Source organism: Battus philenor, unplaced genomic scaffold, assembly GCF_028537555.1.
Source record: "Battus philenor isolate CCGP_79_NKW_IND1 unplaced genomic scaffold, ilBatPhil1.0.hap1 SCAF_19, whole genome shotgun sequence".
Lineage (NCBI taxonomy): Eukaryota > Metazoa > Arthropoda > Insecta > Lepidoptera > Papilionidae > Battus > Battus philenor.
The window spans coordinates 7,089,132-7,233,310 of NW_027181681.1; the positions used below are offsets into that span (position 1 = coordinate 7,089,132).

The 144,179-nt window shown below is 32.1% G+C and overlaps 12 protein-coding genes across 22 annotated transcripts in view; 6 read left to right on the plus strand and 6 right to left on the minus strand.

Moving 5' to 3' along the window:
* LOC137921774 (uncharacterized) overlaps positions 1 to 6,265 on the plus strand; it is a 10,609-nt gene extending 4,344 nt beyond the window's left edge. For 2 of the 4 annotated variants that reach the window (XM_068764596.1, XM_068764594.1), the window contains exons 2-7: positions 2,567 to 2,705; positions 3,152 to 3,292; positions 3,401 to 3,451; positions 3,933 to 4,133; positions 5,284 to 5,517; positions 5,866 to 6,265. In XM_068764596.1, the coding sequence (XP_068620697.1) occupies positions 2,567 to 2,705; positions 3,152 to 3,292; positions 3,401 to 3,451; positions 3,933 to 4,133; positions 5,284 to 5,517; positions 5,866 to 6,264 (1,165 nt within the window). In that variant the 3' untranslated portion in view covers position 6,265. The remainder of the gene's footprint in view (positions 1 to 2,566; positions 2,706 to 3,151; positions 3,293 to 3,400; positions 3,452 to 3,932; positions 4,134 to 5,283; positions 5,518 to 5,865) is intronic. The other 2 variants (XM_068764598.1, XM_068764597.1) reach the window with 2 other exon arrangements.
* A 4,297-nt stretch (positions 6,266 to 10,562) lies between these two features.
* Positions 10,563 to 19,494, minus strand: LOC137921676 (uncharacterized). The gene is made up of 6 exons (XM_068764486.1): positions 19,392 to 19,494; positions 14,237 to 14,390; positions 12,740 to 12,880; positions 12,454 to 12,657; positions 11,581 to 11,814; positions 10,563 to 10,922 (listed from the first exon to the last, which is right to left on the minus strand). Exons 1-6 carry the CDS (start codon positions 19,439 to 19,441, stop codon positions 10,563 to 10,565), a joined length of 1,143 nt encoding a protein of 380 aa, XP_068620587.1. The 5' UTR covers positions 19,442 to 19,494.
* A 976-nt stretch (positions 19,495 to 20,470) lies between these two features.
* Positions 20,471 to 25,909, minus strand: LOC137921677 (uncharacterized). The gene is made up of 6 exons (XM_068764487.1): positions 25,887 to 25,909; positions 24,525 to 24,654; positions 23,004 to 23,144; positions 22,100 to 22,300; positions 21,503 to 21,736; positions 20,471 to 20,848 (listed from the first exon to the last, which is right to left on the minus strand). The coding sequence occupies exons 1-6, from the start codon at positions 25,907 to 25,909 to the stop codon at positions 20,510 to 20,512; spliced, it is 1,068 nt and encodes a 355-aa protein (XP_068620588.1). The 3' UTR covers positions 20,471 to 20,509.
* A 659-nt stretch (positions 25,910 to 26,568) lies between these two features.
* Positions 26,569 to 34,187, minus strand: LOC137921773 (uncharacterized). Of its 2 annotated transcripts, XM_068764592.1 has the most exons (7): positions 34,094 to 34,184; positions 33,823 to 33,935; positions 31,683 to 31,815; positions 29,715 to 29,855; positions 28,791 to 28,991; positions 28,177 to 28,410; positions 26,569 to 26,980 (listed from the first exon to the last, which is right to left on the minus strand). In XM_068764592.1, exons 1-7 carry the CDS (start codon positions 34,151 to 34,153, stop codon positions 26,642 to 26,644), a joined length of 1,221 nt encoding a protein of 406 aa, XP_068620693.1. In that variant the 5' UTR covers positions 34,154 to 34,184; the 3' UTR covers positions 26,569 to 26,641. The 2 variants fall into 2 exon arrangements, with proteins under 2 accessions (XP_068620693.1, XP_068620694.1); XM_068764593.1 differs by lacking the exon at positions 28,177 to 28,410 and having other exon boundaries at positions 34,094 to 34,187.
* Positions 34,188 to 43,675: 9,488 nt separating this feature from the next.
* Positions 43,676 to 51,925, plus strand: LOC137921678 (uncharacterized). Its single transcript, XM_068764488.1, has 6 exons — positions 43,676 to 43,725; positions 44,202 to 44,334; positions 45,363 to 45,503; positions 45,793 to 45,993; positions 50,294 to 50,533; positions 51,818 to 51,925. Exons 1-6 carry the CDS (start codon positions 43,676 to 43,678, stop codon positions 51,923 to 51,925), a joined length of 873 nt encoding a protein of 290 aa, XP_068620589.1.
* Positions 51,926 to 53,182: 1,257 nt separating this feature from the next.
* LOC137921534 (farnesyl pyrophosphate synthase-like) lies at positions 53,183 to 59,699 on the plus strand. 5 transcript variants are annotated; one of them, XM_068764322.1, is made up of 6 exons: positions 53,183 to 53,300; positions 54,858 to 54,999; positions 56,851 to 56,991; positions 58,086 to 58,286; positions 58,362 to 58,595; positions 59,277 to 59,699. In XM_068764322.1, exons 1-6 carry the CDS (start codon positions 53,251 to 53,253, stop codon positions 59,643 to 59,645), a joined length of 1,137 nt encoding a protein of 378 aa, XP_068620423.1. In that variant the 5' UTR covers positions 53,183 to 53,250; the 3' UTR covers positions 59,646 to 59,699. The 5 variants fall into 5 exon arrangements, with proteins under 5 accessions (XP_068620423.1, XP_068620424.1, XP_068620425.1 ...); XM_068764324.1 differs by lacking the exons at positions 53,183 to 53,300; positions 54,858 to 54,999 and adding exons at positions 55,019 to 55,245; positions 55,544 to 55,621; XM_068764323.1 differs by lacking the exon at positions 58,086 to 58,286.
* A 1,846-nt stretch (positions 59,700 to 61,545) lies between these two features.
* On the minus strand, positions 61,546 to 74,252 carry LOC137921767 (uncharacterized). Its single transcript, XM_068764588.1, has 8 exons — positions 72,827 to 74,252; positions 72,115 to 72,284; positions 69,430 to 69,585; positions 67,266 to 67,351; positions 66,011 to 66,168; positions 64,593 to 64,871; positions 63,131 to 63,304; positions 61,546 to 61,823 (listed from the first exon to the last, which is right to left on the minus strand). The coding sequence occupies exons 1-8, from the start codon at positions 74,073 to 74,075 to the stop codon at positions 61,789 to 61,791; spliced, it is 2,307 nt and encodes a 768-aa protein (XP_068620689.1). The 5' UTR covers positions 74,076 to 74,252; the 3' UTR covers positions 61,546 to 61,788.
* A 905-nt stretch (positions 74,253 to 75,157) lies between these two features.
* Positions 75,158 to 79,624, plus strand: Rab2 (RAS oncogene family member Rab2). Its single transcript, XM_068764590.1, has 6 exons — positions 75,158 to 75,357; positions 75,749 to 75,908; positions 76,001 to 76,156; positions 76,700 to 76,880; positions 77,540 to 77,696; positions 78,188 to 79,624. Exons 1-5 carry the CDS (start codon positions 75,312 to 75,314, stop codon positions 77,639 to 77,641), a joined length of 645 nt encoding a protein of 214 aa, XP_068620691.1. The 5' UTR covers positions 75,158 to 75,311; the 3' UTR covers positions 77,642 to 77,696; positions 78,188 to 79,624.
* On the minus strand, positions 79,202 to 84,092 carry LOC137921768 (uncharacterized). Its single transcript, XM_068764589.1, has 5 exons — positions 83,868 to 84,092; positions 83,589 to 83,797; positions 83,304 to 83,507; positions 81,478 to 81,629; positions 79,202 to 80,583 (listed from the first exon to the last, which is right to left on the minus strand). Exons 1-5 carry the CDS (start codon positions 83,908 to 83,910, stop codon positions 80,340 to 80,342), a joined length of 852 nt encoding a protein of 283 aa, XP_068620690.1. The 5' UTR covers positions 83,911 to 84,092; the 3' UTR covers positions 79,202 to 80,339.
* Positions 84,093 to 85,361: 1,269 nt separating this feature from the next.
* LOC137921464 (CWF19-like protein 1) lies at positions 85,362 to 92,236 on the plus strand. Of its 3 annotated transcripts, XM_068764232.1 has the most exons (11): positions 85,362 to 85,453; positions 85,518 to 85,678; positions 86,109 to 86,207; positions 86,421 to 86,644; positions 87,123 to 87,238; positions 88,076 to 88,295; positions 88,726 to 88,840; positions 90,191 to 90,342; positions 91,370 to 91,546; positions 91,808 to 91,968; positions 92,043 to 92,236. In XM_068764232.1, the coding sequence occupies exons 1-11, from the start codon at positions 85,434 to 85,436 to the stop codon at positions 92,206 to 92,208; spliced, it is 1,611 nt and encodes a 536-aa protein (XP_068620333.1). In that variant the 5' UTR covers positions 85,362 to 85,433; the 3' UTR covers positions 92,209 to 92,236. The 3 variants fall into 3 exon arrangements, with proteins under 3 accessions (XP_068620333.1, XP_068620335.1, XP_068620334.1); XM_068764234.1 differs by lacking the exon at positions 91,808 to 91,968; XM_068764233.1 differs by lacking the exon at positions 91,370 to 91,546.
* Positions 92,237 to 93,860: 1,624 nt separating this feature from the next.
* On the minus strand, positions 93,861 to 94,445 carry LOC137921679 (uncharacterized). Its single transcript, XM_068764489.1, has 2 exons — positions 94,166 to 94,445; positions 93,861 to 94,117 (listed from the first exon to the last, which is right to left on the minus strand). The coding sequence occupies exons 1-2, from the start codon at positions 94,443 to 94,445 to the stop codon at positions 93,861 to 93,863; spliced, it is 537 nt and encodes a 178-aa protein (XP_068620590.1).
* Positions 94,446 to 113,644: 19,199 nt separating this feature from the next.
* LOC137921680 (uncharacterized) lies at positions 113,645 to 117,412 on the plus strand. Its single transcript, XM_068764491.1, has 2 exons — positions 113,645 to 113,733; positions 116,090 to 117,412. Exon 2 carries the CDS (start codon positions 116,207 to 116,209, stop codon positions 117,410 to 117,412), a length of 1,206 nt encoding a protein of 401 aa, XP_068620592.1. The 5' UTR covers positions 113,645 to 113,733; positions 116,090 to 116,206.
* Positions 117,413 to 144,179: the final 26,767 nt, after the last annotated feature.

Here is a 144,179-nt window from a genome sequence, read left to right on the forward strand (position 1 = left end):
CAAATTTTAGTTATTTTATTGCCCTCGTTAATATATTGATAAAGATATGTCAACATTTAGGATATTATCAGATGAAATTTCATTGGCTTGATTAGTTTTTCATAATCACGATGCCTCAATATAATTATTTAGTTAGTATGCATAATGTAGATTAATTTAAAACTAGTACGATAACTTTTAAATAACTCTTCCTTCACAACTCTTTGTTACAATTTTTATTTATAATGATCTAAATGCCATAAATAAACAAAAATCAATTCCAATAGCCTGAGTATAGCTTTCTGGTGTATATTTTGCCTTAAATGCGTTTAAAAGAATATGCATTGCATTTGAAACAAGGAAAGTTGTGGAACGAAAGCTTTCCGAGATTTGACTCCTCGCGTTTCTCTTATAAATTATAGGTCGCAATGCTTCGAATGCATAATGAGTCCTAGTCGAGGTTTTTCGGAGGAACTTTTGCTCAATCACTTTATAGAACGTCCGCCTATGTTATAAAAGTGTACGGTGGGCTTCCAACCTAATATCAATACCAACCCAAGTTAAAAAAAAAAAACAATATTCTGTTTAACGTACGATGGAATACACCACTTACTGACATTAAGCTAAGTCTATCACTTGTGCCAATATAAATTAAAAAAGAACAGACGAAAGAAACTCTGCGGAACCTCTACTTATTTTTTTCAGATAAGATTAAATTACATATTTAATTAATGTTATTTAATTTCGCTTGATGCGGTAAGTGAAAGACTGGTAATTGTGGCGAAGTTTTATGGAGGCCTATGATTTGCAGTGGGCGTCTATCGGCTGACATGATGATAGTAATGGTGACGTATTTAATAAATATTGAAGTAGCCTAAGTAATGTGTTCGCCCAACATTCCTAAGGTGCGTTAATTTTTTTAAATCTGAACATTATTTGTAATACAATTGTAAAAGGTCCTTAGGTTATCGTTAGTGTTTTTAAGTAAATAAAATTTGTTATTGCTTTTGATATTTACAAATATAAAAAAGCAAGTAACGGCCTCTGCTAAATTCTCAACGGAATCTTCGAATTTGTTTACTAATAGTGAGGGGCTTCCCATGCATGTCATGTAATACCGTTTCATTTGAAATATATAATAAAGATATATAGACAAAGAAATAACTCTTCGATAATTTTAAATTTAAAAATCGAATGTCGGTTTTTAATCAACGACTAGTTAGAACGATAAAAATATTTCCAAACCTTTACTAGGTGCCTAAGTATTTTGTATTAGAACATTGTGGAACTCTGTTCATCATAAATTTAGTTATGCTTGCAAATTAACATTCCCTACTATGATGACAAACAATGGTTAACGATAATTGCACTTGCTGCGCAGTATTACAACCCAAGGTTACGACATAGAACAGCAATTATAATTATTTTGTACCGGTTCATTTTGTAGCAAAGAATATCTTTTTACATAGCCCTCGTGGTCAAAGTGGAGACATATAAACTATAATTTTTAAGAATTATAGAGAAAAACCGACGACATAGTCAAGATCGTGGAAAATCGCTGGCAAAACAGATCATGTCAATTTTTAGGGCGATTATGGTTAGCGTTTGTAAAGAAGCGTGATGATAAAAAAGAATTAAAAAGGCCTCATAATATGATATAAGACCTATTCAATGTTTAAACAGCCGAGATATATATCGCAATAAGCAATTTCAAAATAACTTTAAAATAGTGTACCAATACTCAACAATAACGAAAATATGTATACCGAAGAGTGCGTGTGTAGCCACTGATAAATGCCTGTGTGTGTGAACATTGAAAAATGCGCAAAAACTTTTGAATGTTTTTAAACACAAATGCACTAACTATTTTCTATGTCTGTTTATATGATATTTATTTCTATTCTATGTCTATTTTATTATATTTTCTTTAACATTTATATGCAAGTAATAAACTTGTATAAATAGGATAATCATGTTTCAATACAAGAATAAATAGATGACATACTTTTATACTTTAAGTCTTAAGTAGAATGCAAGTTGTGCTTATATTATGGGGATAAATTATTACACATTTTTGTATCATATTATTAGTATCATTACAGTTCGGTTCACATTTTTTAAGAAATCTAATTCTCTGTTATTACAGTTATAACATATTTTTATTTAAGTTTAATGTAATAAGTAATTTTGGTTATATAAGGTACTTTATTTAAAAGTGTTCTTGAAAATTATAGGTAAATTCCCATTATTGATCTATAAGACAATGATGTCTTTTAGAGATCGTTGGAAACGTACCTAGGGAGCCTAATATGGGTTTAGACGATTAATATAGGATTACTTAATTATGTTTATCATCCTTTTGATTTCAAGATATATTGTTGAAATAGATTAAAAGCTTTTACCGTGTATTGTATCAGCAAGTCGTAATTTATTGTATTGTAACTTCGAAACTTCTTACAGTTTCTAAGGGCTTATCTCTACTTCCTGTTTTAGAGCTGTTATTTATTAATATCTATAATATCCACGACATTATGCGTTATACTCGTACATCCATTATTGCATTTAATAAAAAAAATTAACGTTACAGGCCTGTAAATAACAGAAAATTAGTCTTGTCTCAAAAAGAATTTACCGAGTTCCAAAACACATTGCCAAAAATTTATGAGAAAACTTTTGCACAAGCTAAATATTTAAGTTCGCCTGATATAACAAACCGAATAAAAAAGGTAAAATTGTGTCATATACAAAGTTAATGTTGATCATCTATCTATTAAAAGTTTTTACAATTGTTATTTGAATTATTAACCAAAAATGGCTGCAATTTCATAAATGGTATGAGGTATGTACTATAATGCTTAAACTACTAGGCTTACACTGACCTTAATTATTACTTTTTAAATATTACAAAATATTAATATTTGAGGGTCAAGACTAAACCAAACAAAAATGTTAAAGTAGACTGATCTTACACAGAGACCATGGGAACCTTAAAAAATAATTAATTAATATTTACAAAAAAAAAGATTCGTTTATATATTTGCCGTCATACCTAGGGCTTTTACGAATCTTCAATTAAATATAGTATAAAAATTATTTCCTTTAAGTCATATTATAAATAAAGATACCAAAAAGGGAAAAATAACGGTAACTTTCAATTTTATCTTTATTTCAGATAATCGAATACTACACATTGGAACGATTCCAACTGCAAGGACAATTGACAGTTTTCGCCTACCATGCGCTCGAAGATCCGAAAAATATTACAGATGATTTAACTTATCAAATTAATACTATAGCATGGTGCGTCGAAATGGTATGTTGTGTCATTCATTGGTCAATTGATCGTCATATAAGAGAAAATCGATTAATAACATTTCTGAAATCCTAAATTTTTATTTCATTACTTTCATTAACTGTTTAGATTAAGGATGTGCTTGCGATCATTACAGCCGTAGGATGCCCACTGCTGGAGGTAAGCTTACTTCCATACTATTGGAAATCTAGGAGATTAAATAAAAGCAACGCGTATATAGCGTCTTCAGACGACCTTGACAAGGACATCTGCGTCTGACTTCCAGCTTGTAGGTGGACGTACTACACAGTGCTTTCTGGTCACCACGCTTTAGTAAAGAAACAGTCTAGACTTTCAACGTCCCCAAACTATTTCAAAAAATAAAGAACATGGTTTTATTGCTCTTAGAATACAAACATCGTTAATATTTATCAAAAACATATTTGTTCGCGTCATTTCCAAAAATGATTTTTGCACTTTCAACTTTGCAACAAGTTATGATAAATTGAGAACCGAGCTTATCACAAAAACAATATAGTTTAAAGTTTGACTTTGATGCTTACTCTACTATTCATTAGGATGTTTCTTGGATCAATCGTTAAAGTAAAAAATAAAAATATACAAGTTTTTACTAAAGAAGCTGTTTATCTTTAAATTACAGATACAATCTTATTATCTAATTTTAGATGATATTGAAGATGAAGCAAACACTCGAAATGCAAAGTTGTGCTGGCATCTATTGCCGGACGTTGGTTCTTTAGTATTTAATGACACAAGTATATTGCGAAGTTTTATATACGAAATTTTGAGACACAACTTAAAGGAAGATGTCTACAACAAGATAAGCAAACTCTTTAATGAGGTATTTACTAGTTTTTATTTTTAATTATATTTACCACATAATCATTGCAGGATGTCCAGCCACTTTTAAAAACCCTAACGTAAATTGTCCGAGACCTAGTATAAAAGAGTTATGATTAGTTTTTAATGACATTTTTCTTTATTATTATTTGATCGTATTTCTAGTTTTCCTTGTTTTTATGTCTAATCGACGGGATTCTTTTTTAATTGTTTACATATAAATTTGGTTGCTATACTTATTCTAATCATTTAATGTACTTGATTATTATTATTAACTACTACTACTTTATTATTATTGTCTTTTCTCTATATCTTTCGTTGTATTTGCTATGTCCATAGCAAGTCCATTCTTGAAATAGATGGTCTTGAAGCACTTTTTAATCCATATACAAACATATTCTATTTAATACCAACCTTCATTTCTTTTACTGTGCGCGCGTCATAGATTAGTAAATAGATTGCATTTAGCACACTTTTATCATCTATTTTAATGTCTTGCTGACAACTTATATATTTTACTCACCCAATTTATTTCCTTAAATAGTCTCGCCACCGGACTATATAAAGAAATAAACTAAGCAATAATTTTTCCATTAAGAAGTTTTTACATTATGAAGCTCAATGCATTTAGTTTTTTTAGCATTTAGGAATAGATTATTAACTTCGGGCCAATAAGAAACACGCGACAAAACACTGTTTATTTCATCGTGTTTCTTCCGATGACTTCATCGTGTTTCTTCCAATGATTTCATCGTGTTTCTAATTATGATTTCATCGTGTTTCTTCCTAATTCCATATTACCCACAAATTTAAAAAAAAGGTATCATCTGCAAAAAATACAATGTCATATACATCTTTTAAAAAAATCGGCAAGTCATTAATATAAAGTACAAACAGAAGCGGCCAAGAATAGAACCTCGTGGCGTTGTTTCACGAGGTTCTACCTCATTTAAGCTAACTTATTTAACATAAACTTAATCTTCAAACTTATGACAATGAAAATTATGGTTATATTTTGTCGTTGTTTATACGTCTACTGCTATTACGGATACTGGTTATATTATCCGTTAGATAAAATATTATGCTAAAGATTTACCAGATTTACCTATTCATTTAATATTACCTACACGCTTGTTTGTTTTTTGTGTCAGATGTGCTTAAGATCTGAATACGGACAATACTTGGATGCCATAATTGCAAAGAATAGAAACTACTCAAAACTTAATCTGAAATTATATACTGAAGTATCAGACAATAAATTCACATTTTATTCTGTTAAATTTCCTATTTTGATAGCTCTGTTGATGGCAAATAAAGCAAACAAGGAATCAATGCAAAATGTTGATAATGCAATGAAAAATATCGGCTGTTGGATTCAAATGCATGTGAGTAGTTATAGTAACTATTTATTTACTTATTATTAATACTTCTAATAAAAGACTAATAATTACTTGATAATTGACATATACATAAGAAGGCGAACAGACCACCTTGTTAAGGTCGTCGTAAGATGTGGGTACAAATTGCTTCCAACAACAACCAACGAGGCCCAAGTCCAACAGTGGACGTCCTTTGGCTGAAATAATCATGCTGATAAAATTATAAAAATTGTTGACTGTAGTGAATTGCACCTAAAACACTAATCGTTTTGTAGAAAAAAAAATAGTAAGCAATATGTTTTTATTTGGATATCACCAGAACTCTGTTTAAAAATGATACCGTCAATGTTTTAGAATGACATAATGGATAGTTGTGAAGAATTAACAACAGGAAAAACCAATATAGATATAAAAAAAGGAAAACCTTCCTGGTTGGCTGCGACTGCACTAGAAATCTGCAATGCTAGACAGCGGGAAATATTTTTATCAAAATACGGAAGCGATAAGCCTGAAGATGTGAAAAGTATTTCAGAACTGTACGAAGAACTCGGACTACGCAACATTTTCTGTCAAGATCATCATGCGCGGTTGTGTGTTATAGCAAAACAGATACATAATTTACCCCATGATTCAATTCCAGGAAGAAAGTTTTTCTACGATTTTATTAAAAAAATATATCCGTTTGTAGTCTTTCTTCCAGAAGCCTTACATTTTGATCGAAATAACCCTAAAACGAATTGGCTTGATAAATAATTATAAGAAAAATAATGTTGTATCATTTATAAAGTCACAGAAAAGCTATTATAAGGTACAGTACAATACACATAAGGTCAAGAGAAATGTCTTTTCACAAATAACATGTAACAGGTTGATAAAAAAATATTTACTTTATGCGAAAATTCGAAACAAAGTTTATTTACATTTAATTACAGTACTAAAGTGCCATTTTGCTTAGATCCACAAAACGCGACACGTAGTTTTGTAAGACCTTCGTCTCTTGACATTAACATTACCTAAAAATCGAAGAAACCGAAACATATGGAAACTTCAAAGTACAAGGTCTATAGGGAAAAGGCTATATAATGATTGCGTTATCACATAAAACCAATTTTTTTTTAATTTTTGCTGAGTGGCTAAACTTGTGTGCTGTACCGTAATTATGATAAAAGGCCACTTCTATTGATTAATTTCGGCAGCTATGTCCCGACTTCTTGCTTCAATCTCATCACTTGTTGGTAATAGTTCCGAATCAATGGCATTGTCCGGAGATAGAGAGTTTATTATAAACGTTCCAAATACACCATACTACAGCATTACCTTATTGCGTGTTGATCTGAGTTTTGCCACAGTTATTGCTTAGATACTAATTTCCTTAAAAACTAAAGAATTGAAAATTGACCACAAAACAGTTTTGACCCGTTTGAAAAAAGTTTGGTACACAAAAAGGCTCGATATTTTCGTACTATACGACATCACTTAAACAAAACCTAATGAACAGTTTACTCATTTGTCATCTTTTGTTGAAACCTAATGAAACCATTTTTGAGAAGATTAATGACTGCTGATGAAAAATGAATCACGTGGTGCATCAAGTAAGACACCAACACGCAAAAAGGTCGTGGTAGAGGATCGGTCAAGCTTCACAGGCTACAGAAAAATCGAATATATTTAACCCACAGCAATAAGGCGACATGGGATGGAATTTTTTGTAACGAGCCGAGCAGAACCATCGATTATTACAGGTATGAAAAAATTATATATACTTCGCATATAATCAAACTATATATTTCTTTAAGCACAAACTAATATAACATTCTACTGCATTAGGTGATTCTATTGTTTTATTACATCTCTTGGTCGTGTTTATACTTATAGTCAATATTTTAAATCTTATCACTTTCTTGGTATAAAAGGGCAATATTATTTAAAAGATATTTCTTACACCTTACTCCAAGACCTTAGCTATTTACATTGAATATCTATTGATATCGTTGCTCAATATAAGAGATCAATAACAAATCTGTCTTTATAGATCATATATTAATTTTTTAAACTTTCTTATGTGAAATAAAACGGCTGTAATAAGTCTTCTCCTTCAAAAAGTAATTTCTATGAGATTTCAGTAATCCGTTCAGGTTTTCTTTTTCGAATATAGCTAAAATTTTGAAAAGTAATTTTCAGATAGTCTGCTAATTATTTACCTTTAATGCCCAGTTTTCTGAAGGATGATTCATTTTAATTTGTGCTTAATCTCTGGTGAATCATTGTTTAGGCGCTCTAGTTTCGTAATGACTTAGTGAGTTATTTTATTGCTATTATAAATAAAACTTCTACTGTTTAGTGATTGTCTCTTGGTAGTTTTATCCTCCGAAGGTGAATTAAAATTTCTTGAAAGTACAATATTTAACTTTCTCCTAGATTTTTAATTCGGCTGTGACGAGACCTAATCATTTTTAATTACAGAAATTGCTAATAATATAATAAAGACTTGTAATATTACTTACTTACAAAACTTAAAATTTGACTAAAATGTAAAATCAAGTGTTAAACAGTCATTAGCTGTTTTCTTTTTTGAACGAACCCAAAAACAAGTAATTTAACTTGACAGATGGTTATTTTTAACAAAATTTTTCACCCTGATTCAGTTGCGACAATTGTTATTCCATAATTTATAATTATATATCACACATTAAAGCATAAAAATAAGCATTTTATTGGTATTGTGAACATGTTCGTATATTCTTTATTAGTACTTGGTACGGTACAACTGAAATGCATATTTGTCATCGCAACTATGTTCAGTGAAGTAAAACGCCTGTCAACAATAACCCGCATTATCAAGCTCCCGCCAATTGTCAGACATTTTCGAAGACTTCAATAACTATTGTTTTTATTTCCTCAATTTACCAAGTAATGTATTTTTATTAGTTTTTATTTGGTTAAAATGTACTGTACATAGTTAACTGATTATTCACATCATAACGTAGTTTATTATTAGTTTACGTATTAATAATAAATTCCGGTCGAAAAAAAGTTATACTTTAAGTTTTGATATACGAGTGTTTAATTTATCTTGGTATTTACTTAAAAGATGAATAATTTCATTTCATATTCACACTTTAGGCATATTATTTTGAGAAAAGGTTCTTTTTCTCCTTGTCTGCAGGAAATATTAAGTGCAATCAATGTATATTGAATATTTGAGCTTTGTTGATAAAGACCATTCTTTCTGGTTGGCAACATATGTAGTTGTTACCCATTACATTTAAATAAAAATAATGAATTAAATGAATGTAAAAAAAAATTAACTTAAATGCTATGCATAAATAAATTGTTAATGTGTGAAGAAATCATTTTAAATTTAATGAATTTGAAACTTAGAACAGAGATATCTCGAAACGGCGTTTTCCTGTTCACTATATAATATTCACACAATACTAGTAATGTAAGATAAATATGTCTGTATGTATAATTTTATCGACTATGGGCAACGCATTTGACCTATGTCTCGCCTGATGTTAAGCGATGACCAGGGCTAAGATGCTGCACGCTTGCCTAGACAAAACCTATTGATACTTAAATTGAAGACTCCAAAGTTGAAGCTGGAAACGACGACGCCGAGAGATTGTTCCATACCTTGGCTGTTCGCACTTTAAAAGTAGTTTCAATACGGAGCGGGTTAAAGGAATTTCAACCGTTTATAGATTACATGAAACCATGCGTCTTGTTGTCAGGTGGAAGAAAGTAGATGGGGGAATTGATTGATCTAACTCCGACGTACATGTCGACGTTGTTATGTTAAACCTTATAGGTTTAACTTTTATAGGGCAAAAATTTTTAAAAGCGTGATTGTCTGACTTTAAAATCTTTGCTGATACCATTATAATTTCAACAAGAAACTTTCCTTATAACGGTTTTGGAGAATATTATGTACGACTAATAATGCCTGGTAAGATCCAAACGCTGTACCTGTTCATATATACTAGGTCGGGGAAAAACTCTTACGTAAATAATGCGTACATGCTAAAAAATATCTCTAGATGTACTATTTGTATCCGTTTCGATGAAATTAAAAAGATTGCTTCTCAAAAAGGTAACAAGTTAATAATTTTTTTTTTCATTATTTTAATTTTACACACACACATTATAATTTATAACAAAATGACTGAATCTTTAAAAGAATTTTGATATAATTTTGAATTTTATTACAAAAAAGGAAAAAATTCTACTCAAGCCGCGAAAAGATATTTAATGTGATGAACCTATTGCAGTATAATTAAGAGTACTACAAACTTGGTTTAATCGTTCTGTATCTGTAAATTTTGATGTTCAAATCCACGGGTTCAAGATCCTGATCTTTACAGAAGAGCCGGTCAGAAACTCAATAGCTGCTCTTCTATCAATTGAATTTTTTCGTGTATTTATTATAATATCAATCATGTAAATGAGTCCACACACCCAGTTCCACAAATTTCGATCAACTAAAAACTCATGAAATAATAAGATTCGTTTAATAATGTACTTCTTATTTTAGTTTTAGAGCTCAGAAACGAAAGGTTTGCGATACTCTGTATTCCGAATGATGTTCTTGTTGTTAGCCTTGTGGGGCTCTTACAACTTCGTCGATCTCAGGGCTCGCGGGTCGACCCGCGAGCTATGGTTGGCGATATCTTGTGAAACTTTAATATATACGCGTACAAGAAAAATCAATGAAATATTTAAAAACAATTTCTGGGACGAAATTTAGACAAAGGTGCGCCCTAGCTCAGGTTGCTCAATTACGGATATAATAAACGCTATTTTTGAAAAAGATTTGATTCTTTGTTCCTTCCATCAGTTTTAGTAATTTAGAATTTATAAAATTTTAGAGCAACTAAGTATGTGTTGTGAGTATGAAATAAAAAATATTTTTCTTTTGTAATCGTTTATTAACTTTTTCATTAATGTTAGTGCATTCATGGATATTGCTAAAAGGTACCAGTGCAAATCTTTTCCTTTTAAATAAAAATTTATGTTTTTTTTACCACGTTTTTTCGTAGGAAACTCAAAATTTATTTGGAATAATCAATAGTTTGACTTTTTGTATATATTAAATCAAGCGCTTTTAGAAATATTTCAGAGCTTGGTACAGAATCATCTGGTAGGTTTTTAATTTGTTTTAGGATCATATCATACCGGTCTTTATCTATCCGTTCACAGATTTCTGGTAATTTGATGTCCAAATATAAATTTTGGACACGTTGCACGAACTCCGGATCCTCCTTACCATAACAATCCTTAAATTCTTTATGCTGGGCAGGGTTACAGAGCTTTATAGCTTGTACCGCTAACCACGACAATTTCCCTTTAGCAATGTCAGTACTTGTTTTGCCCATCGTATCTTTATCAATGAAGCAGTCCATGTAATCGTTCTGGAGAACCAAAAAACATGTATAGTGTTAGCAAGTGTTAATAAAACAGAAATAACAAATCTCTATATACTTTTCATCACTTGTAATTATTGAAATAAATGCTATTGCATACTTTCAAGAAAAATAAAGAGCCGTCAAAGTTAGACCATAGTTCAAATTTTTTTGCTTTATGTTGTTATGTTATAACTTGTTGTAGATACTTTATAATAAAATTTTTATTTTTTCATTATATCTTCATAAAGAAGTTCAGTAGGATGACTTACAAAGATTTATATATATATATATATATATATATATATATATATATATATATATATATATATATATATATATATATAATATGTGCTATAAACCATTTTGTTAAATGAATAAATAAATCAAAAAATAGAAAAAACTATAGGAGAATACCCAACATTTTTGTGTCATGCTCCACTTAAACCTTTCTAAAATTCTTATGTTTCCTATGTAACATACATTATTTTTCTAATAAAGCGAATGGGATAAATTCAGTCCATTTTGAATTTGTTCCCCTTAACAAAAAAAAGTTCCCCTTTGACGCTCAGACCCTACGTTAGGAAACTCTGAACTACAAGATGCCTGGTTCTTTGAAAGTCTAAACCGATCTATCGATGACATAATAATTGTCAGATATATTTACCTGCATTTGCAAATTGAGACCAATTTCGTCACCTATATTGTTGATGTATTCAAACGACTTCTTTGTTCCTTTCTGAGCGTATATCATTGCCAACGATAACGGAAAACGAAACGTGTAGTGAGAGGTTTTGTAAATGGAAACCTTACGGTAGTTTTGCTCAGTAAACATATGAGGATTTTTGATGTAAGTGATCATAGAGTCCAGATGCTGTCCAATCGATGTGCTCAAAAAGGCCTGAAAGTAACATACTTAGTATAAATAAATATTCGGAAGATATATATGCATATATCCATATTCATAAAAAATTGCTAGAATGTCATTTCATTCAGATGAAAATGAATTTTTAAAATTGTAATAGAAGGAAGTTAAAAACACTCACAACTGACGTAGGTAATTGGTAAATTAAGACATAAATTTTAATTAAATTAAATTAAAATAAATTGAATTAAATTATTTTTATTTCAGAAAGCTTCCCATATTTGTGATACAATTGTGATCCATATTATTATCTAAATTATTAACAGAATTATAATTATAATAAAAATAAAAATAGTTCTAGATAAAACTATCACTGAATAAATAAATAACATAAGTGGTCGTGGTTATTTGCCATTTACACTCTTGTATTATTCAATGGTGATAGTAGATAACAGTTAAAATGTTATTACAAGTACTACTGTTACGTGGCCTGTTCCACGCACTAGTTGCACGACGTCGTAAGATTGCGTAATACTTGGGAACCCTAGGGTCCGCAAACTTGATATGTATATACGCATATCCCTAGTTATTTTTTTTGTTTTAAACTAAACTAACTTATTTTTAGTAATAAATTGAAGTTAAACTCCACCTCTTATTCACATTTCAGATACTTACTTTATTAAACAATTCTATAATTTGTGTAAACTGAGATAAATCACTAAAATTAGGCCTTAATGTTTCATAAAGAAAGCTGCGCAGTAAACCACAATCATTTACCACCAGCTTGCCAACGTCGGGTAACAAATGCCAGCATTTCTTACCCCGACGAGTCACGGCTTCGTCATCTACGTCGTCAGCAATTAATATCGCCGCTTGCATCTAAAATTGTTAAACTATCACTTAATTATTCAATAACGGATTAATATTAATCGCATAAATATTTGGTTAAAATTATATTTACAATCTCAATGGCCCATGCCAATTTGTAGCTAACTTCCCATTGTTTTTCACTAAGAGTATCTGGTTTTTTGAGTTTTTCGTACGCGTACAACATTAAAAGTCCTCGGAGTTGTTTTCCACCAATAATATTATAATCCGCTAACTAAAGTTAAAATAGGTTTTAATATGTATCAATTTAATGAAAACATGTGCATTCGCGATCTATCTTTAGTACGTTAGTGACACAGAAAATATCAGAAAGAAATTAGAACTCGCCAGTTTGAACCTAATATTTATAAAAAAATTAAAATAACTTTGTAACATTTTCATAAATTGGCAGCAAAATAAAAATTACATTCCAACGTCAATTCGGATTTAAAAGATGAAAAATTTTGTTGTGCAATTTTTATAAAAGGGTGCTGTTTAAAACTGCCTTAACGAGGTCAAACAACTTGCAATTCGCGACTACATCGAAGTGATCTGGAATACGATAAAGTCCGTTAAAAGAATTACCAAAAAGAAAATTCGACACAGGCATGAATCAAATTCTGAAAATTATGTACGACCATTAAGTGTAATGTAAACCGAAGCTCAAAATGCTATCGTATTCATTAGAGAAATAATATTGAAATTTGACGGTGGTGCCCCAAATATTGTATTTGACTTAGTCACAGAAGACATAATTTAAATCTATTGTTACAATTTTGAAAATAAAAAGAGCTATTTTTTGAGCTATGGAAAAAAAGCTATTTATGATGCAACAATTGTTCTCTTAAACAAGGTATAAGTACAAAAAAGTAGTAAATAAGCGATTGCTCGCTTACTGTTTTAGATTAAGTTTGTTCTTCTCAAACTTAATCTAGCGTCGTAAAAGCAGAATCCTCCTTCATCGGGACAACACATCAGCATACTGGCCCAAATGAACAACTGAGTACTTGTCTATTTATGGCAAAAATGTAAAGTTGTCGATTTGTCACTGTTTTGACACTCCACAATGCGACTTTATTATAATTCTAAAAATAAATATTATCGGCGCGGGAATGTTTTAAAGATGGCGAAGTAGCTGCGCTAAAAGCGCGATATAAAAAACCTCTAAAGAGGAGAGAGCCCACTGCTTCTCATAATGGATTTACAGGGCTCAACGATACATAGACTGCCAAGGAGATATGCCCAGGGTTTTATTGTGGAGAAATTTAATTTAATTTTTGGTTTACTAAAAACTTTCAGTGTCACCTCTCTAATAAGAACAAACTTCTACTGAGTGATGTAATTAATGTATATCGCCACTTTTTTCACTTAATTTGATCCTCTTATAACAAACTAAATAGAACCGAATACTGTGACAAATCTTACTGCAGTAACGACGTATATAAACTTTAATGATTTTTCAACAAAACGAGGTAATTTGGACAAAGCAACGTATCAGGCATCGTTCGTGCTTAGTTTTGTGCGGTTTGTTATTGTTACTTGAATGTAAAATAAACAAAATCTAGTACAATTTATGGAAGGATCACATTACCTTTTGTATTCGCTCTACTATTTCTGGAAGTCTCTCAAATCTTTTATGAGACAATGTATTATTTACTATCTTTGGTAAATAGTCTTGGTATTGCACATAAACGTTTTGTGGTACCATTTTCTGTTTGGTTAGAAGTGCACGCTGAACAGGCGTCCTGAAAGTATTTTGATTTGCATAAAAACAGCTAAACGTAAAAGTTATAATTCATTCCTTTAATTTTAATCATCAACTTATAAAATTTAAAAAAATAATCGCATTCACAACAGCATCAATTACTTAAATTTAATACAAAAGCTTTAATTCTAATACAGTATATTCCATACGACACATGATACAGATCTTACCCTATTGCAATACATTTTGTTGTTTCCTACCGAAAACTATATCGTTTAGGCGAATATCTCCGCTACTCTGACACTTGGGCCCGTATCATGACATACAGAAATAGAAGAATAAAACGATACTCATTAGTGTAGGCACGACACTGTTTCACATGCGAGAAATGATTAAAATTTTCTTCTTTTCATAGTTGTATAATTTTTTTCAGTTCGTAGCCATGCCAATTGGACCAAACTTTCATTTTTTTTCATTATTACTTACCTTCTTAGTAAGTACAGTTATGGCTAGTCTATATTATTTCACTTTATAATCGGATAAAATGAATACTTGACAAATCTCTGACCCTTCATTCTGTATAGAGAAATACAGTCTTGCTAACTGACCTTAATAAGTAATTGTACGTAACATGCTACTTCGTCCATATATCAAAGGAAAATTCCAAGTAACTTATATATACGCTACTATCGTCATCATCATGTCAATCGATAGACATTGCATTGTATGTGGTTCCAGTTGAGGTCGCCTGCAATCAGGACGGATGGACATAGGGATGTAAGTGCAATTAGACCCTCGAGGAGAAGTGTTTTTAGATATCCGAGATAGGCAGAGACTAAAATAGGCGGAGGGTGGCCTGTGCGGGCTAGACTACATGCTGAGACTTCTAAATTGACAAGTGAAGGGGGACTAAGGGGTGTGCAATGGAGGGACCGTTTGAAATAGATCAAAGTTTTTTCTTTTAATTCTGTCATTTCTAACAAAATAATAATTAGCGATTTCGGATCGCGGTTAAAAGGTTGCGTCTCCTGTAATAGTAAAACGACAACGTCAAAAGTGATGGAGGAAGGTTTGATTCGACCTTTAAACTCACGCTTGGCAACGAAAAACAAGAGTCCAAAGAGTGCAGATCAGTATCCGTGAAGAGGAGGGGAAGAGGGCTTATGGAAAATCCTCTTCTATGGCCCTATTAAGGTGTTCGTACTCAGCAAGTATAAGCAGCTTTGCTCTACCTTTAGCAGCTTTGAATTTGACTGCAAATTCGAGTATTTCACGCGTGTTTACCCGTAAAAGAAAGGCCGATAAGGAAGCGCGGGAAATGCAACTGCCGGGGGCATACGGGTACAGGGGCTTCACCCAGACTAATGCGGGCGGGGAGTGGGGGAGTGGGTGGGCGCGAGCTGAGACCCGTGGGTGGGCGGGGCCGGGAGGCCACGCTCGAAGTTTCTCAGCGGTGGACCCGCCGGTCTCCGCTTGGGTGCCTGTGCGCAGCTCCGGTAGTTAGCGGCCGGTCATTTCGCAGAGTACGCACGCTAGTGGTTCCTCTGAGTCGGCAGTGCGAGAGCAATCTTAGGTGCCATGATCGCCCCGGCATTTGACGCACCTCAGTCGTGCGTAACAGTTACGGGCTGAATACCCGTAAAGTTGGCAGCGATGGCACTGTCCGATTAAACCTTTCTTATGAGAGGCTTCGAAGATGAGGCCTGTGAGAGAGCAGATCTTCCTGACCTCAAAGATCTTTTTTCCCTCAGCGGTGAGCTCAATGGTGAGCATCACTTGGGGGAAAGGTTTCTTAGAGCGAAAGCTAGACGTGCGCTTAGCACTGACTATTTGGAATATTTTGCTGTTTTAAGTCCGCAAGTATGTCCTTCGTAGAGATTTCCACGGGGAGGCCGCGGGCTTCGACGCGGAGTAGGCGTTCTTTGGGTAGGGCATATGTGTGGAACGAGAGTGCCACTGCCCTAAGGTGGCATGCCGGTTTTGCGGTGTAGTCGGCAGGAGCATGCACGTGTCGTGCTGGTCGCGAGAGGGGCGCGGACGAAGCATGCGATCGCTACAAGCTGTCGAAGCGAACTGTGAATCGAATCAAATCAAAGATAGCTTTGATAACCAGTCTTGCGCCTATATCCCCAGTCCACCTAGTGGAGCCACACCGCGTCTACATACTCGTGTTCGCTTCTTGAATACCTTTCGGCCCCGATGACTTTGCCCAATCCTCGATTATTAAAATATGTGACGACATGGCTTCACTCTGTTACGACGAAGCCAATAGCGAAGCAAGGTTGATCCCAAAGAGAAAATTGAAATAAAGAGAGAAAAAAAATAAAAGGAAAGATTACGAAAATTCCATTACAAAACTTTAAAAGTTTTTTTTTTTTAAATACTGAATAAATCATGTTTTTTTTATAAATTAACTTGATAAAACTCTTGGGAATATCGTTAGTCAATACAATGCTATCTTTATTTTTAAAAGGCCTTGCGACGTGTGATAATGAGGAACGTTGTTAATGTTTTATTTGCGGACGTGCTCACTCTCATGACGTTATCTTTATTGTCTTTAATTGTTATAAAATATTAATACACTGCGACAATTGCTATAAACAATTTTATTAACATAAGTTGAAATCAGACTGTTCACCTACCTACTCAAACGTTCGTTACGTGACAATGGTATGAATAAATGTGTCTGTTCTAGCTGTGGAGTATAATCAATTGAGACAAGAATCAAACCAAGTGAATTGCAAATGTCGTGCTTTTAAGCTACAGATTGAAAGTCTTACAGTAGGATAATATTGAAACTGTAGTCCGACATCATCTGCAATCAGTTGCTGCTATTTGAAAAATGGTATAGCAGCACGTAAGTAGTGGCGACAGCAGTCAGGAGATCTTTGGTGCATTTGCGTATTGACAATATTTGCAATTATTTTAAATATTTTATAACTATTGGTGAACTTACTCAATTTACTGTAATAGTAAATTGCAACGCTAATAGCGGCAAGACAACGCAGCCGGTAGACGCTCCAGCTTTACCGAAATCGGTTTATCGGCAACGCTATTATTATTAGTTGATTAACTAAATCTAGTCCTTGAGGTGAAGCTGAAGTAGGATCGAAAAATATTTTAGATGTAAATAGGATTATACATTGACATTTACCCGCGTGAAAATCCGAAAATACTAAACATGTGGTATTGAGACATGAACAGGATACCTCGTCTGCGCATTGCTGAGATCAGACAGTTGTGCAGTCTTTTGCAAATTTACATTTTAGGGAGCATACTACTAATATATATACTATTATTTACTCGAGGTTAATGTCAATTTTATACAAGAAAACCTCTTTACGAATGTTGTAGCTGTAAAAGAGTTGTTCAACGCTCTCGTCAGAAGCGAATTACAATCCAATAAACCAATTTGGTATCTACACAAATGCAAGTACAAGTTGACGTTAGAGCATATTCAAAATAAATGTACGGTATTATCTTTTTTTTAAAAGTATGGTGGTCACCTGGTTACCTTGTACTATATCCTGCACTACTTATTTACGTAGTCTTTGTCAAACATTTATACAGACACTGACCGAATCAAACTGTACCGTTCAAGACGAATTTGAAATAAAAATTTTACAAAATTAAACTGAAACATATAGTTTGGTTCGTCTGGTTCGTTAGCTTTATAGCGATATGATACTAATCATATTCACTTAAAAATATGATACATATGTTTGTATATTGGGAAGAATCATTATTTTTTAAACCCAAAACAATAAATGTAACAAAAATAGGTTTTAGTTGGTTTATTACAAATTTGTTTTTTTTTTTTAAATTAAAAACCAGTAGCACCGTTTTTTCTTGTAACGAGGTTTATTGCTTTCACTTGCTTTTATTTCAGATTCTAATCGGTTCCGCAAGCATTTGATGAGTGTTATAAAGAGGTTTTACGCACAGGATTTCTAACATTTAAAGCTTTTTTTTAAACTGTCCCAAACATTCTAAATGGAATTAACTATCCAGAAATCGGTAAAGAACCTGGATGTTTTTATATAAAGTAATATGTTTTAGGTGCAAAACCTTTCAAAGGATTAATGTATATATCATTTTCTATCTCCTAGGGTATAGAACAACCTAACGAAAAAATTATTGTAAAAAAAATAAATTACGATAAAATGATTCCGAAATCGATATTACGGCGTATTAAAATTATTGTTTACATATACTCTGCCTGTGCTGATTGTAATGCAAGAAATTTTAGCCTTTATTTAAACATATTTTCGAGTGATCACTGTATACAGGAAAAATAGGTGAAATTAGGTATAAATTCTTTAAAGATTTTTGTTGACAAATGAACCATTTAAGCTTAAAAGCTTTTTCATCTATAACCAATCTCTTTCAAAACGAATCATCGGGAACGATGATAAGTGATATAGTTAATATATTTTAACAATAGTTAATTTTGGCGCTGTTTTAGTTTCTAGTCAATCGACTGTTATGATAATAATGATGATGATTGTAATAAATAAATAAATAAATAAATAAATAATAAAAAAGAGAACTACACTAAGGTTATTTGGTATTGATCTGTCGTGATGATAAATAATCGTGACAAATTTCTTTAAAATTCCATGAAAACGAAGTAATTGTTATAATAAAATTAGCGAATAGAATTGTATTAAAAAAAAAGAATCATAAAAATTATCAAAGTTATAATGCAATTTTGTCGCGGAAACCAACCGAGTCAGTATGACCACTTTATTCTTCTATTATTTTCTAAAAGTTTTATATCTTCTCTATATTTAGAATTGTACGAACGCTAAGACTTATTTAATATTATTTTGTTGACATGATTTTTACCAATCGTCTCTTTAAAATAAATTTATGTTTTATATAAGCATTATTTATAAAATGTTATTTATTACGTCAGTTAATAATAAATTTTCAAAATATTTATAATATTCAAATTATTTATTTATGAACTAATGTAAATAGTTCACTGAAATAAAATTAATTTGTAAATCACAAACAATACAAAACAAACAATACTTACCAATTCCCATGATTTCTAGTTGTATTGAAAAATACTTTTAAAGAAGCCATTTTTGTAGCAAATCTATTTCATTGAACTGAAAAGTATTTTTGCGGACCTTCATTACTCAACGACGACTTCTTTACTGCACATTGCACATGCAAGCATCATCCTTATAAGCAAAACGCCCTTAACTTGCAAACCATTGTTTGTCTTTCGACCAGTTCACGCAAATTTTAATGTGTGAATTTTATTACTTTTTTCTCAAACGAAAAAACTACATCATTCTTTTGATAAATTTTTATTGAATTCTTGTGTGCACTCTTTACTTTTTGAAAAATATTTCATGATCAATACTACTCTCATAAAATTAAAAAATTTGATTGAATACAATAAAATTTAAATAGTTTTGAAAATTTTCCATTTAATATGATAAATAATATTTAATGCAATAAAAATAATGCGCTTTAAAACAAGTTTAATTTGGTGGTATGTTGTTTCAATAAGCTACTAGTTTCACTAGAACATTCAAACAACGCTGATTTTATATTTTTTAATTTATTATGTGTCTACAAGATTCTCATCTCTGAACCAAGGGTCTTAGATATTATTGTATATATTTTAATGTTTTTTTTTACAGACGAATTATTTCAACAAAAGAACCTAGTAAATTACTGTTAGAAACATCCATTAAATTACATTATTCGCGAAGGTTCCACCACAGTAATTGACCTTTAATTCGTATAGATTTCCGTTAAAGAGTTTGACATTCTCTATCCTGGGAATAAAAAATAGATGAAATAAATTAATGCATTGTGTTACAAAACCCTTTAAGTTGTTCAGTGATAAGATCGCTTCCAATAGTTATAACTTTAAATTGGGATAATAAATTATTAAGCAGAATTGGTCGGGTTAATAATTCAAATAAAGATACTCTATCACAAGTTTTATACGGTATTATACCTTATTTATTATATAGAAAAATAAGTATTACTCTTACTTATTTAATTCTTTCTGAGTCACCGAATTTCCGAAACTATCGAAAGCATGAGATAATTATATACATAAGTAGTAAAAGTAAGTGGTAACTTTGCCCAAAATAGTATATAGATTAACAATATCTTCTAGATTTAGAACTTTTAATGTTTACTCTGAATATCTTGCAGAAGATTACAAAATAAATCCTGTAGATGCATTGCATCTGCAGGAAGATCTCGGACTTTTCTCATAAAAATTTCGTAACGAGACTTTTGATCTTCTTTGTAAAGCTGAATCAATGCTAAGTTTTTATAGAGTTCTTTAATACGATTTACGTTTTCAGGTTCCGAGCTTCCATAGCAAGAGGTAAAAGTATTCCGTTGAGCGGCGTTGCAGCGCTCCAACGATTTGACCGCTAGCCACGTGCATTTCCCCTCTGTTATATCACTGCCTGTTTTACCCGTTTCTAATTCTTCGTCGAAACAATCCATGAAGTCGTTCTGTTTACACAAGTTAAAATTAGTATAAATCTTTGAGAGAAAAAGTTGACAATTAGATAAAGACGATTCTGCCGTCAAACACTATAAGGTTATATATATATATATATATATATATATATATATATATATATATATATATATTGCATTAAAAATTTTAAAAAATGCAATGAGCTATGGATTGAAAATTCTCATTTTTTGCGTCTGTAATAGAAATGTTCAATATCCTATTTTCTTTAAATACTACAAATTTAATTTTTATTCCCTTAATAACAATCATATATTATACATTCAAGAAGGAAACATAAAGACTAGTCTTTCGACCCGTTACGGTAGAAATAGCGGAATAAATTTAAATGTATCTAAATTTACACAATTAAAATTATCATCGTACTGAAGGTAAAAAAAACTCGCAAAAAAGTGACAATTCCGCGTTATAAAGTTGTATAAATAAATTGTCTGTTACAAAAAGTTAAATAGTGCCCCGTGTGTATGAAATTTAAAAAAAGGAAAAAGCAATAAAACTCTTAAAAATGTCAATCACATCTTGTTGATAAATGAAACTAATAGGAAGCTTTTTATTACATAGGAAAATTAAAATTTAACGAATGATTTATTACATTATGCTTTAATAATGAATAATTAAAAACTACTTACTTTCATCTGAAATAGAGCTCCTACGTCTCTGCAAATGTCATCTACGTGTCCAAACGATTGTTTGTCGGCTTTGTCACATAGCAACAGTGCAAGCATTAACGGTAGTTTCATAGTATAGTATGTGCATTTGTATTTAACTATGGTGTCGTAGTTACTCTGAGTAAATAATGAATAGTCTTTTGTTTTCGACAAAATAACGTCCAAGTGCTGACCGATAGCAACCTGTTCATACGCCTAAAAAACAAATTTGTCTCGTAAGAAACTCCATTACTGTTATTTCGTAGTTCAATGATTAAGAATTCGAATTAAGAAAGGACCACTCGCTAATGCACGCTTTTTAATGTTATTTAAGAACAATAGCATACTCTAATTTATTTTATTACCGCGTGCTGATTTTTGATTCAAGTTCAAATCAGTAATAAAAACATCACAAGGTTTGTAATATAATAATTACAAATTTAATTTGTTATTAAACTAAATTCATTACAAAATTGTAGTTTTACAAATATACATACTAAAACCCTGATATTTATATTCTGGAGTCACAACATATAACCAGATAGAATACGTCCACAATTCTTGAGTTTACGTAAGTACCTCGTTAAAAAGATTCACTAATTTAGTATAAAGTGGATCAGTGAAATTTTTCTGTACTATTTCGTGAATAAGACTGCGGAACATGCTTGCGTCGTTCATGGCTAAAGTGTTAACTTCGGGTAACAAGTGCCAACATGGCTTGCTGTGGCGTGTTACTGCTCCGTCCTCTACGTCGTCCATAATAAGAAAATACGACTGGATCTGTAATAGAACAACATTTAACAAGTTATTTAAAAAAAAATGAAAATAGCGAATACTTAATGTGAATTTGCTTCCAAATTTGGCTAAACCACTGTCTAATGATGTTATATTTTACAATCACTGCTATCAATAAAATATTTACATAACTACAAAAGAATTACTATATAGGTTTTAATATATTATAGACGTTCATCCATAAGGTGGACAGACGATTTTGTTAAGGTCGTCGGAAGATACTGGAAGAAGCCGCTCCCAATCGGTCCCGCTGAGAACCCATTGGAGATGCCTATGTCCATCAGAGGATAGGACGTCCTACGACTAAAATGATGATGACGATGAAATAAATTTAACACACCGTTATGGATAAAACGATAGTAAGATAACTTCTGAGTTCTTGGTGGTTTGTAGTGTTAACATCAGAAATTATACATAATATTTTGTTTTCGCGTAAATTTTGAAAAATGTATATTTTCGAAAAATTGTTTCGTCGTCGTTTCAGCCCGTAGACGCCCACTGCAAGGCATACAAGATATACCATAGTTGCCACGCATGGCAGGCGTGTTTGCGAACATAGTTTGGTATTATGTTACGCAGAGGACGCTGCTGCCCATCCTCTGGAAACTTGTTTGTGAGCAGTGACAATCAACTTTAACAAAATAATATACATTTATTTATTACAAATAAAAAGTAAGAGAGAATTCACCAATTCTATAGCCCACGCTGCAACGACCACTTGATGAATTGTGTGGTCATTGACGTTTTTTGGATTTTCAAGCATTTCATAAGCTAATAAAGTCATTTGGCCCTGAACCGGATCCCTTTCAACAGTATGATATTCAGTTAGCTGTAATCAGAAAAAAATTGGTTCGATTTACACCATTACATTACAAAGAAGGTAAATCCCAAGCTATCTAAAGACATGACTGACTTTTTATAGAGTTTCAATCCTGTTTGCATACAAAGTATTACATTATCATGCCTCGTGGATATCGCATTCCCACGTACAACTTTGTTTTTTGTTTTTGAGAACCCGGTTTATGCGGCCTTATTTCACATTCTAAAATTATTTTAAAGTTATTTATTATAGACCTTTAAAGACTTTTTAGAACTTTTGTGCGTACAATTAACAACATCCAAATGATTTATTTTACAAAATAGTCCAATCGACTTTCTGTTCATAGTTTCATTATGTAAAACTTCTGTAAGAAGCAATATTACCGCACAATTTTTTTTTTGTTAAAACAGCCATAACTTTTTTGACATTTAAAAACATATGCCACAAGTTTTTTATGCTTTTAGGAACAAATGAGTCTACTCGTGCAAAATCACACAAATGTTCCACATTTGCCGTAGTCAAATACTTGTTTCTTCGTTTGATCAAGTGCGCTGAAGTAATATTGTGATGAAAAGGGAGTGGTAATGATAGAGCCATTACGTTATTCTCTCGCGCATTTCAAATGCCTGTGTACTGCACTGCTGTAACTGTATTCTGGTTTTTCAGATCAATTATTCTGAAATTGCTTAACTCACAGCACGTGATTATCTTATTTTTCTTTATCGTAGGCAATTCTTCATAATAAAACACTGACAGTGAAGTTTATGACGGGGTTTAGGATCGTAATTATAGTAAGATCGTAAATATATATATATATATATATATATATATCCAATTTTTGACATCTGTCACTATGCTACAATACAGCAACGCCTAAATAATCTTCAAAAATAATTTGATACTTTCTCAAACTTGTTCGCATTAGGTGATGGTAGATAATTTTCTCGTTACACACTACCATGTACGAATTCAACATCAATGTCATATTCAGAAGTAGCTTTTAAAGAGCGTGTCAGACGCGGATTCTCACTGAGAATATTACGGGTATATTTATATTTAAACTCGTAAACCTTTCATTAGCAGCATGAAATGGAGCTTCATTATCAAAACATAACCAAAGTCTATTGTGACTTTGTTGCTGACTAAAACCGCAACAAAAATCGATATAAATCATGTAATAAACATTTTTAAATTGTCGCCAATTTGTGGAAGTAATATATATATTTCGACTACTATATATTAATAAACTATTCCGTTTATTTTTTTTATTAGAGTTTGTCTTTACGTTATTAAATAACATTATAGTAAAGACAATACACATTGAATTGTTCTAGTTGAATATAAAACGAAAATGTTTAGATTAATAAACAATCATAGTAGTAATCTTACCTTCTTTAGACGATTTTCTAGATTTGGTATTTTAGCAAATTCACTTTTAGATAGTGCATCATTTACTATTTTAGGTAGTAGACCGTTAAAATCAATCGACTTTTGTAATGTCTTATCCGCTCTAGGTTTCCTGTTACAAAATGTAACTAAACTATTAATCAATACAATTGACTCAATGAATTATAAAAAAAATATTTATCCTTACTAAATTTTTCAGTAACATTACAGTAAATAAAATTAAGATAAATTAAAATAAATTAAGCTACAGTCGATAACTACAACACAGATTAAAATGTAATTAAGTAACGAATTAAAATGGACAACGTAAGAGTTTGCTTGGTTTATCAAACCTGCAGCCGCATTTACATACTTTTATATGAAATCTTAAACATTCATTTTAGACAAAAGAGTCTAAGAAACAGCCATGACAGTCGGAAAAGCTTGAAATCCTTGTAAAACCGATGCGTTGAAACACTAACAATGAGAGAAGTATGGTCTCAGGACGTTAGAAAATAGAAATAACACTATCTAGTTCCACCATGCGAAATAATCACAAAACTTGAATCAGTTGACAACTTTGGGCCTATGCTTAAAGAAATCACTTGATAATAAAATAAACTGATTATTTTTTATCAATATACAACGCCATTCACTCAAGAAGTTAATATAAAAAAGTTAAAAAGTGCAGAGGTTATCAAAAAATCTCATGATAAATGGTAATGTGGTAATTACATGGTTTGTAAAATAATCAACCATAATCAATAACACTTTTTAAGCACATGGTAAAATTAAGATTTTACAGCTAAAGCATTTACACGTTCACTCTTATAACATAACAATATATATATAGCACAACCCGTACACTAATTTAAAATCTTTGCGGTGGTTTTTCTTTAGACCGTACTTTCACAGCTACCCAATTGACATTTGCAGATTCCGCGGGATTAAGACGGTAAGACTGAATTGGCGCCTAGTCTAAACTTAAGAGCGAAACTCGAGGGCTTCCGGAGGAGCTTCAACTTGAACAGCTACATATTAACACTGAGAATAATTGTGAACTTAAAGCTAGGATTCAATTTGGGCGTGGAAATAAACCAAACATATGCAACACTGTTATTTACAATCCATCAAAATTTACTAATCAAAGTAACGTACCTTGTATCTACTCTTATGTTAACATTTAAATGTAAGGCGCCTAAATTACCGATAATATTCATTGCAAATTTATTAACATGATATCATATCTTTATAATCACTAATTTATTAATTTTAAATTAAACGTAAACTAATTCAAATCGAATAAATTATGTAATCCATTTTTTTTCAATTAAATTAAAGTACTTATTAAATTACTCTACTCACCAAATCCCATAATATCTCGTCATATTGAATAAGATCTTCATCGAAGCTATTTTTGTATCAAACCTATTTCACTTAATTTGAAACAATTTCAGCGGAACGAATTGAGTCTATTCAACAACATTGACTTTACTGCACATTGCACGTGGAAGTAAATCCTTTTAAGCAAAACGGCGTCAAATCAGAATACTAATGTGGATGCATGAAAAACGTGCAAAATCCTACGTCATTGGACACTTTTTTGCTAATTAATAGTAAAACGTGTACATGTACATATATATATATATATATATATATGTACATGTATATTGTAATGTATATAACATTATATATATATATATATATATATATACATAAATTATTATGTATATATATGTATATGTATATATATGTATATGGAACTACATCTTAATTTTATACAATAATAAACACAAAAAATAAATAATTTACAAAAAACACAATACTTTTTTTGTACATTATTTATTTTTTGATACAAAAGACGCTTTGTTCGTTATATATTGCCTAAAGTAAAATGGTAATAAAACACTTTAGGCAAAATAACGAAACGAAGAAATTTTTTTAAAGATTTATTGAATGAACATCGAACAAGCCGTAAGCTTTTCCGATTTATTAAAATCACGAAACGTTGACAAAGAGTTTTCTCCCGACAAAATAATATAAACAGTAAATAGGGGAAATAACTTTATTAGAAATGTACACATGTTTATGAATTAACTCGAGTTTACTATATTTTACTTTTAATGTTTACTCTGAATAACTTGCAGAAGCTTATAAAATAAGTCCTGTAGGTGCATTGCATCTGAAGGAAGTTCTCGAACTTTCCTCATAAAGATTTCGTAGCGAGACCTTTGATCTTCTTTGTAAAGCTGTATTAAAGCTAAGTTTTTGTAGAGCTCTTTAATACGGTTAACTTTTTCAGGCTCCGAGCTTCCATAGCAAGAGGTAAATGTATTCCGTTGAGCGGCGTTGCAGCGCTCCAACGATTTGACCGCTAGCCACGTGCATTTCCCCTCTGTTATATCACTGCCTGTTTTTCCCGTTTCTAATTCTTCGTCGAAGCAATCCATGAAGTCGTTCTGTTGACACAAGTTACAATTGTTATTGTTAAGATAAAAAGTTGACTATTAAAAAAGAAGGGTTTTCCAAATAACGCAATCATTACAGTGTTTTGGTTCAAAGTAAGCCGACAGATGACATATTATTTAACTAATTAAGTTAAAGGGTTGGTTATAAAATGTTTCTATTTTGAAGTCTTCCTATTTCTATATTTTGGAGTAAATAAATTTACTTAACAATCCTATTTATTCCTATACAGAGATTTATTCGAATCATTGACTCGAATTATAAACATTATTTATTGTTAAAGTTTAAAAACTTGTAAAAATAATAATCTTAAAAAACTCATCGTGACAGCGTCGCGTAATAAAGTCGTATGCTTGTATAACGCAACATTAAGAACACATCTTATGAGATAAAAAAAAGAACGTCTGTCATATTGAATTCCCTAAACAAGTAATATGTGCCAAAAATATCAAATTCAATGAATATGAACTGTGGAACGAAATGGCCAATAAACGTTAACATTGTTCAATATAATGCTGTTGATAAATTAAAACCAATTCAAAACAGTTTTAATACCTGACTTCGATGATAGTTTTTTTATTTATTTTAAAAATTATACTTACTAATAGTACATGTTGATGATTGCTGCTATATTGTCGTATTTACTATTTATTAATTAACTTACTTTTAAGATTTATAACAAATGTTATGAACGTGTTTATAGCTTTCTTGTTGGCTTGTTACTTCTTAAAAATTACTTATTCTCTCATAGAAAATATCCGATTGGAATTTTTATATGAACTTTCTATAAATATTTTGCTTTATTGTATTTATTATTACATTTATACATTGCAATGGAGTATAGGTTTATTATATTTGTACCTATTATATGTAAAATATATGATTTTATACTATTATTGACCCAAAATCTCAAACTTTCATCTAAAAATGACGGCGGCTCCCGTATTTCACCCGTAGCGCCTTAGGCATTTCTAAATTACGGTCGGACTATAGATTGAACAAACGTCACAGTCACAGATATTTAAGACCGATGAGGTTTAACAATGAAATGTGTATAATACAAACAGAAAACGATTTATGTTAAGACCTACACGCACACAAATGAATATGATTGTCCAACAGCGCTTTAAAAATTACATGAATCATTTGTTTGTTGTGTATTAATAATGAGTAGTTAAAAATTACTTACCTTCATCTGAAATAGAGCTCCTACGTCTCTGCAAATGTCATCTACGTGTCCAAACGATTGTTTGTCGGCTTTGTCACATAGCAACAGTGCAAGCATTAACGGTAGTTTCATAGTATAGTATGTGCATTTGTATTTAACTATTGTGTCGTAGTTACTCTGAGTAAATAATGAATAGTCTTTTGTTTTTGACAAAATAACGTCCAAGTGCTGACCGATTGCAACCTGTTCATACGCCTAAAAAAACAAATTTGTCTCGTAAGAAACTCCATTACTGTTACTTCGTAGTTCAATGATTAAGAATTCGAATTAAGAATGGACCATTCGCTAATGCAGGCTTTTTAATATGATGTAAGAACAATAGCATACTCTAATTTCTTTTATTACCGCGTGATTTTTGATTCAAGTTCAAATCAGTAATAAAAACATCACAAGGTTTGTAAAGCAATAATTACTAATTTAATTTGTTATTAAACTAAATTCATTACAAAATTGTAGTTTTTAAAAACCCACTTATCCAGCCTAAAACCAGCTAGGTATAGCCATATATAAATAAGACAAAATCACTATCCACAAAGAAGCCGTTTGTAATACTTGGAAACACATAAGTATTGTACCTCATTGAAAAGATTCACTAATTTAGTATACAGTGGATCGGTGAAATTTTTCTGTACTATCTCGTGAATAAGACTGCGGAACATGCTTGCGTCGTTCATAGCTAATGTGTTGACTTCGGGTAGCAAGTGCCAACATGGCTTGCTGTGACGTGTTACCGCTCCGTCCTCTACGTCGTCCATAATAAGAAAATACGACTGGATCTGTAACAGAACATTCATCAAGTTTATTTATTATCAAGAGGATTAACTAAGCAATTACTAAATGTGCATTTGCTAGTGTAAATATGAAAATAAAAATTCATAGGATTTTTTTCGATATACCGGTAGCTCTTTAAAACGTTGATGAAACAAAGATCTTACAATATGGTAACAGAAGTATAATATTTCTCCTCACTTTCGACTCCTTGGGCTCAGCCATTGAAAAGTTTCAGTCTTAATGTTTAATTTTTATATCATAATGCTATTAATTTTCTGTTAAATTAATGCCAACAATACTAATTTTTGACGTCCTTCAGATAAGATGGTGATGAAATGTTTTATAGAATCTATTGTAATTTTTGTGCATGTTATTTTTAATTTTCTAATACAATAAACTATAAAATTTATTATTGACTACACACAATACAATTTAAACATCATTGGAACGTGACGGTTTGCTGTGACTCGTAATTACTGCGGTGTGATATGCAGAATGCCTGTTTAGTAATGTTTTTATTTGTTTTGTCATTGTTTGACTATAAAATCATTAAATGTTCTTAGAGAGATAGTTATAACGTAACAATTGTCACTAATTTTATATTTCTATGTTTCTAAGTTTGTACTTTCTTATTGTCTTTTGTTACTGTTTATCTTCAATAAAAATATATAAAACAAAAGGATTACGAAATACCATGTAAAAAGAGTGTAAGGAATTAAAAATGTCACCAATTCAATAGCCCACGCCGCAACCGAAGCTTGATAAAGTGTATGGTCATTGATGTTTTCTGGTCTTTCGAGAATTTCATAAGCAAATAAAGTCATTTGACCCTGGACTGGTTCTCTTTCAACAGTATGATATTCAGTTAGCTGTAAAAAAAGAAATTTAGTTCACCCTCAGTTCAAAGAAGGTAAATATTAGATTGCCCAGATACAGCCGTTATAAAAGTATCCACAGTTTTTTCATCACCTTGAAACCATATACTATGAAGTTTTTTTGCAATTTTGGAATAAATGTGTGGGTAGGAGCCTTGTGGTAGGTTTGTGAAATTCACAGAATTAAACGTGAGAGCAATTGAACGCGCATTCATCGTCGGAGTAAGCAAGTTACCGGCGGCTAGGGTCAATATGTTACTATCTACATAATTTTTGGGGTAGTGCTACAGTACTATCCTCAGACCACAACAACAGATGATATTCTGTTAAGCGGACACAAAGACAACTTCTCATCGCCATTTCAATCGCTTGATCGCTTCAGGAATTATTGCTAGATTTATAAATGACTGCAACCGCGGGATACTCAGTAGCGGGTCGACACTTGGTCATGCCGCAATGCGATAATATGTAACTAACGATATTTTTTTTTGGGATAATTCCGCAAATTATGGTCTCATGGTGGAAGGTCGGGACGGTAAGGATGACGCAAGTATTGACCTTCGACCAAGTGTCCAGAGGCATATTACGATGAAGTTTTCTGTTGCCTCAACGTTAATCCTAAAACAGGCGAATAAACATCGGTGTAACAATATTCTGCCACTGTTTGTGCTCCTGGTTTGCAATGTCATTAATTGCATAATAGCCTCTTCGACTAAACAATGTGGAACACTTACAATGTGAATTTTCTCGTGGTTCCAGAATCGTAATAATATATATAACTTTCACCGCCAATATCATGTAATATAAGTTTGGAGAACCACTGACAAATTTCTATAACATTTTTAGACACCAATTAAAGCGGTTTGGTCAAACTATGAGTCACAAGAGACTGATTGTCTTATTAGGCTCTGACATCTGTCGCAGTTTAAATGTTAGTTACAGCAATCGCATTTAAAAACGTCTCTGATGCGTATTACAATATCAGTATCAATACATTTTTAAACGGTTAAACCAATTGTGAATAGTATGGGATGGAACTACGTTACTAAAAGCTAACCGAAATTTAAGTTGACTTTGTTGCTGGATAAAACCCCAACAATAATTGTGAAAATTATACAATGACAATTTTCATGCTGATAGGTATAATATCTATTTTCGAATGTAATTATGAAAATTATCAGTGTCACCAATGTATAAATGTACAATTAAAATTATTCCTTTAAAATTAAAGGAATAGATAATCACAACCAATATATTTATATTGTGGAGATGTTAAAAAGATGTGTTCTTGGCAACCAATAAGACAGAGCATATTGTTTGTGAAGAAACAAAAAAAAAAGAAGGTATTTAAGATTTTAATACCACCTTTATCATTAACTTTTAGAAGTTTCTTATTCTTGTCACAGCTAGTTTGTTGATATGTTATTATTTGATTTTTTTTAAAACAATTAAACGTATGTTATCTAATTGATACTTAATCATACCAATAATTTTTTAAATAAAAAATGGTTTCTGCCTCATCTGTTCGGATCATGTGTTAGCTTTTACGATTTATAAAATATAAGCCCAATTATTGCTCCTTTTTGACACCTGGAATACTTTTTTAGTCTTTATTTAAGCTACTAAGTTTATTTACATTTTAATCTGAATGTTTGTTTCCCGATTTCCCAATATCGTGTTTAACTTTACTACTATTTTTTAAATATTAAATGCCATTAAGTCATACACAGACAATATACATTCATAATTCTCTTGTTTTATTATAAACGAAAAAATTTACGTTGATATATAGATGTATAGATGTATAACATATTTTCTTACCTTTTTTAAACGATTTTCTAGATTCGGTATTTTAGCGAATTCACTGTTAGATAGTGCATCGTTCACTATTTTTGGTAGTGAACTGTTAAAATCTATAGTCCTTGGTAATGTCTTCTCCGCTCTTAAAGCTTGCCTGCAACATAATTTTATTACTATATTACATTATAACTGAAGCGATGCATATTAACTAATTTAAACTTTAAATTATATTAAAGAATTATTTGTCAAAAAATTTTATTTATGGCTTAAAAAACAATTTCATTGTAAATGTCATTACATAGTAATAAATTTTATTTGATTTAACCATACCAAGTTACACAATTTCGTAAAGCGCTAAAAGTCCATTTGTTTAGTAACATTTCAAAATTATAATAAATTTCTTGATGTTATTTAACAAAAGGTCACACTGTCGTGGTTATTAGTATAACACTGATTAAAATGTAATTAAAGGGCGTATAAATATAGAAAATTTAAGAGTTGGCCTGGCTTGTCAGACCTGCGGGTCGTAGGTATCTCGAGTTATGAAAAAATTTTCGAAATCAAATTCACAGATAAAAAGTTCTAATCATGAACACTAATTATGAGGCATATTTTGGTTTTACGTATGAGTAATCACTTTGTACCTTCACTTCACACTTTGTGATGAACACGGGACAGGACGGAACAAACAAAGACGGGTAAAAACATGACTACCCTTCTTTACAAATATGCTTTGAGCCGATTATTCAACACTTGCATCCGCTGTCTTGTTTCACGGTCATACATGTCTTACTGGGAGGAGACGTTCCTGCGTATCTCTCACGCAAGAATGTACAGCAAATGTCACTCTCGTCTAACTCAAATCTCCTCCCTTTCGAGACAATCATTAAGTTTCTCTACCACTTCACAGATTACCAGACCACGCTTATCCCCTGTTGCCGAACTAGTTGTACCCCCCCCCCCCTCACTCGCTAAATGAAAAAGACAAATCTAGCCAGAAGCAGCAGAAAGAAGCGTTGTTTCTTAATATATCGCTTTATTCTCTGAACATACAATTCAAATGAATTAATTACGATAATTTGTGTACACAGCTAATAACCTTTCCTGTTAAAGATAAAGTGCTTGCTGTAATGTTTACATCAAATTACTCATCCGTAAAGACGGTCTCCGAATTAACTGTTTCATTGTAACAGAGTTAACAATAATAACTACTTTTTTAATTGTAATACTACAAAGAGTTTCGGCTGTACATTAATATTGTAACGATTAGTTTAAATTAAAAATTCTCTACAATAATTAATTTCATACAAGAACTCTTAATTTTAAGACATTTGATGAAGTAAAAAAAAACCGGACTGACTTCTTGTACCCATGTTTCCTGCTTCTTCTCCACAAGTATGACATCTTGCGAAGCAGAGTCAAAAATAAAATAGATTTATAAAAATAAGTTGACGATCAATAAGAGTTCTAATAAAAGTTCCAATGCTGGATAAATGAATTTTATCTTTTATCTTATAATGGGTACTATATTATTAAGCTTTTTGGTGATATAATCAAATCATCGGCAACGATAAACTTTTATACCTTTACGCCATCATCCAGTCGCTGGATGTAGACTGTTTCCAAGTGCTCTTATTGGCTTTAAAAAAAACCAAAACGTTTTAAAACCCTTTATTGTATAAAAAAAATATAAAAAATTGACTTTAGGGATTAAATCCCGGTCTTACATTTTACTATCTGTAAGATTTCGTAAAGCAAAAACAAAGAGTCCGTTATGAAAAAATTTATACTCATTTTCGTTTAGCACAATTTGAATTTTTTTTCTTTAGCCTCCATTTTTGAAGCAAGAACATTATTTACAATTTTTCACAAACTGTTTGTTCCTCCACACTCCTCTTTTGACAATAAAGGAATGAATGAAAGATCTTAAGGAAAAATCTATCATTCATTCCTCTATTGTACTCCTCTATGTCTTCACCTTCCTCCCTCAATACTGTAGCAAATATTTGAATTTTTATTTTTGATCTTTATCTTATAATTTTATATTTATTTAAGTTTTATTTTGTATGTAATACAATATTATACTTTGTTTAATAGTACATTTTTTAATTCGGTTTTTCATAGTTTGTTCACTATATTTATTTATCATCTATTGACTTACATCTTTTTCCTTTGTATTACTGTTTCGATTATCCTCCAATGGTAGTCCATAAGATTTCGCGCCCTCATTGTTTGGCTAACAAACGAGGTGATGTTACTTTCCTTTATCCCTTCCTGCAACCGAAGTGTAATTTTTAATTAAATTACTGTGGCAAATGAAAAATATATTTATTCTGTTATATAAACTAAAACAAAATATATTATTGCTAAGTCAATTAAGGATAATCGAAATGTTAATCTAGATAACGACAATTAATTTATATTTATATTACCTTTACGTCCGCGCATTCACCAGATTCGTGATTCTTTGTATTATTTTTTAAAACCGTCATCTCTGGCAACTAGTCTTCCTAAACTACAAAAGCTATTAAATTGTTGTAATCTGTTTATAGAACACTTTATTTGAATTACAATCCTTACAAACGAAGTTTTTTGAAAATTGCTTTTTGGCACTTTGTTCGGTGTTTGACATTTCATTGACTAATTTTTACACATAAACTGTACGATCAAAGTTGCTTATGCTCCACTACGTCAATAGTAACGTAGTATTATGAAGATTTGTTTATCGCTTCGTCTAAACGAAGCATTTGACGTCTATCTATCTCATCTGATGCTGAGCGATGACAAGGTCTACGACGGTACATGCTTGCATAGAAAAAATCTATTCACTCGTCTTGAGGACTCCTAAGTTATAGTTGGCTAGAAAAATGAATCAATGTCGCTAGGTTTGTTGTCGTTCGTTGTTCTTGACTGTTCGCGCTATAGAAGTAGTAGCGAAGCGCTTATTACGTTATAAATACAATAGAGCCTCATCATCAACCCAACCGAAATCTATTGATTCTTATTGCAAATATTAACCCGTTAAGTCCATAATTACCGTCAATCCGTAAAAATAATTACGCCGGCCAGTTATAAAATATTGATGTATCATCAACGACTGTGTTTAGTTTTAAAAAATATAAAGGAGAAAAGATCGTTGATGACCTTTGAAAATAAAACTAAGTTTTATAATTTTTTAAAATGAAAATTTATTTTGCTTTTGCCAATCGCAAATTTATAATTTTAATCACGAATAATCCTTCAACAAAGCCAAATTTTAGTTGAATTCATAATATATAATTCTATTCTTTCTTTAGTTTCGCTCTCAGTATGTAACAAAAAAACCTCTGTGTTTTGATTTCTTCATTTATGCACGTGTTAATTTTTTGTTGTTTTATAAAAACAATCAGTTAAATTATTCAACTAGTCAACCCGTAGTTTTAGAATTAAGAGTTAATCAACTATAGACCTGAAAGTCAGTAACATTGATATGCATCTTAGATACATTAAAAGTGAGCAGTGGTAGTCCGACGGTTGAAAACTCAGATTTGCGATCCGGGAGACAATCTTATATAATTCATACTTTGTGCATTAACTATATAGGATTTCCACTGCTCACAAACAAGTTTCCAAAGGATGGGCAGTAGCGTCCTTTTGCGTACCATAATACCATATTGCTATCGCCAACCCGCCTACCAACCGTGGCGAATATGGTACAGCATATTAAATATATCTTTAAGAAAGCCTTTGCCTTGTCTTGGGGTATCTACGAACTAAAATGTAGATAATAAAAAAAGGAAATGTATTATTATAGAAAATTTATAAAAAGTGATTGTAATCAGAACCGAGCTAAACCGTTTTTAATTATTTAAGCAAATGATACAAACAAAGAATTATAATACTGAAATAAAATTAACTAACCTCGTTACCACTTACTGACTCAAACAAGTTTTACATCCGTCTCACTATCTTAGAAATAGAATAACTCCTCTCTAACCGGGAGGTCAAAGAACGGTTCTCACACAAATTCACATATGCTGAGAATTTTTATATAAATGTCCTCCCCGCGTCTGCGACTGTCTAGTAAGTGTAAACAATTGTTATCTATTCACTATAAAAATATACAATATGTATGCAAAAGTCTCATAAATATTGTCATGAATTTTATTGCCACACTGTACTGAATATTTGTACCGATATCAATTTAATTTGTACAATGATATTACCAATTGTAGCTTTATTATCATGTACAGCACCCAGGTAATGTTATTTATATACGTAATCTTTTAATATTGTTAAAAATTATATAATAATTTTCTTTGTTGGGTACAGTTTAAAGTCTTATGAAGCTAATGTAAATCGTATAAAGAGATCTTTTTTTGGTTACGACAGCAAATTTTTTTTCATTTGTCTCTCGCGGGCGCTAAAGTTCTGCGCTATAAATTCTGCATTATACCGTTGGAACCAAAAGACGCTCCGTCCGCGTCCTACTCGCAGTCAGCGCTGCCCGCTTGATCTCTCTCCGCGGACTTCGCCTGCCAGCCGATCGTTCGCGCACCGCAACTCCACTCGCGTGAGAGGTACGCACACACCGGTTCGCTCGCAACACACCTACCGTCGCGGGCAGTCGAATTCCCACTCGGAGCGGGACACAAGTCTCGCGCGGCTTGACTCACCCTCCCGGCCCCTGCGTAGGTCCCCCGAATAGGACAGGAAGACGCTCTAACTGTGGTGTAGCTTAGTTCAACATCAGCAGAGGCTAACCCCTTTCCGAACACCGCTGTTCGGCATAAGGGTGTCCAGTTCGGTGTAGAAATCGATTTAGATTGGGAAGTACCGTTCGCGCTCCACCCATCGGCTCCCGTGAGCAAGTTCGTTGACTTCCTGCCACAGGGCAGGGAGGTCGCGTGTAATTAATGCCGGTTTCGATATCGGTAAGTACACCTCACTGTTCTTACTTTACTGATACACACACACACTCAATATGTCGCACCAGCAACTGATGGACTTTGCGGCCCGTCATCCCGACCTGTGAGCCGGTCACCTGGCCCACCCAATCCTCCCAACGCGGCATATCACCGACTCCCCCGCATCTCCTGACTCCGGTCCCTCCATACCTCAACAAATCCACATCCCCTTGCTCCACCGTCGTTACCAGCGACGCCGGCTCGAGCTCGGAATCCGAAATGAAGGTGGATCCAATGAAAATGAGGGCTTCACCCTCGTACATGGCAGGCGCAAGAGAGACGGGAAGACCCGTGTGTCCGACGGGGCCGCTTCGAAGAAAGATTTAACCCCCGCCAAAAAAGCCACGAGGGGCCTCAAGCCCTCGCATCAATACCCGCCCCCTCGTAATAGGGCCCCGCGGCCACTGATTATTCTCTAGGACAAGAGTGCCTTAATAAAGATCTCGCTCTGGCTTGACAGCCGCGACATATCCTGCCCCAAAGCGCAGAACACCGCGCAGAGGATTTTAAATTCAGCTTTCAACGGTGGATCATTTCCGGACGCTCATGCGTCATCTCCATGCCGTGGGACTCTCGTCCGACACCTATGTCCTCCCGAAATAGCGGCAATTAAGGATCGCCGAACGCGGCCACCCAACCGAAATCTCCACGGACGAGATACTGTCCGATTTAAAATCTCAAGGCATCCCTGTCCTTTCGGCAAAGAGGAACCGTTAGCGCTTCTCGCAATAGGACTCACCTCAGAAGGTAAGCAGATTTTTTATCTTAAGAAGATCTGCGCCCTCTCAAGCATAACATTCGAAGCTCCTAATAAGAAGGGCCTATCCGGGCAGTGCCACTGCTGTCAGCTTTATAGGCATTCTACCCGCAACTTTTACGCACGACCAAGGTGCATCAAATGCCTGGGTAACCACACAGAGACACAGAGGGTCCACCAGCATGCGCCTGACAAACGCAGGCCACCCCGCCAACTATCCGGGTTGCGCTAAGGCACCCTAGCGGCGGCCGGAAGGCCATCCCCGCAGCGCTGGCGTCACACGGGGCCATCCGGCCGCCACCGTCAAAGACCCGAGGCCAACTCGCCGAATACGAGCACCTGATCAGAACCATCGAAGAGAGCTTTCCGTAAAAGCTCTCTCCTATTACACACTGAGTTTAGCCCGCGCCCCTTGGCCGTCACCCTACCATCGCCGGCGGCGAGCTAAGGGGACGGATTAAGCTCTCCGCTCTACCTGTCGTCTATTTCAACATCGACGGCCTCTCTGATAAAAAGGTTGAATTGGCACAGTTTCTGAGTGAGCATAACGTCGACGTTCTGCTCATCCAGGAATATCACCTCAAGTCCTTCAATCGCGATCCTAAAATAGCTAATTATCATCTCGTCAGAATGAAAGAATTCTCAGGAAGGGAGGAGGGGCTTTGATTTATTTCAAAACATTTCTGCACTGTTCCTCTCTTGATCCTCCTCCATTCACCAACTTGGAAGTCTCGGCGTGTAGAATGTCCCTCACCGGACACCCTCCACTAATACTAATATCTGCATATCTTCCTGGTAACAAAGAGATACTCCGCTCGGAGATTAGGACGCTCACCTCCTTAGGCCCGACAGTTTTGATTGCTAGCGACTTTAGCAGCAAGCACGACAGCTGCAATCTTAGCTCTAATAACGCAAACGGCTGTAAACTTTGCAAAATGGCCGATGAACTAGGTTTCCCGCATCACCCACTTGTTACCCCAACAATCTGTTCCATCACAGGGCATCAACTATTGACCTAGCCCTGTTTAGCAACGTCACTTTGAAAATAAATAGCATCGAGTCGTTTCACGAACTCGATTCTGACCACTGTCCTCGTCCTAGTGCGACTGGGCCAGAGCGCTACAGAGGTTCTTACAACCAAAACTAGCGTTAACTGGCATGCCCACGAGTCTAGACTCAAGGATATGAACTTCCAGCATCTCTCTAATATTCCCGACAACCTCAACTCACCTGAGGAAACCCTATAAGCAATAAACTCATTTGCTAAATACATTCACTCAGCCACCGAAGAATCTGCTCGGAGGACAGTTATCAAATGCAAGTTTGTCGACTCTCTCTCGGACTATATTCGGCACCTGATTAAACAAAAAAACGCTGCCAAGAGACTCCACGATAGGTATCGCACGGACTGCGCCTTCGCAAACTTCAAAAGCTAGTCAAAAAACGGCTCGCGGATCACAGAAATAAAAAATTGGATAATCTGCCTAGTGACCACAAGCCTACAAAAGACGCCTTCTGGCGTCTGGCTCGAAGTCTCAAAGCAGACGATAGCTCCCACATGCCTCCCTCATTAGAGAATCCGTCTCCTCTTTAGTGTTCGAGGACGTCGACAATGTTGAATGCATGACCGACAGCTTAGAGCAACAATGCACTGACTCATCTTCGCTAGTGGACCCTATCCATCTGCGTACGGTCGAATCAGAGGTCCGGATCAAATCGGCGCTCTCGTCTAGCGGACGGGAAATCCCACCCATCACCTCGTCAGGTCGCAGACATTATAAAAGGTCTTAAAAACAAATCAGCCCCGGGACCTGATGGCATATCCAAGAGAGTCCTAAAATCCCATCTCCTCATCTTATTCTCCTACTGGTTTCCATCTTCAACTCCCTTATCACCAGCTGCTCCTTTCCAGATGTCTGGAAGGAAGCGGTGGTGGCAGGGATTCAGAAGCCTGGCAAACCAAGGAATCGCCCGTCATTTTATCGCTCTATAAGCTTCCTCAACACGTTGGGGAAGCTATACGAACGCGCCCTTCTCAAGCGGCTTAAAAACGGCGCTCACAAGCAAAAGTTCCTCCCCGGCGAACAGTTCGGATTCCGAAATCACCACTCGTGCATCCATCAACAACACAGATTCACGGAATCCATACTAACCGGCTTTGCACCATGCAAGCCTAGAGACAAGCCACTATCTTGTTCGATATCGCTAAGGCCTTCGACAAAGTCTGGCACAACAGTTTATTATATAAACTGTACGTACTCAATGTGCCGGATAGATACGTTAAGATCATACGAGTATTCTTGTCGAACTGCACTTTCCGTTATCGAGCGGAAAGCGTCCTCTCTACTCCCCGCCACATACGAGCAGGCGTCCCTCAGGGATTTTGCCTCCCTCTGCTAATCTTTTCGCTATTCACTACCGATATACCGAGAGATAGCAAAGTTCAACTCGACACCGCAGTAGAGCGCGCGCATTAATTTCGCGTCTCCTCCAAGCAGCGGCCACCCGCCTAGGCGAATAGTTAAAGAAATGGAGAATAGACATAAACCCTGATAAAAGCTAGGCGATTATATTTTCACGTCGAGCTCAGACCCTCCGGGTACGCAAACGTAAGCTTCTCGCCGACCGCAAAGCAAACTGTCCCTTAGACACACGCCGTACTTGTACAAAGCTTGCGTAAGACCAGTTTTCTCTTACGCGAGCGTTGTATTTGCGCACGCCGCACCCACCAACGTCAACGCTCTACAGGCGCTCCAAAACCACTTCACCCGGATAGCAACGGGGGCGGATAGGTTCCAGCGCAATGTAGACCTCCACAGCGACCTCAAACTCCCCACGGTCCAAGAGTTCTTTCTGGCTTGCTCAAAAACTTACTTTGAGTCGGCCTCCGCACATCCCAATCCCCTAATAGCTAGCGCCTTAGCTATTCCCCCCGCAGCCGTAAAGACCAAGAGACGTCCTAAAGACGATCTCCTCACGCCCATCAGAGGGTTCCCACAGAGCACTCGCCACACCGCACCCTTACACTTTCTCACCGCGAGCAACGTGGGCGGACACGCCTGTGATCCACGCTGCCGTCCCAAGCCGTAAGCACACTCCAGTAACATACCCCGTCAAAGCTCTACCGCGAAGAGCCATAGCAACGTGCGAACGTCATCGTGCAACTGGTAGACGCCCCACCAGCTTTAGTTTCTAGTTTTTAACTCTAGTTCACGGACCCTTCCGCTCCGTGAACTCAGTACCGATGAAGCTATAAAAACAAAAAACCTAAGCCTTAGGGCTAACAGCATTAACATCAACATAGAAAAAGCAAGTGCCTCCAAAAGAGTATTATTGGCCTGTATCGGGCAGTATTTACTACACATCCGGTTTACCAACCCCAGAATCACATCTGCTATTTAAGTTGATGATATTTCTCTTCCTGGATATCGATCTGCATAGCGATCTTGAGGAAGCAAGTGAAAAATCCTTAAAATTGTCGCTTTCGTTAGTGAATGTGCTAAAGTTCAACCACATGCGTTACACTTACGGAAAGTAGACAGTTCTTCTATTTATTTACTAAATTTTATATAGTCCCAAAAAAACTGCATATAAAACTGCGGTTTTTAAATACCTGAAGGGTGGTTGGTAAAAACTCATAGCTTTCTGTGGACATCAAGTTCCTAGTATATAACACCGTCTTGACATACAAGTCTGATATGGACAAACAAATTCCAGATTTCGATTGTCGCCAGTCAAAGTAAAATTTCATACTCGCAGGGGATTTACAATAAAATTCTGAGGAACATTACGAACGGTTTATGGTTTACAAGCAATAATGGAACACACGCGTACTTAACACGATAACTGTTGCCGAATATATGGAGAATTTACAAAATAACAAAAACTACGATATCATAAGTTTCACTCCCCATCGCTAATCCGTGTATCTTGAATAAAAGATTAAAGACATGCTACGTGCTTAAGTAGTGTAAATCTGGTCCCCAGTTCTATTAAAACCATCGGTCACAAAATACACCTGGCTATAGTTTCGCGGCTTAAAAAATCAATTGTGCCAAACTACAAAAATTTAAATAAATTTCTGCTAAGGTTTTCAATAACTACAAACATGATAATAACACAAGGTACAAGATCTGCATTAACGAAAAACATTAATACTATGTTATAAAATTAAATTATTTCGATTTCGAAAATCGTTGCCTAAACATAAACACATCTATTTTGAAAATGTTTAGAGAAATAATATTTATTTTATATTATAAGATTCAAAGATATTAAAAAACGATCAAATACACGTGCAATTCACGTGAACAATATGAAAATAAATAAATATATGTCAAAATAAGAGCATGTTTAATCCTATTATAATAGATCCAATTAAAAACACATTACAGCATATAAACGATTGTGTGAATCAAAAAGAACTAAATAAATTCAAACCTATTTTTAAAGGTAACCTTTTGTATACGTTAAGGATAATCATCATTATCTTTGTCACTGTTGCCGTAGGAGGTCTAACGGCTGGACATAGGCCTTCCCATAAATTTCCAACAAAATCAATTGGCAGCGGATTGCATTCATCATTTTTCAACGACCTTAAATAAGTCCATTGTCCAATTTGTGGGTGGACATCCTACAATGCTCGTAACGGTCTGTGGTCACCACTTCAGAAGTACAAGGCTCACTAATCACTCTAATCATTACTTTAACGTTTTTAGTCACCCTGGATAACATAATAAACTTTAAACCGCACGTCGGTAACTCGCGCGCTCTGAGGAAAAAAGCAGCCTTCTTTGTCAGCCGTTTCTATACGTCACTTTTTAGTGACGGATAGCTTTCTAGTGTCATGTGGGACAATGTCAACAATTTGGTATCACAAAGAACACACTTATATTGAAGTATTACAAATCATCATCATTATCGTAGCATCGTAGCATCATAATATTGTTGTTAAAATACGCGGACATGAAATCCGACTTCACCTTGTGTCAGTAGATTACCCTTCCGGTAGAAGGTTCCAAGACTAAAGCATCGTCATCGTCACCTTGTCATTTCTATGGATTTCGGAGAACCATAAACAGTCCCAATTGTCTTGTTCCAGTGCCTGGTCTTTTTGTCGATCATAAGGAGGTGTATATACTCGCTACGCTTGCCATGCGGGTAGGCGTGTGCAGTCCTTTTTTAATTTTAAATATGTTTGGGAGATGTTGCATCCCTATCGGTGAATATTTTTCCCTTATCCGGCTTTTACGGCAACCACGGTTAGAAAGATTAGGGACTGTTCCACACGTCGGTACTACCACGAAATATATGTACAAACACCTTCGTCTCTCCTCCGTCTTCCCGGAATTTTTCCGAGAGTATGTCCACTAATTTCATCCTTTACACTTTTATTCATTGATTCATATTTACGTCATAAGGAATGGCAGAAGAGTTCAATTTGATTGAAACTAGAATCTTTTATTCACCAATATTGGCATCCTCGATCTTAAGGCAACGAGGATTCCAAACGCGCTCTAATATCATAAGAATCATTCATAACATTCTTAATACTTTAGAAGAGCAATTTATTCGAAAGGTTTATTTTAATTTAAAAGATTCTTCACGATATTTTTTTATGTTGTTGTTTAATGAAAATCTTAAATTTATTACAAGATCATTTAGAAAACAAGGGAGGTGTATTTTAATACTGTACAATATCTACTTCAACATCAAAATAAGGTTTTATTTTCAAAACGGTCAATATACAAGATCTATTTCTAATTGTAAAAGATAAACTTCCGACAGTCTTTAAATACATTTTAAAATCATTGAGAGTCGTTAATATTATTTTTGTCACACAATAAGTAATAAAAACTACGATTATGTGTGCCACACCACTGTGTCCTACATAGTAAGTACGTCGAGTCATAAATATTCCTCAAAATTAACAAACCAGTTAAAATTCAAACTTTATTGATACATCACCCGTGTGTGGAAACATAACATATATAACATAGACACATAACGGATAGGCATAAAACTAACCAAGTAAAATTCTCGATGTAAACTTTATAAGTGGTCCTTATTCGTGTAGTCGAATAAACATTTAATTGTTGTTTTAAATACAATTTTTGATTCTTTACTTTATTGCGATTGCTATAGTGCATCAGAAATTGTTTATTTCCTTATAGCGAAATAAAATTGTGAAGTTTGTTGAACCAAGTGCATCAAAATTTGTAGTTTGTGTCCGTTTTTGCAATTAATTTGACGGATGTGATATTGATTTGCTTATTTAAAAATAAATTAATAACTATAAATTATTGTATAATATGGCAGTAAGCAAGTGGTCTGAGTTCTTTACGAAAACATTCTCCAACTGGTAAGAAAGAAAACAGTACATTATTTATTTTAAAAAAAATCCACACGCTTTTGCACAATTTATCTGCAATAATAAACAGATTTAATTTGTGAAAAAAAAATAAAACTTTAGTTTATGGTTTTATAACCATTAACGTATTTCGACTATGTTCGCAATTTGCACATTCCTACTAATGCTTATTTTTTATTTTTATTTATGTTACAAGTAAACTTAACAAATAGTTTATATTTACATTTAAGTTATTAATTAACATTAAATAACAATATTAATTAACAACAAACTAAATTATTAATTTAGACATACATACGCACAGATACATTAAGAGAAATTGTTTTTGTAATATGGAAGATACGACATAATGTCTAGTTCGATATTAAACATAGAAGACAATCTCAAAATAACTACGAAATGTTTAATGTTTTTGTCGTTGATAGCTTGACATATAATTTCATAAATTATGTTTTTTTTTGAACTAGGTCTATTTCTAAAACAAGAAGTTCTATTTTATCTCAAGAAGCCTACGACAAATTTATTGAAGCATATCCTATGATAATGAACAAGACATTACAGAGCATTCGGTTTTTGAAACAACCTGAGCGATTGAATAAAGTAAGTATTAAATCCGTTTTAAATAGTGAAGGAGGTGTAGTTATTAAAATTTAACAGATATAAGGCATATATAATTGTTTGAAGGAGAGATAGAGGAAAAAAAATGACGACAACGATAGCAGAGCGTCTGCAATCCCCCCCCCCCTCCCCTGTCGACGTTACCGGAGATATTATCGGCATGTTGTAAACGTTTGCCAAGGTACAGGCAGAAGCAAACTGGCTACTTGTCAAAAACGTTCCGCACTTGCCGTCAAGGCCGCATGCCCGTCTCAGTCGTTACATTCGGACGCAGAACTGAAAAAAGCAAATACCGCGTGTTCAGCAAAGTATAGCGATGGTCGCCGTGACACAGAGGTGTTCAAAGACTTCACACGCACATTTTAACTCGGTTTAAACATATTTATTTGTCTTTAAACAACCTGAAGAACTAGCGGCGACTCGTTTAAATAACTTAAAAAGCCCTTACGTACACAATATATTCAATATTATACATATATAGTTATTATACATATATACTTTCTATAAGTAAACAAAGTCCTTTCTATAGCGATTTCTGATTATGAGCAATCATCTTCGTAAGCGGCACGTGGCCCTACCACGTCCGTAGCAGCGTGTGTGCATGCGCCGGAACCGCGGCGTGACGCTGCCACCGTCGCAAATACGAAGATTGATTCGCTTTGAATGATAATTAACGGATAACAAGGAAAAATGTAAGGATATCTTCGCAGAAGGGGGAAGACTCATGCCGATCGCAGACAATCGCATCGACTGCGGTGACCCGAAAAGACCAATGCCGCTGCCGTTACATCAAGCAGTCATTGAAAAAAATATCGAAATGATTTTGTTACTTGATTGTGTAATTCAAGAGTGTGAAGTTCTGATGTCGAAGAAGGATTGAAACTACCGTCCTTATGCGGACTACCGAACGTCGTATACTGTCATAAAGAAATAAGCAAAGAACGTACACGTTAATTAACATTTTAAACTAATGTCAGTTTTTTCAAGCAACTAAAATATTTTTCTTACAGATTATTGAATACAACGTACGAAAAGAAAATCAATTAGAAGCCCAAATGTTTATGCTCGGCCATGACACACTTCAAAAATCGGGAAAAACCAACCACGACCTCAAATTTAAACAACACGTCATGGCCTGGTGTATAGAAATGGTAAAGGAATTAAATTTTTTACCTGTTTTCAAACATTCTAAAAATATTGTTTTAGAAGAAGCATATTTTTTGCACAGTAATTATATATAGCTATGCGCTAACATCCGTAACCAAATAACCTGTGTGAGCGCATTGTGTAAACAAATAATATTAACGTAAAAGTTAATTCGAATAGGTTAATAATATTTTTTATTTTCTTCGATAACTTTTTTAGATGTTTATTAAAATCATTAAAGCAAATATTCTTTCATATTCTCCTATAATATAAATATAACCCACCAATCTCCAGTTATTCGTTTGTGCTGCGATAACCGATGACTTTGAAGAAAACTCTAAAACTCGATACAACAAAACTTGTTGGCATTTGTTACCTGAAGTTGGAAGGTTAATAATAAATGATGCCAATACTGTACAATATTTCGTATACGAAATGCTAAGACAGAACTTTGAAGACTCCCAGTACATCGATATAATTAAACTATTGAACGAGGTGAGCAAAAAAACTAACAGATATTTGTACCACAAATTAATATTCATATATAATAATTTTAATTAAATTAATTCAGGTTATTTTAATTATAATCGAACTACATGTAATACTCACAGATGTAAAGGTAGATTTTCCTTCTATCGGACAACAAGACGCATGAATTCAATACATCCAAACTTGGTTAATATTCTTTCAACCCGCATTTAGCGTTTTGATACTACTCTTATAATGCGAACGACGTCGTTATTTTCAGCTAACGACAACTTAGGAGTCTTTAAAATAAGAGTAAATAGGTTTCTTTTAGGCAAGCATGTGTCATCGTAGACCTCACCATTACCAATCATCAGGCAAGACACAGGTCAAATGCTTTGCCTATGTTAGATAAATAAAAACTTGGGCGTTTTAGTGAGACAACCTTTATTTTACATAAGCAATGTACGTATTTTGAACGTTTTATATCTAGACTAAAGGGTGTCTGATGTCAGTTTTGTATTTTCAGTACAATTATATCAAAAAGTTATGGGTTTAAAATAAACCGGTTCGGAAGAGGAAGAGGCATTAAACACAATGTCAAGTGAGCATTGCGCGATTTCCGCCGAGGCATTTTTGACTAACAATTGTTTCTTGACTGTTTGTCAACAATTTATTTCACACTTCATTATTCGATGAAAAAGCGATGGACCGAGTATAATTTTTTTTGGGTGCCGACATTCCACGGCTATAGATACCTGAGGGCCAGGGCGCAGTCGATCTCCAAGGACGCCTAAAAACATTGAACTGGTTGAAAGCAGTTTAACTGAAAATCTACGACTTACGAAAGAAAGTAGCCTCATTGGGACTCAAAAGATTTTTCAATAACTAAAATCTCACTGTTTCAAACAAACATTTTTGTCAAACGATATTGCAGCGTTTTCGCATTATAAATCCCACTCTTAAGAACCGAAGACGAGGTCCATTTTCAAATAAACGGCCATGTCAACAAGCAAGTCTCGATACTGGTCCAAGAACCCACAAGCCTCGACTAAAATATCAAAAACCATTGTATCGCCTCAGGGTATTTGTTTGGTGTGCCTTATCGATAAATGGGATATTTGCATCCTTTTTTTTCGAAAATGCTCGAGACCAGGTGACGAATGAACAGTCCATAGTGAGAATTATCGATGCATGAGTACCATTTTTTTTTGCCGTGTCTGCTAGCTCATCTATCGTACTTATCACACACATGGTTCCAACAGAATGGTACAACTGCACACACAGCCAGAGCTTTGATAAATTAGAAATATGTTCGTATGCTTTTGAGATATCCCGTAGCCACCGAGGTCACCCTACTTAACTGTAATGGTTTTTTTATGGAGCTTCCTCAAAGATAAATTTTACAATAACAATCCCCGTACAACAATTTCGTTTTTAAAGGAAAATATTTCATCGTTCAATGCTTTTATTAAAATTATGTGCCAAGCCAAACATTTTTAGTGAAAATAAAAATCCTAATAAACATTTATTAGGATAAAAAAGGTCTAAAACAAAAAAAAACGTAGCAAAAATAACAAAAAAAACCTATTTTTTTATTATCTGGTTCTCTTTTATGTATTCCATATACCTTATGTATCTGTCTATGACATAATGTGTAAACACAAAGAAATGAATCTTTCTCTTGCCGGTGCCATAAGTTGAGAGCGAATCTATCCATCCATCTTTATATTTTCCTAATGCCTTATGGAAGGTTGTAATAAAAAAAAAACAAAATAACTGAGCAGGAACTTTTAAATTTTTATTTTCATTTTAACAAAATTATTTTCCAAACTGCGCATTTGACAGTTCATGCTCTGCAAATTTATGTAATAGTTAATATGTGATTCCCACTGAGTACTGAGTAACTGTTAAAAATATTGATAAAAAAATGTGATGCTACTTATTTATTTCTACTTATTGCAATGGCCAAAAAAACAGTAAGGAAATCGATTTATTTTTATTAACGATTAAATAAAAAGGTGTTTCCATTAATACAACGCAGCTTACCCCTAATCATAGCAATAAGCGGTTGTTTTTACTGTAAATTCTTATTGTTCACAACAACCATAGATGTTCAGATAAATTTAGTTCATTAATTATTTATCAAATTTCTAAAGTTTTAAAACTGACGAACCTTCAAAAATTCAAATAATCTCACTGAATCATAAAACTTTCGCCGTGATTTAAAGTCAATTTTGTTGCACATATCCGGGACGGTGCCTCTTAGCTACAAAAGAAGTGATAAGATTAACGATCATATGCACCCAATGTTCATTACCATAAGGAGCAATTAGGGTGATTATATATTGATATTAATCTTAAACTTATTATATAATGATCTTAAATCTTAATAATTATTATTTAAATGTGAGAAAATGAACTGTGTTCATCCACTCTTGTACCATTTTTGTGCTATACAACATTACATTGCGCAATTTTAGGCTTCGTCTGCGTTTGTCACTTTGAGTAAACAGATGTTGTCTCATTAAACCAGCAATTTCTTTAACCGGTCGTCAAACCGGCGCCACAGTAATTATTAAGTAATTAACGTACTTTAGACAGCCTCTAGCAGAAAATACCTACCACTAATTACACTGCAAATGGAGCAAACAGACAGAGTCAGTCAAATGGTAAATGGACACCGCAATTCATGCATTCTAGCAAAATCAGAACAGTTACATTGCCAACTCTTACTAAACCTGTTCAATTATTCGATATTATGTATAAAGCTATAAGATTTTTTTGGAAAATTACTTTGTCTTTTTATAAATAACTGCTTGGATTTACTTTATTTTTTCAATATTTAAAATGATAAAATCTACCGTTTTGTGTTTGAACACCTGGTTCGTGTATTCTAATATTATCAATAGCTCTAATTATCATTCTAATGTTATAGTAATTCAGAAACATTTGAAATCAACGTAAAACCTGTTTTAATTAATATTGTACTTTTTCGCAGACAATTTTTAAATACAACATAGGGCAGAATTTAGATATAGTGACATCAGCAACCAAAAATTACAAAGATTTCACAATAGATAACTACAAAACTATTGCTAATTACAAACTAGGCACTTACTCTTTAGTACTTCCAATAAAATTGGCGCTAATTTTATCGAACGAATACAATATGCACTCCTGTCAAAATGTTTCTGCAATATACACAGATGTGGGAATATTTAATCAAATTAAGGTAAGTTTTGTACATCCTAATCCACTTATCTGATTTGTTGACATTTAGCATGGTAGCCCCACCACTAGGTCAACTGACAACATAGTTAAGGTTGCATTATAGCGATCTTTAAGGGAGGCCCACGACTTGCAGTGGGATTCTAGCTGCCTACATGACGCGTATGATGAAATTATCTTTTGTTTAAAATCCTAGTAGCGTTTTACATTACAAATCCTTATGTACCAGTAAATGTTTTTTAAAACCCTTGTCCATTAACTTTTATGCTAAAACTGACAATCTCCACTATTTTTATTTCTAAGGCGTAGTACGAGGCTCCTCTTAGTTAATAAAAGATTTCACAAGAAATGGCTTAAAAACATTATAAAGACAAAACATACCTAGAAAATTTTCACTCCAAGACGTTTCTAACAGAGGTTATTTCATAAATCAACACAAAGTGATTTTTTGTAAAGAGTATACAATAATTATACAAAAGCTTTAAAGCTGTGAATGTAAAGCTGTCAGTAAAAACCTTCAAAGTTTGTATACGTCTTTCCAATCATCTTGTACAAACTGAAATATTTCAATATAATCTGAAACATCACTCTGGAATATGTAAAATTTAGTTAATGTTTCTTCTATAATGCGATAGGCCAATAACAACTTCTGGCAGTACAATCTGCAGAGAAGTATAGTAAATAATAATTAACATACCGCTTTACATATAACACTTTTGTAAAATAAATATTATTTAATTTCGAAACACCTGACTAGTAAATAGAAGCCAGATGTTAACCTACAGCTGAAATTATGACGGGGCAGTCAGATAGACTTATTATTTCAGCCGTAAATTTCCAATAGGATCGGTCGTAAGCGGCCTGTATCCAGAGTCTTCCGACGACATTAACAAACCGTTTTCTTTTTTTGCCTCACCTGCAAGCTCACATAGTTTGTCAATTAATATTTATTTTAAAAACATCACATGTGTAATTAAAAAAAATACAACATTTCAATAAAATGTTGTGTTTTTGCAAAGACTTTTTATCATATTTTAATAATAATTATAAGCAATTTTAAACGAATATTAAAATTAAATTAACTTTATTCATCCTACAGAATGACTTTGAAGATTTTTTCGATGATGACGCTCGTACAGGTAAAACTGGTTCCGATATTGAAGAAGGAAAATGTACCTGGTTAGCGGTCACAACTCTGCAACTTTGCAACGAAGCACAAAGGAAAGAATTCGAAACATGTTATGGCAATAGGAACCCATCGTACGTCGACAGAATACGAGCACTATATAATGAACTAAATATAACGGATATTTACTATAGAGAAAAGAAATCATATTATGTCAATATATTGCGTAAAATTCAATCTTTACCCGAAAATTGCGTTCCAACAAAAGATTTCTTACACTTTATACTCGATAAATATTATGCAAATATAGTATAAGTACAAAGTTTTTGTAAAATGGAATAGATATAAAAATTGATTAAAAATTTAAAGCATGATACATGTTGGCATAAATAAATCATATTCCGGAATCTATGTTACATTATTTATTAATTTTTAACGAACCTTTGCATAAACTCGTACTCTTAGAGAACAGCATAATTATAATGTCATGTTTAAATATATACTTTTGTAACTTCTTATTCTCCGTCAACTCTGTTAGCACAAATGTAAACCCAGGTGATTTCCTGTGATATCTTCTGTCCAATTAAAGTCGTTATTGGATGGACCGGTAGGTCAAACTTTTATCATGGTTTCTGCTGTCGAAGACGTTGTCAGGAGCCCCTTTTTTTTTATGTGCGGCTAATGTCTTTACATACCCGTTCTATTGCCCTCAAAGACGCTTTATATCGGACTCCCGTCGATTAAAAATCACAAAATGTTCATCATGCATTATGACCGAGACCGGTAAGTCTTGCACGCATTGCTCTGTCAGTAACAATTACCCTAAAAGCTTCGTCACAGGGGACAAAAATGTCTCGTGGAAAGGCATACAAAACCTGGTTCCCTAGAATTCTCAAAAGTTTTTACTTTTTAGGCTAGGTCTCTGGTCTTTGGTTTTGCCGCTAAACATAAATCAACCGTGAAGGGGGTAGGCAGAACTCCTTTCTCTCTGCGCCTACGCCTTCGTTGTGGAAGCAGAAGATTAAATACATTTACTTTGTAGTCCAACTGTTTACCTCCGTATTGGATTCATCGAGCCTATCTAGGGCCGGCCACCTCGGACCTGCCTTATACTTTTAGCTGGCTATGATATGCTACAATTTGAAATTACTGCGATATATTTTAAATTCACATTTCATTTATTTAAATTTCTATTAAAACTCGTACACGTGTAGACAATAACAATAAACAATTTTTAACCGGTTGGAAAACTTGTTTTTTATTGTAATTGGAAACAGCAGTTGTAGACTGAATCAATGTAGGCTTAGGCGTTACAAAGAAACTTGGTATATCTGTTATTCACACACGCATTTATATTTAAAAATATAATTACAAGTTATCAACATTAACTATCGCTCATTTAATATGCTTATTGCAAAGTCTGTATAATTAAGCCACCACATTGGACGCAAACTCAATTATTTATAATTATATTATATAGATCAAATACGTATATAGATAAAAGGTTGTTATTTAAAAGATAATTTTCCGGTATGCTTTGACGACATAGAAGGCGGCGCAAGAAGGGCCATCGTGGCGATTTTTAAGGAAGGTCTAAGCGGCTGACGCTGATGATAATTTGACGAATGAAAAGTGTGTGATTAGCTTTTTTAACTATGTTTTAGGCAACTTGTCCCTAAGTATCTACTTGGGGACAACTGCAACAAACACATGCCGGCAATAATAATTCATATGTTGATTTACACGTATATTGTTAGAAGTATTGTTACGTGTATTATTAAATCTAACAATTCAAGTGCCGTAATTGACTCGCCTGCCCTTCTTCTGGCGTTAATTGTAAGTGTTACCAATCATAAAACAATAGGAGATATTCCGTAACGCAACAATGTAACATAAATAAATATGTTATTTCGGCACAAAGTTTGTAATAACTTTATTATCAAAACAATAAATTCATCAATTTCTATTTACAACAATCACTTGTAAATAGAAAGTGCTAGAAACTAGAATCAAATCAAGCTAAAAAAAAACTTCCAGGCGTTCAAATACGTCCCTAACACGAAGAGAACTTCTGATTTCAATACAGTTGTTTTTTGTACCAAAGTCTTTTCCATGGTGTCTAATTACTAAATTTCGTTTATATTACGGTGAGTTTTTTTGCTATTTTTTATTTGATAAACGTTTTTTTTTCTCGTTAATCTTGCTAATACTATACTAGTGTTTAATAAATAACAACTGTTTTACATTATTGGATTAAGAAAAAACATTAAAAGAATAAACACAGATTAAAAATAAATTGCGTCTATCTGTTATGATAATACTGTAAAATTTTAATAATTATACACGGCGATTCGTTGTTGATCTAAAAGTGCTATAAAGTGGTAAACGTTCAGCTCATTTACTATCAGTTAATGAATGGCACACTCTATCCAAAAATCAATGATTTCAGAAATAGTATATAACCTAATGATAATTAAGTAAAAAAAGCGTTTTCAAAATACAAATTACCAAATATTAAAATTACTGTCTGTCTCGCAGATTTTGTACTGCCAGAAATTATTGACCCGTTTGATAATTCTATTAAATAATGCAACTAATCTTTTAAAGTGATCACTTTATACAAGGTGATTTGATATAAGCGTAAAAGCCTTCACACTTATAACCTATCATTATTTATATGGAACAGCACTGTAAAATACCACGTAATAATAATATAATCAATTAGAATAGTCTTCATTAATTTTATTGTACGAATGCCTTAATAAAATGAAATGTCTTCAGTAGTAAGACCAAACAAAACCTGTATAAGAATGAGATAGCGGTGTTCTATAAAATCAAGAATTAATCGTTATAAAACCATCTTGCAGCGCACTCGACGCGTGCACATTCGATAGGATTTGTTATGATACTTGTGTAAATTTTCGTTCAAAATGTTTTCCAGTAAATGGTTAATACATTTCGCAAGGAATTATTCTAAATGGTATGTTATTTGCATATTATTTATAGTTTAAATAGTGATTACATATAGATTCAATTTAAATAAACATGGTGCTAGAATTTTCAGACCTGAAGATATCAGTGAAAACATTAAAATAAGCTAATTTCTTTTAAATTACTGGGTAAAACAATGTTTAAATAAACAGATTGCTCGACCTTTAAAAAGGTGGAGTTATAGTTTACCTAAGTAAAAGTAAAATTAAAATTGTATATTTAGTAGGCACTACGTCTTTAACCAAAATTCAATATTATTAAGTTATGTATTTTCTATGGTGATGTAAAGTTGTATCTTCCATAACAATACATTTAGTTATAACATCATTTTTATTAAGCACCTGAAAAAAAATTCAAAACTTTAATTTTTATTTCCCAGATTTCTTGCATGATATCAATATTTTGCAATCATTTAATCAATAAATTTTAATGTATAGGTAACGTAATAATTTAAAGTATTAGTAGTAATGTTGGTATAGGAGCTGTTCGGGACATTTATAACGTAAAACCTAGTGATACCTTGAGTGAAGTTTTTAAAGAAATTGATGTTGTAACGATGGCTTTGCAGTACATTTTTAATAGCATATTATTTATTGTAAGCTCGTAATACCTAAATTTCGACTTTAAAAAGTTAAAAAAACCTTCATGGGTCTGAGTGTACGTAGATATAATAAAGTTCCACAAAATATCTAAGACCTTTCCTTTCTCAGTTTTATATAAAAAAAAAGTTGAATGTATTATATAGGAGTATATAAAATTAAAATATATTATTAAATAAATCCTGTTATAGCATTAATGAGTTTTTAGTTTATCAAAATGTGTGGAACTTGTTTTGTCGACTCGTTTTTATGATTGATTGATATTATAATGTACACATCAAAAGTTTCATTTAAAAGAGCAACTGTTCGAGTTTATGGTCAGGTCTTTTTAACACATAATATGATAAAATTATCAACGATTTAATAGCGCAGGTACTTGAATAACGATATTTTAAATTTGAATTTGAAAAAGTACGTAGTAAGGTACATCATTTCAATTGTAAAATTTACGCTGCCCGACAGTAAAACCGTTTGGAACCTGCCTGCATGCAACGTCCTCCGACGTAATTAACTAGATAATCCGTATCCATATATTTTCAATGGCAATTCTACAATTTCAATAACAAATACAACTATGGAAATCATAACACCAGCATATATTATTTCTTAACTGCTAATTCGTAAATAGTTCTGTATATAAAAATAAAATTAACTATATAAACTTTACATCTAGAAAACACTCAATTGCCACTCCTTAAAAAATTTAAGCGTCCAAAATATACTTACACATTTGTACACGTGACAAAGATGATGCCGAATTTAGTCGCATTTAGTTTTTTTTTTCTTTTTATTATCTTCAACTCGCTTGACAAGATTGACACGTTGGAAGAGGAGTGCCCATTTTGCTGCGGTGTAAAAATAAAACACGATCACCAGTAACAGCCGAATTGAGTGATTGTGTAAAAATTAAACATAGGTTTTGTAAACAAATTATTTTTCATTGACAGGATTCCCGAACAAAAAAAGAGAGTATTGCTTTCTGAAAACGATTATAAAAGCTTCATAAGCTCCTTGCCTGTCATTATGGATAAGGGTGTCTTGGACACTAAGTTTCTACAAACTGATGAACTACGTGGCCGGGTAAAAAGAGTAAGTTAATAATTCATCTGAATGATTACCTCGTCGTTTCAGCTTACAGGCGCCCTCTGCAATGCTAGGCCTACTCAAAAATGATATACCATAATGGTAGCAGTTGGCGGATTGGCGCCCGCAGTGTGGTACCCTGCTGCCCATCTTCTGAAAACATTTTGGGAGCAGTAGAAATACTATACAGTTAATGAACAAAGTGAATTATATAAGATTGTATTCCAGGAATCGAATCCGCAGTCTACGATCGTAAGTCTCAGTCCTCTACCGCTGGGCAACCACTGTCCGTTTTTATTATTACGCTTCTATTAATTAATTCGTTTTAGTTAATAATTTTCCAGTTGAAATATATACAGTCTAGTTTATTCTATTTTACAACTTTAAGTCTGTTTACAGTTGTCACAACAATAATAAAATACGTACACATTAATTACACAATCGATCACAAGCAAACAAAAAACATTAAAGAGAATTAATGTTAAAAACAGACAATACAAATGCTATATAAATGGAGCGTAGAAGATTAAATCGGGGTAATTTGTTCCAGAGGGGTCAGGACTGAATTCAATTCTGTAAAAATATTCGAACATTGCACCGATAAAAAATGTTTGTGTGACTCCGACAGGTAAACTTTACGAAAAAATATAACAAAAAACGTGTCATCATCTCCGTTTTAGCCGTGGGACGACCTCTACTGGATAAAGGCTTCTCCCATATATTTGCAATATGACCTTCTCCGTCTGTTCTGCGCGCAAAATGACTTACCTATTGCCACTTCAACCTGCTAACCAATTGGGTTACGACGGTTTTTTTTTTACAGATCTGTGTTCCTGATTCGATTTCCAATATACAATAAAAGAGTATTTAATATAAAATAAAACAATAATATTGTATACCAACGATTTACAAATATTTTATTCCTCACGGAGATATTAATAAAAGGCGCAAGTTTATTTTTACTTCATAGGTTTAGGTACTTAAATACGTAAAAACACTATACAAATGCTAAACTTGATATTTTAAGAGGTATTTAACATTTTATTTTGTGATCAAATAATAATACATAATATGTAGCTCCATTGTTTTAAATATAGTTATATATTTACAACATACTTATTTAAATACCAATATATGCTTCTCTGAGGAAGTCAAAAATAAATTTATTTCGTATTTTTTTTGAAGACATAAAGGAAGTAACGAACTTGTACAGCTTAGAAATATCAATGGTCTGACTTAACGTCAATTACGAAAAGAAACAACTATATAAGAAAAAACTTTAAACAAATTGATAAGAATATCGAGAAAATAGGTGAAAGCAAAAATGTACGCGATCAAACAATAACTCATAATCGTCACGGCCAACCTAAATTCTCCTTAATGGCATCATACTACTTATTTTGTCATATAACATTCTCTTAATTTTCTTAAAGGTTTCTTTAATGTCTATCTACGGATCTCTACATTCCTAATTCTCTTGTAGAGTATTCTCTAGCACAGCCCCCTTCATGGCTCTCTATCGCATGTATTAAAAATTTATGAGCATTATATTCACTTAGATTATCATTTCGGAAAAAAGTACTATTCTATGGCCTAATACGTCTTCATTAGACCCAAAAAATATGTCGCATAACTATTTTTATATATTCACGATATATATTAAAACGGAACTATAACTACAGTCGCATCAAGTGCCTTAAGGTGAAATATATTTTGTATATCACCGCTTTCCTTGATCTCAATATCGAATCTATATAGCAGGAATCTTGCGTATCTTTTATTTCAAATAATATATTATTCATTTAAAAATGTAACTATACATTATGTGTTAAAGATAATCTCATTCAATTATTTAAGATTGCAGAATACTATATGTACGGACGCAAAACAATACAAGGTGAAATGACGATACTAACTCATGAGTTCCTTCGGAAACCACAGGAAGTAAAGGGTGAGCTATTGAATCAGCAGTACGTTTTAGCCTGGTGTGTAGAGTTGGTAAGAATCTTCTTCTAACAGATATTAAATTTTTTGCCAGGTGTTTAAAGATTCCATACCCTTTGCGCTATACAATTGAATGTATTGGGCATCAATCAAATTTGCGTTTGTTGTACTGCTAGCCAATCTTTAATAAAATCTAAGTGCATGCAACAAGGTTTCTAGGAGTAGAGTGCTTTAAGAGTAAACTGATATATATCCTAATTGAAATGAAACACTGTTGTGTGAAGCAAACCGAAAGACAGATGTAGACAAAATGCTTGTATTGAAAATATTCCATGTCTATTTATGCAATTGCGTGATAAAACATCATGATGGGTTCCCACAGTCGCGCAGTGTATGAGTGGCTCGTTGTGGCGACGTTGGTCAAAGCGTTGTCACAATTTTATATCAAACACATTTTTATATCTTCGCTTTGAGTAACGTCGGTTGAGACTCGCGAATTAAAAAGTGTATGTGACAAATTTATTACGCTAGCTTACAAATACTTTAGGTGCTACTTAAAGTACGTCGTCAGTCAACAAGGCGATTTTTCTCTCTTCGCTTACTGTGGTGACGGCCGGGACTCACAGGCTAGCAATCGGGCGATTGCACATAGTAGGGGTGGCCAAACTGCGACTCCCGAGCCACATGCCGCTCTTTGAACGATTATTTTTGGCTCCGATTGATTGTCGAATTATTTTAATATTTAAATTAATATTACCTATGTCAGCTCCCGGGAATTCGAAATATTACTCGTGTGAATAATTATCATTATAATTTCCAAAATAAAATTTGCGAAATCCAAATACCGATCATAATTAATTAACCGGCATCTTGAGTATTATTAGGAGAACTGTCATATACGTGTGCCATTATATCTAACTTCAATACACTTACTGTTGTACTGTTGTTTAAATAATTTCAAGAAATATGATTTGTACAAAAGATACCTTCCTTAGCGTGTTTTAAATTCATATCCAATTGCAGCTCGCAAAAAAACATCGAAAAATAATTTACACTATTAAAGAGCTTGATACCCCTGGCATATATCTTCAGGTTTGCAGCTACTGATTCTGCATTACGATGTGGTTCTAACTTTTACTGTCCTTCAGGCGATGATTTACATATTGATTATGGATGACATAGAAGATGGCGCGAAAACCCGCAACGGTAAACCGTGTTGGCACTTATTGCCTGACGTCGGTAGTCTTGCCGGTAACGACAGTAGTATGTTACGAAGCTTTATATTTGAATTGTTAAACCAAAACTTCTCAGGAGAGATGTTTGTAAATATAATTAAGTTATTCAACGAGGTAAGAGTTCGTTATAGACAAGAACAAAGTTTAAACATTGCTGCTGTTTGTTAATGTATAATTTCTCTTTTACAGGCATTTTTCTCGTGCAATGTGGGACAATATATGGACGCTGTAACATCTAAAAGGAAAAATTATAACAACTTTACAATGAAGCATTACGAATCAATAGCTCTTTACAAATATGCATATTATTCCTCCGTATTCCCTATACTGTCGGCGCTAATTTTGTCAAACAAATACAATGTGGAATCTCGCAAGAATGTTATGGCCATATTTAATGATATCGGAGTTTGGAGCCAAATTAACGTATGTCAAATTGATTTCTAATATCGTTACGCTTTTTAAACCTTCGTATGCCTGTCGAATTATTAAAATGATAAATGAAATATTATTGTTTTTGATCCTGTAATCTGTAGTACATCCAGAGCAAGCGATTTTAAACTGTTTTTAAGGTAATTCGATATAGTGTAGCTCAGTGGTGTACCTAGAACTTTTGCCGCCCGGGGCGATCTCCAGTTTGCCGCCCTTTCTATTATATGTCAATCAAATAGTAATAGGTTTTTGAGTATAATATAAAATATTAGACTTATTAGATATTAAACTTATAATAATCATTTATTATTCAAGAAAGAAAATAAATTTGAAATGAAAAAGTTGCTTTTTACAACTATAAGTAAATATAAAAAATGCCGCCCCTAGGTAAGTGCCGCCCGGTGCGGACCGCACCCACCGCCCCCCCCTAGGTACGCCACTGGTGTAGCTTACGTTTTTTCAGGCAGATCTGACCCGGACAGTTCGGACATATGTCCACAGTATGACAAGCTAATTTACATACGATAAGAATTAGTCGTCTAATTTAACAAATTTCAGCAGATGTGACTAGAAAATTATTAGTTATTATGGTTATTAGTATTAAATTGACGGAAATATTTTTAATAACGTAAACATTTTTATAATTCTAACTTTGGATTTTTATATTCGTTACAGAATGATTTCACTGACTATTTTGATGAAGATACTAAAACAGGAAAAACCGGGACAGATATACAAGAAGGTAAATGTACCTGGCTGGCGGTTACTGTATTGGAACGTTGCAGCGAAAATCAGAGGAAAATATTTGAAGAATCTTACGGCAGCTGGGACCCAGTAAAGATAAAACGCATACGAGAGATTTATGAACAAACAGGTGTAATTGACATTTATTTCCGAGAAGAGCAAACTACGTACGACCGAGTCGTAGAAAAAATTAAATCGTTACCCGAAGATACCGTTCCGTCACCAGAATTCTTTCAAACTATGCTTGACAAATACTACCCCAATGTGATTTGTGGTAAATCATTCAAATCGAGTAATTAAATAAACGTATTATCTGTATATAAAATTCATGCGGTTTATTTATATTTAAACAGTAAAAAAATACAATTATACACATATAATGTTATGTTGTTTCATTATTATTTAACCTTGTAAGACATTGGTTTGAAAAGTTAACGGTGAAGAAATTGGTCCCCAAATAAGTTAAGGTTAGGTCGTTTGCTTTGACAGGACGATGACCTTAGCGATGTAAGTAGAGATTTCTTTTTTAACTTTGACTTGATATGATATAGGAACGTCGTGGATTTTTGGATTCGCCCTTCCTAAAAATTAAGGTTAATAATAAAAAAGGTTAAAAATGTAAAATAAAACTAGATTTATTCTATCATAGTATAATCCAAAAATATAGTGTTGTACATTATATTGCTTTTATATCAATAGTTATGACAGGCGCTCGCATTTAAGCTTGATCATTTGAGGTACTCAAAGCACAAAGAGAAGGTACATCACAACGACCATATGTGATGAAAAGGTAAGGCCGCGATTAAGAGATCTAACAACTTAATTTGTTTTTTTTATTTAATAATGGACATAGATAATCGTTAATAATTTAAAAAAAACTTAACTTTATAATGCATTGTGTTAATCAATTGATATAAAGGCAATTTTCCCACATCCAGATTTTCTCGGTATAGAAACAGTTCGAATCCATTAATTTTACCATTTTTTTATTTAAATTATTTTTAAGAAAACATACATTCAGTTAAAAAACTTGTGTTTAAAGGGCATGTAATCAAATGATTATATTTGATGAGATTTATTTGTAGCGCTATTTGTGTATGTGAATTATCTGTTATTAAATGTTGAACTAGATTTAAGATATCCATGTAGTTCCACAAAACCATAGGATAATATTTATAAATAAGTTGACAGTAAAAAATCAATGTAGTTCACTGCATCGTAATACCAAATTTTCTCCCCTTTAACATGCCCCAAAATTAATCAAAGGTAAAAATAAATTAACAAAGTTTACCTCTTTATAATAAAACTTACATTCCAAAAACTGCCTCACTAATAACTTTGTGAATAATTTAAAACATACCTTATGAAATTCGCGTCTCGTCTACTGTTACTTGTAATTTTAAGCTAAAAATAATATTTATTTAAATTAAACTACAAATTCGATCAAAAATAATAATAGATTACAAGATTGAGAAAGAATTTTTAAAAAAAATTACTTTCTTGGCTCAGAGTTATATTCACTATCTGGCCTAACAGATCACAAATATTAACCATAGATCGAATAATCGGACGCATTTATACTTGAAGTTGATCAGAATAAATCCGGGAATGAAATGATCAAGGGAGACAGATATACATATATACAAACTTGTGCGAGGGAGAAGATAAATTGCAATAATTATTGCGCAGAAAGACTTTTATTATTGCTTTTGTTAATTTGTCACTCAGAAGTTATCTCCATAGTTTTTAGCAAAAATTACTTTACAATCCCATTATACGATCTCTGGCAATCAAATTTCTCGTCTTTTTAATTACTAATAATGCCAATAAGATAAATAATGTAACGGAACCTGTCGATTATATCATAGAGTTACATCCGTTATGTATACATAATTAGGTACAGACTGTCGTGCTAAAATAATTTTGACTAGTAAGCACCAATGCACTGTATATTGAACTACGTGTAATATCTTACAACATTATTTACATATATTCGTGTTACGACTAATAAAATTTAGTCAATGACAGTTTCGAGTTTCATTTAAATATAAAGGTTAATAAAATGTTAAAACATTACTGCTATACATACAGATAATACATACCTTTGAGCGAGTTCAAAACAATTCAATAAGGCTATTGGAAAAATAACCATCGCAACAAATCCTTTATTAACAAACAAAATACCTAATTAACAAAGAAATAAACATTGCATTCTTTAATATTATATTTTCACTCAATATATCCTAGAGTACAATATAATCATATTACAATATATTAGCTCTATTTTTACCATTATATTTAATACGAACAGTTTAATGACAATGTGACATTCCGAACAAAGGTAACGTGTTATAAACGAAATTCGGTGGTAAACTTAAATAATTCCGTACAATTTTATATGCTTACGAAATAACTTTGGAAGCGCGCACCAACACGCGCTTCACTATGGTTTCGTTCGGCATTCTTCTTTAAGCGTACCTGTTTAACAAAAAAAAAATCTAAGTTAATTACTTTGTTTTCCTAGTTTCTCTGATAATCTAAGTAAACCTTAGCACCAACTTAATGGATAAATTTATATGTTTAAATGTTTAAAAGTATTTATTGTAAAAAAACAGCGATATAATTTTTAAATCATAATGCCAAATGTGAAGAGACAGAAGTTTGAGTTAAGTTTCAATAATAAAACCTGTTAAGTTTACTGGTTGCGCGGTATTTTTAGGAATAACTTTCAGTCTCGAAACTTCAGTTGGACACATTTTCTCTTGCCGGTAGACTGAGCTCCGCTGCTTACGGACGCTAATAGAGCCAAACTCGTTAATTTTTGTTATTTTTATAGCATATTACTCTGGGGCAACTGCAGATATTGAGTAAATATTTGTTATCCAAAAAAGCTAGCCGATGCACGCTTTTACAGCTTCATCGAAATTGAGTCCGCGGACTAAAAAATTATGCTGGATGATCGTACCCCAGTTACGACTAAGACGCACACAAGTGGAGGGACTATACCCGTGTAGATGTATAGTGTAGTGAATGAAGTGTACTGTAAGTTGAGTGAAGTAAGGACTACTCGGCGGTCGGGAGTGGCACAGGCCTCTCCGGACCGCCCTCGCTTAGTCGCGGGTTAATCGGGCGCGGCAGCCGTGTCACGTGTATGAGAATGATAACTGTTTTGTGCATCTAGACCGACGGGGCTCGATGTAAGGCGCATGTCTGACGTCGAGACAGGAGCGGAATTTATTTAAATTCCGTTTTAAGGGCGGCGAGAAGCGCCGAGTGCACAGAAAAGCAGTGCCGGCTATTTATTGGATGGAAGCTCGGGATTATTTGTGACAAATTTTTAATAAAGCTAGTATTCTATACGATGATTACGTCACTATATATCATTCCACATTATTTAAAAAACTTTGATAGTAATATTGACATGTTGATTGACGATTCGAAAGTGCTTGTTAAAGCCTGTTCGAATAAAGGATATTTTAATTTATGATTTATATTCGACATTTAAGTGCCGTGAAACAGAATTTGCGATTCGCACCCATCACGGCCCAATGGAATTAATGGACTCAGAGTTTTTATTATCAGGACATGCCACTTTCCTCGCATTATTTTCCTTTATTGTTGATGAGCAATAGTGATTCCACATGCCGACAAAATATGTCTCGTCAAGGGAATAAAAAACGCGACTTCTCGCAACCTAATAAACACTACAAAGCAATAAGATAATCATAATTTAACAAATGTAAGATAACCGCGAGTGCACGCATTGCATACGGCGTGGTACGTACCGAGTACAGGCGGCGGCGCAGCGTGCATCAGTCGACGATGCGCTTCGGAGCCTGTTAGTGCAGCGACGGTGATTCCAGCCTGGTATGAGGCAGGGATGCACACGTGACGCGTGCGTTCGCCGCGCTTCGACCAGCCACGCGCTCGCCACTCCCGGATCACGTTAGCTACTTGCCCTGAGCACAATACCTTCAATGAGATTTCTCGCCGAATCCACCTCGGATCTCGTTCAAAAATACAACAGTCTAAAGAGAGGGACTTTGAAAACACTGGGTGTTGGGTGTGATGATATATGGACATGAGACATGACAATTTACGATGGCTCTACACAGAAATGAAGAGTTACACAGAAGACCCAAGTTTAATTAAGTGGAAGTAGGCAAAAGTTCTAAAGTGGGGATAGAAGACACAAGAGCCGGTAGACGCGGCGTGGGTTAGTCCCCCTCTAGATAGACCAACGACATAGCCTAAGTCGCTGAAAATCGCTGGAAGCGCAAGACTGGTCATCGTGGCAGTTTTTGGGATTAGTCTGTGCCTTACAGTGGGGGTCCATCGGCCGATGTGATGATACTTTTGCATTGTATTTAATAACCGTCTACATTTACATACGTAATTCGCCAGATTATTCGTTAATCTACGTGTGTTCTTGCAAAAGATCCAAAATATAAAATAATCCCTCTCTGGATTCACATACTATCTTGATCTATGTACAGAATATATTGAACGACCGGAAAGTAATGTCGTTTTCTTAAGTTAAATTCACACGACTACATATTTCACAAGTTTTTATTTATAACCAACAATATATTCACCTTGGTTATCAAAAACCTTTTGCCATATTGTATACAGATTTTCAATGCCTCAGCGGTAAAAGTCAATCGGTTTTTCTGTAAAAAATGTCGACAGACACGACATTACCTTCCGTTCCCCCTAATACTTGCTTAGCACTCTATGATGACCTGTAGAATATATTTGTTAAAGAACTTTATGATGTATCGGTCTCTCGTTTATCACATTCCAGGACATAGAGTTCGAGACGTTGAAGATGTGTAAAGTTATCTCCAACGCCGCTCCACCCAGATGTTTGAGACTACGCAAACAGTGTAAGTTAATGCTTGGGCCAAATTAAGCGGTATTATCTGGATAATGCCAGAAGATGGATTTTCTTGCATCAATGAGGTATTTTTATATTATTTTCTGCGTCCTTTGAACTGTGATGTCCATTCCAATCAAGAGTAGTTCCTAGGAAACTAACTCATATTCTAACATATATGAGTCTGAACTCCCAATAATGTAACCCATCCATATGGGATAGGCTTCAGTTCTGATCTTAATGGCTTTTCTAGAATTATGGATGCTTTTGTATTCCTTAGAATAGCAATGTGTGGGTTGTATAAACTGGTGTACAAAAGTCCTTAAGAATAGTTATTTTAATTATTATTTAAAAAAAAATTGTTAACTTACCAAGAACATTTAACGTGTGAAACCTCCTATCGGGAACAACCATGAGCGGTGTTAAATCCGTATCCACATTTAACCTGTCTAATATATCTCTTGTTCGAACCAATAAAACTGAGGGCGAGGTCAAACGTGGCCATAGTGTAGACTCAGAAACACATTCAACCGGATTGCAGAGATATATCCCTCGTGGGGACACACCAAACACCATTTGATGGTGCCAAGCGTCAGGGATTTCACCTTCACATCCCACTTGTAAGTTTAAGGTGAGTATTGGCACAGCCCCTGGAATCATCATATCATTTAATAATTTTAATATCTTCATAGCGCCGAAACACTGGTATAGTTAAGTGAGTTCAGCCAAGTTGGCCTAAGTTGGCTACTGGTGATAATAATTGGAGAATCATTAATTGAAATATCATTAGATGAAGCATTAAACAGATGTTAAGTTGATGTTAAATAAGCAATACCGGAACCAGAAGACTGCAACAAGTCTTACAGTGTAAATCGAGTTGGATAAGGTCATTTGCAGTGCCATCTTTTACGTTATAAGAAAAAGGTTTGAAAAGCCCAATGTAACAAAAATTACAATCAGATTGAGTTCCCCTATAATGATTTCCCTTAAATTAAAACCACAAAGATTCCAAACGCCCTAGCTCTCGTAAAACCAGGGCTCAAACGGACAGACTATTGTAAAGTTTACGACAAACTCAGATAGGATTTTTTCATAGGGTCACTTTATCATCGTCATTTCAAAATTTGTCTTTTGAATTTGAATTTTGAAAATGAATTAATACACAAAGGATGAATTATATAAGATTATATCACAGGAATCGAACACACGATCTACGTTCGCAAGTCTCATTCCTGTACCGCTAGACTGCCACTGCTAAATTTAGTAGTAGAGAAATTGACTCCCAAGCTTCCCAAGTTTTAGGTAAATAAATTTCTTAAATTTATATAACGTTAATTTAGAGAGATTACAGAGAGTGTGTTGTAATCCCATGCACAGTTCTCAACCAAAGAGCTAATAGTTTTATGTAACCTATAGACGGTTAACTACAAGCATAAACAAGCTTATTTTTACTTATAGCGCTAACCTTATTTTCATCGCTTTTTTTCTTATATTTATTAATATTGGTATGCACCTAGACCTGATTATCTATAATGTCGGCACTCTGTAGTATAGACTGGCGTCGATGTAGTGTAGTATAGATGGCGCTAGTTGTTTGGAAACATAACAGGGGCACCGCGTAGTAGAATCCACATTAATAATATACCGATTAATATTATCTCTAATTGTCATATAAAGTTAACAATGTTATGTAGTAAGTAGTAAAAATTTGTTCCAGCTTTATTTGTTATGATTATGTAATTTTCAGGTCTAAATTTTGTACAAAAACCTTTCTTATAACAATACTTACCAACAGAAATCCAGTCAGCTATCCAATGGGACAGAGAGAAGGCCCTATCAGGATAAGTAGAAAAGAAGCGAGCCGTAACCAAGCCATCGGAAGCTCTTTGTATACCGCTCACTAAATCAGCCGCGGTACAGCCCGCAACAGAGCGAGATAACAGATATCTGAAAAATAAATAATACGTGATTATAATACATATGACAGCATATGTCTGTCTGTCTGTACCTTACATCTAATCACCGTGCAAATTTTATTAATTATTAGGTATGTAGCAACATAGTCTACACTGTTTGCAATAGTAAAATTTCGATTTTAAATAGTAAGAATATAAAACAAGAAAGCGTGAAATGTCATAGCAACACATTTAGCAAAACCACGTAGGGTCGTAAATGTCAAATGTACGATTTGTTAACGTTTAGAATATATGGTTACATGTACCCCGGGAAGTTTTTTGAAAAACTGTTTTCTTTTTTTTATCAGTATATGTTAGTGGTATAAAAATGCTTCACTTTATTCAGAAATTTAATTTGATGAAACAACGCGCGTAACACAGCAACGCATGAAACGATACAACTAGTTATTATTAAAGCAAATGTGAGACATAATTTACGAAGCAGTCTAAACAATTACAATATCAATGTACACCTGATCATTATGTTAATAAGCGTAAAAGCGTTCGGGGGTTGAATGTATAGCTCATTTGTTACCATAGAGCCTTTATACCAATCGTTCCGATATAGTGATTAATCTGATTTCAGATATTTAACATATTTATGTTACGTTAATTTTTTCCTATTGGAATGCAACAGTCAATAAACCCAGGCAGTACAAAGTCTACAGGCACAGATACTATACGATAACTTATTTCAATATCATGAGTTTGTTCATTATTTCTGAAACAATTGACTTATGAATAGGGTGTATCATACATTGATTGACAGTTAAGTGCTATATATTCACACTTTTAAAGCTTTTACACCTATAACCAATCTTACTGGATATTATTTATGTAAAATACTAAGCGTGTGGTTTGTTTATATATAATTTATATTAACAAGGGAGTTCTTGTATGTAGCTTAGTTCAAGAGTTGCAGAATTATAACTACAACAAAGAGTAATAAAGATTGCAAGTAAAGACGTTAAATTTACATTTTAATAATAGATTCAGAAAAAAAAAGCATCGAAATTTTCCGAGTTCGTTTCTCAAATTTATTACTAATTAAATATAAAATTACTAGATGTAACTATAAACATACATTACCTAGGTACAGGCGCGTCGTTAGCCCTTTGCCTGGTGCCTACCGCTGAATTAATTCTTTCCACATTTACCGGGACACCCAAAGCAATCTGAAAAAAGACACGTAGATTATAAGCAAATAGAAATACTTTAAAAGAGGCGAGTAGCGCCTCCAGCTGATAGTAACATGTTTTTTGTTTTATGGTTTACAAAGGGAAAAATGCGATTTTAGACTTTTGTCGATTTAAACCAATTCTGTTTTTTCTTGGTCACTATACGCGAAAATCAAGGAACCTCATACGCTATTCCACCTGAGCCCAGCATATTGGATTTGGTCTTTGGTTTCACCGTCAATTCATCAATGATCCGACCGAAAGATTTCCTTGCTCCGCAATTCATATCTACATCTGCGGTTCGATCCTGCTTATCTTCGCTACTAACCTATACAGATAAAACATGACACCATTACATCATCATGAGACTTCTGTTCTGCTACGGAATACAGTTAATCAACTGAGCAAATCAACATCGTGTACCGAGATCAAAATAACTATTATTACTGATAAAGGATGTAGTTGGACATTGGCCTTCTGGAAGCTGCCTGGATTCGCCTGTCTCAATGAATTAACCTAGAATGGTCCACTCAGATCAATTTTATACCTCGAGCCTGACGTGGAGCTTTCACATGCGACTCTTCAGTTTCATAAGCAAATATTAATAATAAATACTTAATATTACCATTAACATTTTTACAAAAAACACATTTTTATTGTACGTAACATTTGTTAATATTAATATGTGTTAGTTTAATACATTAATATAAAACCATTAAAAATATATGAAGCTTATTCGATTTTTTTACATTAGCTTCAAAACAAGGGACTGTTTTGAAGCTAATGTAACATTGAGGTTAGTTATCAATAGCAACACGTATTGTTTCTATGGAAAAATTTCACTATTGTATGATATTTCAGGAACTCCAAATTATTATGGCGTATAGAGCAAGCCGTTAAACGATCGTAAATTATAATCCAGTGGATAAAGATCAGGACTAGATGACGGCCAGTTTTCAGCTCTGATGAAGTCCGGAACGTTCGCTTCTAATCAAGCTTTATGACCCGGTGCCAAGACTCGCTGAGAGAACCATTCTTGATTATGACTGAGCCAATGTTGAACATGGTATTCGCTTGTACGCTGCATATCCAAAATCATCTTTTAAAATGCGCTCACGGTTATAGGTGTCTAGGCCTTTCTTCACCTCCCGAGAAAAATCTTGCTTTCGGACAGGATTTCTTCGAATACTTTCCCTTACTGAATTGATCGCCTTTTTCATACGAATATTATCACAATCAGGGGAGATTTGCACCTATCAATAGCCGGGTACACAAACATTTCACTAAAAGTAAGCGAATGGAAAATTTTAAATTGTATTTGGCACCATACCTACTTCATGTAATGCAAATCAGCGATTCGGTTTTTTTCTCATACCACTCCATTTTAATATTACAAAATACATTGCAAAATATTGGCGAATCGAGACAAATTAAATACTATATTTTGTTTATTTTTAATTATAACCGTATTTACGGTCAGACCAAGTATAATATAATAACAAATTAAGCATTCCCTTGATAATTGTGTAAATTTTAATTTTTGACTACTGTAACACAAAAGGTGGCAGTCGTGTTCTATTTTTATTATTTAACCTTTTTAATTTTCTTTATGAATCAGACGAACTGTAGTAATCATACATGTGAAGTAATAACCCTACACATAACGTAATGACGCTACATAAGTGACCAATTTTTTTTATTAAATAGCTTTTTTCGTGACATTGGGACATTTAATGATATATATTTTATAACTCATCATACCTCAGTGTCCACCAAACAAGAATAAAATGGACATTTTGGTTAGGTGGTATAACTTGGTTCCGTGATGTGACTCAACTAAACAATCAGCCTTTGAGTAGTGTAAGAAAACTCAAAACTTCCAATATCATTCCTTACATAAGTTTCAAAACTTAACAAATTTGATTGTTTAAAAATTTAAGGAGAGATCTTCTCAAATAATACTTACGTATACTTCTATATATAAAAATCGTACATTGATCTTAATTGATTGAATCGATTCGACCACGGAGCAGAAGCAAAGTTATTAGTAAAAAAAATATAAAAAAATAACTCACAAAAACATTCGCCACAGCAGTCGCGCCACAAGCGGAGGTCCCAATTTGCGTGATCTGCCGTTCACAGGCTTCTCGTTCAGACCAAACCATACACCTAGGTGGTTCAACACAACCAGAATTATTTTCACTGCATGTGGCTGCATTTTGTTCTTGACTCTGTAACAATTGAAAGACAACTTTTTGTTTTTCTTTTTAAGCTACTTGGGAAATGTTTAGATTAAGATAAAAATATTAATCACAATTAGCTGCAGTAGAAAATATTTTCCACTGTGAATAAAGCAAGATGTACAAAATTTACAAATTGTACTGAGCTTAATATTTAAAAGAAATAAATCTCCTATGTACACTTTTAATAGCTTTTTAGAGTTTCTAATGCCTCTTTTGAAAGCATCTACGAGGGTGAATCAAAAAATTCTTGGAATCAATATTAAAAAATGCAAAGATTTAAATAATAATATTTTATTTTTCTACATAATCTCCCTCCAATGCAATGCGTTTAGAATAACGCGTTTCTAACTTCCTTATTCCTTGTGAAAAAAAATTATTTTCTTGACTCTCGAAAGAGTCCTCTACGGCAGCTATAACCGCGTTATTATCGTGAAATTTTGTTCCAGGAATTTCCTCTTTTAATTTTGGAAATAAGTGAAAATCACTTGGGGCTAAGTCCGGAGAATATGGTGGGTGGTCAAGGAGATTGAAGCCAGCACAGCGGATTGCGTTGAGCGCAACTTTCGATCGATGAGCAGGAGCGTTATCTTGAAAGAACAACACGCCCAACGACAGTTTTCCACGACGTTTTTCTTTAATCGCTTCACGCACTTTCGGGATTAAATTTGCATAATAGGGTCCAGTAATCGTCTGGCCTTTTGGCATGTAATCAATAAAAAGGATTCCTTCACTATCCCAGAACACAGAGGCCATAACTTTGGCCAGCGGTAGGAGCAACTCGAAAGTTCTTAATGGATGGAGAGGATGGTCGTTTCCAAGACATGCTTTGTCTTTTAGTTTCAGGATCAAAATGGTGGACCCACGTTTCATCCATAGTGACAAGACGACGGCAAAAATTATCCGAATCACGCTGGAACATTTCAAAATTACGCTTGGAAATTTCCAAACGTCGCTTTTTGTTTTCGTCGGTTAACAATCGTGGCACCCATCTTGCAGACACTTTTTTGAACCCCAGTGAATCAATTAAAATGGATTGAACGCTACCAAAAGATATCTTTAGGATCTCAGCTATATGTTTTATAGTCATTCTTCTGTCTTCCAAAACCAGATTCTCAACCTTTTTGACATTTTTTTCTGTAACGGAGGTTGAAGGCCGCCCAGAACGCGGGTCATCTTTACAGCTTGATCTACCTCTTTTAAATTCAGCCACCCAGTACGCAACCGTAGAATAGGGTACAGCATCACCCCCTAATGTCTGCTGAATGTCCAAAAAAATTTCGTAACTCACTTTTATCCATAATTTTGACTTTTTAGCAACTCGTTGCACAAAAAAATTTATTACATGTGAACGAACTGACAAAAACAAGTGACAGTCTGCATAAATATAGTGTGATAGACACTCTTTAATTTGAATATCGAACTTGATCCAAAAAGGTTTCATATATATGCACTTCTAAGAACTTTTTGATTCACCCTTGTATATGGTCTGTAATTCTTACAAGTAAATAAATAAGGGACCAGGAAGGTAGGTGATCCAGTGACATAGTCAAGATTAGGGGAACTCACTGAATGTGTGCTACACAAGGTTGTTGTGGCGTTCTTTGAAGGTTCACTATGCCTTGCAGTGGGCGTCTATCAGCTGAAATGATGATGGTGATGAAAATGATGATTGGTCATATCTTATAATTTTATTCAATATATTAAAAATATTAAATTTCCAAAAATCGTAATTAAATAAAATTCGACAAAACAAGCTATCAACAAATAATAAAAAAATTCATTGTCTTCATTAGAGCCATAAATAGTAAAGATCTCATTTCTAACATTAGAATGATTTTGGAAAAACCAAATCAGTCACTTTGCTGATTTGAAATATTATTTTAAACACTTAATGTTTAAACTAAATTTAGGAAAGAAAAGATGTGTTTATTTGACACTCTAAAAGCTGAATATTTTAATGAGAATATCTCACAAACATTATACAACTTCTGTTCCTTAAGAAACAAATATACTTAAAGCTCATACAACTAAGTCAGCATTATAACATTATAAACTTATCATTTGACATTTGTCTAGTTGGTGAATGTAAAAGCAATGCATTGCAAAGAAACTTCCTCATAAATGCTATGTGGTTCGTCAGCACCAAGCACAATAATCAGTCTCTCTACCTACAACACAAGACACCTTTACAATGAATCTATGGCAAGCTGTGAAGTTGCTGTCCTAGAGAGTTTCATACAATAGACTTATCTATTAAAACTATTCTATTATTTAGAGCTGATAAACATCAGAATATGTTTAACAATGTTAATGAATAATTTAGAACCACATTATTCCCTACATTCAGTATGTTCTTAATACTGAAAGTAGTAATAATATTTATAAATATGAAATATAGCCATGGAAATGAACCTGGTGAATAGTTGATACAGCAGCTAGCAGACTTTACAAGTAAGAACTCATAGGCAATAGTTTTAATTGTGTAACTAAATCTTAGAACATATTTTTATTATTTACCATATTAGCAGTGTCATGACTCTCAACATCAGACCAAGTCTTCTCAATCATAAGCCTTTTAGCCATTGTAATGTGATATAATGCAGATGAAAAGTTTATTGAATCAAAGTTTGATCTTTCACTTTGACTGGGTGGATACACTGGTGATTCTTTTTCATAACTCTCTTCACCTAAAAATAAAACTTTAATTACTTAAGAAACCAATGTCAAGAAATTAATAAACACTAAATATTAAGAATTCACATTTACATTGATTTCTAATACATAGAAATATCATCCTAGGCCTTTATCCATTATCCATGTGATTTAAATAGTTTAGTAATTTAATTCACCTTATAAGCAGTAACAGAATCCTTACATTGTTATGACACGTTAAAAATAATGTTATCCTTCTCATTAAATTTAACAATTACTTAGGTTTTTATGACAATTACAAAACTCTCCTTAGTTATTAATGAATAAAATTAACAATTATCACATGTCATAATAAATATTTGTTTATATTCTTTAGAGCTATATATTATAGTCATATATATATGAATATGTTTAAATATCATTATAACACAAAAAAATATATTAATTTGATAATAGACTAAGGGCATATTATCTATTATTCAAATAGAAACATTAGGAACATTACAAAAAACTTGGATATTTTACATATGCTTAGACTTTTTTGTTTTGTTTAAATTTAACAAATTATTATACTCACAATTTGATGCTTCTATTGGTGAAACTAAATCACCATTTAACAAATGTGAATTAGACATTGTGTTAGTTGCAGAATTAGAGGTGGTCCTCCTAACCAAAAACTGTTCACCCCTAAAGTTTACATGAGTTATATAAGGACCATATTCATGATCTATTGCAACTTCCTCCTGGCCATGATGTGGAATAACTGTTACTTTACTTGTTGATGGCAAATTTAAAGAAAATAGTTGATTATCATTTTGTTCTGATCTACCAGACACAGAGGGTTGAGGATTAAGGACTGCTTCTGGTAAATATTCAGGAGATGATCCTCTTATGACTGGCTCATCTTCTTCTGGAATAGTATTTACAGCTTCTAAGTCTACATCTGGTGTGGACTCATCACCAGTATCTAATTCACAAGAAGGCCCAGGATCAAAGTCCATTTCCAAATAGTCCATATCAGGACTTGACACTCTTGAACCTTGTTCTCTAACTCTTTCAGGTGCTACACCCTGTTGAGGAACAGGGTAGTTTGGAAGTAAAGGCAGATGCCTGTCCAATGGCAATCCCATATCTAGACTAAAAAATGAACTTGGTAAGTCTGCTAGATGTTCACCACCTCTATAAGTATAGATGCATCCATCTTCTGATCCCAAAGAATAATCATCATTTCCAGTATCACTTGAATTATCATCATCTAAATTTGGTCTATTTAGCTTAATGGTTGATGGCCTTTTTCTGTTTTCCCGGAAACCACAGTTGTCCTGATTATCAAATGATTTACTTGTACCACTTGTTGAAGGTCCATTAATGCTACTGCTACTACTTCCAACCTTATCTGAACAAAGTTTGTGTCTCTGACACCCATATTTCTCTTGATTGATATCTGAACCTTTATCCTGTGTTGTAGATTCAACCTTACTACTGGTACTAGGACATTCTAAGTCATGAACTTTAATACTTGCCACACTGTTTAATGATTGCTTAATATTTTCCCCAGTTGCGCACCCAATACATGCGTCATTTTGAGGTATGTTTTCTTTTATACAACTATTATTTTGTTCACATTCACCAACCGTTCGCGTCAACGATCCATTTACTGGAACAAAAGTTTTACTTCTTTGAGGTGACATCGATGTAAACACTTTATCAATTATGTCACTTTGGTCCGCTGTCTTTGTTGTGCCTTTATAGCCCTTACTTGCTTCTTTTTCACATTCCTGTGTAATAAGATTTCTCACAGCCACGGTCTTATCGAAAGAATCCATTATTACAAACACGACAAGTTGTTGTTATTCGGCATTGTACACTTTAAGGTTAATAAGTATATTATTCTTTCGATAAAAAAATAATATACACCGTAAACTACAAATTCGACATATGTCTATTTTTAAATTTCTGATCTACTTTCGTAAAACAATTAACGATTTGCAAGAAAGATCAAATTAATTACATTAAATAATAACAAACCTACTGAATATCATAATTGACAACTTGGAGAATGCAAACTATTACCACAGATTTGAAAGCAAAAGATAACAGTTAATAGTCTGTTCATTTCAAATTGTCATGTCATATAACCATATCAATGAGTACTTATTTATAATTTTATTAAATTAAAATTTAAACCAATCCATTAATATTATAGTTGGACTTGTACAGATTTCATAATTTAATTCCAAATAATTCAAAGTATTGTAAAAAATTTAATAAATATAATTTAATAGTTTTCAAATAAAGAAAAATATACTACTTATTAATTTAACATTTGTGTACATTTTTTAAATATTTGAGAAGAATCTTTAATACTTTTTAAATTTAGATAAGTAAAAAAATACGAAATTCCGTGTAATACCAACTTAAATTCATTCAAAAACTGTTGCCGTTTGGTTTTTTATGATAGTTTTTACGGTAAGTACAAGTTTTCATTAAAATCAACAACAATGCATTGGATTTTAGTTCCAGTGAATTAAATGTTATGCTTGTTACACATTTTACAATAAATTATTTAATCCTCATTTTCACAGATTGTATTGAGGATTTTTTATAAATACTACCTTCGTTAAATTTAATAATTTGGTAACTAAGCTGTAAAATGTTTTTAATTAAGATCAATAATATGTCTAGGAACGATGATTTTAATAGCTTTTATCAAAATTCATTAAATAAAGCATATTAAATGTGCATTCTTTGTTTTCTATTTAAAACATTAAATAATTAGCTGCTACAAAATTAACAATAAATGTATTTTTTTTTATATAAAATTTAAACTCTTTTTGTTTACATTCAATAAAAAAATGAATTAAGTTTACTATGAATAATATTTTTTGATCTGCGGATATTCAATGTCAATAGCGTAAATTTTCACAATGACATACTAATCCACTCCAGCTGTAAAGGTCTTTAAAATTACGCCTTAAAATAATTCCAGTAATCATTGTTTTAGTGGTAAAACTTAAAGGGTCTTCTTCTTTCCAAGTTTGATCAAGAAAACAGAAGCGAAAATGGCTTACGCCTACCTATTTAAATACATCATCATTGGCGACACAGGTATTGATTTTATTTCCTGATATTTTCTTTCATTGTAGTTTTTGTTTTCTAATTAAGTAAATAACATGTTTAACTTTGTTGTTTAGTCAAAATACTTTTATAATCACGTTAAATAGTCATTTTTGTTTTTTAAATGCGTAAAAAAGGCAAGATAATGTGTACTTTAGGCAAAAAACCTTTTGTGTTCCGCCTACGCTCTCGCTTTTGTAATCTAGTGACCGATGGAACCTTATGAAAAACGTCAATAACTGTTTAGCTTTTATTTTTTCATAATTCAATCCCAAACATCCATTAAATTTATTTATTTTAATAAGAAAGAAACTGTTTTTAATTTATTTGTTTAATAATTATGCGTCATATTTGTAACTTTAAGACGATAAACCTTTGTTAGGTGTGGGCAAGTCCTGTTTGCTGCTACAGTTCACGGATAAGAGATTCCAGCCTGTACATGATCTCACTATTGGTGTGGAATTTGGTGCCCGTATGATTACAATTGATGGTAAACAAATTAAGTTACAAATCTGGGACACAGCAGGCCAAGAGGCTTTCAGGTTATAATTTCTTATTATTATACTTATGAGTTTTGATAAGATTATGGCAAAAAATGTTATTACTTTTTAAAATGTTATATTCATCATTATAGGTCAATCACTCGATCATACTATAGAGGTGCAGCTGGTGCACTTCTAGTCTATGATATCACTAGAAGGGATACCTTTAACCACCTGACTACCTGGCTTGAAGATGCTCGGCAGCATTCCAATTCTAATATGGTTATCATGTTAATTGGTAACAAAAGGTATATGCTAGTTTACCTGTTTTTTCTTTATGCTAAGATGTATGTATGATGTAAGCTGATGTAAATAGTTATAAAGTAATATTTGTATTTTATAGAACAAGTGTTATTCTACATATTATATGTAGAATAACACTTACTCAGATCTGTCATTAATCTAAACATGTTAGAATAAAGTAATTGTTGCTATAATTAATGGTGAAACAAACAGAGTTTACTTATTAAAATAGTGTATAAAAAAAATTGTATTAAAACAATGTAATTGTTCAGTTTTTAAAACAAACTAATTTTGAAATTGAAGATATTAGAGCTCAAACAAATGTTAATCTAAAGTGAAATAAGGAATTTTTGTTTTATTGGAGTCTTATCTAGGTTCTATCATTAATTTACAATATATTTGTATTGAAATAATCAAAATTTACAGTCCTGTAAATGAAAAAATCCTATAGCATAGAAAATGTTGTTTCCATTACTTTAAACAATGTAATATTCATAAAGTAAATTATAGTAAGTAAATTATATAGGAGAAATTTTAAATACTTGCAGTGACCTAGAGTCTCGTCGTGAAGTAAAGAAAGAGGAGGGTGAAGCATTTGCCCGTGAACATGGATTAGTGTTCATGGAGACATCAGCCAAAACTGCAGCAAATGTTGAAGAGGCTTTCATTAACACAGCAAAGGAAATCTATGAGAAAATACAAGAAGGTGTGTTTGATATCAACAATGAGGTAAGCTGAATCTAGTAAATATTACTGCAATGTACAATTTTATTAACAGTTAATAATATAAATGTGTATTACATGTGTTAAAGTAAACTAGACTTTGAATTAGACCACTACATACATGGCGATTGGTTATATGTGTAAAAGCTTTAAAGGGGTGAATGTATAACTTATGTGTCTGCCAATGCTTTAAAGCTTTTACACCTATATATATTCAAACTATATATAGTGATCATTCTGAAACTATTAATTGGTTTTGGGAATTGCTATTGGGAATTGACAGACCCATAATTTGTGACAGTTCAGTATAATTACTAGGTTTATGTTAGAAAACTAGCTTTCTAAACAACTAAATGTCGCACAAAGGCAAATCAGGCGAGTTTTGGACACTTTTTTCCCAAAAATTGCGCGATTTTGGCATCAATTGAGACCTGACGTGTTTGACTAAATTAACACATTTGACAAAAACATCTGTAACTCGGGATCAACAAACACTTGGTAAATGTTATAAACATTCCTATGAATCCAGGAAAAAAATACTTGCCTCTATAATGCCCACAAATTTTAAATGACTTAATAAACAACCATATGAATTTTTAAGAGCTTTCAACTCAAACTATTAGCAATTCTTTCTTTAATTTATACATTTCTCCTTGACTATGAAGGCCAATGGTATCAAGATTGGGCCGCAGCATTCGACCGGAGGTGGGGCGAGTGGCCCTGGAGGCGCAGGCGCGGGCGGGGCAGCAGGGGGTGGTTGTTGTTAGGTGCTGCGCTGCACACACTGAGGCGGAAAGATTGGCTTTGTAGGATAGCCAAGAGGTAAACACATTGCATTTTTTTCATCTTCTCACTGAATAGTTCTTGCATTGCAAATTAACTTTGGAGATGGTCCTTAACTCTATTGAATCTTTGAATATATTCCTAGAGGGTTACATGCTTTTGTATTAAGCAAACTGATTTTTTTACAAGAAATATGAATAAGTTGTTACACTTCATAATTATAATCAATAAAGCATTGTTTATTATATTTATACATAATGTTATTGATCTCATTTTACTTCATATACTACTGCCAGATTCAGAATGTTGATACCATCAAGAAGAATGTATCAATTAACTTGATACTCTTGTAATTCCAAACTTACAATTTTTTCACATTATAAATGTTGTGTGAAATCAGAAATCAGTATGATACTAATATGATGAATCTTGATAAGTTTCGAATTTTTTCATGGATAAATGTAAAATTGATTTAAATATTACCGAGATAAATGTATAATAATATATAAATATAATGTAATAAATTGCAGGGAGAGTGCAGCTGTGTGCAAAAAAAATGGAAACTTACTGCATGTTGGACTTATATATAAGTTATATATCTATGCTATTGTATTTTTTGCATCTCTATTCAGTATAATTGTTTTATAACGCCATTTTGGCTAAACATTTTTTCATAAAATTCATTCTAATGTGCTTTACGCAATATTTCTAGTATAATCAAATTAGTTTTTATACTGATTACTAGTGGTGAGTCATAGTATCACACTAGAATGAGTACAGATTTCTTGTTCGAATCAATATCTGATAATTTTTTCCTTTAAATATCTTAGTTATTGGAAAAATAGATTCTAATCAGTAAGTTGAAATGAGCGTGTATATTAATTAACCTTTCAATCCTTGGTAGATGCAGTAAATATCTTCTCATCAATATGTAGTTTATAATCGTAAGATCTTGTATAAGTTTGGAATAATTTTGGGTATAATTTATAACACAACCAACAATACACCAGCAACTCTCTAAATGTTTGTGTATGGTATCTATGGAGTATTGTGAAAAGAATCCATCAAGCAACAGGTAACTTTTGTACCTTTTCATAATAAAGATCAAAATGTCGATATGACGTTGGACCAGGCTTATTTAGTTGTATGTATTATTCACAAACTATGGAATCACGAAAACAATTTACACAACTTATATGTTATCCTAAATTTGTCGTAAACTTAACTGCTTACCTCAAATTTTAGTATTATTGAATTATTAACTTCATGTAAGCATTTTGGCATTTATTCAACTTTACATTGATGTGCAATATCTTGCTACCTGAAAAGATTTGGTAAAATTATTTAAGAGTGTACCTTTAACCAAAATATAGTGCGATATTGCAAATACAAACTGACATTTAAAATATATAAATTGGAAGAACTATAATTATTATTGACTTATTTATAAAATGAATATAATTTAATCAATTATTTTTTTTATCTTATGAACTGAATATATAAACAATAATTCTTTTCAGTGTAAGGTTTTAATAATTTCACAAAATAAAATTTCTGTGATAACTTTTATGTAATTGGTATATTACATAAAAATTACCATGTTTTTTTAAAGGTTTTTAGTTTATTCACTTTTTTTTTAATAACATGACTTTCTTGCTAACCAATAGACATCCTCAATAAACTTAAAGGCCTATAGTGATGTTTTGCACAAGAAAAACTTAATTACAAATTTTTCATGATAAACGCAAAATAAGGATTTTTTTCGTACTGGAAGGGACTGCTTGCAATATAACCAGGAAGACATGAAAATAAAAATTATTTACATTTAAGTTTAGCACATTGTAATGTAGTTAAATATTTTATAAGGTTACATAATGCAAACATTTGTAAAACGTAATTCATAAAAGTAAATGTTAAAAATTTATGCCTTTGATTTTTTCCATGAATATAAAAATACAATTTCATCATTTTTACTTTCGAATATCGTTAACAGATAGTATTAGTAATCACTCCTTATTAAAACCATGCAACCAACATTATTTTAAAAACATTCCATCTGACTTTAGTTATTGAAGTATCCTCACGTAATTTTAAGGAACATAAAAATCATCTCTATTAATTTATAAAAATAAAGATTAATATCAAAAACTTTAAATTTACCATAAAGGAAAAATTTTATGGTACACACTAAGGTGGATCACACAATCAAAGCAGATGATGGTTCTGTTTTATTGATTGTTGTATTATTTGTTGTATTGATGCTTAAAATGGTAGTAACAAAATAAATTATGAGTGGTTATTAAGTACTTTATACAAAAGCTTAAATCCTAAATACAAATTATAAATTGTTTGTACAGTATAAAATCTTCTTTATAACATATGTTAATAATAACTAAAACATAAAATAGCACAGGCATTACTTAAAATCAATTATACTGAGAATTTAGATTGTGAACAAGTTAATATAAAAATGAAGAAAAAGGAATACACTGTCATGTGGTTAATTGATATTTTTAGTTTATGTTCAAAACTTAATGTCAATATAATCATATCCAGCCAACTTCTTAGATAAAGGTGTAGGTGTTAAGACATACATTGCAATAATGGATATGTTCATATGGTGTTCCTCAGGAAAACTTTTCTATTAGTAGTTACATTTAAAAAAATATTAAATGCAATAATTCAATTATTAGTCTCTTTGTTATTGTAACCAATTATTTCATTCAACACTGTAAAAACACTGTTAACAATGTCAGGAGTTTTCATTTTTATTGTGCCATTTGATTTAACCTCAGCTTTGGATAGTTTGATTTCATGTAGAGCTAATGGAGTTACATCTAACATGATGGTGTAAAATATTTGATTCTGTATTATGTGATACGCCAGAGTAATCTTGTCCAATGGTTTAGCAAAGTCACCTTTTATTCTGGAAAATAGAGTGTTTAATATTAATATTTTTATTAGGTTCACTAAACTAGTCAATAACACATACTACAAACTTTATTTAAAGTACATGTAAAATTTAAACTGAGGTACACTGATTAAAAATCAAACATTATATACAGAAGTAATTATTATTATTACCATGGCTTCTTAATTAAAAATATCTATTTCTTTAGCTGTGTTATTATAAAATTTAGACATGTTGACCATAACAGACATCAGAATTAACAATGTAATTATTGTAAAGCAATTGTAAAGTTAATTTTATGGCAAAGAATAAATAAAAAAAATATAGGAACTCCAAATATGAAATGCTAACAGTTTTGATGCAATCTCACTTTTCTACAAAAATATTGCTGTTTACCCTTTAGTAGAAAAAGGCAGTATACAAATACATTTTTTAATTAAATCTTTTAATATTTTTCTATGCCAGTCTTAAATAATGTTTTAACTATGAAACATTTTAAAGCATGTACAATTATTTCCTTGAAATGTATTTACAAACACATACACAAGTTTAAAAGAAACAATACAGTTAATGTAAATACATACTAGATTTGAGTGATGACTGCTGATCAGTCATTAAGACAAAGAGAGTAATCTAAAATTGGCAGATATCAACTTATCTAATATTTACTTCAAGAGGGAAGAAGTAATTTAACACATTAATACATATGCACACCACTTTGTTTTGTGAGCAGTGATAGGACAGCGGTACAAGACAGACTTTCTGCTGTAGGATTAATTCTTGGAATACAATCTTATAAAATTCACAGTTTTTACATTAACTTCCAGAAAAAGTTTCCACAGGATGGGCAGCAGCATACAGGCATCAACGCGTTTAAGTGACAACACTGGTTTAAAAAGAATCACTCACCCATTCCAAATTAAATTGATATCTCCAAATTCAACTGATAAATGTAGATTATTTTTATGGTCTCCTTGAATTCTGTAGCAAAATGTGATAGGATCAGTGCTACGAGATGTGTCAATTTCAACAATGTTAAATGCAAATTGAAGAAGTTGGTGCTGAAAAAAGAAATATTTATTTCTTGTATTATACCATTAATCTTGGTTCATTTCCAAAAAATTTTGCCCTAATAGAGAAATTAGAACACATGCATTTAACATTCCAGTTCAGATACCAACTGCTCTTATTTTAAATCTTTGTTGAATGGCTTATTTCCAGCAGTGGACATATGGCTAAAATGTAAGAGTTATTCTAACCACTCATAACAAGCTCTAGAATTAAAAAATGTGTGCTAACCAAAGCATTTTATATAAAAATTGAGAGCAATTGTTTTCAACATAAGACAACTCAAAGTGACAAGTTGAAATCAACTTCTGACTCATATATCATGTACCTTACAGTGCAGTATTACTACTAGCATGCAGGTCAGTGTCAGAGAAAAGATAAAAATGCTAGAACACAAGTACCAGTATTCATAAATTGTTCAATTGTTGTGGGTTTCTTTTTTAATAAACTTCCATTTTATTCTTAAAAAGTTCCTATATTAAAGCTTTCTCGCTTTCAAAGATTCTGGTCCCTAGAGCCAATTCAAATATATATCACTATTCATGTCATAATAAACTTTTTGTTATTTAATGGATTCAGGCGTTACATTGCGGAAGTCCATCCTAAATAAGAAAGGACCAATATCTAGCCACCTCCGCACATGCAGTGGTTGTCGTGCATGAAAGTGCACCGCCCGCCAGCCCGCTCGTAAACGCGCATGCGACAGACAATGCCAACCACACAACCGCCACCGTAAATTCACTCTACACGTGTTTCACCCCTCCACGGGGCATCTTCAGGAGTTGTTACACAGATTAGTGCTAAACACCGAGTGAGCTCAGTCCGCTGTCGCTTTGTTATTTATATGTCACCTCCTCCCCACCACAACTTAATGTCACGTGATCGACCACGTGGGTATTTTTATTTTACCCTCTCTTACGCATTTGTTATATTTGAGATTTTACGTAATAGACGAGTGCCCCGACCGATTCCCCAGACAAACCTGCAATAATGGAGAGGAGGAGACATTGACCTGCTCATTAAATACAGGTCCACCACCCGCGTGTGGACTTTTGGAAACTTTTTGTTTGCTTGTCTTACTTCCCGGTGGTGAACTATTGAAAAACATTAGACTCAATGTCATTTTACAATCTATATTTTAACTATATATTAGAATTGATCAATGAAGAAGCTGGAAAATAAGTTGTAGTGTGGATAAAAAAAAATGATTATTTATTTTATAATCAATATGTGTTACAATATTGATATTTGTGTTAACAAGTATTATAGTGTCCCCTAATATTTATGACTTATGGCAAGCACAGTATAATTTATCCATCCACAAGGTAAACAGATATACTTGGTAGATAAAGTGATTGGAAAACGCTGTATGCTGACCCCTGGTTCACTTGAGATTCTTTATAGGACACCTAAGTTCAGCAGTCAACAGTCTATGGCAGGGGAAAAATGATGATGAACATCTAACACTTCAGTCATACAAAGTACATGCAATATAATTAAGAAATGTGATGTAACCCATCAAAATTATACTTTATTCATAAGTAATATATGTACATAGTCATTATTTATTAAATTAAGGTTAAAATAGTAAAGCTTATCTCAACATTTTATACATATAAATGTAGTGTTTTGAAAATAAAGGATAAAAAAAATTAAATGTAAAGTACCTGTGAAAAACAAAATTGTTTAATATTACAGTCAAATATGTTTTGTAATGTAGCTCTGACAGTTGTTGCAATCTTTTGTTCTCCATGCTCCAGCATAAATGGTAAATGAATAGCTTGTGTAACTTTTGAACTCACTCCCCAAGACAAAAATATGCACATGTAAATCACCTTTGTTTTATTTCCTTGGGATGATGTTACTGTAATCTTAGTAAAAGTAAAAAAAAAATAATGACAATTCGAACATATAAAACTTCTTACTTATTTAAAAAAAATGATCAGACTTACCGAAAAGCTCTGTGGATCATCTTCAGAATATTTTAAATATGGTTGATCTTCTAATTGTACTAAGTATTTAATACCAGAGCTGGAAGGAACATTTCTAGCAATTGCTTGACGAATTTTTGATGCATATTGTTTATATTTCAGTGCACTTGATTGTAAATTAAACAACGGCGATACTCTACATACTCGCCAAAGTCCTTCATTGTAAATCACTGTAAAGATTTTTTTTCAAGTAAAAACAAACTTATCAATAAAAATAAAGACAAAGTTTTAGCAACTTACCAGCCAAAGGATCGTTAACGACACGATTTTTAGTAGTGTTCATGTTTTATTGAATATTGCTTTAGGGAGTTCAATAATTGGGTTGTTATTCATCACTGTTTAATAATTGTGATAATTTATTGTAATGCTTACAAGCTTTTAAGTTACCTTTCTTTTAAAAAAGTTAACAATACCGTAGTTTTCATCAACTAAACTAATGAAAGTACATTCATAATAATGAACTAGTTGACGTTATAGTGTATACTGTAATTTAAATAACGAAAATTAACGTCAGAGAATCCTTGCCAGATTTTAACAAAAATTATTAGAAACACCATGGCCAAAAGTATATTCAGCATTATAAGTATTATAATTTATAAAACTGAAACAAATGAGGCTAAAACATTATTGATATTCTTTTTAACTATCCTAAGTAAAAGATTAAGATTAAAACAAACTATATTCTTTAAGGAATTAGTTTTGTGATTTTTCTACAATCGTATACTTGTAGGAAAGCGAAAAAGACCGATTATTGTAGTGTCAGAAATAAAAAAAGATTCAACAAACTTTTACGTGTAGTTACTTTATGCAAATAACAATTCAAGTATTAGTAAAATTTATGCTATTTTTTATTATTGGTTTCTTAATTGATATAATAAGCCTTTATCCTTTATGCCTGGTTATTACTATGTGCTTTCCATTATTCGAAAAACACATAAATCTACCAACAATAATGAGACAGAACACAAAATATCGGGTTAAATGTAAATTAGTTAACAAATATACCAAATGGTATGATAAATATAAACAATGCTAGCGAAATGTTTTATTTTGTGTAACATAAGTTTGTTGATCGTCTAAGGTAAGTTAAAACTGGAATGAAAGTAATTTTGAAATCTTGTTATTTTTAAACTATAAAATTTTGACATAATGCAGACGGATATGTGAAACTATCAATGTCTTTAAATATTTATCAAATTAGCGGGCGGCGGGTTACCGCCCGAGGGCATATCTGATCTTTTTTCGATGAAGTACACGTTTTTAGCCTTAAAATTATTTAATATTATTATGAAAGCATTAAATAAAAGTATTGTAGCCGTAGTGGATAGCATTACGGAGCGTGAACGCTATATGGTATAACACATATATATATATATATATATACACACCAATTTTTAATAATAGGAAAATATAAGTAATTTTTAAATGCCAATCGTTTGTTTCCAACACAGTCGATATATTATGTATGTTAATTTAAAAATATTGGAAAAGTTGTAGTGGTATGTTGTCACGTAGTGTATGTTATTACGTGAGAGCGCGTAATTTGTAACAATGTTGTTAAGGCATCTAACCATAGACAAAAATTGACATTTAAAAATATCTAGGGAAGCTAATTCAATCAAACACTTATTTTACAAGAACTGTTGTTAATAATGCGTTATCTGTAATAATACATATTTCTAATATATGTTAAAAATTCCTTTATAACCTGTATCTAAGTGTATGTATGTCAACGAAGTGATACTTTAGTTGATACACTTGATTGTAATTTGAATGTAAATGTCATTTTAAAAACGTGAAATAATTATGTGTGATAAACAGAAAACGTAAGTATAAGCTATTTTTGGATTTGAATTTTTGTTTCGATATAATTTGATTTTATATTTTCAGCTTAATTTGTGGTGATGTTAATGGAAATTTTAATGCATTATTTTCCCGCGTTGAGTCGATCGTAAAGAAATCTGGACCATTTGACGTTCTTATATGCGTTGGGAATTTTTTTGGCGATGATAACTCACAACTGGACGCATATAAGATGGGAACGAGAAAGGGTAATTACTGTTTTTAATAAGGACAATTATTTATTTAATGTATGTAATCAAAGTACACTGTAAGTAGGTAGCAACGGCCTTGCCTATTACCCTATTTCTGCAGGCGAGTATTAGTAAGCAGTAGCATAACTGTATTTAAATGACAGCTATAAATTATAAAACTTTTGTGTGTTTCTGTCAATGTTAACAATGTTTCCGAAGTGTGAAGTACTAAATTTTTTTTCCAAGTGGACATATTTTTATCAAAATATTGTTTTTGTAACATGAACGCAGTTTCCTCGAATTTAATTTGATTTGTTAGCATCAATAATAAGATAAAAACACAAATGTACTACAAAACTAATAAAAATATTTTCTAAGCTTTTTTCTATGGTGTCTATAAATTAATAAATACATTCATTTTGATTCATTCATTGTGATGTTTTTTCAGTTCCTGTTACAACATATGTTTTTGGACCAAGCAATGAGAACCATGTTCAATATTATTGCGAAGAAGGGAGTGAAATAATACCAAATGTTATTTATATGGGTAATTTATGATGTTTTTTTTCATGCGCCTTTTTTTTGTAGATACTTTTGAATTTTTGTGATCAATGCATATATAATTATTCCCAGTGGCAATAATAATGCTTTCATAAATTTGGAAAATTTCATAAATTAAATTGTAATAAATTATTCTTTTGTACAAATGTACAATACAGTATTTTCTAATATGTAATCCATCAATTTTTGTTTGTTTAAGGTAAACGAGGAATATTCACTACTAGTTCTGATGTAAAAATTGCGTATCTTACTGGTCTATCAAGAAGAGAGCTTGGTAAAGATGTCCCAATGTGTACATTTGAGCCAAGTGACTGCAGTGCTGTTAGAGATGCTTGTTTACGTGGCCAAAGTGAATACAGAGGTGTTGATATTCTAATCACTACTTTGTGGCCTGTGGGGATAGAACAGGATGACTGTCAAAAGGTAATTATTTATATTATTTAATGATTTTTAAGAAAATTCCAATTTTTATTTTGGTGAACCATGGTTGCATATATTATTTTTAGCATCATTTTATTTTTGGATATTCTTTTTTCCTATTTTTGTAGAAATACAGCATATGCATGTGAAAAAAAAACTGTCATGTCAAAATGTTATTGTACTGAAGTGTATAAAATTTTTGTTTTAAATTTACTAAATTAAATTTCTCATCTGGTTTATCCCCAGTTGAAGTAAAAAGGCAGGAAAATTTGTTAATTATAGACATGTGAAAATTCTGAACTGATATCCACATTAACTTTCTAGCAAAATAATTATGAATATAAGACTGTTTTAATAATGTTTCCACTTAAGTAGGATGTTTTTACGTAATTTCTTCTAGATAGGGCTCTACTCTTTTACCTTATGTTGTTTGTAGCAAAAAGTTATATTTAATATTTATTTTGTTTTTCTCCTATTTCAGATGAATGTTAAAAAAGAGTGTACATCCGATTTAATTTCTTGGCTTGCAATACATATAAAACCAAGATATCACTTTGTTCCATCAACTGATAAGTATTACGAAAGGCAACCATACAGGTAAGTTTAGTCAAATAGCAATTAATTTAATAAATAGGGAAATGATGTTTATAAAATATGATGATGTATTAGACTAAATGTTTCTTTTTTAAATAGCCACTCTAAAAACTCCTGCCTGCATACAGTAGAGACCACTAATCTTAAAAATAACTTTTTACATGATCTTTATCAAAAAGTACATAAAATTTAATATCTAACTGCATAAACACATTATTCTTTCTGAATACCAAATAAATCTATTTTAAATTAACTTTTACATTTCATAATCTTAAAAAGAGGGTCATTTAAAAGAATGTGGACATTTGCAGGCATATTTGGCATAATTATTCTTCTTTAAATAAATTATAGAGGCAGGTTCAATAACTTAGTAATAGATTAACAAAAACAGTTATTTTTAAAATCTATGTTGTTCTATTTCGTCTTGTTTTTTTAATAATAAGTAAATATGTTAATCTGAGTCCAAACTATGATGTACACTCAAATAAAAAGTCATGAAAATATAGTGTGTTTATGAAGGGATTAGCATTCAGCAAGGGCTCTCATTATTGTTTCAAGTTAAAAAAAAATTATTTCTTACTGTATTATATTATAATTCAAGTAAAAAAATGGTTTTACATCATCTAATAATAGCACTACTGCTACAATCAACAATAACAGGATTTCAATACTCGGTTAATAATATTAATTTCATTTAAACAATATATAAAACAACCATATTGACAATACATAAATCTTATTTAAAAAAAATTGTGATAATTAAGAAATGTCTTTGCTGTTTTATTTATTTTATTATAGATGCTTCTTTATGGAGTATTTTACGGTATTTTTTTTGTATAGAAATCAAAGTATACATCAAGATTACCGCGAATGTGCAACAAGATTTATAGGCTTAGCTCCAGTTGGTAACAAAGTTAAGGAAAAATGGATTTATGCCTGTTCACTACAACCTATTAGTAAAATGCGTATGACAGATCTACTTCAGGCAACAACTGATGAAACAATGTGTCCATATGATCCAGAATTAATGAAACAACATCAACCTGGTAAAGTTGTTAAGGTAAACTGATACAAAATTGACATAGAAAGAGGAAGAAAATGTCTTCCTCCTCTTTCTAGGAAAAAGAAGCATTTGGTTTTATTATAGTGTGAAGTTACATTATATTTTAAAATTTTGATCACTTCATAGATCTTGTCTTCTTTTCTCAATAGGTTGTTTTCAGCAACCAAGTTACTTTATTCTCATTTTGCACCAAACATTTGAATTACTCTGCAAATAACATACAGATTATTTTCAGTTGGAGCTATATTTTTCAGAGAGAGTAGAATATTCAGTTGAAAATATATTTACTAAATTATATTCCTTTGTCTATCAGCAATAATTCGGAGATTTTAATTATTTTATTTTATTTCACCCACACCAGATACACCGCTTTTGTGTAGAGTTACAGATATAGATTAGCTAACAGACTTTATTCCTTTGATTTCAGGTCTCTGGTAATGGGCAGTTCTTTTACAACTTGGATGCAGCTGATGATGATCAGGGAAAAAGGAAAAGAAAAGGTGGAGAAAATCCTGAGAGAAAGCGGAAAGAGTTTGATCCAGGTAATATTATTTATAAGAATTTAAATTGCATTTTTATACAAGAGTAAAAGGAAATTAAGATAAATAGGTATTTTTGTTATTACTTTATAAAGAATTTATTATTATTAGACATAAATTAATGTGTATGTATAAATGTATACATAAACGCACATATATTTACACATATATACGTTCACAGGTAAATATGAATGTTTACATGAAGCCATCGACTACTCACTACTTGTCCTTTTATTTTGATACTACAGTTGTCTGTACGAAATTACCTAGAGCCATTTTACTTTGCCACCCATTTTACTTTTTTTAACCCTTTTAGTGCCAGGTGCCGATATATCGGCTCCTGCTACACTTGCGAAAAGTGCCAGAGCCGATATATCGGCCCGCGCCTCGTAGCGCTTTACCTATGCGCTTTGCGGGAGAACTCTACGTCGAAATAAATTAGTAATACGTTATAAATGATCTAATTTCGTCATGAGAGAATTAAAAAAAATTGTTTTTCGTTAGAACTCTTTGTAGACAAGGACTTTTTCTTATCGCTTGGAGGTATCGCATTGTAACTTAAACACTGTTGGTGGCCGCTCAGGCGACATTCGAGCTGCGGCGTCAATCGCTGTGGCGTTGGGCCCTTATCCGACCTTGTCGAGAGCGTTTTACATAAACAACTACTTGAAGCAATGTTATGCTTTCAGCAATGTTATATTAGGTATAACAATAACATATCTCCTAAGAGATAATCCGCCCTCACCATGTACCTTCGAGTTATCTTTAATTTTTGTTATGTGATATTGTTTCTATTGTTACAAAATACATTATAATTGCAAAGTATACACTTCATAATAATTGTTCCATATAAAATTATGATGAAAAGAACACTTTTTGTATATGCAAATACATTTTGTAAGAGAGAACTTAACTTTTATTATTTTTATATATAATTATAACTATGTTATTTATATAATTTTTAATGAGTAAAATAAAACTAGTATAATTGTTTTGTACTCTATTTTATCCTTAATACATTGCTTTTTGAATCATGTAAATATTGTTTGTAGTTTGGTTTTTATGAGCATTTTCCCAAACTCTAGTAAAACTCCGAAATTCGGCCGGTTATTTTCGCATAGGCATCTCTTTTTCGCCCGGCACTAAAAGGGTTAATCATTAAGCACCTGTATTTCATTTTTGATGTGTACAATAAGTAGTATTTAATAAAAATTTATAAATATTTAAGTATAAAAGGCAAATCTTAATACATATTAGTATTCATTTTACATGAATTAAAAATTTCTGTTTAGTGGATTTTCATTCAATATTAATTTGTGTCAATGGTGTAGTATAATTTATTTTAATTTGCAGATACTTGTTGGTTTTGTCTATCTTCGCCTACAGTTGAAAAACATTTGGTAATATGTGTGGGAACACATTGCTATTTGGCATTACCTAAAGGCCCCCTCACACCATATCATGTGTTAATTCTTCCAATAGCACACCACCAGGCAGCCAGTAAGGTGATATGTTTAATACATTGTTTTATCATAGCAATATATATGTCCTATATAATACAATATTTAGATAATTTACTGAAATGGGGTTGACTAGATATCAGCTGTTTTAACTGTTTGATTACACTAATCTTGATCTTTCCAATATTCAGAATTGATAGTTTTCTAAGGACATATGAAAAATATCAAGTAGTAAAGAACGAAATAATATGTAAAGAAGAAATAAATGAATACCATAATTCTTATCAATAATGTGCAAAGGATAATGGAAAAATATAAGACATTACAATGACAAAATTACCACTAATAACCTTTATAGATTCTAATTTAAGAATCTTTAGTTACAATTTAAGAAGTCAGTTGTGTATATACAATGATTTTTCAAGATTTTTAAAGACATTAATTAGTAAAGAAAAAATAGCTTTACCTAATGGTAATCAATATCTCAATCTTAACTATACCTTTTGCGTTCAGGTAATTGAATCATAAAATGTCTTATTAAATGCAACTTGGCCATAGATATAGACATTTTAGTATTTCCAGGTAGCCCGTTTTAAAGAGATGATTATTGTTCATCAAGCTTGAATTTGGGGCTAACCTATTCAAGCTTCACTTAGTTAATATTCATTGTGATTGGTTATAGCCGTAAAAGTTTTAAGGGAGTGATTATATAACTCCATATTATCTATTAATTTATATACTAGAAATAATAAAGAATATATTCATAGAGTTAAGAAATGAGTTTTTAAAATTCAGATTACCTACATATTAAAATTAATTGGTGGTTATTATCTGTCTTGCAGATTTTGTACTGTCAAAAGTTATTGGCCTGCACATTTCAATAAAAAAAATAATCAATGTAACATATTTCATAGTGGTCATTTTATACAGAGATATTAATATTGGAAATCAGTGCAAAAGTTTTAAACATTTTTGCTGAGAAATATGCTACATATTCACATCTTTTACAATCACTATATACTACATATAGGATGTAGGGCTCTAATGGATAACAGTATTGTTGTATTTTTAGGCCCCAGATGAAGTTCTGAATGAGATCAGAAAATTTAAGGATGCCTTAAAAAAATTCTATGCCTCCATCAATAAGCTGGTAGTGTTCTTCGAGAGAAATTTTCGTACGTCGCATATGCAAATTCAGTGCATACCTGTGCCCCGAGAATGTGAATCACAAATTTTAGAAGTATTCCAAGTAAGGAATAATTATGCTTAATTTGAAAATATTTTAAATGAGAAAGTTTATGTAAATTCGGTTTCCTTATGTAGACCATAATAAAATAAAATAAAATTGTAGCTAAATGGCATACCATCGTGGCATTGTTAGCTATCATAAATTTGTCCAGTTTTGAATATTCACTTTCCTAAAATAATATTGTTTTTCAGTGGACACAAACAGACAAATCAATTCTTTATAATAATTAAATACAAGTAAACAAACTTTGACAATTTTTAGGATGAAGCTGGCATAAATAGCATTCAAATTGAAGTATTGCCACCCTATGCTGATATAGCACAAGTGGTGTTACCAGGGTCTCCATATTTCCATGCAGAGTTACCGTCTGGTGATCAGATCTTTGCAAAAACTAAGCAGTACTTTCCTTTGCAATTCGGAAGGTAGTTGAGAAATTGATCATTCCAATTTACGTATTATTTAGCAGTACACTTTCACATTTTTATTTAAATTTTAGGGATGTCCTATCGAGTCCTCCGATACTGAACTGTGAAGACAAAGCTGATTGGAGGCAGTGTTTAATCAGCCGCGAAGAAGAAGATGCTCACGTAGCCACGTTCAGACGAATGTTCCGTCCATTTGACTTTAACGTTGGCGAAGACAGCGACAGTGACAGTAGCTAATAGTTTTTTAATAAAGTATTTTTAAGATTTCACGTATATTATTTAACCTTTTAGACTTTAAATTTTATATTCAAAACTTAAGGCAAGATTTATTGACAAAGTCTATCATTATATTATAGAGTATATAGCAGATAAACAAGCCAGGGAGCATGATTTTAAATCATGCTGTTTTACGTTGCCAGTTTCTTGATAAAATCAACGATCTAGTCTATGGTTGTCTTAACTTTTCGATGGTGCATAGCAAAACTTGAAAGAATAAATATTTGTTTCGCACCGGCGTAATCTGTAAATGCCACTTGGACAACAGTGGAAGTCGAGTAAAAAAAAGTTTCATTAATTACTCCCGGCTGTCTGCACCGTCTCGCGACCGCGCCCGGCTAGCGTTCGCCGTCATGAGACTGAATATTTTATGCAAACTGAGTATATAAGATGTAAGCAGTAAATAATACTGATATTTTTGCATGGGTTTAAATAACTATTTAGTAATGTATATTGGAAAATGATGACTATTAAAATTGTTCATGTGAACATTAATATTTCAGGAAATTTGATAATGAGTGTCCTTGTATTATTTTAACAAAACGGTATTTATTGATCGAAAAAATCGATATACGCATTTGTGCGGATTCGATCCACGCATATCTACGATCTTCGAACATAATGGCGACTCGTTCAACGAAGAGTTTTAAGAAAATGGTCTTAGGATCGAACGTTTGGAAACACTTAAAATGATAATGAACACTTAAATATTTCGTGTTTATTTGCATGAAGATGGTTTAAATTTTGTATTTATGTATAATTCGAAATAAAGTATTGTTAGTAGCAGGCAATTAAAAATTTCTAAATTATTAGCGCGATCTAATACATTTATATATCAATTTAACAATTATCTCAAGTTAAATGAAGATGAAATTTACAAAAACAGTAAAAAGTAGTACGAATGTATTTTTGAAGTTGGATTAATGAGATTCAGGGGTAACAGAGTGGCGGTTGATTAAATTGGTACACCCTGGTCATCAAGCGCTTCCAGAAATTTGTGCTTTTTAATTTGCCTTTCCTGTAGTAAGGAAATGGGTATTCCTTTTTTCCAATGTAAGGTTTTTTTTACCTTACGTTGTCGTTTTCTTTTCAGCTGTAAAAGAATTAATGACGAGGTGCATTTATCAAACGAGGGAAACATTTGATATGTTTTGATCTTAGTTTATTCAGCTGTCAGGACGTCCAATGCAATGCATAGACCTCTAAAAAGATTGCTAAAAGGACTGGTCTTGCGCTGCACGCATCCAGCGACTTACCGCGACAATGTGCGGGAGATCCGCAGTCAGTGTTTTCAACGTGACCACCCTCCAACCGCGGCGTTTATTAAATAATCGTATTGGAAAACATAAATCTCCCACCATATTCATCCACATATAATTGTGTAATTATTTGGACGGGAATTTTAACGATTCGCAGTTAGTGGTAAAAAGATGATTATGGATGCATAAAATAGTTGTTGTTTCCTATGTCCCCAAGATGGGGCAGAGGGCGTCCACAGTACGTCGCCATCCCGAGCGGTCTTGAGCCTCGTGTTGTACTTCGCTCCACGTCATTCCAACTGCCATCACTTCTGCAGTGATCGTTCGCCGTCAGGTGTGCTTTGGGCGGCCACGTCATCGCTTTCCTTGAGGATTCCATTCTAGGGCTTGCCTTGGTATGTGATCAGGGTCCCTTCGGAGCGTGTGGTCTATCCAGTTCCACTTGTGGCGTTTGAACTGCTGGTCGATCGGCATCTCACCGCAGCGTTTCCAGAGATCTACGTTGGAGACTTTCTCAGTCCAGTATATACCGAGAATACGTCGAAGACAGTTGTTAATGAAGACTTGGAGCCGACGCGTAATATCTTTAGTAACCTTCCATGTCTCGCATCCTTAAAGCAACACGGTTTTCACATTGGACCGGAATATTTTGAGCTTACCTCTCCTAGTCAGCTTTCGTGATTGCCATACAGAACGGAGCCGTGCGAAGGCTGCCTTTCCCTTGGAGATTCTCGAAACGGTGTCCTCTTCGGTGCGTCCTGATTCCGATACTACGCTACCGAGGTAAGAGAATGTGTGGACTCTCTCCACTCCCTCTGTGCCAATAAGCAACGGCAAAGAACCTGTTGTTCCGCACCTCATTTCTTGGGTCTTCCGGATGTTAATTTTGAGTCTCGTCTCCAAAGTCTCTCGTCGTATATCGTCTAGTTTCACTTGCATGTCGGCATGTGTGATGGCTCAATAGGCATAGCATAGGTCATAGGCATAGTCCAAATCTTCCAAGACATTGGACAGTCCCCACTCTATGCCACGGTGCTTGCTGTTGTTGGTGGTGTTCATGATGTCAATATAATAATAGATGCATAATAAATAGTACATGGTTTTTATTTTTTTTATTCATTCCCTACATATAAACGTGCAAAGATGCAGATGTACAAAGATATCGTTATAAAGTTTTGTCGTACATTGGAGCAATCATAAATGATACATTAGTTTTACATTGCTATATTAAAGAAAATAAATACAGGAAATAAATCATGGGCTTATAATGGACGCTGCTGTAATTGTAAAAAAATGTGTAACTTATAACCTTAAGTTAAATCAATGTACAGGGTACTAAGAAATAGATGTAAAAGTTGATGCTTCACAAGCTAGCGGAATCGTCACTGGCGTCATAGCTGGATTTTATAATTTATTATATCTACATAAATAGTATAAGTAGATATTTAAATATATAAATTATGTGATATTGATATATTATTATGTACACTTATATAAGGTGCTTTTAATTGACTCTTCCTTTTTAATTTGATTTTACCTTTTTTTATTTTATTTTTCGTGTTTCATAACATTGACTATTTTCACCCACCTTTATAAATTTATTTCTGTAGCACCCAAACGGGAAACTGGCAGAGAAGGCCTTCGACATTAAGTTCGTCGTTTTAAAAAAATTATTAAAATTTTTAAATAAATGAACAAATAAAAGCTTTAAAGCGTTGAATATATGGGGTCCTCTTTTTTTTTCAGCTGATAGGCGCCTACTGCAAGGTACTTCCCAAATAAAGCCCCGATGACTGGCCTTTAGCTGTTCGTATTCAACGACTTTCCGCGACCTTAACTATATCGTCGGTCCACTTAGGCCGCTTAGGCCACTTAGGCCTACCAATGCCGCATCTAGTAGCTCGTAGTCGCCACTCGAGAACCTTTCAGCTCCAATGGCTTTAGGTTGCATGAGCGATGTGCACTGCCTACTGCCAATTCAGAGGACTACTTAGAGGACCTTGGTTCTTCTGCTGATCTTCTTATTTATGATTAGATATGACAGCGAAATTCCTAAGATTGCTGTCTCGATTGCTTGTTGGGTGATCTAGAACCTTTTTATAAGGTCCGCCGCAAGCGACCACGTCCGTAAGTTATTACTGGCAAATCGTAGCAATACAGGTTTCAGAAAAATAAACAACGTAATGATAATATAGTAAGTAAAAGCGTTTTCTAAATTTAAATTACTAAATATTAACTTTTTTACTCTCTGTCCCCGCAGATTTTGTGCTAGCATTTTTATACAGGTTTTTGAAAATGTTGATTCATTATAATGTTATTGTTCACAACAAAATATTAGGAACGTCAAAGATTAATATACAAACAATTTGATAAAATAATAGCCGTAAAAAATAACTATCAGTGCATAAGCATTGATATACGTCCAAAGATGGTAACAGATATTTTCGTATATTGGACCAACCATTATATGATTTAAGTATGATTGATGAACATGATTTTAACATTATTATATTAAAAAAACAAATAAATACAACGATAAAAAGTTAAAGTGTGTGTGTGTCACGAGTACAAGTTACGTGTTTCATGAATGTAAAAGAATAAAAAGACAAAACTATAAAAATAATATAAAATATGTCTAATTATCTAACTTTGAAACTATTTAGAAGCCTAGTAACTTCAAGTCTATTTATAACATTAGATGATAAGAGTTTCCGGTGGTTCCGAATGGCGCTTGTGAAAAACAACTCTTAATTGATTCCGAAGCTCTTGCTCCTGGATGGTCATTATTATCGAAGTTAAAGTTTTAAGCGTTTTTAGTTAGCGGCTTTAGTGAGCCAACCTTACTGTCATTTTGTGAAATAAATCAATTATTTTTGCTCTTAGTGCACTTAGGTGATTCTAAATGTAGGTAAAAAATATAAATTTTGACACTTTCTACAGTAAAATTAAGATTTCACAACGATTCGCAGGATGGCGAAAATGTAGTTTATTTACACAATACACGAATTCGTAAACGGTTGTTCCAATTCTGTGTTCTTTAGGTGTATTTATCCTTACAAAATGAAACATTGCTGTGTCAGGTAAATAGTGACAGTATCATAAGAAATGCTTGTATTTCATGACTACATACGTATGTAAACTCGCGGTTATAATACCATACATGCTTCCGACAGCCGCGTGGCGTGCTGTTTGTTATAGCGACGTTTGTTAAAGCGAGTTATCCATTTGCGGCGGCAATCCTCTAAATGCGACGTCCATTGCGAGGGAATACATTCTTGAAGGCGAATCGCATGTCAATCAGGACGGTTGTTCAAAGGTTTTTCTAAAGTAGATGATGATATACTCTCCTGGTAGGCCAATATTTAAAAATGTTTGCACCTGCATATTGTTCAATTGCTAGCCCATGAGGCTCAATCAACGCCACACTTCAAATGAAAAGAGACTAACCGTCTGGTAAATAATTGACTTACTTTATGTAATGCCTAAAGTATTAGAGGGACCGGAAAGTAATGTCGCTTTCTAAAGATAAATTCACACGACTACATTTTTACTCTTCGTTATTAATAACTTTTTGCCATGTAGTATACAAATTTTTAATGCCGGAGCGGTAAAAATCAATCGGTTCTTCTGCAAAATATGTCGTCAGATACGACATTACTTTCAGGTCCGCCTAATATTTGCAGCTGCTATACTTATTAATCCTCGTGTTCCGACTGGCTATACACTTTAAGCGAAGAGTTAACATATGTCGTGTTGATCAGCGGACTTTGAGTGACGCCTAAAACACATCGCACGCAGGACATCGAATTGATAAACATTACCCAAAAAAGCTTCACATATCGCAGTATATGAGAAAGTTTTTTGGGTGACGACTGTGGGTACCTCGTATGATATTATTTCCATAGGTATATAAACATCCTTATAACTCGGAAAATATAAGCATTCCGTAGAGGCACTCTATTTAGAGCAGTCCTGAGGCTTACTCCACACAATAGTCCTTTATTCATTTATGATAGAGAACCTCTCTATTCCTAAAGTAGTATCCCCGTTGTGACTAGCCACGATGGGGTATCAACATACGTTACTCTTAAATAATATCCAACCTGTTGGTAAACTGCCGATACAGTAACCTGCAACCATCTACAAACTACGATGAAATAACCATCTATGTCGTTTGAACAGTGACTCATTATCATTGTCATTATTTTAGTCATATAAGTATATCACAGTGCACTGCAAGACAGATGCCTCCCACAAAGATCGTCAAAACGACTGGTCTCGTGCACATCCAGCGTCTTCCCGGCAGATTATCAAAACATTTTCCAGGATGTCCTATGCTGGAAAAAATTTGTTTTTGGAAACATGTTATTATACTCGAGAAAGTTATGCAATTGCACTCATTTATCGTTACAAATATTTGTAGGTAGTTTATATGAAAGGACAGGACCATAAAGCGTTTTTTTTGTACCGCTGGAACGTCCCATAGAACGTTGGTACTCAAGACAACACACAAGGGTCCACATTCTTCACGTCCGCAAATTCAAACAGTTTTAGTCTAGAGTCGAGACAGGTGATACCTGATAGCTACCACACTTGAAAATGCACAAGTTATCGTCCAAATTGCGTTCTTGATATTAATCTCGTAGGTGTTTGTATAGCCAACTAATGCAAACGTTCTGTACATATAGTTAGTGGTCTAATACACACAAGTGTTTTTTTTCCTTTAGGATAGAAAAACTGTGACCCTTATTCATTATAATTCCTTATTTACCGGGACTATAATTGTAAAGGGATTGGGGTGTTCATTGTAACTGTCTCATAATGTTATGTGGTGAACATACTTAAACTCGCTTGGCGGTCTTTTTTGCCAGAAGAAAATCTATTTGATTATATTTTTCGGCAAACGAACCGTGTGTAGTGGCAAATATAAGACTTCTTCATATTACATCGAACGATCACCAGAATGGTTTTATGAACGTGTAGGACCATCATCATAAGCGGTCGTACATACAATCTGTTTATGGTCGAGACAACCCAGTGGCATAGCGTCGTGTGAGTTTTATTATATTAAAAGTAGTGAAGTATGCACATCTGCTCATGCACCGAAAACGCTAATAGCGTCGCCGACTGGTGCCCAAGTGGTACAAAGTAGTAAGAAATACGTTTACGAAAACATCGTTTTTTTTAGAGCATAGAATGAAACTTTGCATATATGTTCCGCAGTTAACAAATCATCTAGTCTATAGGACGTTAACCTATTTTTCGGCTCACTCTTATAAGGTTGAGTTTAGTTGTATTACTCTTAAAAGTAGCACAAAATTTTGTTATTAAAACCCATGGTTAACATTGTGCGTTCAACGCTTTGATACATGAATTAGCTTAATTTTTCTGTAATTTTATAGCTTAAATATCTTAACTTTACACGAAGGCTTCTTCAAAAACATCGGCTCAGGTTTGATATTATGGTACTTACATCCGGGAAGATCCTAAGCCCTTAGATCGCTTGAACAAATACACGATAAATAATATAGTAACATCCATGTAATTTTTGTTTTACAAAGGAGAGCAGTTTATACACTTGACATTAAGAGACTAGCTTAGAGAAAAGTTATGTGAACAAAATATTACGACGGTACATAGGCGATATATTTATCACAATTTGGTTGTAGTGGTTGTTGTAGTAATCTAACGCACGTTGCGTAAGATTATTCTTAAGTACAAGAAAAGTAAAGATACACAAGGTTAGCATTAGTTAAAGCTACACTTGTCACACTGTCTCTGCTCTCTATAAAATCAATTATTCTTTTGTGGGCAACTGTGAACAGTGTTACAATTTTATGTAACGTTTCAAAGTCATGTCGTAAATAAAAAAACATTTTTAAACTAATATTTAGTGAAAATTACAGTGAAGGATGAAGGAAGAAAATGATGATAAAACTCATCATATTATGCTTCTAAGTAATAATGAAGCGTTTTGAAGATGGCTGTCTTTTGTACGTATTTATTGAAAAGTCTATCGTCGCTCTTAAAAAATTATTTTTTGTAACAAAAATAAGGTTGTAGTGTAATATAATTATATTATACATTATTATATAGATATTATGAACTATCATGTATATTGTATACGTCATAGTTCTTTTTCTATTTCCTTACCACGGCTCTTTGTAAGAATTTGCCGCCTTATACTTTTAGTAATATATAATTATGTATTTCTGTTACGTGTACAATAAACTGTCTTATGTAGCCCAGAACCAAATTTAAGATTTTACGATGTTTTCGTAGTTGTGCTCGTCCTTACTTTCGCGATCGTGTGTAGAGTAGATTTTTTTCATATACATGAGAAAAACATTGATGTTTTTTCAAAAACATTTCCTCAGTTTCCGGGCTAAGTCGAGGATTTTGCAGGTGCTGTATAGTGGATAGGATAAGCGTTAAACGCTCTTTCATCAGCTGAAACTGATGAAAAATAACTGAATAAATTACCTTAACCATTCACAAAGTAAAAGCTTGTTCCTAAATGTTCTATTTACAGTGCGTAGTTTCGCTGATTGTATCATAAAATGTTATTCACCTGGCGCGGTAGTATTTTGATTTTATCAATGAGATAGTATTGGTTTTATTACAAACTTTATTTAAACGACAGATCCCTATTGCTTTGCTTGTCACGTGTTACCGCTCGCACGAGGGGCCAACGAACTGCAAACTAAGAATATGTTTGAATCGATAACTGACCCTTTAACAGGAATTACACATACCGCCTATTTTATATTTAGTTAATTTTATTATCGAATTACAACTTTATATCCATGAGTTTTGTGCTCAATATAAGTATATGGTGTTAGCTATTACAATTTCTAAGTCATAATGGGTTTGTGCTTTTATTATACACTTGTTACATCTAAAAGAATTTTTGGCATACAGTTCATAACAAGAAATATGTGCGCCTTGAACCGTAAGTAAATAAGTTCCATGTTGAAATCCGTTGTATTTATAAGTATTCAGTAGCAATATTTATTTATGAATCAATTTTTCTAATACCCGACTTATTTGAAATAGGGTAGAGCTAAGGCTATCTAATCTATTTCATTGATATCGCAATATACGCAGAAGGTTATTTTTTTCTCGATGGCAATATAAAATGAATAAGTTTTATTGCTATTAATTAGTATTTTATAGAATATCTCATAAAAATGTAAAATACAGCAAATAGTTGTTCGATTCTATTTTTAACTACCATATGCGAAATCTCTGCAGCGATGATTAAAATTACTCATGTGTATTATGAACTCGCGCATGGTTTCATTATAATTTAATAACATGAAGTGTTTATAAATTTGGTAAGCCGATTTGAGCAAAAACACACGATTTGTCGAATTTTTTTATTTAAAATCAAGTACAAGCGAACAATAATTATAAGTTATTAAAATTATTTATCGAATATAAGTCATAAATTTTTTTGCAGCATAAAGTTTTAGGAAATGACGTAACATAATGACTTTGATTTTTTGATGATCAAATTTATTGCTTTTTCTTAATTCATTTATTCTAATTAAACCAAAAGGTATTCGTAGAGTCTTATTACAAATAATTAATTAAAACCATACTTAAAACCATCCTTCCCACAAAGTAATTTTAATTCTATGACTTTGTCATAAAAAATATTGTAGAAATTGACTTCCGATAATCCATTATCTTCCATAAAGAGCCTCGGGTGTCATTAGGCGACAATCGGTGATAGCAACGCATCTGCAGATATTAATAAAGGTTTAAGTGCAATTTTACAGGTAATTAATTATTATTTCACTGAGATTATTAACTTGTAATGTACATACAACTGCTGAAAGATGTTTTTATTGAATTTACTGTACACTATCGCACACAGAGTTAATCTTTAAAATTGTTAACTTTACGGAATGTATTCGCTACTCTTATAAGTTGTTTTGAAACTGCTTAATTTTAAAAATGGTGTATCTGTATTGTTAAGAAACTAAAGATAATTTCAGATGGAGTGCGTTTCATTTCATAAACAATAAATTCTTATCTCGGCCCATGTAAGTATCCAACTAAAATGGTGGCAAAAGCACAGGTTATTTAACTTTTGGTTTTATAGTAATTTTAAAGTGTATTAACGGGTTATCATTAGTGTTTGTATGTATATTTAGTTAGTTTTGGTAGCTTTTTAACTTAACGATTGGCTTATTTATGCGGTTTTAGTAGTAAACTTTATGTACAGATGCACGGTGAAATGAATTATTAATTATTTGAATCACATTTCTTTTTATTTTTCATAAGCTGAAGAACAATATCTGGTGGAAAGCAAGCGGAACGGTAACCGCTTTTCATTTGACGACATTACATATTAAAAAGGTGAGTTTATTAAAACTTTGTAAATGCATAAACATCGTGTATATTTGGGTTAGTTTAAGAGAATTGTATGACCAAGTCTTTGCTAAATACTTAGTTAGTTACAAGAGTGTGAGAGAATGATTAAGTTCAAACATTATCTTAAATAGCAAGTCTTCTTTCCAGTCTGTACTAACGGGTAAAGAAAGTAGATAATTTAGGGCGCTATCAACAAGAACTAATAGTAATGTTTAACTTAATTGTATGAATATATTAAATGTATCAATATGCGAAATAAATACATGTATATCTTAAAATTTTTTGTTTTTAAGAAGACAAATTCTGTTTAAGTTCTGTTGTGTAATTTGTTTTATATGTAGGAGTTTTAAGTATTTAGGATTTAACTCGGGTGTAATAAAATTGTATTGCAATATTTCTAATTTTTGGTAATTTTGAGCATTTTTACTAATGTACCATTTTGTGTTTATTGTAAGTAGGATCTCTTAGACAGTAAAAGGATAAAGTTGAGTATATTAAGTAGTTTTGTCGCACCTGGATTCGTTAACTTAAAACAAGTAACATACTTTTATTTTTTCAAATATGCATACCACAAAATCCCTGTACCTCATTTTCTGGTAAGGTAAGGTATATAGTTTATTTGTTGTCAATTAATATATGGTACACGCTATAAAAACAATGGTTTTACAAATAATAAATAATGTAATGCTTAATGTGGTTATAAATAAAGTGAAATAATTATTTATTACGTAAAAAATATTCGTATTATTAATTATTATGTATAATTTTTTTTACTATCTATCCCTGCATATTGAACTGCCAGACGTTATTGCCTGGTCGCATTCACATCGAAAAATAAAAAAATTAATGTAACATATTTCAGAATGATCTTACTTTATACAGTGTTATTGGAAGTAGTTGTAAAAGCTTTATAGTTAAGTTAACCCTTAAAGTGTTTACGCCTATAACCAATTACAAAAAGAAATCGCTTATATATATTAAATTTCGGTGTAGGTTTACATTTATTTATTTATGATAGATTACGTCTGAGAAATGTATTAATACTTTATTTTAGCAAAACATTATATTACTCAATGGGTGATGTTTTAAACTACAGGTTCATTTTTAAAAACGTTGTGTCGCAAAACGAAATTGAATGAAACATTTGAAAACTGTCATATCGAAACCATGGTTAATTTATATTATACGACATTTTTGTTATTTATTATATTTTAATCGTTTTATTTCTTTGAACAAATCTAAATAAGTAATGTTTCTGAAATTATTTACATTCGAAAGTTATAAGAACTAATTGAAAGAGCTCTGAAAAGGTACAAGTTAATATATTATTCACGATAAAATGCTTATTTTTAGAATAATAGAAGTGTAGAGAGCAATTATTTTCAAACAACTTATCAAATTATGTTTGTCCGCCGTAGAACATCAATAATAATGTACTATTGTAGCCACCTGCTCTACCGTATGGGCTTTCATCATATCCTTTGACACAGTTTGATTAATAAATAAACGACATATTATATTTATATATAACACTTCGATGCTTTGCTGTAACTATCGCGCAATAAATTATACGAAAAATTAATAACAAGAGATTAATAACAAAATAGTTTATGTACAATTGCGTATTATTACGACATGATAACCATTATCACTTTTGTTTATTAAAATGGTTACTAAACTGTGATTGAAAAATAAAGACGATGATCGGAAGCGAAATTTTTGTACTGCAATTATTTATTTCTTATAATATTATTATGCAGTGGCGTACCTAGGAGGGGGCGGTGGGTGCGGTCCGCACCGGGCGGCACTTACCTTGGGGCGGCATTTTTTATATTTACTTATAGTTGTTAAAAGCAACTTATTCATTTCATATTTGTTTTCTTTCTAGAATAATAAATGAAAATTCTGTTCCCAACACTGTAATTTTGTTAAGAATTTTTTTAACAATTTCAATCAGTGTCGCTAATTGCGAAAGAAGCTTCTCAAAATTAAAGTTATCTTCGTTCTACAATGAGTCAATTAAGACTACAAAATCTTGCACTATTGTCAATAGAACAAGAAATTACAAATAATATAAATTTTGAGAGCATTATATACGATTTTCCTAGTATTAAAGCTAGAAGAGTAGGTATTATATAAATATGTTTACGAGTGCATACAAATACGTCTAAAAAAATTTACTGTGTGTATTAATTAATATTGATTAAATAACTTAATAATTTATTTATGTGTATTAATTTATAAAAACCACTATTTGATTGACTTATAATAGAAAGGGCGGCAAACTAGAGATCGCCCCGGGCGGCAAAAGTTCTTGGTACGCCACTGTTATTATGTAAACTTTATCATTGTAAACTCTAAATTTTAAATACATGTTAACATGCTCATGTTAATTATAAAACAATATCAAATATAACTTTCGTGTAAATTTTATTGTACTTTTTGATATTTTAAGAAAATATACCTATTTATTTATTAACAAATCCTTTAATGTTATTAAATAATTATTTTATTAAGACTTGTGTAGTTTATAATTGTTTAATATATTTTATATAAACACATTGTTTTGTACATGAAAAATAAAGATTTATTAGAAAAAGTTTTGCTGTTTTTGTAATATTTAAGATAAATTAATTATTTATTAAGGAAACTATCGTGAAATATAGATCGTGGAGTATACAACTATTTTAAAAAAATGTATACACTTCAATTTGTATTATAATGTAATAAACAATTAATGGTACTTAAAAAATGGAACTATTACAACTAAAAAAAGTTTCGATCGGAAAATAAAGCAGCAATCTCCCACTGTTGTCGATAAATTTGTATTCTCATCAATAACCTATTTAGGAATTTCAGTTAAATTATTAAAGAACATGTCTTAACGAAACATAAAGGATCAAAATTACTCAATGCAGAATTCGTACATACTCCATATTTTTTTATTTTATTTTTAATAAGAACTTAAAAGTATCACATTGAAATGTTCCGGCCAGTGCCTTAAAACAAAATCTTGCTATTATTAGCGCTAAATACTCAATCGTTGTTATAAATGTCACTACAAAAACTTACAATACGGCAATAAGGTTTTCTTTTCTTTTAGCAATAGTATCTATATTAAAACATTAACGTGAACGTGTTAAAAATCTAGGACTATGAAATAATACAAACATTTAAATTATGTAATTTCAATTTTAAGTATGGTTTATCAAGGCGGTAAGATTTTCTAAATATTCTTGATTTGTTTTTTAATAATTTATTTAATATAAATTATTAGTTGTTATTCTGGCCGTATGTACTGCTGCACTAAAAATAACAATTTCTACATGGAATATGTCGTTCTTATGTATTTTCGCGCCAATCAATGAATACTTCTTCTTCCTTTTCTTATTTTCAGCTGATGGACATTGGTGCAAGGCATAGGTCTCTTCCAAACATCGCCACGATTTAATGATTATTTATTAGATTTTAATATCACAAACATTCATAAATGTTTTTTTACATATTAAAATGAAGAGGGGTGATAAAGTTAACCGAAATGTAGGGGTAAAAAAGACACAAATTTTGCATGGAGCCAAAAGAAATAGCGTTGGGATTTTAGGAACGGCCTATGCCTTGCTGAGGGCGTATTTCGGTTAACATGATGATGTATGGAGCTAAATCTTATTTTTTAGAACACTTCATCCGCTAGGTATTATAATCCATTGTTTGTTTTCTGGTTTATTAATTGCTATATACTTACTTATTCTCGGTTGAATGTTGATGCTGCTAGCCCGGGCGATTTTACAGCTTTATCGGAGCTGAGTTCACGGAACGGAAGGGTCCGTGAACTTAAAAATTAAACTATTGCTGGACAGTCGTACTTCAGTTGCACGATGAGGTTCGTTGGTAACAAACCGCTTTATCCGTGTATAGGTGAGTAGGGTCGGTGAATTGGTACAAGGGGACATGAATGTAGTCACACTTTGGTTCATTTTGTTAGCCGTAAGGCTCTGTATAGCTTCATCGAAATGGAGTTCGCGAAAACAGAAAGATCCGCGAATTGAAAATACCGCTACGAAAGCTGTGTATTTTTCATTAATAATCATGGCTAGTCTAAGTATATGTGTATTAATAGGAGACGCATCGACCGATTACGATACCGTAATGCAAGGCTTGGTATGTTAGATTCAATTTATTGATTATTCTTCCTAATTTTTAAAATTGTTTTTTTTATGTCTTTATATGAATAAATAAGTAATTACCTTATTAAATATATAATGTTACATTTGGTAATGTAATAAAATTTGGTTGATTGGTAGAGAATAGCTGCGGTATTATGTTTGTTTTTATACATAGTGAAAGAATTGTAAAATAAAAAAATAAAGCTTGTGAGGGACTAAGTGACGCAATTGATAGTGCATGTAGTATGCAGTAGCATTAGTGGTATGCATGGACAGTTAAGAAATTCCCTTTTTTGTGATCTCTTCCCATAATCCAATCCCGAAGTATGGTCATTATGACATCCCAAAAGTGGAAGAGTTTACCTAAGCATTCAAAGAGGTAATTAATGAAGACAAACCCCTCATGCAGCCAGGTGTCCCTTCGAAGAAATAAAAATGACCCGATACACCGAATGACTGAATACACTGAATAAAAATAAATATTTTTCTAAGTTGCTTAGGTAATTGGCAGCGTACGCGATGGCGCTAAGTAAAATGCAAAAAGCGCCATCTATTGTAAAGAAAAGAAGACACTTTATCAGACTTGTAATGATTTTCTTTATTACATGCTATAATTACGTTTACGTTTGGCGGAGAATTTTTATAATCATTTAAGCTATTTATATATCAATATACAAATTAAATAAAACTAATAATTTAAAGCAAACAAATACAGAAATAAATCGAAAGTATCAACTTGAAATGTAGTATAAGGTATCGTCACTATATAATAAAATATACACATTTCACACCATAGACGCCTCCTTCCTTCCAGTAGAATTAATAGACTTATGCTAAGGAAAAATTTATTATAGACAACTTTACTGGTTTAAAGTAAAGTTTTAAGTGATAAAATTATCAAAAACTTATTAAAATCAAAAGATATTTAACCATTTAAAAGTTACCGGATGATAGGAAGGTTATGATAAACTTAGGTAAACACGGAAATTTTATACTTGTATGGTATTTATTAAATGATCGCATTTGGTCATTTATGACTTAAAACGTCTAAATCAGTTAAAAATAAATGATAAAAAAGCAAATAATGCACAGTGCATTAAGTGCTAAGTTCCACCACATGTTCTAAAGATTTTAAAATTTATTTCTTACGTTTATGTGCAATCAATCTAACACCTAACGGAAATCACGTCGGTTATAAGGTGTGCTAGACCCTTAATAAAAATAAAGAATAGTGTTTTGCTAGAATTATAACATTTTCATATTTAAATAAATACTGTTTGATAACGCTGGATCAGAATCTTCTCCAGTTGTGATCGACATTATTTTAAACAAAATGTTCATACATATTGTTGTTAACAGACGTGTTGTATGTAAAAAAGGTGAAAGTAATACAGGTTATTTTGATTGCGGGCTTATTAAATTCTCAGGATTTTTTTATTTATTCATTTTCATGTATCTACGACAAGCACTTGTATTTCTTAGAACTTGTTGGTTACATTTCAATAGAAGTCTGTAAAAGAAAATTATTATCTTTAGTCAATTTATTTGCTAGAATTAATAACAAAATTCAGCCTATGTTATTTACACAGAGTGTACTTACTTATTTGAGTAAATGCTTAAAAGGGGTAAATACTGTGGGGTAGCTAGGGGGTGGCGAGCGGGGCGGCTGCACCAGGCACCACAAGTAGGAGGGGCACCAAAGTTGAAAATATTTTTTTTGAATGAAGAATAATGAAATGTTAAAAGAAAAATGAAAACCATTATTTATAGAAAATAACATAAAAAGAATATCGAATTTTACTATTTTTGTGCTAAAAAAGTTGTTAAATAATATGAACATAAAAAAAATAAACGGTTACAAATTATAATAAACACAGTGTTTAAGCCTTTCATTCGCAAAACAAAAAGTGTTTTTCAAAAGGGCCCTAAATGACAAAATAATAAATTATTACATTATTGCAGGATTATTTAATGATAAATAGATCTTGCAATAATGTCAATAGAACATGAACTAGTCGACACTATTGATTTTGAAAATGTGATTAATTTTCCCAATAAATTTTGTTACGATCTGTTATTTTATATATATTTATTATAATTTTGAACTAAAAAAATATATATTAACTACATTCTGTTCTGAATTTTGAAATTATTTAGACTCTTTAGGGGGGGGGAGGAGGGCACCAAGCCCCAATCTGCCCCAGGCCCCAAATACCATAGCTACGCCACTGGGTAAATATATATGTAGTAATCATTTCAGACAGGGTGATTGGCAACATAAAACTGCATTAGTATTCCTCAATTACAACGCTATTTCTTGTAGGTCTAAAAGTTTTAAAGTAGTGAATATATAGCTCATTAGCTGTAAATAATGCATGATCAAAAAATCAATGGACACAGGTGTAAGAAAAATGTTATGATAATACTATAAGAAAAATCAAAATTCGGATTATTGGGTATTTAAATTTATTGTTGTTTACTAGAGTAAACAACAATAAATTTAAATACCCAATATATTATATAATAAATTTAAATATACCCCTGCAAACTTTGTACTGCAACAAGTAATTGGCCTGTCGCACTTCAATAAAAAAAAATATTATTGTAACATATTTCGGAGTGATCACTTTATAAAGGTAGATTCGAAATAGGTGTAACGGCTTTAAAGCATCTGGATGACAAATAAACTTATTATTCACACTTCGAAAGTTTTCTTCATTTATTATCCATCACTCAGTAAATATTGTATCTACATATGTGTAGGTATTGAAAAGGGGGTAACTATGTAGTGTTGTGGTAACTACACTACCATAAGGTACTTTTGTTACGACGAAATGGTTGCCGACATGCATATTTCATACCTAACAAATAAAAATTTCTTATTTCCACCTCAGAACACAAGCGATGAGAGAAAACCACGCCTTGCCAGTAAAGTCGACTTTTTTTTTCGATACATATGTGATTATAAGATATTAAAGTACATTATAATTGTTAAAAAATTAGTAATATTACTTGTACCAGTTTTATCTTTGTTGTCTAATGTAATCGTACCCTTATTTTGTTCATTCTAAAGTTTAGTAAAGAGAAGGTCCAATATTCATCACATCGAGGCTGGTTATTAAATAACGCAAAACATTACTTTTATTAGCAGATTAATAAAAGTATTTAAAATACAGTAAGTGTTCTTGAATGTTAGATTTGTGTCTCTATAATATACTCTATCTTTTAAATGTTTCCAGAGATATTGTTTTATTCATTAAGCAATCAATTACAAAAAATCCTGGACAAAAAGAAAAAAGAAAAGAATTAAGAAAAAGCCAGGTTATCGAATCTGGATTAAATATAACATAGCTGTAGGAAATTTTTTTGATTTTTTAATTAGTTCGGAGTAAAGGATCGTGTAACTTTGGAATTTATTTCTAAAAGACGTAACTTCTCAGCTTCTCATTTAAATATTACATTCCAAGGATTCGCTGTGCGGATGTCGGTGTATTTCTCGGAAAGAATGCCGGTGTCGTATTATAGGGAGAGCGGTTGGGTACGGTAATCAAGCCTGACGACCCATGTGATAGGTTATAGGAAACCTCCTTTCAGTGCATTGGCATTTGCCTACTCCGACCATACCTTTCTTGCTCTACCGAACCAAACTAATACCAGAAATCGAATGGTATATACAAAAAAGATCGTTCAGTTAGGTTCTGTCACAGCAGTCATTTATTGAAGAATATCCTCTGAAATGAGCTATGACAGTTTGTTCGTTAGCGTAAAATTTAAGATTTCTAATAAGCCTTTACAGAAAAATTCCTTAGGGTTTTGAATTAGGATTTCGTAGAGAGAAAAAAATTGGTTTGCCAAGGAAAATATTTCGAACGGAAAGCATAATAATTGATTCCTGCGTTTATAAACACAAAACAATTTTGCTGTTTTTGGATATAGAAACAAAAATGTTTTGCATACATAATTTATATTTTATATATGTATACAGGGTGGTTAGTTATAGGTGTAAACGCTTTAAGTGGGTGAATGTATCGTACCTTTGTTATGTATAATGATAACATAGCATGTACAAGCGTTATTAAATTTCTGTTTGCTTATTTTGTACTATCTTCTCCTGCAGACTATGTATTGCCAGAAGTTGACTGATCATGTTGATTGACCAACCGTAATCTAATAAAGTTTCAGTGATCATTTTACTAGGGGTGATCAGAAAAAGCTTTTTGCTAAAAAAATTGTTATACATTCATCCCTTTTAAGCTTTTAAACCTGTAACTAATCATCCTACATTTAGATTGACAGCATAATGAATAAAAAGTGAAGTGATTGCCTTCACTTACATCACAACCAAATGTGTAATAACCGGATTATATAAGATGCAACACTAGACATATTTTACAAAGCGGTTTTAACCATGAATTCTTCACGTCTAAATCAACCTAGTGATACATGGACGTTGTAAGATTTGTTAACAGTCTTGCCGATGCATAATGAACGCTTGAATTATTCTCCTAGTAGAAATGCCCTATGAAATGTAGAGTAAATGTAACAGTATTGAAATCTTTAATAATATATTATAACTGCAAAATAGAATTAGATAGTTTGGCGAGGTTGATTCTAGATGCATCATTCAAAAATTAGGGTGCCTTACATTAAAATGTTCAGCAGCAATTAGGCAGTACGTGAAACCTTTCCAGCTGCAGCAGGTGAACAACATTTTAAGCTGGAGATTGATGACCTATTCCTAATCGTGATCGATGTTAGGAAGTTAAGCGAGAAACAAAAAGTAAAATTCTAAAATTTTTAGTATTACGGTTACAATATTTTTTATACGTTAAATTGATTTATTAAAGAAATAACTTTATACCAGGAGATTAGTTAAATATTGAGAAGCTTTAAAGGAGTGAATGTGTACCACATTTGCCAGCGAAAATCTTTAAAGCTTTTACACCTATTTACGATCTCTTAAATACCTTACATTAACTTATTTTTGTGAAATTGACGAATTTTTGTGGAATATGACAGGACAATAACTTACAGCAGTAAGAGTTTGCTGGGATAGATGGTATATAACCATTAATTTTACATATATACTAAATGGAACTTTGAAAACGCTTTTTCTTACTACATTATTGTTGCTTCGTGTATAATCGCCAAAACCATTAATTTTTAGACATTACTTCCTTATATTACTTCAAACTGAATGAGCTATTTATTCTCCTTTTTTAAGCTTTTACACCTGTGATCAATCAATCACCCTGTATATTTCTTTATATTTCTATAAACTTTGATGATGTAGGAATGTAGAACTAGGTATTGTATAACTTATACTCGTACACGGTGTTTATTGTAGTGACCAGGCAAATTTCTGCTTTGAATGGCACCTTAAAGTAATTTTCCAATTGACCATGATGCGGTGCTATGATTTTTTTATTTCAAAGCGTCCAAAACCTTATTGGGTATGGCTATATTTTATCACTGTTCTTCACTTACTATCATGTGAATGTTCTTCTAGTTGTGTTATTTTACTTTTGTTTTACCTAGTAAAAAGATAACTTAAACTTAATTCTAAGATAGTTTTATTTGTAATTAGTTTGTACACTTATTAGGTTTTCCCAATAAGTTACAATGCTTTATTTAAATAATTAAACTTATACCTGTAGTTATTTAAATCTCTTTTAAACTTAGCATTCTAGTTTTGTGTTGTATTCTTGTATTATACGTATTTTCTTGTATTTTCAGAAATGTAATCCACAAACATATACATCTGAAAAAATTTGAATGATTATATTAACATCAAATATATATGTAACATATACACGCATTAAAATATACATAAAGTTATAGTTTTGTTAGTTTTGGGGATTTTTATAACTTTTAACTTATAATGTGAGAATATCTTAATGATAATTAACATATTTATTTCATGTTTTACGGCGTTGACTGTAGATTATTTAAAATCGGCTGTTTGTAAAACATTTAGTTTTAGCTTTTTAGCAGTCATATAAGATCTAATAGGTGTATCAGTAAACCAGAATTTATATCTTCACGAAACGACTTCTCCATTGAAATATTATATTCGTTCATTGAATCCTTTTCAATTTTAATGATAATTATCACTTATGACGTCTACTGATGGATGTGGTCCTCTATTGGTAATAATAGTTGATAAAGATAATAATAGTTGATAAAAAAATATTGTACATGTTTATGTACATGTTCATGTACATGTTCATGAACATGTTTCGTTTTTATTATATAAAGTCCTGCATCCTCTTATCATGCATTTTGAAAGGACAACTAGGAGCTTAAACACGTGGTTGAAAAAAAGTAGGTAAGCATCTTATAAATATAATATTATTTATTTTAATTTTGAGTGAATATTGTTTTACGGCGTTGACTGTAGATTATTTAAAATCTGCTATGTTTGTAAAACATTTAGTTTTAGCTTTTTAGCAGTCATATAAGATCTAATAGGTGTATCAGTAAACCAGAATTTATATCTTCACGAAACGACTTTTCCAGTGAAATATTATATTCGTTCATTGAATCCTTTTCAATTTTAATGATAATTATCACTTATGACGTCTACTGCTGGATGTGGTCCTCTATTGGTAATAATAATTGATAAAGATAATAATAGTTGATAAAAAAATATTGTACATGTTTATGTACATGTTCATGAACATGTTTCGTTTTTATTATATAAAGTCCTGCATCCTCTTATCATGCATTTTGAAAGGACAACTAGGAGCTTAAACACGTGTTTGAAAAAAAGTAGGTAAGCATCTTATAAATATAATATTATTTATCTTAATTTTGAGTGAATATTGTTTTACGGCGTTGACTGTAGATTATTTAAAATCGGCTATGTTTGTAAAACATTTAGTTTTAGCTTTTTAGCAGTCATATAAGATCTAATAGGTGTATCAGTAAACCAGAATTTATATCTTCACGAAACGATTTCTCCAGTGAAATATTATATTCGTTCATTGAATCCTTTTCAATTTTAATGATAATTATCACTTATGACGTCTACTGCTGGATGTAGTCCTCTATTGTTAATAATAATTGATAAAGATAATAATAGTTGATAAAAAAATATTGTACATGTTTATGTACATGTTCATGAACATGTTTCGTTTTTATTATATAAAGTCCTGCATCCTCTTATCATGCATTTTGAAAGGACAACTAGGAGCTTAAACACGTGTTTGAAAAAAAAAAGGTAAGCATCTTATAAATATAATATTATTTATCTTAATTTTGAGTGAATATTGTTTTACGGCGTTGACTGTAGATTATTTAAAATCGGCTATGTTTGTAAAACATTTAGTTTTAGCTTTTTAGCAGTCATATAAGATCTAATAGGTGTATCAGTAAACCAGAATTTATATCTTCACGAAACGACTTCTCCATTGAAATATTATATTCGTTCATTGAATCCTTTTCAATTTCAATGATAATTATCACTTATGACGTCTACTGCTGGATGTGGTCCTCTATTGGTAATAATAATTGATAAAGATAATAATAGTTGATAAAAAAATATTGTACATGTTTATGTACATGTTTATGTACATGTTCATGAACATGTTTCGTTTTTATTATATAAAGTCCTGCATCCTCTTATCATGCATTTTGAAAGGACAACCAGGAGCTTAAACACGTGTTTGAAAAAAAAATAGGTAAGCATCTTATAAATATAATATTATTTATCTTAATTTTGAGTGAATATTGTTTTACGGCGTTGACTGTAGATTATTTTAAAATCGGCTATGTTTGTAAAACATTTAGTTTTAGCTTTTTAGCAGTCATATAAGATCTAATAGGTGTATCAGTAAACCAGAATTTATATCTTCACGAAACGACTTCTCCATTGAAATATTATATTCGTTCATTGAATCCTTTTCAATTTTAATGATAATTATCACTTATGACGTCTACTGCTGGATATGGTCCTCTATTGGTAATAATAATTGATAAAGATAATAATAGTTGATAAAAAAATATTGTACATGTTTATGTACATGTTCATGTACATGTTCATGAACATGTTCATGAACATGTTTCGTTTTCATTATATAAAGTCCTGCATCCTCTTATTATGCATTTTGAAAGGACAACTAGGAGCTTAAACACGTGTTTGAAAAAAAGCAGGTAAGCATCTTATAAATATAATATTATTTATCTTAATATTGAGTGAATATTGTTGGAAATGTTATGAATAGAATAATTCTAACCTATAAAATTAGTTTATATAGAGTAATAAATATCACACGGATTAGAGGTAATTTATATAAAAAGCGGTATTTAGAATAAATTTAAACTATTGTGATTTCGTGTTAATATAAATGTATTTTTTAAATTACCGTTCTTGTCGTGGTTTGGTCTTTCCTAGTTTTAAAACCCTTAGCTCCTCAAATTCACACGTCACAGGGGCTAGTTAAAGTTGGAAATATACCAAATTTGAGGTCGAAATTAATTTTTTTTCTGAAAAGTTCCGCCGATCACGTTGTTTTGCATTAAATTCATACTTTTGTTAAGAAATTTTTTCTGTTGTCTAATATTTTACGCTTCTTTTGTCTTCATGTCCATGTATACGGTATCATTATTATTACAAAATTAATATTATTAAATCAACATTCTTACAAAAGCGTGTGATTTGTTTAAATTTTTGTATATTAACATTGAAGTCAAAATTCCCGGTTCTTTTAGAAAGTCCATTGGATCGCGTCATTTTCCTATGGAGCCTTGCCGTCGTTAGGGGACATTTTATCTGTTGTTTAACATTTTCCTTCTTCTTTTGTGTTTATTTATTTAGTATCATTACAAAAGCGTGTCAAATGTCGATATTTTTAGATATAAATGCTGAGTTAAAAAAATTATATTTCTTTTGGACAGTTCATTCGATTTCGTCATTTTCCATTGAAACCAACCATATTTTAGTTAAGAAAATTTCATTTACTGTTCTTAACAATTTTGCCTTTTTTCTCCATTTATATTCAATATTGTTACAAAAGCGTGTGAATTGCTGAAATTATTTGACATAAATGTTGAAGTCAAAATCCATGTTTCTTCTGGAGTGTTCATTGGATTGCGTCATCTTTGATCGTAGCCATGCTGTTGAAAGGGATTTTTTTTCTGTTTTTCAAGATTTTGCACACAGTCTGTATTCATTCATTTCCAGTATTTTTTACAAAAGAGTATATATCAATTACTTAGTAATTTTTTGTACGAAAACCGATTTTTACAAGAGATCTGTAAGTGAGTCGTAAGTTATAACGTATTCTTAAGTAATTATCATTTACTATTCGTTTGCACTATTGCCACGGAAATTTATTATGTTTCTATATACATCAATATAATATAAGCAATATTTTTACAATGAAGGAATACTTTATAATACACACTTGCACAATGTATATATGACGTCACGGTATTGAGATGCAGAAACACGAACTAAATTTAGAATTAATACATTCCGTTGAGATACAAGTTTGCACCATAAATGAAATTGAACAAGCGCAATGGTCAGAGCGACTATGACTGAGCGATATAAGAGTGTTTGGTTAGCGATTGTGGTCGATGGAACTTCGACCGAACACCGTTATCGGAACATATTGAGTAATTGTGACATGTATGTGTTATATATATACATATTGCATTCCCGTGTATTATCATTTTAGCCTTAGGCTGTTTAATGATTGGAAAAATTCGTATGTCTTTGCTAACGATAACAATATTCGGTCGTTATTGATAAATATATTTCATACTATAACCAATCGTTCCATTTTACACGTAGAAGTGAAAAAACGCTAGTCCCATTTGCCTGTTTGTGCGATACAACAAATTTTTACCTACAAAATCATGATTAATGTTCACAGGCTGAAATTACTAATTTGTATTAAGACTCGCTTTTCTCTTACAATGTTTTTTAAAAAGACACGTAATCCGTCCGTTTAATACTTTTTCTTTTTTCTTATATTTGTTGATTATAACCGTATATGATTGATACTTTAACTATTCATTTTTCATTTACAGTTGGCCTGTCTAGAAGAAAATACAAGTTAACGTGGGGTGCTGTAGCGGCTTAAGGTGGAAAGAACGAATCAATCCAAAGCTAAATAAAAAGAATAATCCCAATATCAACTACTAAAAATGGAAAACAAGGACGTTGTTAAGGAGAAAGAATCGAATGAGGATATCTACCCTTTTAATTCCTCCGTCCAGTTGTGTGAAGAACTGTCAAGTTTAAATTCGACTAAAGAACTGAACGAAAGAACTTCTGCTCCAGATACTTCTGCTGAACTAAAGAATGAAACTTTTGCTACTGGATCTATAAGTAAAGACTCCTGCGCAACCAATTCCTCTAATGAGCTGAGGTTATCCAACACCACTGATTTAATTACTTTAAAAGATGTGCTTAGTGAAATTTTTTCTATGTGCTCTGGTAATTTCAATGTGGTTCATATTAACGCTCAAAGTATATTTGCTCACTATCTCACTTTGTTGGCAACGTTTGCTCCTCCTAACTATATAGATGCCATATTAGTTTCTGAATCATTTTTAAAAGAAGATATTGATTCTGAATCGGTAGATTTACCTGGATACGAGCTAATTCGCAACGATAGGTCGCATAAAGGCTGCGGAGGAGTTGCAATTTATCTTCGTAAAAGCATTAACTATAATATTGTGGTCCAATCGCCTAGCAGGTATACCAAGTCCGCTGAATATTTATTTATTGAACCTTATTACAAAGATACAAAGATACTTTTAGGCGTATTTTACAGCCCATCTTCAAATATCGATTATTTTGAGTGTTTTGATAACATACTCATGAACTATCGACTGAAATATCAACATGTGAATATCCTTGGTGATTTTAATACAGATTTGTTGAAAAACAACAAACGTCGAAACAAATTCCTTTCTATTATTGACAAGCATAATTTAAACATTTTACCTCTTGAGGAGACGCATTTTGCTCCATACTCAGTTGCATCGGTGTTGGATGTGATAATAGTTTCAGATAAGGATAATGTGACATTTCGACAGATAGAAAGTTACTTCTCTTATCATGATATTATTTGCGTATCAAACAAACTACAGCTCTTTGAAAGGAGAGACTCGATGGCAAAAATCGAAACCCAAGGACAAATCAATGTAGTTCAGCCATTTTGGCAAACAATTCAAGTTCGGAAAGCTTTGGCGCAACAATTTGATGGGTTAAAAGTGTATAGAAAAAGTTACAGGAATAAAGAAGATTTAGAAGAATATCAAAAAAGCCGACAACTTATTCAATTACTCGAGAAATATTTTAGGAAAAATAATAAAAAATCAAGTAAACTGGTAAAACAGCCTTAAATTAAAAAAATATATTTTATCGTTTTTTAAAGTTTAGTTATTATGTATGTGATTTATCAGATAATGTGTAATATTTAATGTACACAAGTAGAACCTAATTTGATACGTCTTGTAATTTACAATGAAAACAATTTTACTTCTTGTAACTCCCATATTTGTTAAATAACACTCGATAAAAGTTTCGAATTAGACTGCTTAAACGAATTGTTTTAACTATTAATTTTTGTTAGATATGGTATTAGAAAATATAATTTATTTTAAACAGTATTAAAGAACTGACACATTTTGGATTGTATACACAATTTAGTTAAAATATTTTAATTTATTTCGTTAGAAAAATACAATTATTGTGATATATTTATTTAAAGTTTACTAATTTTTAACTAAATTAAATCAATTTATGTAACTTTTTTTGATTATGTTTACGTTAAAACTTTTTACTTAATAAGTGCAAATTTTTAATTCATTTAAATTATATAAAAATAATTAGGAATACGTTAAAGAAATGTTTATAAACAAAGGTATTGATGTTATCATTAATATTTTATTTTTATGATCTTCCAGGAGTAGCATATTTATACTACATTCAAGATCAAAACAAATCTTTTAATAATAGGCATACAGTATTGTTAAGCTACATGTTATTAAACTGTTTTGTATTTGTTTCTATATTTTAGTATGTAGCATACAAAAAAAATTTCCATTATGTCAATTGGACATACCATATTTATTTTGTTACTTTAAATTCATAGATCTTTTATTTATATTGTTGGTATTTAAATTATTTTTATTTTAATTAAATTGTTCTGTTAAGTAATTTGGCTGTACGCCAATAAACTCATTTATTTTTGTAACCCATATACGTAATAATAAAATATTATTTTATTTTAAAAAGTTTTTAATTTTTGTATCATTATAATTAATTTCAACAAATATTATACTAGTGGTGATCCTTCCTTTAAATATAGTTCAAGTATAGTTTAAGTATAGTAGTCAGCGGCTTCATTTATAATCAGGACATTCTTCCTCGCCATCACTTTATAGTACCATATAAACGCGTCTCTAATTCTACCTTCCAGCAGTTGTATGAAACATCATCAAGTTGTGTGATCTACAATCATAAGTTACGAGGTGGCCCTATACGTGCGCATAGTTTTGTATGATTTGGAATTTGAAGTCCATGGGTCAAACATGGTTTTTAAATACCATTGCTAAATTGTATTAACCATTAAGACAATGCGCTGTAACTTTATGTATTAATATGTATGTGGCTCACTTGTTAGTTTCTTAATGAAGTCTAATTTGTTTTCCACAAAACTTATCTTTATTACAATATTGTTATTGTATATTTATCTACGAAACATTTTCTTCTCTAATCTCTCCCAGTGACTAAGATGAAAGTCTACTTCCAATATGTGTTACCATTGATAGCACGCAGTACAAAAGTGTGATCTCTGACTTCGGGCCTTCTTGGTAAGCTAACAATCACTTAATGAGTCATGATCGAAATCGGATCAGGAGTGAAAAGACTTGTAGACGCACGAAAATAACCAACATGTCTTAACGTATATGCAATGTGATGAGGCAGTGGGCAGACGACGCCGGGGCCTAAAGGTTCTGCAAAGACTATGGACCAGCAAATACATCGCAGAAACGCCATCTATAAGTGGATAGGTGACCATATTATTATCGTCGGAAAACGCTTGATGTTGACCGCTTTTTGTCGGTCTTATTGCAAATCAAGTGGTGGTTACAATATTGGATGTCCTGTGGCTAAAGTAATGATGATAATGATACTAAGATGATGAAGTATTTTTTTTGTTTGATGTCTGATACTTTAAGATGGCAGGATAGAAGGCACGTGCCGTCTTCGTGTAAGTGTACAAGTAATACTGTTCACACTACTGTTCAATAATAAACCGTGATTTGTACTCGTAAAACCGGCCACGAGAAACAAAACAAAAAGAAGTTCGTGCATTAAAAATGTACTTATTACATAATTAGAGTATCTTGTTTTGAAATAAATGCTGTATTCCTCGACAACTTCTTTATTTATTTATTGTATACATCAAATTGCAACTATAAATATATAAGCTCGTAGGCATTAGTTACAATATAGCTAGTTTATCATTTCTTTATTTATATTATATAAACAAAAAAGTTAGTAATTTGCCAAAAACTCGCATGGGTTTCGCATCTACGCGTGTACATGAATGCGTAAGAGTGTATTGATTGGTGAGCAGGGTGTAGTGAGAGTGAAATACATTACATGTACATACACTATATATAGAGGGCATATGATTTTAAACCTTCAATGTCGTCATAATTGAAGCTTAATAGTCAGTTTTATTATCAATTTAACTAATCTTGGTGCTTAAGTTTTAATTTTCAAAGAGCTTGCGATCTTTAGTACAGATAGATGGGGTACTGTAATTTCATAGTCATGTTTATCAAATTTTCATATTCAAGTGTGGTAAGAGTTTTCGTGATATATTAGAGCAATTCTCGAAATATAAATTTGACGAATATGAAGAACTGAGCATACTTTGTAAAGATAAATGGGGTGGCCGTAAAGTTTGCGTAACATGACTATTCAAACTACTCGATGAGCTTTTTCGAGCTCCATCATAGATGATTTAATTGCACTTCTCATCCTGTGATGCTGTAGGATAACGTTGATTACGTTATCCTACGGCATCGGAGCATATCGGCGAGCATAATATATGATACATTATTGATATTATATGATATATCATACATTTAATTACTTTTTATCGGAAATTTGTTTATGTCTCTTTTTTGTGATAGCGAAGACTCGTTATAATAAGACAGAAAGTAGATTTAGTTAACAGGACTGTGCACTATATTGCCGGTGACAAATGTTAAGAATCTATCACTGGTATCAGCACTCAATATCTAGCTTCCAACGACAAACAAGCTATCTACAAATCCTTGTCAAAGATTAATAATGTCTATGGACAATATGAAAAATCATATGAAATTAAAATAAATACATGAAAATGAAAATCTCTAATTAGGTAATCATCCAATAAGAATTATGAAGAAGTTTTTTTTAAACCATATTACAGTAAGAGCACATAGAACTATTTTATGAATTTATTTAAATGCATAAATAGCTTATTAAGCCGACAGTTTTGTTTAAATTTCTATTAAAAATATATGTTTTAAACAATGGATTTTTTTATTAAAATGCATTTGGACTTTTCAATTTTAAATTATTAAAAGAAATATAACAATTTTGCGTGTATTGGATATCTCTTTGTTACACCTTTGTTGATAATGATAAGGAATATCGCGAAAAGAGCAACATCATTAACAGAACAGTACTACACTGTGTAGCTGGTATATTGCGTTTTTCTTGATACACCTTGCTAAATCAATCAAACCAAAAGTTTAAGTCCGATGTTGTTTAATAATTAAACTGGTATTAACTTTGTGTTACTGTGCCAAAAATACATTTGTTGACGAAATAATAGTCAATGGTTAAGTGGCTTATGCAAGGCACCGATGCCTCACGTGTAGTGTAAAGTGCAGTAAGTGATTTCATAACTTGCTACAAAGAATTATTAAACCATGGATTATCTTATAACAGATGCTTAACACTTGTTAATAGGTAAGTTTTAATTTATAATATCTGAATATGATGTAATATGTGTGAGTATATAGATGTATGTATATATATATATATATATATATATATATATATATATATATATATATATATAGAGAGAGTTGTATTTAAATAATTTTAATGAAAGTGAAAAAATAAAATGAGTGTAAAAATATTGCAATGAATATTGTAGTCATTATTGAAGTACCTATAGATGCTACAAGATTATTCTACTCCCGTATTATTTTTATTTCATTATATACTTTTTTATATATCATATAATATTGATTATTGAATATATTCGATAAGATTTAAAGGTTGCACGTAAGTTAAGTTAAGTTAATGCAAAACCTACATTAATATGTTACTGAAACCGCTGTATCGCGCCTCATGTTTACGAGACTAAAGGAAGGATCAGCCGCTCTGTTTCTTCAGTCCGCTATCAACGCTCGTAGCGGCGGCATTTATGCACTTTTTTGTAAAGCGTGGCACAGCGGTGCCAGTAACACTACAAGATATTAAATACTTATATTATAGATATTTTTTTTTAATTTTAAACTTTATATTTAACTATCTCTTAGGGGCTAGATCCGTGTATGAGGCGGAAATTTACAGACATTTCTGCTATTAGGTACTTAATCTGATCAAATACCATTATCACATTACAGGCTATCTTAATTTGTGACCATGGCGATTTTCTGCAATTTCTATCGATTCAGGATAGGTTCATGGATTTTTGTACAATACACCGGCCGACTTTAGCAAAGGAGTACCATAAGTGCTCCTTAACAAACCGCTTGATAGACATAGTCTAATAACGTTTGGAGTACTGAGTACGTACTTACTTCACCTTTAGCGAGTACTATCCAATACTTTCAAGTCCATTTGAATCTGGCGGGAAGACGTAATATATTAGCAGTGGCGTACCTAGGAGGGGGCGGTGGGTGCGGTCCGCACCGGGCGGCACTTACCTTGGGGCGGCATTTTTTATATTTACTTATAGTTGTTAAAAGCAACTTATTCATTTCATATTTGTTTTCTTTCTAGAATAATAAATGAAAATTCTGTTCCCAACACTGTAATTTTGTTAAGAATTTTTTTAACAATTTCAATCAGTGTCGCTAATTGCGAAAGAAGCTTCTCAAAATTAAAGTTATCTTCGTTCTACAATGAGTCAATTAAGACTACAAAATCTTGCACTATTGTCAATAGAACAAGAAATTACAAATAATATAAATTTTGAGAGCATTATATACGATTTTCCTAGTATTAAAGCTAGAAGAGTAGGTATTATATAAATATGTTTACGAGTGCATACAAATACGTCTAAAAAAATTTACTGTGTGTATTAATTAATATTGATTAAATAACTTAATAATTTATTTATGTGTATTAATTTATAAAAACCACTATTTGATTGACTTATAATAGAAAGGGCGGCAAACTAGAGATCGCCCCGGGCGGCAAAAGTTCTTGGTACGCCACTGTATATTAGAGATAGCTAAATCTTGGATTAAGACTTTAAGTTAGCAGTGTTTTGCTGTTTATTTCGTTGAATTTCGGATAACATGCCAATGAAGTGTAAGAACTCTTTTTTTTATTAATAATATACGTATATGAATGAATGGTACGTGTTACGTATGCCGTAATAGCTACCGGAAAGAGTTGGATATCAGTATTTTTCGGCAAATAGAAGAAGATATGTTGCATTTGTACTAAGTATTATGAAGGAGTATAGTCAAAGGCAGTACAATTTAAATTAAAAAATTCTTTATACAACAACCAATGGTTTATAAGGATTTTTGACAATGTGTTTAAATCTACCAATGGGAGCTATGTTTATATTATCTGGGATCCTATTGTAAAACTAATCAAAAAACTATAATAGATAGTGATCGAAACAGATTAGGGTTGTTTAACAAAAACTTGTATGTAAGATAAGCTAGACATGTTTAAAGTAAATAATTATTTTAATTAATATGAGCTGAGAGGAATTTAAGGCATTTTTTCGTTTGTTACAGATATCAAGATATTTTATTTTCACACCAACGCGGAGCTAGAAATAAAAAGAACAGCGTGATTAAGACATTCATGTAACGAAAAAAATGTAAAAATGATATAAATAAGTGTATTATTTCTGATGATGACATAGCATTGTTAAAACAAGTATCTGCAAGCCTTAGTTATTAATATGTAGCAGTAATTTATTTGTTGTTGTTTATAATTTTAAAACTTGAACAGAGATTGTATATTATAGGTATATATATTGTAGAATAAAACACTAAAATGGAGACCAGGTCGATGACCAGGAGAAAGGACGAAGAGATACGTAAAAGAACTTCCTCAAATATGAGTAGTACGAGCAGTGATGATTTCATGGCTTTAGATTACAAACTCCATCAAGTTTTCCTCAAATTCCATGGCTATCTAAATGTCATACATTTGAACGCGCAAAGCATACCAGGTCATTGGCTTGAGTTTCTTGCAACGTTTAGTGCAGCTCATTTTATTGATGCCATTTTAGTATCTGAAACATTTTTGAAACCTAACATGCAGTCTACTGATTACGAATTGCCTGGTTTTTGGCTGCTACGTAATGACCGGGAAGGAAAGCCGGGTGGAGGTGTTGCTATCTACCTCCGTAAAGGTATCGGCTTTAATGTTGTGACGCGTTCACCCGGAATTTACCAGAAGTCTGCTGAACATCTTTTTATTGAGATTTTTCCCAACGAAGTAAAAGTATTACTTGGCGTTTATTATTCGCCACATCCAACCATTGATTATTTTTCATCGTTTCAAAGCTTACTTAATAATTTACGGTCGGAATATGATCATGTTTTACTACTTGGTGATTTTAACACATGCTTATTAAAAGAAAATAAGCGAAAAAAGCAGCTGGAGACGATTTTAAATTCAAATAGATTATATATTCCTAATAAATTGAGACCTACTCATTACGCTCCTAAAACAAAACCATCACTGCTCGATCTAATAATCGTGTCCGATCTCCACAAAGTTGCTAAGCACGGTCAGCTCACTGGGTGTTTTTCTTATCACGACGTACTCTTTTTATCATACGAGATCTTATCTCCTAAACAGAATCTCTGTAGTAGTTTTGTTATGGAGAGAGCAACTAGTAGCACGGCGCCTATCCCTACATGGTTAGTCGTAGAACCCTTATGGCGTACTAAAGATTATCAAGAAGCTCGGGCAAAACAGTTGAAGGCTAAGCGAAAACTTAAGAAGACTCGAACTGATAGCGTATTAATCGAATATCAGATATCTACGAAAGATGTAAAGAAATTAGAAAGGAAACATAAGAATGAAAAAATTCGTATCCACATATCGCGACAAACTCGGCGCAAAACTGTATGCTATATATGCGAGCCACGATCGAAAACTCGGTAATTAATTCTTCTAATTCTCTAAATTCAAAGACTGAGTTTATGTGCAATTTTAGACAAAAATGAGTACTTATCTATGTACAGTGTGCAATCGTAAAACATAAATACTCGTTTTTTATTTATATAATAAGTTTTGTATAAACAGTCACTAAATTATATTTAAGGCATATATCTAAATTATAAGACAATGTAGATTTTGATACTAATTTTAACTTGAATGTTATAGTGTAATATTTTTTCACACTCTAACGGTCATATCTCTCGTGACTTGTAATTTTATTATAAAAGAAATACTGAGTATTAATTTTATTTCACTGTAGATTTAATGAATTACGCTGTAAGGTTATGTATAAAATACGCAATTTGATCTATGATTTTTTATATTTAAATCAATGTATCCTAACTATTAATTTATATAAAATGAATATGAAAGATCTTAGTTAAATAAACTTTTAAAGTATTACCTTTATTTTTTTAGTTCCTTTCACAAATCCCTAAATGATATCGGAGGGTTTTAAACGTAACATTTTCATCTACTCATGTTAATAGAAATTACTTACTTATGTCACGAGCATGCGCTTTTTTGTCGTTTATGTATAAAATAAAAATAAACTTGGAGTATAAAATTAAGACATAACCTTTTCTGGGAAAATCGATAACTAGTGGTGTACAGTGTATCATGTACGACAATACTAGTTAATTCGCGAAAAATTATAGGTTGGATTTTCACTAGATTCGTTCTCATCAGAATTCTCTAGGAAATGTTAGTCCAACATCAAGAGAAACTTAAGGTTTTTTTAATGAAAAGGCCTTAAAATTTTACAGCACTTTTGTCACTACTTACATGCAATTAGATGCCAAAAAATCATCGAACAATATGGCGCCTATACACTATAGATAAAAATAAATAAACTATGAATGAAGAGATAAGTTTCGTATTTTCATATAATATGCGAAGAAGACTTCCCCGACCTATTATTACGTAAATAAAACATTTTTTAGCTGGGCAAAGAGATGTATAATGCATTTTTATCTTAAGTATTTCACATGACTGTATGTTGCAGTCTTCTTAAAAGTTTATTTAGTATATTGAACAACGTTTTATGCAAATATTATATATAAATTTTTATTTCTCAGTGCACGTCACAACGTCTATTACTATATTGCTTTAAAAAATATATTAAACATATTGTATACATTAGAAGTAAAGGTTAAATAAAAAATAACACACACTAACTGAATTTAAATTCATACATTTATGTAACAATTAAATCATAATCACTTCATGTTAAGTGGGTGGTACGATATGTTTCGACTGTTAGCCCACGGATGGTTCCAAAGGTTAGTAGTTGTAAATTGAAGTGTCTTTAAGTGTGATTTCGAAGAGTAATCGCTTATTTGTTATTACTGTACTTAAGCGTTGTTTTAGAAGGAAGATAAAGCTAAATAAATTCAGAAAAGAGAAAAATGGTGGAAAATGTATACTTATAAGGATTGCTTGAGAGAATCGCAATTATTTTAGTTAAAAATAAAACAGATACAATATAATTTCAAAATATTGCTTTAATTAATAAACATGAAAAGGTAACGCAGTAATTATATTGATAAAATCGTCGTAGAGGTAAGTACCTAGACACCATTGCTGCAAAAAACAGTCATGTCCCCGGCAGTTCTTAACACCATGAAAAGAAGAGAAACAATTATTGTTTATGTGTACTCTTGTTACACATACACATAAACACATAAACCGATAAACATAAGAAGAAATAATATAAAACATTTATAATGTCTAAATGAACAGAAATAATTTTTGAATATTATTACGTAATGGTTACAGGAATACAGAATACTCGTATTTTTAAATGGTACAGTACCCGGCGATGAATATTGCACACTACCTATGTGACGTTTTGTCAGTCGTGCGACAGAGATAACGCTCTACGAAACCGAAATTAGCCGATCGTCTCTTTCCAAAGGTCGATGTGCAATATTTATCGCTGGGTACTACAGTTATGTTAACCGTAACACCTATTGTAAACATATGTTTGTTAAGAAGATAAGTTATAATACCTGCCACTAAACCCGTGTTCGGTAGTCGTGGTGGCGATAGCTGGAGCAATGTGTATTTAAAGCTACCATAATTATAAGAATTTATTTTTACTATTAACTTAAAACAACTTAAGTGCAATATTTAGAGATTATGTTTACGTAATGACGCCTATCTAAATTAATATAGCAATTGCTACGTACGTTGCAACGCCAAGTCCATCCCCTCTCACAACTTCACATCACGCTACGTGCGTTGTGGTAGAGTCGTAGCACTGGAGGGGAGGATACCTCAAATTCGTAGATATTTACACATATTTCAATCGTCAATTATTTTAAGAATACACATTAAACAGTAAGTTATCACCGGCTCGGAATATTAATATCTTCAGAAGGACGGGCTTTAAACTTAATAGAACCTCTTTATCAACGAAAGATAACAATGTTTGATACTATATACTTTAAACCGTATAAATAAGCCAACAAACCAAGTTCCATACATTTCGATGAAATAAAGACTTTAATGCTATAGTAAGATTTATTTAATAATTTACTATTTAATCTAAAGCTATGAAAAGGTATGTATTTATAGCTTTAGATTATTGAAATTTGTTAACTTTTTTGAATGAAATTTAGGCCTTACGAGTTTACTACTTTTTCTTGTAATTATCATGTTTTTGTACCTATTTTTATAAAAGTATTTAAATTTAGTCCCATAAGAAATGGTTTGATACATGGTTATTTTAATAGTGGCCGTTACTACACATAATACATGGTGCCCAAATCGACATTGTTTAATCCCTCTTTATGTCGACTCTATTTAAATTTTGAAATTTATTCGACAAAGACGATTTCTCTGACCTTAGTCAGTTTTTAACGAGGTCAGTATCGACGGAATACCACAAATAGCAAATAGAGCCATAGCCGCAAACCGTATGTTTCTAGCTATACTAGCGAAAATGATTATATACATGAGCAGGAACCACAAAATGTGTTTGTAATTTTTGGTAACATCAAAAGTCGGGGGTCTGGTGAACTTTGGTTTTACAAAAGTCATGGGCAAAACCTTAATAAAATATATCAATTACAGACACATGAGCAGTGGTAGTCCAGTAGCAGTAGACTGAGACTTGTAATCGTATTGTGTGCATATTAGATCCTGGGATACAATTTCAAATAATTCACACTTTGTGCGTTAATTATAAATGATTATTAGTAGTCACAAGCATGTTTCCAGAGTCTTCTGCGTACCATAATACCACACTGTGATCGCCAACTTGCCTGCTAAGCGTGGCGATTATGGTATATCCCCCCATAAATTTACTTTTCTTTAAGCATTTCATTAAAGATAGATAAAATATTTTTGTATTGTTTATATTGATGATAAGTTATGATGATTTCAAGATTAAAACATGTAACGGTGTTAAAAGATTGGTCGTTATCATCTAAGTCGAGGATCGATTTTCCTTAGACAACTAATTCTTATAATATTTATATTGATATAGATTTCCCCCTTTTTATTGACTCATCACGATAACTCTGAAATCATAAGGTTTAGAGACTTGAAATAAGGCACTGCTCAGTCCCACTCAGTTGTTTAGTAATTTTACGAAGTTTTATCCGTAAGGGGCGCTGAAATGCATCCATTAAAAATGTGTACGTTCAAACTATAAGTTTTATGAGTACAAAATTACTACAAAAGCCCAGAATATTTCTGTTGGCATTTTAAAATTTACTGTAAACAGATTTTTTTAAAATTACGTACACAAAAGGCAGTGCCGACCAAGCGACGCAAGAGGACAGTTATATATATAGTATATAAAATAAGACTGAATATTTTCAGACATCAATAAGACTTTAAAAAGCTAATTTTATGTACGGGTATTAGATAAAATTATTTTGTACATATATTTAGCAACTAATTAAAAGCTTTGAATTTTATTTGTCAATAAAATTTCCGCAGTTTAAAATATATGGAAATATAATTTTTAGTCTGATTTTTTAAATATTTATATTACACGTAACACCTGTTATAAAAATTATAGTCTCAAGAATTTTTTTTAATGAAAATGACGAATACTTTAAACAAACATTATTGGAATATTTATGACGTACATCACTATTGTTAATTAACTAACAAAGATATCGGTGTTGTTATAAAAAAAGAAACTATTAAAATAATTAAATTTACTTTATAATTAAAAATTGAACGTATACGTTATCCGTTTATATTGCAATCAGATCAATTATTAATGTGAAATACATACATAAACAACATAAATAAACATAACTATCTACTCGTTTATAGGTTCTGCAATGTCGCCTGACCAGTCTTTTGATAAGATAACGTGTATCTTTTAGAAATGATGCAAAAGTAAATTAAAGAATATGTTTATCAAATAGTCGTAGTTTTTTCTTTAAAAATACTAAACAATTGACAAATGTTAGTCAGCACTGCGGGAGAGATGAAGCGCTATGTTCATGACAGATCTGCCTCACTACAAGGATACATGATCAACAGTTTATACGTGTTTATAAGTGCTAACTGAGATTTGGTATCAAAATTATTCATCTTATAAAAGTTGAAGGAAATTGTATAAAGAGGATAATAAAGAGGAGACGATACGTTTCTTATCATTTTTGTACCACTTTAAAATACTTAATACATTTTTTGATACCTGTACTTTTTTGATACTTTACAAAGACTAGATTTTACTATAAAAGAAACGAAACAAACATAAACACAAAAAATGTTATATATTTTTCATATCACGTAGGCGTGTTTATATTATGAATGACACTTATTTTGTTCATATCTATAAACAGACTTTGGAATCTGATATCGTAAGTGGTCCGCGTAAGAGTCTTCGCGTAGTAAACATTTTATCAACTCATTAATATGTTTTGTTACTTTATTGTGGCGAGGTACTAATATAATTTTAAGGAAATCGTATTATTATATATCAGAATAAATATGTGGTCCTTTAGAAATCTTTATTGCTTGTCATTGCTACCTATTTTATAACACAATGATATACACATCTTGTAGAGAGTGGGGCATAGTAACGAATATTTAAGTTTTCTAAACATTATCTTGAAACCAAAGTTTCAAAAGTTCAATAATACACTTCTTTAACTTGGTTTAAGCAGAAGCAGACATTAGATGTGTGACTAATAGTTCGACTATTAGTCACACATCTAATATCATGCGAGGAGAAATTTTCTCAAGTAATATCGAAGAGGTTGACGTTGAGTGGCCATCATGATGACCAGATAAGGAGGGACGGAGAGCCAGCCTAGTGATTTTGTCAGACATCACAAGAGTCTCCTGTAATTCTCCAAAAACACTTGTTCAAGGAAAACGTTCGAGCGGGAAAAACTGCGGTTCGAACAGCTTAATCTTGCGGTGTCGTTTGAAAAATGTTCCCGGAGATCTGGAGGACACGTTGACCACATAATTAAAAAAAATGTATTCGATTAAGCAGTTTTTAAAAAATATTTTTAATAATGAACTTTACTATCGCCTTCCTGTATAATATTTATTACTCCTAGAAAAAATGTTTCTCACTAATTTAAAAAAAAGTCATGCGGGCCTACTACCCGGTAATAATAAATATAATATCTAAAAAAGAAAACAATAAAAAGAGGAAAAGGTCATGAAGGACAGAATTTTAAATGTTGTTTAATATATAATTATATATAAGAGCAAGAAAATCAATTGAAAATATACTGTTATATCTATTACTATTATAAACAATGTGGGACTATTCTTACCAATTTAAAATAAAGAGTCGTGCGGGCCTATCACCTGGTAATAATTAATATATCGTTTAAAAACGAAAAAATTAAAAAGGAAAGTGGCAAGGACTAAAAGGACTAAAATATTGTTTTATATATTATTATAATACATATAAGAGTAATAAAATTATTTAAAAATATACCATAACAAGTTGCGTCTAAAGTACACTAAAATTTTCTTTTTGTTTATAATAATATGTCGTTTTGCAATTTAACCATAATTTTCTTTTAAATAACAGTTTGCGATAGGCTCCACACGAGGTGGACCGACGACATAGACTGGCCCCCGTGGCGATTTTTGGTTGAGGCCTATGCCTTACAGTGGGCGTCGATCGCCTGTCATGATGATGATTCTGAACAATTTTTTTGAAATAATGATTTTCATGCTAAAACTACCCATTATTAAGGTACTCCTGGCCTATTGCTTTTTCATGATGATAGCTTGGAGCCTGTACGCTGGGTTTATGTATTCTTGGAAAATCCTCAAGCTATTTACATTAAGAGATTAATTTATTGATGTCGTTTAACACATAAGAAGGAGAGGGATGCCATCTTTATATAAAATAATATTTCAAGGTTTGGAAGGTTCGCGTGTGAAGCACATTACGAAAAATTAATATATATCAAATAATATAACAGAAAATCTAAAAAAAAATCGTTGGTTACGTTATATACAGCAATAATTAGCAGTAAAAATCGCTCAAAGTACCGATTATTATCTAAAAGTAAAAAAAGTTCATTGAATCAAATGAACTTGAGCTAATACAAATTAAAAGTGATTTCGGATAAAACTTCAACCGACGCTATGAAGCTAATTTGACTGTATTTACGGCTATTTCGCAGTGTTAATCATCAGTTATGAAAAAAGTTTTTTAAAAAGCGGCGCTTAAACTAAACGTTTAGGGGGTGAAAATTAATTTTAAAATTAATTCCTCATTAACAATTATGTAAAAGTTATTCCTCTGGTGGCATAATAATATCAACTTTGAAGTGTCTGTCCAAATCTTAATGGCTTTTCTAGTTGTTACCTGTGGGAATTCACTGTCTTGGATTCAAGAGTCCTGACATTAAAATACATGGATATAATAATAACATACAGTTAAAATACTATATGTTGAAATGCTAGCTCAAACTTAAGATATTATAATAAGTAAACACAGAATACCAATTTTGTGCAATAGATGTTGCTCGATCTTCATCTCCCAGACCTAACATTTTCCGATGTGGTAGTAATTAGCGAGGCAGTAGCAACTAATCAAGTCGAGGTCAGGCAACTTGGGCTCCTTGAGTTGGAATGATAAACGCGTTCTGAATGACAGCAAAAGTTGTAGTTAATGCAATTTAAGAACTTGGCAGCTTCCCAATCCGGTAATAAAATAGTATGTAGCGGCCCAAGCCGAGTTTCCTGTGCTTTGTAACCAACAACGAAGTTTAAACTAAACGCCATCTGAGCCCTAGCCCTTTAAACCAGCGGAATTTTTAAATGCCAATAGAGCAGTGTTAGCCTAGTGGTAAAAGACCGAGACTTGCGACCGTACGTCGCATGTTCGATCCTGGGATACAAACCTACATATTTTACACTTTGTACATTAATTATATAGATTTTCCACTGCTTATAAGCAAGTGTTAAGTAGATGGGCGTTCTTTGCATACCATAATACCACACTATGAACGTTAACCCGCCTTTATCCCATAGATATTTCTGAAGGAGATCTATTCCTCGCAGTGGGCGTCCATGGGCTGAAAAGACGATGACGTCGAATAGAGCAACAGGGAACAACTGTCTTTAAAAAACAAAACATCACTGAGTAACATACAATTTAATTTGAGAGCCCTGTTCTAGTTTATCTGCTTCTTTTTTTTAATTTTAATAATTAATGATTAGAGAAATAATGTTCAAAACAAGTGAGTACATTATTATCATATAAAAGAGGGACATGATTGTTGATTTGTTACGAAAACTGGTGTGGTTCTTGCGATTTCTTTTTATAATTTTTTTATCGGAGTTTATACATTTGTGAAAAATTTCCTAATCTACTTTAAATAAAAATTTAAGAATGAAATTTATCGTCCGCAGAAACAACATTTCCGCGATTTCGTTTTAGCCTTTGGACGCCCACTTCAACGCGTAGGCTACCCTCCAAAAGATATCTAAAGGGAGATATACCATAATCGCCACGCTTTGCAGGCATGTTGGTGATCGCAGTGTGATATTATGGTACGCTAATGACGCTGCTGCCCATCCCCTGGAAACTTGTTTGTAAGCGATGGCAAACCTATACAATTAATGCACAAAGTGTGAATTATGTTATAGGTTGTATCACGGAAATCGAAAACGCGACGTAGGTCGATCAATGGATCACAAGAGTTAATTCTCAACCGCTGGTCTAGCACTTGTATTTTTACCCCTTTCCGCAATTTAATCTTAAGTATTTTGTTTGATATTTCTTTAATTTCATAAGAAGGTATTGTAAGACAAATACGTTTATGTTTCACTTATTTTAATGGAAATAAAATAAGATACAAGATATCTAACAAAACTTGAAAGCTACTCCTAGACTTTCTTAGATCAATTGATCAAAACCATTAAATGTTTTTTTATTTATTAATTATTTTATAATTCTCATTGTGTTGTTTTACTGAAAAGTGTTAGGAGTTTTTAGCTTTAAGTAAATGGAATAACGTACTAATTTCGTGGCTCTAAAATGACATGCTTCATTTCTGGTTCAACGTATTTATTAATATTCGTGATGTCTACCCATAATTAAGCAACGTTTATTATAAAATATATTATTAAATAACTATATTAGTAGTTTTCAAATAAATATATGAAATTCAGGCCTTAAGTTTTTGTGAACTGGAGGCAAGCGCAACGACGGACGTTTACCTACAAGATAGACGACAGACCTATTTAAGGTCGTTGGAAGACGCTTGAAATAGGCTAGTATCTAAATCGCTTTATTTAAATTCAAGTAATGATTACAACAAAGTGACGAATTACTGGCGTGCGGTAGAAAAGTTTTTTTTTTTTTAAAATTGTAACATTAATCAAATGAAATAAAATTATAATAATTTCCAGTATCAGTTTATACTAAGAGGCCGTAACTATAAACAGATAAAAAGAGACGAAAGTTATAAATTAATTAATAATGATAATTATAATTAGCGCTCACGCAACTGACGCACTTTTGGGCGGTAGGTTCTCGAACATCGATCACAAGTAATAGAGGCTTGGGTAGGTAAGATTGCAATAAGTCACTGGATAGCAGGCGCAAGACCGGTTACCGTAGCGATATTTGGAGGAAGCCTATTCCTTGCAGCGGGAGTCTATCGGTTGATATGATGATAACGTTGATTAAATTAGTATTTTTTTTAATTTGATATATGACTGTACATTTTATTACATCCATTGACTTTTTTCATGCAAGGAAAATAGAAGAAAAAAGTGGCTTCGTTGCACCGTCAAGATAGTCATAGTAGCAAATAGTTGTTGAGTATTGTTTACGACATGTATTTATATTGTTGCCAGGTTTCCACCATTGTTATCTTATCAGGAGGTGTGATATGGCTTTAGGGATAGCGATAAGATAAGGGTTTTTATTGATAATAAACAAGTTATTTTTTAACGTGTCAATAATGATAGCTTATCCTCTAAATATGAATCTGTCGGAGTCATCGTATTGTAAAATCGCGTAATTGTTGATAAATGATAATGCGCTCCAACAGCAAAAAGAGAAGAGTTGTTTAGTTGATCAGTTTTGATGTTATTACGCTATCAGTAGAATTTATGAAAATTTTCTGAAGGTGTGGTCTATTGGAAGTATTTTGTAATCATCAAAATTACATTATTGATGTTGTCAAAACTGATATTGCATACTTTTAATTGTTCATAAAATTGTTTATTTGTCATACGTGTCTTCTTCTTATTTTCTTAGCTGATTTATGCCGTGTGTCATATATTACATCGCAAATTTTTACAGTTTTGAAATTTTGAAAATTATTAATGCAGAATAATTAATTCTATAAATCTAAGTTAAACATGGATCTAAGAAATCAAATATACAAATAAAATATAAACAAAAAAAAATATTTTTTTAAGAATACTTTTTACATTTTCTAGGAACAAAATACAACACTCGTTGCTCAACCAATCATTCGGAAAAATTTATGAATTAAATCTAACTTTGTTATTCAAAACATAAAGCAAGCAGATGAAAAAAATGTTCCTAGTACTAAAGGTGGAAATAAAGACGCCTCTTAGAAGCAGCGCAAAGGCAATTCAATTTGGCAACGTAATACCGGAGCGAAAATGAAGTCAATTTTTATGATTAAATAAGAGTACAGAGTTGGCGCAGAGATTTTGAAGTGTTCAGAATTGTTTATATTACAGATAGGTTTTTATTTACACTATGTGCACTCGAAAGATTTTGTTTTTTGAGTAATATTTATAAATGTAAATATGTTAAAATATATTAAAGTAATAGTCAAAACTCCTTCAATAACATAATCTTTTTAGCGAAAGTGTTGAGAAAATAAACCAGATAATCTCAAAATGTGTTTTTAAAAAGAGGATACAAATTTATTTAGCCTGATTTTGTCACAGAAAATTTATTAAAAAAAAATGCTTTCACTATAACGATCATTTTGGCCATGAGACGTCCGCTGGTGGATAAAAGCTCCCACCATTTTCAAGGACCGTATCCTGCAATATCCAACCTTGACAAGGTCGTCTGTCCACTGACCTCGTCCATACATAAGAAATGAAAGACAGCGCGGTCAGTTATTTTATGTTTTGTGCTTCAAAAAAAGTTTTAAAAAGGTTTTAATAATATTTATAAATATGCATAAATTAAAAGAATCCGTTTTTTACTAAGGAAAATTTTCTTGACTCTGAAAATACTTTTGTTAGTGCTGTTTTCCCCATTAGCGTTTACAGTTTTATCGTAATAGAGGTAGTAGAGCGATAAAAAATAGCAGCTCCTTTGGAAACACAGGATCTTCCTTGTGTGCACAAGGGGTTCCTTGAAAATACACGGGTTCCTTTGTGTCCATGGGAGCTTCTTTGAGATGGCTTCCCTGTCTAGTTATTTTATTTATTTCAGCAGATTGACAGGACACTTATCTTTGAGATTGCTTATGTGGATAAGCTTCTAAACATGTACACGACTAGGTGCAAGTATCCTTATAAGAAAACCTAATCTTGGACGGTCACTCAAAACGCGTTCAGTATTACGTTTTGGCGATGCCACGGTCGAACTTCGTATCGATCGGCTGCTATTAATATGTAAGACCAATGAGGCCATGCCGGTTGGATTCACTGCAAAACTTTTCTATTTTGATCAAACATAAATACACAATTTGTTATTAACTTTAAGATCAATAAGTAGACGATAACATGGCACATAACTTATTTCTTTTAGTTACAGATAATTCTGTTTAAAATACATTTTAAAGTTTAATTAATACATAATAAAGTTTCAACTTAGTTCAACCTTTACTGAATATCTCATGCTCGCATGATTATATTGAAATACTTTATTAATAAAGTAGTAGTGGGCGTAGTACAAAGTTTATGTTCGAAGGGTTCGAAAGATTCTCGAGTGGCGACCATGAGCCTGTAGAACGCAGCGTGGGCAGGCCCGCCATTGAATGGTCTGACGGCATATTCAAAGTCGCGGGAAGTCACAAGATGCGGGCAGCGCAAAACCGGTCATCGTTGCAATCTTTGGGGAAGACTTATGCCTTATAACGAGCGTTTATATCGGTAGACATGGAGTTAATGTTAAACTTACTATTTGAAGTCATATCATATTATATCCCAGAAACTTACTACATTTTATTTAGTTTTTAATTAGAATACTTTATCATTTGCACTATTCTTTTGGGCTTAGGGGTGCAAGTTGTTTTAAATAAAGTTAATGATAAAAGTAAGAAAAATTTGAATATTATGAAATTTTAAAAAAACCTACTGAATAAAATTTTATTATTTACTTTAGCTACCTTTAAATGTACGTGTTTATGTTAAAAGGTAATTAAAAGAAATTTTGTACGGATTTTGTTGATCTTTACAAATTTATACTTATTTTGTTTTTTGCAAATGGTCGATGTTTAGTAAAAAGGCGACAAAGAGGCGATGATTGGGGCATATCGCTCTTGTGACAATATTAGTATTAGCATTATTAAACGACGAAATTGTCACAGAAAATGTCAACATGAATGGTAGAATAATTGTAAGTAGTTTTCGAAGTTAAAAACAAGTTACAGAAAATTTAATAACTAACAGCGCTTCCATTCATTTTTCTCGCACAGGTAAATACATTTTTCCTAGAGATAAAGTAGACACACCATCTTTTTAAAATGGTTGGAGGATGCTAGGTGCTGGTTTCTTCTAGGAAATCTATGAAGTATGCCAATGTCCAGAAGTGAACACCCTAGAGCTGAAATGATAATGTTAATGATAATTTTGAGTATATTGAGTATATCCAATAAATATCAAACTAAGTAAATAATTGCTCCTTTTTTGATAAGAATTTAGGGCGTATTTTTTATATTTCATGAATAGTTCTGCTAAATAAATAATGATAATAATTGTGTTTCTTTGAAATTTACTTTATCTTATGTAATTAAAATCAGAAGGCGGAACCAACGATCTGTAAACTGAACGTAAATTAAATGCACTAAATGTTCGTAGTCTAAATTTATAAAATAAATCAAGAGGCACCCGTAAAAGGTTTATTTCACGACGACCCTAATTTTAATCTGCAACTCATAATTTATAAGTTTTTAAGTAAAAAATTACAATGAAAATATCATCTGCAGTGAAACGTTTTTCAAACAGCAATGGTAGCTTTAAGTATGAAAATTTCAACTGCTTCACCAAATTGTCCTCAGTTGCTTTAGCATACGCAAAAAAAAAATAGGGACTACTGACTGTAGCCTAATGGACAAATTTTACTCAAAAACAGAGCAATAAGTTGTGAGCGCATTTCGCAAAAAGCTCTCACTTTACGCATATAAAATAAATATGATGCTAGTAAAAATAAAATAACATTTGGATGGATGAAATTAAATTTAGGAAAAATATTTCGTGCTTTGTTTTTTTCGAGTTGGTGAGTAAATTGTTAAATTGATCATAAATATTTTAGAGGACATAATTAAAATTAATAATTTAGTTATCTTGAGTTAGAAATATTACTTATTTGGTAATAATTACTTTAGCATCACAAGAAGCAAATCGATTCATAATAAGTGTATAGAAGGTCTGTCTTATATTGTCTTGACGCCACAGGCTGATTTCCGCAACCAAGCGGAACGGCCTCCATTTGCGATCGGGTTAGCTTCAACTGAGTCAACTCAACTCCTGGTGAAATCACAGCATACCCTTGATGTCACCGGTGATTTCGGGAGACACCTGGGTGATTCGAGGTCGAAAACCGTGTAGGATGCTATTATAGGAGTAGTACGTGAGCAGCAGTCTCGTCCTCTTTCAGGCACGCCCAGCAGGCAGTTGAAAATCTTGAGTTCCCTTGGGATAAAACTTTAACAGTGGTCATCTTTGTGTAATTGGATTTCATTTTTTTTATTAAATACTAAATGTTTTAGTATACTGTCATACCCGGCCATAAGAAAATCCTCATAGACCTTTTCCAGAATAACAGTATGTGGAAGCCACCCAACACACCATAACAAATGTTTTGATAAGGTTAACGACGATATTTAAATTAAGTTTTCCTAACTTTAACGTGTATATACCATCCGTATAGAGGCTTCAATATTACTTTTGCAACTTTCAACGAAATATCACAAACATAAATTGCAATTGAATTTTGCAGTCAAACTGTCGAAGTAGCAAACTGAAATATTATAATGTTTGGATGGAATTTCGTCCTAATAATTCCTGAAGTTGTTTAAATTGTGTGCTCAAATTCTTTAGTTTACTTTGTTTTCTTTGAGATACAATAATATTAAAATTTAAACAAATAAATAAGAATAAAAAAGATCAGTCGTGAAAAAAAAAAAAAAATATATATATATATTATCATTTCAGATATAGGACGTCCACTGTTGGACGTAAGCCTTTCTCATAGATTTCCAATAGGACCGGTTGGAAGCGGGCTAGATACATTTTTAACGCTTCGTGAATTATCAAGTTTTCGAAGAGAAACTAACTTAATTCTAAAGTCTTCTATATTTTCTCGCACTTAATTAAAAATAAAAAAATGTATTTTTTTTAATAAGATAAAAGGTACAATTTTACCAAAAGCATCTAATAAAAGTACAGGGAGCTCAAGTTTATGATTACACAGATAAGACACGTTAGCCTGGTAAGCGTTTCAAAAGCAAATTCTCAACACGATATTATTCATTTTTAAGGTTTTTAAGACTTTAATTGTACAGAATGATTGGTTACAGGTGTAAAGATTTTAAAGGGGTTAGTACATAGTTCATTTGCTTTAAATTAATATGTGGTACACCCTATCAATAAAAAAACTATAGTTTAAGAAATAACAAATAACGAAATATTGATTTAGTAACAAGAACCATTATCAATATTCTGATTACTACATATTAAATTTAATTATTGTTTATTATCTGTCCTTGCTGACTATGTTCTGATAGAAGTTATTAGCCTAACGCAAACCAATAGAATAAAGCTTTTACACCTATCACCAATCATCTTGGATATTTTCGTACAGAAGGAATATACTACTTCAGTTTATTATTCAAAAATAATATAAAAGTCAATTTTTAACAGCATAATATCTGCTAATGATAAAAACTTATTACATCAATTTCATCTCTTTGTTTCAAAGTATTGCTTCAAGGCTTTACTCAGAATTCATTTGAACAAAGGTTTGTGTCATGTTGTAATGTATTCGCACACAAGCTCCTGAATGTTGGAGTAAGAGCACATTTATAAGTTTAACAGAGGGTATTTACATGATATTATTCAATTAATTTTTTATATTAATTGAAAAAAGTTTTGATTCTTAAATAGTAAATGGATACAAATATTAACGCGTAAATAATGTCATCACATAGCATTCGTATTAAAACTCTTTTTTAATTTTATTATTTTATTAAGTTCATTTTAGATTCTATTAACTTTTCCATGTTAATAGTTATTAATAAAAATGTAATAATATACTTAACGTAACTATTTATGAAAATATTTGTACACCGACGACTATTACGGTTTTTTTAATGCAAAACTATGACGAAAAAATTATTTATTCTTAATTTTTATCAGCTTGCTTTTATTTATTTCAACATTTTTTTTACAAAAATAAGAACAAGAGTGTATTAATAATTTCGTAAAAAAGTCAAAAACTATTAAAAATGTTAAGTAAAGATATAAATAGATTAATTATATTCTTAAAAAGATAAAAAGGAAAATTGTACGATTTTATAGATATAGTTTTAATTTAAAATCACTGGCTGTTTTAGCAAAAAAATAAAAAAAATCTAATAAGGAGGACATTTACGTCTAGCAAAAGAGTATCTAAACAAGAGCACTCTTTTCTAATGAGTTTAAGGTGTAATTTTAAACGTGAACATAAATAGATTAGGATTTTGAATTCAAGATTTTTGAGCTAGTCCGTTTCGACGTATTATCAGGTAAGAATTTCAACGATTAGTAATTGTTAATTTTATTTCGTCGTCGTTTCAGTCCATAGACGCCCACTGCAAGGCATAGAGGGCTCCTCCAAAGATATCTCTAAGGAGATAAAACATAATCGTTAACATAATGGCTTAGTGATGGCAGTGTGGTATTATGGTACATAGATAGACGCTGCTGCACATACTTTGGAAATTTAAGGTTTAATTACATTAGGCTGTATCCCGGAAATCAAACTCGCCACCTACAAGTCTCCGTCCTCTATCGCTGGGCTACCGCTGCTCATGTTATTAATAATCCGGTATATGGTTAAATCGAGTTGTATTAGATTTATAGTTAAAATGGTAACATTTACAAACCCAAATCGTGAGCATTTTCGTAGGAAAAAATTAACGATATATCTTTAACTTTCATTCCATCCTATTTTATTTATGTTACGAATTACAGTCAATAGACCTTAGTAAAGATATCACTGATTTTATTGAATTATCTAACATGTTAGGTCAAACCACGAAATTTATATTCTCTTTTTATTGACATATTTTGTTTACTTTTATAATACTATATATAATTATGTACAGTGCGTTTAGTTATAGGTGTAAAAGCTTAAAAGTGGTGTATGCTCATTTGCTGTCAATTGATATCTGGTACACCTATCCAAAAATCAATGGTTTCAGAAATAATAAATAATGAAATGATAATATAGCTGGAAATAGTGTTTTTAAAATTCGAATTATTCTTCTTCTAGCTAATGGCCACTGTAAGGCACAGGCCTCTCCCAAAGATCGCTACGGCGACCGGTCTTGCTATGCCCGCGTGCAGCGACTTAGTAGGAGTACTACCTACACCGTTTCTACTGGTTCGTGATCGCCGCGCGAGAACCTATTACCACATACCAAAGTGAATTATTGTTTACAATCTGTACCTTCTAACTTAAGCATTCCAATATAAAAAATAAATTAGTGTAACATATCAGAGTGATCACTTTAAATAGTGTGATTGGAAATAGGTGTTAAAGCTTTAAGGCTTTTTGCTGACAGATGAGCTATCCATTAAAAATTTTAAAGTATTTACACTTATAACAAGTCACTATGTAAGAATAGCTAATCATTTTTATTTAAATAAATTTGTTTCCGTTTTTAATTACTATTTTAAAGCCCGGGAATTAAATCAAAAACAATCAAATGAATATTTTGATGTAATCATTACTAATAATTATATAGTATATGTATTTTTTTTAAATTTTATGTGAGGTTTTCCATTATTCATAAAAAAACACAACTACAGAACAATTGAAAACGTCGATTCTTCGAATTTGGATATATTTTTTTTTTAAATTTTATCATATTTTGTTTACCTTTATTTTGCGCGTTTTTGAAGCGCCGTGATAATTAAATTTCAAGCATTTAATTGTGTATTCTGTAACGGCATAAGTTTGGAACAGACACCCAGCGGGGCTAACTTTAATAAAGTTGTAAACTTCTGTGTTTCACTAGCTAGTAACTCGAGAACAGTCAAGTCCGTAAAAGTAAGGAAAATATGATGCTTTTCATAAGAAATTAATTTAACAGAACTACATAAATACAACTATGTTTAAAGTTTTAAATTTAGATATGGAAATATTACACTCATCGTATCAGTTTGTATGTAACGTTCATGTGTATCCAATCATAAATCTCAAACCCATAACTTGGATTTATAATGAAAACAGCAGTCAAAAAGTAAATTCATCTGGAAACAGACTAACTTTTGTAATGTATAAAAAGTATGGTAAGAGGTTTTTATCAAAGCATACAATTTTAGGAGTGTGTTAATTAATTCCTCAAAAAGAGTAATTTCGATATTTATGTAAAATATGTCTTAGTATACAGTGTGATAAGTTGTAGGTTAAAAAGCTTGCTCTTTCAAAAGTTGGTAATTATTTCGAAAGTCGTTAACAAATTTTAAATATAACAAGTTTTGTTACATACATGGTGATTAGCTATTGATGTAATACTTTAAAGGGTTGAATACACAGCTCACTAGTCAGGAAAAAGCTTTAAAGATTTTACACCGATTTTCGATCACTCTCTATAAAGTGATCACTCTGAAAAAATGTTATAATAATTTATTTTCTATTTTGAAATGAGACAGGCTAAAAATATCTGACAAAAGTCAGCAGATAATAAACTACAATTATTTTTTAGTTATACATATTGTATTCCATATTTTGTAAAACACTTTGTCACTATATTATCATTACGTTATTTATTATTTCTATGAGTATTAATTTTTTGATATGAGACCATGCATTATAGTGTTTACGCTTACAATCTATCAACCCATATGCAGTAACAATCAGTAGTGATATAGTAAATATTCATAAACACCACTGCACTAGGTTAATTGTATTAATTATTAATTATTTATCATGCACAAGGTCACATCAGGGTCTCAAAAAGCTTTGGTGAAAAAAGTTCTAATGGTTACATTTTTAAATAATTCAATTTATACTCTACCCTGTTCTAGTGAGCGCATCTTCGGGCAATGAAAATTGTATATTCTTGTGCTAATTTTTAATTTTTACGAACAAGGAACACGAGACTAAAGTTTAATCAGTTTGGTGTCTAGGAAATATTCGGCTTTGATTATGAAGTGCGGGAGCTTTGAGATTTCGGAGTACCCATCGAGAAACAATCCTCTTTACGCAAAGATGATTGAGCAGAATATTATGAAAGCTTCCAGATTTAATCCGCATTGTGCAGAATGTACGTATGTGATAAGCTGGTTATAAATAATCAATTAAATCTAGATGTAATAATTTTATGTAAATATAATATTCAGTACAAACGCTCGTATTTGTCCTACACATAAAACATTTTATTCAAAAAACTTTATGTATCTAACTTTATTTCTAATGTTATTGAATAAATCTCAAACTTTCAGGTGGGAATGTGATAAACTAAAAAATCATTTAGATTTTTCCTGTTGTCAAAAAATATATTATTTATACTTATTACGAAGCACAAGAGTGCCGCGATGAACTTATAAAAACGTTAAAATTGAAATAGAATGTCTAAATAATATGTAAAACGGTTACGCATTATGTATTTTAAAGTTCGGAATTCAGATAAAAACAAAAAGGATTCGATGCCGCTTCCGTGTTTATCTTGGACACCAAGTACCCATCCTGTCTTTATTACGCTCGTTGGGTTTGAGAAGGCAACGATTAGTAAGTGGCGAAGTTGGCGACCGCAGAGGGTTGTTGAAGTTTGTGAAAATCGATAGGCGCTGATTGTCCAAGCCTAAAGCATTTTGGTCAGCTCATCTCTTTATTTATCTGACAATTGTTTTATTTCAATATATTATATATAGTTGTTTAATTATTTTAAAGTAGAGCAATTTATTTGTATACGATATCTATAAAAATATGTTATAAACATTATGAAATAAAATTTTATTTTAGTTTGAGATATTAATATCACAACTATTAAAAATGGAAATTTATAATAATCCATACATTTCCTTCACAATTTTTTATTAAAATATTAACAGGGAAAATATTAAACGTGGATAAGTCAGCGAATACTTATAGTTTAGGCTTAACTTTTAAAAAACGGAGTAAGTAGCTTGCTTTGTGTATGATTTTTGAAATGAGATGATAATCGAAGAAGCTCAAGGTGATTGGTTGGCCTCAGGCAGTAAGAGCAAAAATGAAACTAATGTGTGTAGCTTCAATGCTGATAAACGAGCTATTTCATTATTAATTTTTCTATTCACGACTTTAAAGTTTTTATAACTATTTCCAATAACCATGTTTAAATTTTTATTATGGAATCATCATGATTATGTCACCGGAAAGATTTCCATTGTTAGGCATAGACCTTCCCTAAAGATGACCACGACGACCGGCCTTGCTTTGCCCGCATCAAGCGACTTTCGACTTTCTCTGAAATATGTCATTTTAATTTATTTTTTCTATTGGAACTTGACAGGTCAATAATTTATGACAGTTATTTTAATACGTACTAATACGGAGTTTAAAAACGTTTTCTATTAATATCATTACGTTATTTATTATTTTCGAAACCATTGATATTTGGATGGGGTGTACTTTATACTAATTGACAGAATGTTGGCTATATATTTACCTCTCCAAAGCTTTTATATCTATTTCCAATCAGTCTGTTTAATTTTATTGATTTTTATCATCAATAATTCTAAAATTTTATTTAAAACTTTGTTCTATAATAATCTTAATTTAATTTGAGTTATAGATGTTTGAATTGA

Coding starts and splice junctions, on each gene's coding strand:
- LOC137921676 (XM_068764486.1), bottom strand. CDS start 19,441: ATGGCTTCTTTAAAAGTATTTTTCAATACAACTAGAAATCATGGGAAT. Junction 12,881..14,236: donor TAGTAGAGCGAATACAAAAG/GTAATGTGATCC, acceptor TTTTAACTTTAG/TTAGCGGATTATAATATTAT. Junction 10,923..11,580: donor GTCTCAATTTGCAAATGCAG/GTAAATATATCT, acceptor TTGGTTCTCCAG/AACGATTACATGGACTGCTT.
- LOC137921677 (XM_068764487.1), bottom strand. CDS start 25,909: ATGACGAGATATTATGGGATTTG. Junction 23,145..24,524: donor TAGAAAATCGTCTAAAGAAG/GTAAGATTACTA, acceptor TTCTGATTACAG/CTAACTGAATATCATACTGT. Junction 22,301..23,003: donor CAGCGTGGGCTATAGAATTG/GTGAATTCTCTC, acceptor GTTCTATTACAG/ATCCAGTCGTATTTTCTTAT.
- LOC137921773 (XM_068764592.1), bottom strand. CDS start 34,153: ATGACGGTTTTAAAAAATAATACAAAGAATCACGAATCTGGTGAATGC. Junction 33,936..34,093: donor GTGAATGCGCGGACGTAAAG/GTAATATAAATA, acceptor CTTCGGTTGCAG/GAAGGGATAAAGGAAAGTAA. Junction 28,411..28,790: donor TAGTGAATCTTTTCAATGAG/GTACAATACTTA, acceptor TTGTTTTTTTAG/GCGTATGAACAGGTTGCAAT.
- LOC137921678 (XM_068764488.1), top strand. CDS start 43,676: ATGGCAGTAAGCAAGTGGTCTGAGTTCTTTACGAAAACATTCTCCAAC. Junction 44,335..45,362: donor AACCTGAGCGATTGAATAAA/GTAAGTATTAAA, acceptor TTTTTCTTACAG/ATTATTGAATACAACGTACG. Junction 50,534..51,817: donor GAGAAAAGAAATCATATTAT/GTCAATATATTG, acceptor ATACGTATATAG/ATAAAAGGTTGTTATTTAAA.
- LOC137921534 (XM_068764322.1), top strand. CDS start 53,251: ATGTTTTCCAGTAAATGGTTAATACATTTCGCAAGGAATTATTCTAAA. Junction 53,301..54,857: donor GCAAGGAATTATTCTAAATG/GTATGTTATTTG, acceptor TTTCATTGACAG/GATTCCCGAACAAAAAAAGA. Junction 58,596..59,276: donor GAGTTTGGAGCCAAATTAAC/GTATGTCAAATT, acceptor TATTCGTTACAG/AATGATTTCACTGACTATTT.
- LOC137921767 (XM_068764588.1), bottom strand. CDS start 74,075: ATGGATTCTTTCGATAAGACCGTGGCTGTGAGAAATCTTATTACACAG. Junction 64,872..66,010: donor AGCTGACTGGATTTCTGTTG/GTAAGTATTGTT, acceptor TGATGATTCCAG/GGGCTGTGCCAATACTCACC. Junction 61,824..63,130: donor TGCGCCGCCGCCTGTACTCG/GTACGTACCACG, acceptor TTTGTTAAACAG/GTACGCTTAAAGAAGAATGC.
- Rab2 (XM_068764590.1), top strand. CDS start 75,312: ATGGCTTACGCCTACCTATTTAAATACATCATCATTGGCGACACAG. Junction 76,157..76,699: donor ATGTTAATTGGTAACAAAAG/GTATATGCTAGT, acceptor AAATACTTGCAG/TGACCTAGAGTCTCGTCGTG. Junction 76,881..77,539: donor TGTTTGATATCAACAATGAG/GTAAGCTGAATC, acceptor TTGACTATGAAG/GCCAATGGTATCAAGATTGG.
- LOC137921768 (XM_068764589.1), bottom strand. CDS start 83,910: ATGAACACTACTAAAAATCGTGTCGTTAACGATCCTTTGGCTG. Junction 83,508..83,588: donor ATGATCCACAGAGCTTTTCG/GTAAGTCTGATC, acceptor ACTTTTACTAAG/ATTACAGTAACATCATCCCA. Junction 81,630..83,303: donor AACAATTTTGTTTTTCACAG/GTACTTTACATT, acceptor TTCTTTTTTCAG/CACCAACTTCTTCAATTTGC.
- LOC137921464 (XM_068764232.1), top strand. CDS start 85,434: ATGTGTGATAAACAGAAAAC. Junction 90,343..91,369: donor ACCACCAGGCAGCCAGTAAG/GTGATATGTTTA, acceptor TTGTATTTTTAG/GCCCCAGATGAAGTTCTGAA. Junction 91,969..92,042: donor TTTCCTTTGCAATTCGGAAG/GTAGTTGAGAAA, acceptor TTTAAATTTTAG/GGATGTCCTATCGAGTCCTC.
- LOC137921679 (XM_068764489.1), bottom strand. CDS start 94,445: ATGCAAGTGAAACTAGACGATATACGACGAGAGACTTTGGAGACGAGA. Junction 94,118..94,165: donor ACGAAAGCTGACTAGGAGAG/GTAAGCTCAAAA, acceptor TGTTGCTTTAAG/GATGCGAGACATGGAAGGTT.
- LOC137921680 (XM_068764491.1), top strand. CDS start 116,207: ATGGAAAACAAGGACGTTGTTAAGGAGAAAGAATCGAATGAGGATATC.